This window comes from Maylandia zebra, linkage group LG7 (assembly GCF_041146795.1).
Source record: "Maylandia zebra isolate NMK-2024a linkage group LG7, Mzebra_GT3a, whole genome shotgun sequence".
Classification (NCBI taxonomy): Eukaryota; Metazoa; Chordata; class Actinopteri; order Cichliformes; family Cichlidae; genus Maylandia; species Maylandia zebra.
Genome location: NC_135173.1, coordinates 19,689,042 through 19,795,878, shown reverse-complemented (window position 1 = coordinate 19,795,878; position 106,837 = coordinate 19,689,042). Strand labels below are relative to the sequence as shown.

General features: G+C 40.0%; 3 protein-coding genes and 1 non-coding gene across 16 annotated transcripts; 1 reads left to right on the top strand and 3 right to left on the bottom strand.

Moving 5' to 3' along the window:
• The first annotated feature begins 13,954 nt into the window (after window positions 1-13,954).
• On the top strand, window positions 13,955-20,016 carry adck2 (aarF domain containing kinase 2). 4 transcript variants are annotated; one of them, XM_076886022.1, is made up of 9 exons: window positions 13,955-14,147; window positions 14,683-15,253; window positions 15,404-15,550; window positions 15,690-15,818; window positions 15,899-15,994; window positions 16,101-16,379; window positions 16,677-16,808; window positions 18,627-18,680; window positions 18,784-20,016. In XM_076886022.1, the coding sequence occupies exons 2-9, from the start codon at window positions 14,762-14,764 to the stop codon at window positions 18,922-18,924; spliced, it is 1,470 nt and encodes a 489-aa protein (XP_076742137.1). In that variant the 5' UTR covers window positions 13,955-14,147; window positions 14,683-14,761; the 3' UTR covers window positions 18,925-20,016. The 4 variants fall into 4 exon arrangements, with proteins under 4 accessions (XP_076742137.1, XP_004563871.2, XP_004563872.2 ...); XM_004563814.3 differs by having other exon boundaries at window positions 13,955-15,253; XM_004563815.3 differs by lacking the exon at window positions 15,690-15,818 and having other exon boundaries at window positions 13,955-15,253.
• Window positions 20,017-20,137: 121 nt separating this feature from the next.
• On the bottom strand, window positions 20,138-93,035 carry srpk2 (SRSF protein kinase 2). 5 transcript variants are annotated; one of them, XM_076886017.1, is made up of 16 exons: window positions 92,876-93,035; window positions 92,599-92,665; window positions 44,875-45,026; window positions 42,981-43,089; window positions 40,832-40,919; window positions 40,295-40,382; window positions 40,098-40,204; window positions 38,716-38,881; window positions 35,870-35,910; window positions 33,967-34,285; window positions 31,805-32,731; window positions 29,304-29,404; window positions 28,367-28,474; window positions 28,196-28,265; window positions 26,781-26,873; window positions 20,138-22,626 (listed from the first exon to the last, which is right to left on the bottom strand). In XM_076886017.1, exons 1-16 carry the CDS (start codon window positions 92,889-92,891, stop codon window positions 22,442-22,444), a joined length of 2,637 nt encoding a protein of 878 aa, XP_076742132.1. In that variant the 5' UTR covers window positions 92,892-93,035; the 3' UTR covers window positions 20,138-22,441. The 5 variants fall into 5 exon arrangements, with proteins under 5 accessions (XP_076742132.1, XP_076742135.1, XP_076742133.1 ...); XM_076886020.1 differs by having other exon boundaries at window positions 35,885-35,910; XM_076886018.1 differs by lacking the exon at window positions 26,781-26,873 and adding an exon at window positions 26,400-26,492 and having other exon boundaries at window positions 35,885-35,910.
• A 1,258-nt stretch (window positions 93,036-94,293) lies between these two features.
• trnat-agu (transfer RNA threonine (anticodon AGU)) lies at window positions 94,294-94,367 on the bottom strand. Its single transcript has one exon. It is a non-coding gene; the product is annotated as a tRNA-Thr (tRNA).
• Window positions 94,368-97,197: 2,830 nt separating this feature from the next.
• LOC101465891 (dynein axonemal intermediate chain 4) lies at window positions 97,198-106,524 on the bottom strand. 6 transcript variants are annotated; one of them, XM_076886004.1, is made up of 17 exons: window positions 106,369-106,524; window positions 105,983-106,214; window positions 104,731-104,843; window positions 103,613-103,695; window positions 103,224-103,380; window positions 102,399-102,547; window positions 102,176-102,298; window positions 101,818-102,006; window positions 101,185-101,321; window positions 100,833-100,919; window positions 100,052-100,203; window positions 99,790-99,935; window positions 99,256-99,368; window positions 99,037-99,135; window positions 97,869-98,092; window positions 97,589-97,742; window positions 97,198-97,331 (listed from the first exon to the last, which is right to left on the bottom strand). In XM_076886004.1, the coding sequence occupies exons 1-17, from the start codon at window positions 106,395-106,397 to the stop codon at window positions 97,281-97,283; spliced, it is 2,238 nt and encodes a 745-aa protein (XP_076742119.1). In that variant the 5' UTR covers window positions 106,398-106,524; the 3' UTR covers window positions 97,198-97,280. The 6 variants fall into 6 exon arrangements, with proteins under 6 accessions (XP_076742119.1, XP_076742121.1, XP_076742120.1 ...); XM_076886006.1 differs by having other exon boundaries at window positions 102,408-102,547; XM_076886005.1 differs by having other exon boundaries at window positions 103,613-103,692.
• Window positions 106,525-106,837: the final 313 nt, after the last annotated feature.

Here is a 106,837-nt window from a genome sequence, read left to right as displayed (position 1 = left end):
CTTCTGAATGTGGACGATGTGCCTTCTGATTTTGTAATGCAGTTCTGTTTTGTGTTAAGTGATGTAAACATCCAATCGATTTACACTCTTCAAACGTCAAAATTGATCATTTGATTTTTTTTATGACACAGTAATGGTGAGTGTTCCCACCTTCTGCTCTTTGTAACTTAATGTGATCTTTCCGTTTTCGTGTTTTGGACATGATTTTGGAGTCCATCTTCGCAGTAGCGATTGACCGTAAAATAAAGCTACTGGAAATGTACAACTCTACATCCGTTCTTAGAACAGGAAGTTAGCATTTTCTCATGCACAGGGTCTATGAGCTGTCTGCCACTCTCCCAAGATTCATCTTAAAAACATTTGTTTCAACTGCTGCTGTGTGCACAGTGTTTGCTCTACTCTAGCCATCATTTTACCCTCAAAACTCAGCCATTGTTGTTCTCTTTACAACAGCGTGTGTTTCAAAGCTAGGAGATGTAAACTTTTTGAACTGTGTGGATCCAAGTAGAGGGATCACATTTGAGTCATTCAGTGATTCAAAGAATATGAACTTTTAATATTCAATCAGATGTTTTCTGACTCTAAATTTTCTTTTGTCATTACTCAGCTTTTTCTCATCTCCATTTTAAACACGTTCAGCTATTTTTAAACTTCTTCTGTGTCAGCTTTCAACAGTTCTGCACTTTTGTTTTCAGGTGAAAATTCTGCATTTTCCAGCTCATTCAAAAATTTTGACTTAACATTCAGCAATTATTTCATTTCAGCTCAAAACATTCAGCTATCAGCATTCACATAATTTTCACAAAATGCATTTTATAGTTATAGTACTTATTAGAGTCCTAAAATAATTTATTTTTTCTCTATATATTAGTAGAACCATGAAGTTTTCACTTTTCCGTTCCCTGAGCTCACTCTGGGTGGAGTTTTTTTTATCCTCCTCTCACCTCATGTTGTGTATTTTTGTCGCAAAGGAAACTTTATTAATTTCCTTCGGGATTAATAAAGTTTTTCTGATTCTAATTCTGATTATCTATTTATTTAGTCATAATTATTATTTTTTAATCACATTAGCACAACGGGGTGACAACAATATTCCACATACTAGAAATGCTGCTCAGTATTTCATAAATTACATTTTTTAACAAATGTTGGAGTAAAAACCTAGTTACAGGGAAAATGTGTCTGCAAATATTAACTAAACATTTCTACAAAATTGCAGCAACATGGGCATAATGATACATGTGCTGAGGTGAAACTAAACTTAAATAATATTATCACAGTAGTCTGTTCACCACCAAATTAATTATCCTGGTCAGCTGGCTAAAAGTCTTTACTTTAGCAGCCTAAATCGAAGGCTAACATTAGCATTTGTTAGCATCAGCCAAAAAGGGCTGAGGTTTAAACTAGGGCAGTGTAACTTTGCCTGAAACCCCTTAAAGTGAACATAGGTATTATTATAGTGTTTATTAAAGTCCTCCAATAATTTTTTTCTCTCTATACATTAGTAGAACCATGAAGTTTTCACTTTTCCCTGTTATCTACATTGCTGACTTTCGCTAATTAGCTAGCTAGCTAGCTAGCAGTCACAGCTGTATCTATGAAAACTGGTCTGGCCACTGGAGGGAAAAACTGGTGGTATCATAGCAAAAATTATTTTAACATTAAAAAAATGGAAAGCTTAAAACTAAATAACCGTTATTTTTAAAATGAGTCAGCAAAATATTCCTGACTTATCTGGAGACAGCAAAAACCAGTTTACAAATGACAGACCTTATTTTGAGTTTGATTCCATAAAAAGTGACAAAAACATTAGTGTCCGTTGTGCGTGGGAAGAAAACTTCTTTTTAAAGCAAACCCCCCCCCAAATTTCCAAGCAAGCACCGAGTGCGCTACGACGTAATGGGCAACTCACAGAGAAACTCGCGGATTCTTCCACTGACCGCTGCGGCACACCTTCACCAGGGTAAACCTCCGCCTATGCCACTCCTGCTTTACAGGTGAAAATAGAGCAACAGGACCACTAGTCTTTGATGTTATTTATTTTCTGCTGTGTTTTACTTGCATCTATTTGAAAGAGTGAGTGTAAACACACACAAAAAAAATATTTTATGTGCTGGAATGTGCAGAAAATAGGTTTAAATGTTAAACAAATTTCTTCCAGTCAGAGAATGTTGCATATAATTTAATTTTTGCTTGATGCATAAAGTTTAAAAGGTTAAAACTAATAAAACAAGTTTTAAAAAGAGACTTTTCCATTTGATTACATTTTGTATGATGGATTATGCAGAAAAAGTAGAATTGGGCTGAAAGATCTATCGCTTTATCACCTATTCAGGTTGTAAATCGTGTTTTTAAAAAGTAACTAAGTAATTAATTACTTTTGAAAATAAGTAATCAGTAAAGTAACGGGATTACTTTTTTTGGGGAGTAATCGGTAATTAGTTACTGATTACTTTTTTCAAGTAACTTGACCAACACTGGTCAGGAACAAATGTAATCGCATGGCAGGATGCTGTAAAATGACCAAATTTCAGCCAGGAGAACAACTGAGATAATTCATCCACAATACGAGGTTAGTCATTCATATACTGCTGCATGGGCTGGGCTGTAGTTACATCCTAAGGTTTTAAAAACTGAGCTTAAATAAATGATTAGCGGTAATAAAAGCCGAGGGAGGTCAACAGTGATCACTGACTGTTTTAGGAGCTTTTTGAGATTAAATAGAAGAAAATACATAACATTAAACATGTTAACAACACAAAAGCCATATTAAATGCAGACTACTTTAGGCCCGGAAGTAGGATTCGTCACGTCATCACTTAACAATCGGATAGTAATCAGCCACAACTATTTTCAGTTGCATTCAGAAAGTTAGTCATGCAGGTCCATATGACAGAGAATATGCATGTTCTTTTTGTTTTCACATTATAATTTATATTTAATTGTGTTGTGGTTTGCAGTGTTTTGTGTTGTTTCACTTTAAATTTATAAAAGGAAAAAGCTGAAAATTTAAATAGTTAAAAGTTGAAATGTGAATAGTTGATTTTTGTATTATATGATTTATTTATTACATTTTATGTGGCGTGAATAAATAAAAGTATATTTACGGTGGCCCCTACAGACAAAGCACATACAAACTTCAAATCATGTACGAACCCTGAAGCACGTACAAACTCCAAAACACGTAAAACTCAAAAACACGTACAAACTCCGAAGCACGCACAAACTCCAAAACACGTAAAAACTCAGACGCACATAAAAACTCAAAACACGTACAAAAGACAACAGAAGTGCTCCAGGATGCTAGGGGCAGTGTTGAACTTTTGTTACCTAGTGGCTACACAAGCCAGCAAGTACCAACAACCGGATTTGGTGTGTGGTAATAACAGGTAAATGAACTTTTTTAAGCTTGCAAAGAAAAGCGTCTGGACTTCTTTAAAGAAGTCCTTTGACTACGATGACCTGGATGACTGAGAACCTTCACAGACAGTGTTGAATATTCTTACACAGGTTTTTCTGTTATTTAAAGGAGGAAGTAATTTATTTTATTGCAACCTGTAATTTACTGTAGTTAACTTTTATTTGTTGAATTGTTTACAAAAGGTTTGAGGTGTGAAATAAACTGCAATGGAGTTTGAAAACAAAATATGTGTGTGTGTGGTTGGAGGATGTGTTTGTGTCGGGAGGGGGCGAAAATGTTCTTGTAAAACAAGGCTACATCCACACGTACACGGGTATTTTTGAAAAGGCAGATTTTTCTATGCGTTTGTGCCTTTCGTCCGCACATAAACGGCGTTTTTGATCACTGAAAACTGAGATTTTTTTAAAAAACTCCTGCCAGGATGGAGATTTTCGAAAAGTCCGTTTTTGCATTTACATATGGACGAGGTAAACAGAGATTTTGTCACCCAACGTCAAAGTGTGCGCCTCTTTTTACGTGGCGGTATGCCCCCACGTTATTATTTACATGAGATTAATTTCTACAATGGAGGATATAGGCAAAATACTGTTGTTGTTAATCTTATTATCTGCAGTTTGTACATGCTTACATACACACACAGTTACTGTGTACATGTGGACGTAGCCAAAATGGGGCCTAGCAAAAAAAGTTTGAGAACCACGGCTCTACAAGGTAAGTGAAATAAAAATGTGAAATAAAGAAATCGTTCAAAGTGGGCTAGGTGCTAATTTTCAGATGGCAGGTCTACATCTAGAATTAAAAATAAGCACAAACAGACACATGTTGGCATCTTGATGCAAATTTACTAAAATCGCACGTGCAACACTTTCTACATATTTGACAACAGAGGAAAAACGCAAAGTTTGGATGTATTTTTAATTTGGATTTTTTTTTTATTTCACGCCGAATTAGATATTTTAAAAATCAAGCCCCAAATCACAAAGTCTCCTCCCTGTTTGTAGTGTAAGGTCAAAACCATACAGTACTACAGAGAGCCCCAACAATCAAATGATCACCCCTCTGACCAAATACTAGGAGACATTACCAGGAGGAAACTTCCAACGGAACCGGGCTCAGAAGGGGCGGCCATCGCTGCAACCGGTTTGGGGTGGGGGAATTAAAATGGAGACGAGATGGCCTGAATTACAGTTGTTAAAATTTGGATTTGAGGGCAGATCATAAAATTTGATGGTGATGCTTTCAATTTTTGACTTGGTGCTAAGATTCTGCTTCAAGATATTAAAAGAAGCAGGGCAGTGGGGAAAAGCCAGAATGGTTATGTTAATCATTGCTGGCTTTAATGAATCACCTAAAGGGTTTTCGCAGAGCTTTTCCCACAGTAGGAAAAAAAAACCTGGAAATTTTGGACTTGTTTTGGAGGAATGGGGATGATTTGGAGCCTGATTGTTATATGCCTTATCAGAGCCTCATCAAAAGACAAATCATTTGCCATCGCAACCTTTAAGACATTGTCTGGGGAGCCAAACTCCTTGATGAGGTATTTGGCTATTTTCTTCATGAACTTTTCCTTGTTATTTGTCAGACTTGTGGCGGACTCTGTGCTGCTGAGTTCAGGCTGTATCAGATCTTTCAGACGGTGTAGTACCGTGTCTAGTTCTTTTTTAGTAGATGCAGCGGTCCTGGCAACCCAGTGCTGAGTGTCAGTTTTAGATTTGGTGATGACTCTCAGGAAGAGCGAGAACACGAACTGACTGGAATTCTTCTCAACATCAGAAGATGACCCTGACACAGAACTCATCTCTGACTTTAAAGAGGAATCTTTGAGAGAGCCTGAAACGCTGGCAGAGAATTTTTTGGGAGACATGCTCCCAGATTTTGGTGTTTGAGGTGATGGAACAGATTCTTTACCACTGCCATCTGAATCTGTGCTTGTTTCCTATGTTGGGGTCCTTGTTCTTTTAATAAAGTTCTGAATGTCATCCATCGCCACAGAAACCTTGTCCTCAATCATTTGATCTTTGCCCTCGTTCTCCACCCAGAGTAAAAGCTTTTGTAAAAACTTTTCTACTGCGTATTCTACGAAGACATAGAGGACTTCAGCAGAAAAGGGACAGTTTGAGTCATGTGCTGGTTGTGGAGTCCTGGAGATGACTGTGTCGGAGAGGGCTCTACCCATTAGAGGCTCAGGAATTTGATAAAGTCGACCTGTCATAAGTAGATCAAACAGTCTTCCAATGTTTTATGGATGATGAAGTGTTCTTCTTTCTTTGTTAACTTGTCAAACCTCTGATCTAATGGTGTCAAATTCAACTGGAGAAGAACGTATGTAGCGAAGTGTGTTTCGGGAAGGGGCTCGACTGAAAGGGGGACTGAAAACCATACTTTCATCGGAGGACACTGTTTATACTTGTGGAACTTACACATGTTTTGTAGACAAACAACAAATTTCCTGTTTGTCTTTATTACTTGTCTGAGCTCTTTTTGCAGTTTTTCAAACTGTTTTTTCGCAAACATGGAAAAGCGGTGTTTGTGCGCTTTGAGCCCGGAGTGTGAGGTGGATGGCAAACATTTAGAGAAGTCGTCTCTCACCTTGTTGATAATTAATCCTGCAGTAAAGGCAGGTTTGGGTAAGCTACATCTCTCACAGAGCTCTTCACTGCTTGAATGCATGTTCCCAAGTATCTCATTTAAGATGTCAGCTGCAACCACTTCTACTGGGGTTGGAGCTCGGATACTTTGGCTGTCTGCAGTTGATGTTATTTTGTCTTGTTCTGTTAGAACTGATTCTTGTGGGATCTCCATTTTTTCCTCATCCTCATCTTTTTCTGTCATCGCTCCATCTGAGCTGCTTGATGACAAAATTGCAGAAATCCCTGCGATTGCTAGTTGCAATGGCATCTTTGAATCCATACTTTCTGTACCGGAATCAGACCCTCTTGACAGGCACTGGCAGCGCAGCTTACGTGCTACATGCATTTTAAGGCACGAGGCAGCGTGACAAACCATGCGGTGCAGCTTTTCAATATTACTACATTTCCCGCTAACATAAACGGCGGGGTCTTGCGGGAGATTGGGGCTTTTTGTAATGAATTCAATTGCTGAGCTTTTCGGAGATCCCTTCCTCAACCATCCGTGTCAGCTCGTCAGCGCTCTCGTGTCGCTGTTTTGGGACATTAAGAGCGCTGGCGGCTGAAATCGAGTCTCCAAGGAACGGGATTATTTATCCCGCATCTAAAGGCTCTTCCCTCGTCATGCAATCCTGAATAATAGGAAGGGCTACTTTCAGGATTCTGCTAGAGGCGATCTGAATGATTTCACAAATCATATCAGCGAGCACCGCTCGGACGCCGGAGTAGCATGTGTCATTTTTGATCATGCTCCACTGAACTTCAGAGAGCCTTTCAAAGCACCTGTTGATAAGGTGGCATAATATGGTCTGCTATGACCACGATTGAAATCTCATTTTCGCTGTGTGTTGCCATTATCGTATCAATAAAATGAGATTTTCTTCTTTTGAGAAGAAAGGTGTGAGAATTTTCTTGTTTTAGAGAACGCCGACTGTTGAACATTTGCAAACAGATGAGCAGTGATTTGTCTGTCTGAGAGCTCCTATTTAAGGGTTTAGCTGCCTGTGACGTGGCTGACAGATCAAAGCAAAAGCGAATTCCTTTGATCTGCCAGTGACGTCACAAAGAACGCACGCGCACACGGATAAAAGCCCCTAGCCCACGCTCACAGCTGCGCAGCAGCAGATTTGAGTTGGCCCGCTATATCCCAGGATTCATTGCGAGTCAAAGGTTTAAGAAAAATGGCGGACGGTCGAAGCGACGCGGTCCAGATATAAACTCGAAAGTAAGTACTGGGCTTTTATCTCACTTCAACTATACAGCGGAACAAATGTTAGCATAATGAAAAGTCTTAAAAAGTCACATTTAGCGAACCCTCAGCTAAGTTACATGATGTTAGTGATATCCCCACTTAACGCGGCTCTTTGGTCGGTTAGTTAGTTTAGGTTTCTGCCGAAGCTGGGTCTGTTTTTCGGTGTGAAGCCAAACGTATTTAAACGTTTTAGGAAACGCCGAGCAGAGTGTTGACCAAATATTTGGCCCGCGAACTGTGTTGAGGGCGCGGACTCAACCATGCTGTGCTGAAGTTTGTCCTTAAAGAGCTCTCATCCTTTATAAACCACTAATAATGAGACAGGCAGTAGATGGATAAGTCCTCCTCTTGTTTCCTGCTGTTTTTGTCATCCTTATATCAAACAACCAAGTCTGTCACCTTTGTTATAAAGACCAACACTATGCATGATCATGTCCTGTTTCTCCTTTCTCTGATTAAAATACATCAAGTGTGTCTTTGTGATTCAGGGCTCGCAAAATTTCAAAATCCCTGGTAGCCCTTTGGGCAGGGACTCTTCAGTTTTTGGTAGCCCAAAATAAATTTAAGTAGCCCGAATAAAAAAAGAGAGTAATGTTTTGATTGATGTTTTGTTTCCTTTACAATATTATACATTAAAGTATAATTGTAACGGAAACAAAACATTAATCAAAATATTGTTGAAACACAAATTACAAGATTGTACAACAAAAATTACAATCATCAACTCAAATACTTGGTTCTAATTGAACAGAAATTTCTAAGAACTTGTAAGAACTGTGTAGAACATGAATCGGTCTGTGTCAGATCCTGAATTTGAAATTTCCACTGAAGTCACGGGTAAGAGGCATGTGGAACCAAGATCGAGGCCATTTGCTTTTTGAAGTTTGCAAAGACTGCTAAATTTTGCCAGTGGTAGTTCACTCTTTGCAACATAGTACGCTGTTCTAAACAGATTTTTCAGGTTTATTTTTAGTATGTTATTTGCAATTGGTGTTTGTTCTGGGAAAGATATTGCAGACTGAGCAATAATGCATTTCTTGCATTTCTCATGGGTTCTAATGGGGGCCTTTCTTAAAATTACTGGTCCCAGTAACAAAGGCGCTTGTCGACTCAGAAATCGAGGGAAAACCAACAACTAGGGGTGGGCAATATAAACGATATACGATAGAAACGATATAATTTTGGCCAACGATAGAGATTTTGACTATATCGCGATAGCGCATGTTGATGATGTCATCAAGCTGCGCCTGCTTTGGTCGAAAGCATTGCAGCGGCTAAAACCATTATCATCTGTAAATTATACCGGGCGTCAGTCACGGGAAAGAGATGAAGCACTTTTGAAATATGGGGAAAGCCAAAAACCGTGCTTCCTCCACTTCCGTAACATTGATTCATTAATGTTCAATTCTCTCGAGCTGTTCTATTCCCATGTTGTTGCAGTATATTAATAACTAACCTCGTATTTTGGATGAATAATCTCAGTTGTTCTCCTGACTGAAGTTTGGGCCGTGTATAGCATCCTGCTATGCGATTGCATTTGTCCCTAACCACCAGAATCCCTCACGTTAACTTTTATCGAGTGAAAAAAAAGTTGGCGTTCATCCTCCAGCTTCACTGTGCTAATGTTATGCTAACATAGCTGTGTCGCTAGTAGAGCTGGGCGATATAAGATTTTTTCATATCACGATATGTTTTTTTCATTTCAGGCGATAACGATATATATCACGATGTAAGCCAAATAACTATATTTGTAAGATTTAAATGTACCATTGCTCACGAGTAAAATGTCAAATAATCAGCAGCTTGTTTTGATTTAAATATTTATTTCCCATAATAAGTTCAACAGGGTAGATGTACTTAAGGAACATGAGACTTTTTTAGATAAATGAAGGCAAATATTGCAAACTACACAAAAGGCAGCCGCTAAAGCGTTTAAGTTTCAAAATAGAACAAACAAAACAGACGACTAAATTGTCAGTTCCACTTAGAAACAAAATATTAATTCTAAAAACAAATCTTAGTTTGTTTTACAGAATAACAGACAAAGTGACTAACTTTTGTCAATATCAAATAAACTGAGAACTAAAAGGAAATTCTCAATTTCTCCTTGTTGTATAGCTTAGCTTTTTAAACAGTTTTAATAGTTACTTTAGTCTGACAAAAGCCGAATGACAAATTAGCGCTTCCAGTCAGAGATTGAGCATGCACCGGTTTATTGTATTCCCAGACTTGCTTTCGGCACAATTTACAGTGTGAGCTACTCTGTTTTTTGTCAGACTTGAAATAGCCGAAATACCTTCACACTACGGGACTTCTATGGCTCTTCAGTTCGACAATCTCTCCGGCCTTGGAACCATCATCTGTTTTCTCTTCGGTAACCTTCGGTCACGCTCTCAGTTGATTTTTCTCTAGTCGGCACACTCATTTCCTCCATTACCCGGGCGGCACGGCGGCTGGCTGCTTCCCAAAAAAATACACATGTGCGGCTTGACACTTGTGCTGTACGTAACAAGTCATGTGACATAACGCTGCGGCTGTGATTGGTTCGGCTCTGCGCTAGTTAATTTGGATTGGATGTTCCTCTTGTTTTGTTTTGTTTTTTTGTTTTTTTTAAGAGGACAAGAGCGGTGAGGCCTATCGCAATAGTTAAATTTTTCTATCGAGAAAAAGTTATTTCGCAATACATATCGGTCTATCGCCCAGCTCTAGTCGCTAGCAATCACGTAGCACAACATTATATACCAGATAGTCCAACTTCAGTAACCCTGCAAATGCCACTGCTGTTTTGTTTTCTGTCTTCATTTATGTTGGAAGTGGTAGCAGAGCTGTACGTTTGAATTAGTTTCAAAAATCTCTGTCAGAACATGGTATGAAATGTTTAGGTGTAAACTAGCGAGCTAAATTCCTGTTAACTTGTAACTCCGTTAACTTTAATAAATTCTGTTTTCATGGATGCATGGATGTAAAACTTAATTGTTACACCCGATAAAGTAGCAATGCTGATGATTTAATTAAAGATCAAAGAATTTAGTTTTTAACTCTTAGTGTTCGTTTGACTTTGGGACCTGAAGTGGACGGAGTTTTGGACCCAGATTATTCCGCGAAGCTCCTCACTACAGCAGCCGTAATGCTCTGACTATCCATCAAGCCGTGCGGCTTACCAAAGTTGTACTACAACATTTTTTAACAGATTTCTGCACGCAAAAATCGGTTCGAGGTCAGTAAGCACAACCAGAATTCATACATAAGGCACACTCTTGATTTTTGAGAAAATTAAAGGATTTTAAGTGTGCCTTATAGTGTGGAAAATACGTTATACAGAAGAAAAGAATATATCGTGATATATATTGTTACCGCACATGCTTCAAATTAAATCGCGATATGAATTTTAGGCCATATCGCCCAGCCCTACCAACAACACACCCGGCAGAACATTATGTTATTTACACGGGTGCACATAAGTGGTCTGCATGTGCACATTCGCTGTCAAAATAAAAGATGCGCACCAGATAAGAAGTTGCAACGCGCGTTTGCGTCCATATAAAAGGCACTGTTTTTGTCCGCTAGAGTGGGATTTTCACGGCACATTCTGCACCAAATCTCTGTGCGTTCATCATTTGTTTGAAGCCAGCTCACCTCCTGCAACTACTTTTCCGAGAATACGTGCTTCTTTTGCGGTTCGGACATTTCTTTGGAGGTGGAGGAACACCAAAGTAATTGCTTAAAGGAGCTTGCTTCTTCGACATCTTTAAGAGTTCTAAACAAGTGTCTGTCCCCCTCTGGAAAATCTTATGTACGCAAACACGCGTTGCAACTTCTTATCTTGTGCGCGTTTTTTATTTTGACAGCGAATGCGCACCTGCGGAACACTTATGTGCAGCCCTGGTTATTTAGCTTGTTATATTGCAGCCACAGAAATTTGTCCATGAAACCATAAAGCTGCACTTTCTTTTTGCCTTATAGTCTGATTTGTCAGAACTTTTCCGTTTTGTGGTAAGCTTTTCTTTGGCTGTCACTTCTTAACTCTGACCTGTCTTATTTGGCTCAGCAGAACTAAAATATATATCCTGCTGCTTTTACACACACACACACACATAACGGTCAGCGATTCTCTGCGCGATCAACCTCTCAAATGTTTAAGCTTGCTGCGGGAGATTTCACTTGTCATGTTTGCATAGTAAGCTAACGATTAATAAGACGATGTCAGAGGAATTGGTGCGCAAATTATTGTCACTCACCAATCAGTGCTGTCGCTCTCTATACACAGTTTGCGCGATTGCAAAGTGAAAGCAAAAAACAAGCACAAATTCAAACGCGATTTAAATATGTCACATATTGACAGTGGCTCACCGATGCCAATGACACAATTACCCAGCTACATTTCCGAAAGAATGCAAAAGCATTGACATATATTTTTCCTTCCTACAATAGCCCGACGTGCAGGGCAGAGATAGATTTTGGTAGCCCGACTGGAAAAATCGCTAGCCCCGGGATGTCGGGCTAGCGATTTTACGAGCCCTGTGATTATAAGAGAAAACAGTTTTCATCCTGCAAGTTAGCAGATATTTGATAAACTTCTGCTGCTTTTGTTGCTAACTGCCATGGTTGATTTCCTTCCGCAAGTATCCAGAGTCAGAAGAGACTGAGAAGGTGAGGGGAGTCTGGGCAGAGGCTCTCCACCCCTGATAGACACGAGGATAGACCCAGGACATTGTGTGAAGAAGAGGAGGAGAAAAAGGAGCAAGCAGCAGCTGATAGATGCAGAGGAGAACGGGGGGAGTGCAGACAGCTCTCTGTAGTTGAGGGACTGGTAAAAACATTGAAAATGCTTTCTTGATATTTGCTTCCTGTATTTGCTGAAGTATTTCCAACACAAACTGTAACAGCTGCATACAGGGAACCACTCACTGATGTTTATCCTGCAGGACAGGATCTGACTGGGAAAGAAGGAAAAATAAGGGAACCACGGACAACTTTGATAATATTTTGATTTATCCAGAATATATTCAGTTCAAATATTGTTTTCATCACAGTGGGATTGTGCTGGTTTCAGTGGGGAAGGTATGCAGCTCATTTAAATACAAAGAGCTGTGAAAAGTTGTTCATTTATAAAGTGTGTTAGTATTTTATAAGGATGTAATGTTTCTGTATCATTTCTCTCCTTTTAGAGCCTCTTACCCAAACATCAGCCTGTTTAGTGCTCTCATATCTTCAACCTCTTAAGTAAGTTGTACAGAACAGTTTTCTCATCAATAAAAGAATATTTACTGCATCAGTGTGTCTTCATTTCATCCGAAACACACAAGGATCAAATCTCTGACTTTATTTGAATGTATACCTTATAGATCCCCGTGGTGGAAATTCCTCTGCATTGCCTCAGGATAGCCACTGATTTGAATGTAATTCTCTCCCAGATATGTCACACAGAGCTGAAACGACAGTTTTCTCCGCTGAAAGTCAAACGAATGACATCAAATAAAGATTTTCTCTATATCTGTCCAACATGCCGTCCACCACCGCTGTAGCTGTCACGGTTGCTTGGCAACAGAAACTGTTGTAGGCTAGACCGTCAATTCACTTCAGGTCTTCTCAGCCTTCGAAGGCTCCGGCTCTGTGACTCGGTCACCCTGGTAACTCCCAACAGCTGAGCGACAAGTATTGATAAATGTTTCTCTGCACACTGTGAAATCTAATGTGTTTAATTAAAAATATTAAGAAGACTGAACTTTTTTTTTAATCAATTTGTTATTAGAACTCAGTTTAAGTAAGCTAGCAGTTCTTTTTATTCAAGAAGCTGATCAACTCAGTTTATTTGAGTAGTGTTAAATTCTAAAAACTAAGTAAGCTTTGTAAAAACATGGATTCTGACCATCCTGAAAAGTTGCCGGAGGTACTTGATTCAGTCCACAGGATCAGTCAACGACGTAAGTCCTCTTCTGAGCTGAGTCAATAGTAACACCAAGGTTCCTGATAGGAGGTTTGGCAAATGTAACAAGTGGACCCAAGTTTTCCATAACAGTAGGTACAATTTTTTTAGGAGCACAAACAAGGACTTCAGTCTTCTCATTTAGCTGAAGAAAGTTTTCAGCCATGCAACCTCTAATGGAGTGTATGCAAAATCTGTAGCTTGGAAACATCTTGGGGCTTAAAGGAGATATATAACTGAATATCATCTGCATAGCAGTGGTAAGAAATATCCTTAAAAGTGCTCAATAAGTGCTGAAGAGGAAGTAAATACAACATTTCCAGCTCATTCAACATTTTTAACTTAACATTCAGCAGTTATTTCATTTTAGCTCAAAAACATTCAGCTATCAGCATTCACACTGCAGTTTCTTCAGAAAATTCATTTTCTAGTATTATTAATCGTGTGCTTTTGCAAATAATAATAGCAAGAAGCGCCTACAACAGACTGCGCACGCGCAATACGGAGGTTAATTTGAGCCATTGCTTCTGCAAGTTAAGTTGAGAAAAATTATAATTTCTTAAATACAGAAGCGTGACACGAGACAGACCCACAATGTGTGGGATAAGAAGTGTAGACACGAGAAACTAAACGTGTTTTAATTTTTGTTTTGAAACGCTGAAAGTTTTTTTCGTGATTGTCACTGCACCTTTAAGATAAAACCACGTGACCTTGTTGCTATAGCGTCATATCCGGACGTACTCTGTCAGTGCAATGTTTCCATAGATGTTGTGTTATCAATGGGAACGAGGAAATCCACATTTAATTAGCTGGCACAGCAACGCCAGCTGAAGCATTAAATGTCCGGTTTGTCCACATAAGTAAAAAGAGTCATCGAGTTTCTTCTCGTCTGTCAAGAAACTGCAGTAACTACCGAGTACCGTAAGTTCAAATATTGCTACCAAATTGTAGAAAAATAGCTAAGTATGCTTGTAGCCTATTGTAGCGCCAATCTAGTTTGCATCTTTACTTTAAAGTGTAATCCTCTGGGTAAAACCTGCAGTGTTTACCAAGAGAGCAAAGATTATATTTTACAGATGACTCCTAAAAGGTGTTTCGCAATACAAAACTAGCACATGTGGATCCGTTCAGCTGCTGGACTGAGCTAGCAGCTGTGTGACATTATGATCACGATAGCCCTTGGAGCAAGAGGAGCCCTCCTCAGCTTGAGGTGCACTTTGCAGAGAGCAGGCTCCTTTGCAAGACTTGGACTCATTCAGAACACCAGATCCGGTTTTGTTAGAAGGGGGCAGATTTTAACCCGCATACCCAAGATTACACTGCTATATTGGGGTGCAGTCAACGGTTCTTTAAGTGCAGTCAGATGCCAGGAAGTTCTTGTTCAACCCCAGGCTTCGGAAAAAAAGTCTTTGGCTAAAATCCAAGTGCACAGACTTATATTTTTTCTTCGCCTCAGCTTCCGGGCGTTGGTCCTGCTCTTCAAATTTGTCCCCCTTCTTCTCCTTTACCCCTTGGTTCTGGTGTTTACCCGCTGGATGCCTCATTGGCTCGATGCTTTGCTGTGGGTGACTGAGACCTCTGGTCCTACTTTCATCAAGCTGGGGCAGTGGGCTAGTACTAGACGAGACATCTTCTCTCAAGATTTCTGCAACCGTTTCTCCAGGCTCCACGTCAAGGTACGCCCTCACTCCTGGGCTCATACCAAGCAGTGCCTCCGGCGGGCTTTTGGGGAGGGCTGGAGAAGGGTTTTGGTGTTTCGGAGTAAAGAACCGGTGGGATCAGGATGCATTGCACAGGTATACCGAGGCTGGGCCAGGGTGGACCAAGTGGAGGACCCAGCTTTCCAATCAATAGTAGAGGAGATGGAAAAAGACGATTTGTTGGAAGCCTGGGAGATCCCTGGTTTAGGGGGCATGGCAAGATCTCTGAGGCAGCTCTGGAGGGGGAGTGGGGAGGAAGAGAGCAGTGAGGACAAAAGTCTTCTAGATGGTCAGCAGGAGGAGCGCCTGATACCTGTGGCAATCAAGGTCAGTCTTGCAAGATTGTTTCCTCTCCTACAGATTCACATCACAGTCATGGAGTGTAAATAAAGGAGAACATGCTGTATGATTTTTTTTTTCCTTCTTTTTCTTGCACGTTATGTTGGGTGTGTATAAATTGTATCCGATTCGTTGTAGGTGGTCCATCCAGGAGTGAGGAGACAAGTGGAGATAGACCTGTTGCTCATGAAAGCAGGTAGTTGGCTTCTGCACTGCCTGCCTGGACTCAAATGGCTCAGTATTTGTGAGATAGTGGAGGAGTTTGAGAAGCTCATGACCAAACAGGTGATGTAAAAATATTCAGACTCCTACATTTAACCTGGCACAAGCGTTTTTTTGACTTTGCACATGACTTTTAAATAGAGCTTTAGCATTCTGTGTACTAAGACAGGTCACAGTTAGGTGCGATTTCCATGCGTTTTAGATTGATCTCCGTTTTGAAGCCAGAAACATAGAGCGTTTCCAGACGAATTTCCGTGATTTTGATTATGTAAAGTTCCCTACTCCTTTGCGACCATTTGTCACCAGAAGCATCTTAGTGGAAACCTTTGAAGTGAGTATAATGATCTGCAAGTAATTGAGGTCATTAACTGATGACAGCATAGTTCAGTTAATATTCAGCCTCCTTTTCAGGAGAGTGAACCCATTTCAAACTACTTGAGCTCCGAGGTACCCAAGGAAGTGAAGCAGAGGATAGCCAAGATGGGAGTAGACACGCTGCTGAAAATGGTAAGATCCACAACCCAAGGCAATTGGTGTAAACGATAAATGTTTTATATACTTAAGGATGTGTGCAGAATGCTATCATGTGACAATGTAAACTTCTTTATTCCAGGTTTTTTTGGATAACTTCGTCCATGGGGATCTTCATCCAGGCAACATACTTGTCCAGTGTCAGGGTCCTCTCGCTGGCTCGGGAGACGGTACTGGTATTTCAGGGGAGCACCATGGGAAAACCACGCTCACTGATTTGTTGGACACGGTGGTGGTCAGTGTCAGGCCACCGCCGTGTCCTATCCAGCTGGTCTTGTTGGATGCTGGCATTGTAGCCCAGCTCAGTGACCGTGACCTTGCCAACTTTAAGGCTGTCTTCACAGCTGTGGTGCTGCGTCAGGTAGGAACCGATGCAGGAAAATTTTATAGCTTCTTTAAGATGTACTTTGTGCCATTTTATGTAAAGTGCCTACAGCACTTAAGACTAAGTGTTGTGGGGGTGTCTGAATGAAACTGTGAAGAACATCAATGTATAAGCTGCCTAAATGTGAATGAGAACAGTCTTTAACTAATCTGCAATGACGATAAGTGTTTGAACAGTGACACAGCTTTGGTCATTTGTACACCACCACCCATGAAACAGTCACAGAATTTCTTGTGTGGCTTTTTTTTTTTTTTTTTTTTTTTTTTGTCCCAGGGTGAGCGTGTGGCAGAGTTGATTCTGAATCATGCCCGAGCTAATGAGTGCAAGGATGCCGCGCTGTTTAAAAAGGAGATGGCTGAGCTGGTGGATCATGCCCTCAGCAGCAACACCCTCTCACTGGGAAAGGTATGAACCAACATTTGCATTGTGTGTGTTATGACCAGGATGATGATGGTGGTTAATGTAATACAGTAGAAGACATTATAATATTATAGAATACTTTTATTTTTAAATTTAGCACTCCTTTTGTGATTCCAGCAACTTGATACATGTCTATTTTGTATCTGTATTGTTTGCTTTTAGAATTTTTAATCGTTTTCCTCTTCACTACAGCTTTCTGAAAAATGAAAATGTGTAGATAAAATAAATTGGCCTCAACATAAATTCATGCAAAACTATTCTTATCTAAAAACCTTCTAGTGAAGCAATAAACTGTACGAGAGGCCTGATCATAAAAATCCAAAACCAAAGCTGTTGTGAATTTGGCCAATCCAAACTCAAATCAGTTATTGGTTTTCATTTTTGTGTGTGGAGTCAATGTCTTTGTCGTATTTGTATGTGGAAGTTACGTAAACTATGAGGAAAGTTTCTTGATGCATTCTCAATCATCCAGGAAAGTAAATCTCCAAAAGTTGATTCTGTTCATCTGGACGTAGCGTTTTGTGGGAGAAACGTTTCGTCACTCATCCAAGTGACTTCTTCAGTCTCAGCTGACTGCAGGTTTCCCCAATCTTATAAACAGTACATTTGCATAATGACTGAAACCAGCCCACTGAAGGAACAATGGGCTGGGAGGTCAGTTCCTTAATCCTCGTTGGGATCCTAATTCCTGTGGCAGGTTAGCCTTCTTAGACTGTGAGGTTTCCGTCAGTAATGGGGGACATCTAAAAGCTGACGTGTACCGTAAACCTACACATACGGATCAGTATTTAAGGTTTGACTCTCATCATCCACTGGAGCACAAACTGGGTGTCATTAGGACGCTACAACACAGAGCGAACACCATCCCCACTGACACAGCGGCCAGGGAAGCAGAAGAACAGCACATCAAGAAGGCCCTGAGTAAATGTGGTTATCCCAGCTGGACTTTTGTCAAAGCTGGAAAGGCAACTAAAGAAAGCTCCAGTCGATCCAGGAGAGAAGGAAAACCGCTGCCCAAGCGAAAACCTTTTAAACCCCAAAACACGCTGCGCCAAAACTTGGTCTACCCCGAGGATCGGGTCCCCTGACACAGAGTAACATAGTGTACGCTGTTAAGTGCCAGGAGGATTGCCAGGATTTATACATCGGGGAAACCAAACAACCTCTGGCGAAGCGGATGGCACAACACAGAAGAGCTACCTCGTCAGGCCAGGGCTATGCAGTCTATTTACACCTACAGGCCAGTGGACACTCTTTCAAGGATGAGGATGTACAGGACAGGGAGGAACACTGGTTTGAGCGCGGAGTCAAGGAGGCCATTTACATGAAAAGGGAAAGACCATCTCTGAATCGAGGAGGGGGCCTAAGGGTACATCTTTCGCCATCTTACAATGCTGTGATTGCAGCCATTCCCCAACTCTGTGACTGGTACTCATGACCATTGATCAGTGGGTTTTGGTCAGTGGTTGTTGATCAATGGTCATGAGAATTTGCATAATTAAGATTAAGGAACTGACCTCCCAGCCCATTGTTCCTTCAGTGAGCTGGTTTCAGTCATTATGCAAATGTACTGTTTATAAGATTGGGGAAACCTGCAGTCAGCTGAGACTGAAGAAGTCACTTGGATGATGACGAAACGTTTCTCCCACAAAACGCTACGTCCAGATGAACAGAATCAACTTTTGGAGATATGAGGAAAGTTAACACAAATGTTAACACTATGGACAGGCTTCACTACATAATCAGTGATTTTTAATAGTGGTTACATAGTTCTTTGCTGGGGTTTGTTTTCTTTGCTTGCAGGTCCAGGTAGCCGACTTACTTTCCAGAGTCTTTGGCCTACTCATCAAACACAAGGTATAACATCACCAGGTTTTTATACTTTAAAAAAAAAAAATTGATCTTAACAGAATCTTATTTATCTGTCAAATATGTATTTCGCTTGTCACCGTGTTTCCAGGTCAAGCTGGAGAGCAACTTTTCCTCAATAATTTTCGCTATCATGGTGCTGGAAGGCCTGGGAAGGTCTCTCGATCCCAACTTGGACATTCTGGATTTAGCCAAACCCCTGCTGTTGAAGAACTGTGCCTCGCTGCTGTGATGCACACACAAAGGAAGCAGCTGTATAATAAATGTACACACAAGCGTAGTATGCCTTTAGTGGATCTACAGTTCATGTGTACATCCTAATAATACCATGACGTTTGTCTTTAGGCTTACAATGCAAGATATTCCTGTGTGGCATACACGTCTCCTCCACATTTCCATAGTGGTGATACCAAAATATACCTCATTATATGGTCAAATTTGTGGGTATTCCCACTTTTATCACTCCTATTAGGAAATGTGTTATCTGTTTGACTAAAATATCCACTACACCCCTTGAAGTTTATTGCAGGCTGTTGGCTGAGTCGGAGGGGGGAAGTGGCACCAGAGGGCATTTGTTGGGATTTACGATCTAAAACAAAATACTGCTAAAATCACATGTTGATATTTTAAAGCACATTTTAATGTTTAATGACTAATATTGATCTCAGGACATCTATTATCACTCCATCCTTTATTGAATCCTAAAAATGTAATTGAGTGGACCATGTTTGCTTCAGTGTGAATCACAATGTACTGTATCACATTCTTATACACTAGGTTGACAATGTGTTGACTAATTGTAACACACAAAACTGACCTGGGTATTGTAGCATACACTATATTGCAGAAAGTTTTGACTCATCTGCCTTCACGTGCATATTGAACTTTCATATTGTTTAATATGTGGGCTCACCCTTTGTCGCTATAACAGCTTAAAGTCTTCTTGGAAGGCTTTCCATAAGGTTTAGAAGTGTGTTTGTGGGAATTTTTGACCATTTCCAGAAGCACATTTGTGCAAGAAGCTCTCTATGCACTGTTCTTGAGCTAATTTCTGTAGCGACTGACTGTGCAGCAAGTTGGTGACCTCTGCACACTATGTACCTCAGCATCCCATGATCTTATTACACAATATAATACCACTAACAGCTTGCTGTGAAATACTTAGGAGTGGGGAAATTACTTTATAGACCTGTGACAGTGGAAGTGCTTGGAACACCTAATGATTTGGATGGGTGAGTGAATCCTTTTGGCAATATAGTGTATTTTTGAAATTATTAGATTGAATGTGAGTTATTCATGTCAATAAAAAGAGAACCTGTAGTGACTTTGTTTTCTATTCATTCGATGCCTTTAGTTTGCGATCATAAGTTCACCGGACATGTTTAGGTCGACTGCTGCCAAGTGCAACTTCAAAGCAGAAAATTCACTGCATCAAGGGCACAGGATCCATTAATTTACAATTTTATTAAATCTGTCAATGAAAAACAGACAAGACGCGATTCTGTCAATATCATCAGGAAGAACAGTCAGCATGGCTGAGAGTGAGTTCAGGAGGTTTTGGTGAAAAAGAAACCAAATAAAATAATAAAAAGAACCTCATCACAAAATCCTTTATTGCAAAACTGTTGAATTTTTTTCCCCATCACGGGCCTGGACAAAGCAGCACTATTCAAGTAGGGAGGGAGGGGAGAGGTGCAAAGTGTAAAAAAACAAAACAAAACCTCTTAATAATAATCATCATCATCATTAATAATTGCAATGAAAGAAGAAATAAAAACATCTCTAACAGACAAACACAATCACCTCAGTATAAGACGAGATTCTGTTCACGGTCACGACAACCAGAGAAAAGTTTTATTTTTTTCCATTTTTTTAAATGAATTAAATAGTTTTTAAAAATATCTCACCATTTACTTATACTCATCTTTTGTTTTCATTTATTGCGAAAAAATAGGCAACTGGACTAATTGTGATGATGCGAGTTTGTGGTTGTCTGTGTGTTTGACAGAGCATTACGGATTAAGTAGAGAGATACAGTGGAACGTCTTGGAGTGTTGGCACTGAGAGCAGCAGCAGTGTGGCAATGCAGTACTCTCGTCCAGCCACCAGGTGGCGCAGTTCAGTCTGAACATTCCTGCAGGGTTGAGCTGTGGCAGCCCACCCAAAAACAAACAAAAACAAAAAAACACTATATCAGAGGAAGTCAAGTTCTGCCAACAACCACCTCTGTATTTTCTTTCTTCTTCTGTTTTTTTGGAATGATGCTTGCGTGTTGAAATGTTGTCCACGGTCGCTTATCTGTGTTGCCAAATCTCAGTTCTATATACAAAGGTTTCAAATCCCTGAAGGACATCTACAAAGACAAGTGCAACCTCCGTGTGACCATCCCATTTCTGGAGAAGCTCAGGGAAGAAAGGGTTTCTTTATAAGGGCAAAAAAGGGGAGAATAGTACCAATAAGTTCTGGTAAACGTGCCACAGTAGGAATTAACAGAAGTGTTCTCGGGAATAAAAGTCAAGGAATGATGGATCAAGATTTAGGAATGTCAAAAGCTGGTGGAGAAGGGGACTGTAAAGTAGCCACCTTCATTTTGGGGGCGGAGGGATGGGGGCACCAAATATCCTAACCTAATGTAAATCTTTCTAACAGAATGTCCAAGAGGTGTGATGAAACAGGAAACAAAGCATCCATCATTTGTTTCTCATAATCCTTCATGCTGCTCCTTCAGTCTTCTCCATGCATTGTTAAAAAGAGTCTCTAAAGACCAAGCAGTTCTCCTCTTTGTTGAACTGATTGTATTTTTGCACAGCCCACACTGTTTCTGTCCTCCTTTTCAGTGTGCTGCCCCCTGGAGGACTGGCTGCCCTCCAGCTTTCTGCAGCAGTCCCCGGGCAGGATCATGACGCTCATTTAGGAAGGGGAGAGAGGCAATGTGGGGAAACAAACAGGTCACATGGGTGTTTTGGGATTCCTGGAAGAAATTAGGGTGTAAACTCGGAGTTTGATATGGGAACTTCTTCCATGGTTAGGAAAGGAAGTTAGATTGGGGAAAAAAGACGAGGGTCTGTGTAGGCAGATCTTAAGCGCAGGCACGTACGCTCATTTTCACACATGCTCAATAAGATGCGCACACACACACACACACACACACACACACACACACACACACACACACACACACACACACACACACACTCACACTCATCTGAGTTTGAGGCCCTGGCTGTGTAAAGGTCATGGCAGATGGAGCTGTGGGCCATCAGCAATACATCAAGGCTACTTGTTGACTTTTCTTTCAAAATACTGAGAAGATCAGCAGCTGTCCATCGCCCGAGACAGATTTTTAAAAAAATTATAATTAGGAAGAGACAGACAGATGTAAGAGACTGACCGGCATCCTGACGGCAGAAAAAGAGAAGAAAGCACATTTCTTTCAGGCAGAGCCCAACTTCTCCCTTTTCCAAAGTGGGCAGCATTCATCCTCCAACAGTCTGATTGTTTTTGTCATTTTATCTCCACAAGTTCGTCTTTACATTCCTTTTGGGAAAAGAAATGTGGGAGGTTAAGCATTTTCAGGTAAGCATGAAATGGATATGTGAGATAATGCATTAAGGAGGTCCTTCTCATCTGTTGCCAGCTTCTTTCCACATCGGGGTTCCAAAGGCTGCCACCAGGGTGGGGGTGGTGTTTGGGCTAACTGTTGGGTGGGCAGCGGGGAAGAGGAGGAGGGCGTTGCTCAGTGTTTGTGGCTAGGAGTTGAGCCACGGGTGATTGAGGCATTCGCCGGCCGAGGCCCTCTTCTCAGGCACCATCTCCAGCATGGGCAGAAGGAAGTGAGTGAACTGACCGGCGTCTTCGTGCGACCAGCCGTACTTCTCCACCAGCACGTCAAACAGGGACCACGGCTTCAGCTTGGTGATGTGCCGCAGTTCACCTGCAGAAGGCCACACACAGCAGAGTCACTGGCATGGTAGGATGAACTGGAACGTTTGAAAAATGTTGGTCCCAACAAATTTAAAAAAAGGATTTCTTGAGTAAAGGAAAAAGACTGGTGGTATATAATGTTGACTTGCTTTCCACAAATACCAGAAAAAACATGAAAATAAGCAAGATCTGGAATCTGTAGCCAAATCCTGCTTATTTTCACCATCGTTTTGTTTCGGTACTTGGCAGAGCACAAACTGTGTGTTAATCTGCTAAAACTAAGAGATGTGACTGCGGCATAGTTGTTTTTGGCTTTTTTCTGGGATTTGCTGATCACGAGGAAAAATACAAAGCACCACCAGCCGTATCCTTTAACTCTAGAAGCACCCAGACATGCAGATAGTACAGCTTTAGCTTTGGCCTCTGAGATTTCTGCCTTTTCTCCAGAACAGTGGAGTTAGAAAAAAAACAATGGTGCCCACATCAGTGAAATCCTGATAATTCAGCAGCAACATCTCGTTACAAAAACAGTTTAATTTCTGTTCAGAATTATTTAAAGAAAATGCAGCAGAAAAAGTCGACAGCATTCCAAAGTCTTGCTCATAAGGAATAATCAGAGATTACTGTTGTTGTGAAATTGCTTTAAACAAATAAAACTGTTATACACCATGTGTGATTAAACTTGACACATTGGTAGGAAACATGGCAGTCGGAAATAACTTTATTAAGTTAAAGTGAAAAGCATGCTTTGTGGTTTTTATTTTAAACCTAACGCTATCTGTGTAGTTATTTGTGAGTGCTCACTAAGAAACTATTGCAATGCAATTTAAAAATAACATTTTTTGTGGATTACTTGTTTACACTCTACCTCTGCTCCAATCAGCTGGTTGTTTATGTGTAAGGCTAACAGGGAAGTTCCAGGAGTGGCCTCTTATGGACAAATTATGCAATATTAGCACTCATAACATGTCTGAAGGGTGTTTCTTTCATCTCTTCTCTACTTTTTAAATATTCATGGATTGAACATTATAAATGTTACCAAGATATGATCAAATAGCCAGTATTAGCCAATATATTGGTCCCTGTCGATATATTGTGATCTCCAAATATCCACTTGCTGTAGGGATTACTGAATAGCTGTGAACACAACTAGAAGTGACTAGTTATACATAATTTTCTTTATGCCTTGAAAAGCATTCAATTTGATATTTAAAATGGTGCAGGAACCTGCTCACCATTTTTTCAATTACTAAAAAGAAGCTTCTCGTGCATTGTCATGATTCAAGCATCATTAACAGGAAACTGACAACACTTTAATCACTGCCATGTCATTACACAACCAGTCCTTATTTAGTGTTAGTGTTATTGTAAAAACAGGCTTATCACCTCAGAACAAGACTTGATCAGTTTTCGGACTTTTACCAGAGCCCTGAACTTTTCCATACATCACCCAGCGGCTGATGCTGTCAAATCAGACATTGCATGGTCTTTAACCTGAGAGCTCCCTAGTACAAAGAGTGTGTGTGCAGTCTGATTGAAGCCATATGAGAAAAACGCGGGTAAATGTATGGTGCAATCATAGTGAGCGAGAAGGTGTCGCGGTGAAGTGACTACAGTCAAGCCAAATTTCTCCTGCTACATGTGAGAAAAGCAGCTGTGAACAATGTTCCCACCAACATTATTAAGAGTTCATGTGTAAAAAGGCTTTAACATCATTAACGTGCATGCTGCAGGTATCAATACAGCAAACGTTAATCTAACAGTTGAAGAGGTTGCTGCTGAATCTTTTTTAAAATGTAAAAATACTACTGGAGGCAAATCTATATTTTTTTCTTTTCTGGGTATTTTGGTGTACCGGTCATATAATCAGATGCCACATTAGGCTGTGATTATGCAGGCTTCAGCCAAACAGTAGCTGATTTCACTAATTACTTTGCCTCTCTGTGTGTTTGAAGGTTTGCTAATCAGTGAGGTGCTGTACCAATGGAGTGAAAACCTGCAGAGTCTTGGCAGAAAAATACACAATAACAGAGGGTACAAGAGGGACAGAAATAGCTAAAGACCTGGTGAGGTAACAGAAACAGAAGAGAAAAGAAAAGGATGGTGTCTATTATTCAGGAGAGGAGGAAAACACAAGTCTGACAGGGAAGCAAGCAAGTGTGAGCGAATGATTAATGATCGGAGCGATCGAGACCGAAGGTCCGGTTCAAACCACGGCTGCCATGGTAACCTCTTTTTCCTCTGCAAGATGGGAGAATGGAAACTGTTAAGAATTCTCCAGCTTTGTGCAAACATTCATTAGGAAATGTGGTTTTTGTTAGCAGGATAAACCCTTACAGCTGTTATTCTTTCCTATGCAGAGTATAGTTTTTCCAGGTGTTTTTGCCTCCAATCAATATATCAGTGCACATGAAGTAAACAAGCTGCCAAGGCCGTCTGACTGCAACATGCAGTTGAAAGCGTCTCGGCAGACGCGAGAGAGTCGGTGCGAGGAAGTCAGACCCGATTAACAGAGCACCCGGAGATAAAAGAGAGAACACTGAGACATCAAGTGCAGGCTCAGACCTCAGATAGAGACAGGATCAAAGGAGAAATATTCAGGTCTCATGACACATTAAGAAGAATATATGAGCAGAAAGGAAAACGAGAGTGAGTGAGAGATTGCAAGGGTTATCAGCTGTATCAATCACAGGTCCATGAACTTACCATGCTCACAGGTGAGTAGGGTCAGAGAGGTGCATGACATACTAGAGAGAAGCCTTATACACTGTCATTGCTACTAGTTTAACTGGCTTTACCTGGTCATAAACCTGTAAACTATTAATCCTAACTTTGATATATAGGAGGCACTGATTAAACACATTTAACTGTTTCTTTTGGAATTTACAAAGGATATAAAACTTATTTGTTGGTCGGGATATATAATAAAAATATGTCACTGTGTTGTCTGTGCCATGGGGAAAAAAACTGAATGAAAGGCAGATGTGAAATATCAAAGTGTGACATAGATTTTAAATCAGAGGTAATTATAGCAAGCTTACATTTATCAGTCTGGTTAATAATAACTTATAATTTACAGATATTTAGTTAATGTAAATATTCAACACCCGATCTCCTTGACAGTGATCACCTTCTGTATGAATTTTACTGACTAGCAGAGATCAGAAGTGATTCTTAACAGATATTTTTCCTATTAAATGCACATGTGGAGTTTTCTAGAAGTGCTTTTAAAATCCTTTTTATTTTGTTATTAAGTTATGGAAACTTAATAGAATCCGGCAGTGTTTAAAATAGATTTATTGCACACATTTGTTTATTTTATCTGCTTTGAAAATCACTTCATTTTGATGTTTTATTGTCAATTCATTTTACTTTTGCTTGTTTCGAGGGTTCGGGTTTGCTCATTTCAGTTTTAAATGAATAGTTTTATTTATTTGGAGTATTTGCTGAGTCGGCATTTATGAAGTTCAGAACAGGCAGCACAACATTTAATGCCATACAGATGTGTCAGTCTTAATAAACAGACAAATCAATGCCTCCTGATGTTTGCTGGGTTGACAAATTTGACCACACTGACAGAGACTAAAGGTAAGGTCATTTCCTGTTTAACTCTGTTTTAGTTTAGTTATTTAAAAAAAAGATAATCATTTTAGTTTTCTTTTAGTTGTTACTTTTTCACATCTATTGGTTTAGCTAACTATAACAGCCCAGCTCCTGACACACTACCGCTGTCCCTTTGGCTCACACTACCCTTAACCAGTCATCAACCACGGAGTCGTTTACCTTTCTTGGTGAAAAACTCTCGGCTGTACTTCCCAGCAGCGACCACTTTGCGTGGGACCTTCCCAAGGAGCTCCATGATCAGAGCGATGTGGTCTGCCCACCACCACATACGTCACAGAGGGAACAAGCACGGTTCAGCATTACGGCATGCACACACATCAACACGCACATACACTGGCTGAATGGTACCGACACACACTGATGCCTTGGGGTACACCGCAGACGCGCTTAGAGACCGATTGGTAATGCAGTGAGAAGCTTGTTCTCGATGTTTTAATCATACTTTCAAATCTGATTTTACAATGGTCTGCCAGTGCATAATTTCTGTCCCTCTCAGACATCCGTGTGTCCCAGTCCCACCAGCTCTCTGGCCAGCGCTACCTCTTCTGTTGAAGAACTCCCGGGAATATTTTCCGGAGAGCGCAAAGTGCCTCGGAATACAGCCCAGCAGCTCTATGATGTGGGCTATGTGGTCTATGGAGGAGAGAGGCAGGTCGGAGGAGGGAGAAGAGAGAGAGAAAAAGAAAAAGAAGAGGAAGGGGGCAGGAAATGTTGACAAAGAAATAGAAATATAAAAAGAGTAAAGCCAAAGACGGTAGAATTAATCGAAAGAAGGATGAAACACAGTGTAAGAACATTGTAAATACAAAAAAGGGACAATTACAGGTACAAAACATTGAAAAAAAAAGGAAGTGTGAGGTATAAAAAGATGGGGGGGGGGGGGGGGGGGGCATAAGGAAGGGATAAAGAGAGGGAGGAAAAAAAAAGAGTCAGACAGTAAAGGAAACAGCGTGTGTTAGTGAGCTGTGCCTCCACAGGTGAGGAAATGAAATGAATAAAGTGACATGTATTTAGATTCAGATCTGAACGAACTGGATTTTCAATCTGGCCTCAGTAGCGGGAGATCAAAGGTGACCCTCTGTAAATAAGCATGCCAGAATAAAACTGACACTGGCTTATTGCCTGTGCAGAACAGGAAGCAGGGAGCCAACTGTGTGTCACATGCTCTGAGGGGAAAAAGACCCCCCCCCCCTGAAAACACAGCACAATGAGCTGAGACAGATCAAAGACCAGATGAGGGGAAGTGATAAAGAGAAATGTGGGGGTGAAGCTGCACAGTTTGGTAATGTGACATGTTTTCGCGAGACATAACATTTAGAAGAATTAGTATGATTAATGACTGGAGTCCACATGCAAAGGATGGAGAAAGACCAGAAAACAGATACACGTAATCTCACAGGACACTTGGCTAATGTTGAGCTAAGGTTTGAAGTGTGGGCTTGGTGTGGATGTGTGGAGGCACAGCAGCAGATTCAAGGGACAGAATTTAAAGTGGATAGAAGGATGTGGGGAGAGGGGTTGACTAAACTTTAAACTAAACTGATTTTGGCTATTTTTTTAAGCGCTAACAATACAAACTACCTTTTTAAAATTACAGCTTTTCTCCATTATCCGATAAGACACAAAAGCCCCAACATTATTGCATAGGGATAAACAAAAGTATATTTTTCAAGTCTTTTTCAATTATTTATTCTATTCGTCCTTTTATGATTTCAGTTCTATTTTAAAATCTGTTTTACATTTCTATATAAAGTTGATCAAATAGTGGAGAAAAACTGTGAAGCTAATTATTTACGCAGTAATATCAAACAGTTTAAACACTTTGCACCAAACATCTCCAACATTCAGTTTAAAGTTTTAAGATTAAAAATATTCAGCATTAATTCTCCAGTGGAAGCTGCAGCTCCTATATTTGGAAATAAAACAGTTTGTGCCATAAAGATTTAAATACTCACCCTCATCGCGGGAGTAGTCTTCTCCAGAGTGAGGCTCAAACAGGTAATCTCCAGTGGCCAGCTCAAATGCCTACAGGAGGACATACTGAGTACGCCTCTCAACGAATGATTGCAAACTAGTACAGCTGCATATATGTATGTAATAATGTTATTCATGTGTGTTCTCCTCACCATGCAGGCGGTGCTCCAGATGTCAGCAGGAGTGCTGTAACCCGCTCCTATTAGGACTTCGATGGAGCGGTACTGCCTTGTCTGAATGTCCTCTGTAAAGTGCTTATGCTGTCCGCGAAATAAGAGGAGAGGAAGGATATTTGTTACTAAAATTTTTTATTAGGATCTATCAATAAAACATAGTCCCCGTCTTACATCTTGATATGTTTTCGTCTGATCAGGGTCCACTTGTCTTTCATCTTTGGAAACCAAACCCTGTTAAATTCTCCGTGCAGTCCTGCCTTGCCGAGTGCAGCTGGCTCAGTGTGTGTTACAGTCTCGATCTAGACATGTGTGGGATGCTTTTATTTACACTTTCATCTGTTGTTTTGTGAGACTGTGTGTAATTGTTGTGCGCAGGATTTGGGATCAGATTAGCGCATCTGAACGATGGGTTCTAGCGGCGTTAGCTGCTGGAACGCGCCTCCTGCCAGTACATTCGTTTCAACAGCCGGTCTCTAATAATGGCTGCTGCACACAAAAAAAAAAAGCCTGCTGAAAGCAGAGCTGTAATTGGACCGCTGAAGGAAACTCGGAGTTTGATGTTATGCTGCTTCTTGTTTTCCTCTCTAAACCTCATTAAAATATCTGGACCTGTGCAACCTGTGGCGACTTGCCCGCCTACACAGGTTTCAAATATGAATTCTTACAGTGAATAACAATCATTTATACAGGGTACACAGAACACACCTCCAGAAACTCTCAGGCCTCTCTGAGTATGAAAGTGAGCTATTATGTCTTTAAAAACTACAGCATAATGCACCTGTGGTCACCTCTGGTTACAGCCTCTGTACAACTCATTATTCTGTTTGTCTTCAACAGAACATAAAAGGCTTCACCTTTCACTATTTAAAAATAGTCAAAATGAAATAATATCAAACTCCAGCTGCTTTCTTACCACCCAGCATGCATTTCCAAGATCAGCAATTTTGACTCGAATAGAGTCTGCGTTGCGCGGATCTAGAGGGTTGATCAGAAGATCTGCAGCTCTGGCTCTGACTGTCAGGGGACATAACGGGACAGCGCAGGATTAAACATACAGTAAGAGACAGCGTTTATACATGGTAATGTTCGAATAGGTGTGCATTTAAAACAAGGATCATTTCAGGTTTTTCTCTGGAAATCACGCCAGTCATCAAGTTACATGAGCATCCACTGACAGTATCACAAAGCCATGTAAAGAAGTAATGTGATGAGAAATTTGGCACCTTAATTCATTTACTGATACTAAAAAGAAGGCTGTAGATGGATGTTAGGTCAAAAAATAAAACCCTAAATGTATTTGGACACTAAAATGTAATAATGAGAAACGATATTATACTACATAGTAATAACATAATAGAAGTTAAACTCGAAACACAGCAGTGGTTATTCATGTTAGGGCGATCTATAAAAGTACATAAGATGCCGGTCTCAATTTTTAATTAAAATTTATAATTAATGTTGAGAGGAAGTCCAGCAAAACAAAATCGTGTCAATACTATATGAAGGCAATCAGATTAATGCAGATGAAAATAACTGACACGTAGTATTGGCTCAGTTTATTTTTTTTATATTTCAGGATATTATTTTTACACACTGCTAGGCTTCAAAGTTAAATATTAAAATATACTTTTAGAAGGAATATTTTTAATGGATCAATAAATGATTGAAATTCCACTTTTTATTATTAATAATATTTTTAGTTTGAATGTTATATTATGTTTATTTTACATATAAAAATCATGCTGTGATATTTCAAATATGCTAAGATAAAATAAAAAGTTTATGAAAAAACAAGATGGGACAACAGTAACACTTCAAAAGCAACTACAATAAGAGCTTATGATAACGGTTCATAATAATGAGTTTAAATTTGTTGTGTAGTTAGAACCACTGCACTGCACAAAGTTTACTCAGACTTGGACTTGTTTGAAGTTGGAGATAAATCCTGTAATTAAAGTAAAAGTTTAGAGCCAACTGGTGATACTGAATCACAACAAGGACTTCAGACAATCACTTCAGTGAGATCTTGAATAATGTTTGAGTGTTTCTGGGGGCCTTTTGAGCTTTTATTGTGATGGGACAGTTGAGGGTAGACAGGAAAGCTGGAGGAGAGAGCTGTAGGAAATGCCCAGAGCATAGCTGAACCCAGGCCTCTGCAATAGCAGAGGGATATAGGTTCCTTTCTTCAACTCTATGAACTATACTACCTGTTGTATGTTCCCTAACAATAAATAATGGTAGAAACTCTGAGGCACAAGAACTAAAACATATGTATTGATGGCTTGAAATGTTTTAACCACTGTTGAGGTGAATAACAAGACTGTATAACAAGAAAAATGGTGGTAGCAGGAGAAATTGTAAATGGTATATTGTATTAAAAAAGAAATAAAAATGTATTCTTTCAGCTCAGACAAACAATGTTATTTTACCAGTCAGGACTTTTTTATTACCCAAAGCAAGAACACTAACTCAAATAAACAGTTTTGCACCAGGCTATGGGGGAAATGAATTTACTGCTAAAGCAAATAGCATGAATAACCAGTAAAATCAGATTAAAAAAAAACATTAAAAGGCTTTTTTATGGGTTTCAAACTGAGGCAGAAATGAATAAAATGAATTAGTGCTACTGTCGATGTGCTTTAGTAATTGTCTCATGTTGAAGTGCTGTGTTAATACGTACACCGATGTGGTGAATTGTCACAGTGCTTACACAACAACGGCTAAAACTTTAAAATTAACTCTTAGGCAGTTGTTTGATATGATGGTTGTGTTGTAAGGAGATTGCTTGGCTGGTGTCTCTCTGTGCTGGAGCTATTGGGGAGTCTGATGAACTAAACCAATCCAGCTTAGTTGAGAGCAACTTTGTTGTTGTTCCCAGATGTTGACTCCAGTTCTTGTGGAGTACCCCTGACCATCAGTGGTTTAAATAGAGATAAACCATTAATCAGCAACAAAGTCCAACTCATCTGGTCATAATTATCTCAAGAGCCACTTTAATAATGTTTAGTGAGTGTCTTTGTCAGGTCGCACACCTATCGAAGCATTTGGAGCAGTCTAAGAGTAAAGCTTTGTGGCAATTTCCAAGCGTCATTGGTCTCTTTTTTGCGGGTGATGCGAGCTAATGTCTCAGTGCTTCACATGACAGAGGTGTGCATGAGTCAATGGGTGAGAGAGATTGGAGTGGACAGTGCATTAGTGGGCGGTGGTCACAGTGCTTTAGCCCATCACTCCATCACAAAACAGTTACTGACATTTTTAATTTGATCACATCTGGCATATTAATTTTCATGTTATACCTGCACCGGATGGTTGCTACACCCACTATCATTAAAATCAGTACTATTTTTCAGCCATCGTCGTTTACATGCTCAGTATTAAAGTCTGAGTTTTGAAATTGCTATAATCCTATCTTACCTTTCGGTGTGTCTCCAGTGCTCGAGGAGGACACGGTGCGACTGCGGTCTGCAGTGGGGCTGTTGGGTGAAGGTCCTGCTTCAATGTCTGCCGTACCAACACAAATGGTGTTTCCTGGCTCGGGATCCAGAGGCAAGTCGGGAAAAATGGGAATTGTACCTAGATGCCGCTCACTGGAGCCATTGGTGAGTCCTGGCTCTCCAAGCTCGCCGTTATACATCTCATAACCAGAGCTCAGAGAGTTGTCCCTGTCTGTGTAGCTGAGCTCAGACTCCACCAGGGGGCAGAGAAGAGGCTCTGGGGTGGGGGAAGGAGGCGGAGGCGTGCCTGGGTTTGGTTTCAGTCCATCAGAGCCTAACAAAACATGGCCGTTGGTTTTGACCGAATTGGTTTTATTGATGTGGGGTTTGATGGGGGAGGTGTTATCTGTGAGGAGGTCAGTAGTCGTGTCATCATCCTCATCTTCCTCCTCCTCTTCCTCCTCTTCTTCTTCTTCGTCCTCCTCCTCCCCCTCTTGCTTCTTTGAAACCTCTTCTTCCACCACCACCACCACCTCCTGCTCTGTTTTGCTCTCACTCTTTGGCTCCTCTGTCTCTTTATCCTCCTCCTCCTCTTCTTCTTCTTCGTCTTCTTCTTCTTCTTCTTCCTCCTCTTCCTCCTCCTCTTCTTCTTCTTCTGCTACCTTCTCTTCTGTTTCCTCCTCCTCATTCTCATTCTCTCTCCCTTTTAATCCCTCTTCCTCCTCTGCCTCTTCTGGCTCAACCTCTGCTTGTGTTGGATCTCCGCTGCCTTCCTCTGAGGCGGGGGGAATAGGGGCATCTTTTTCAGCGACAGGCGTAAGCTCCTCTTCTTCTTCCTCCGCCTCCTCATCAGGGTCATCATCTGTGATGTGGGTTGCCTCGCTCTGCTCCTGGGGAGGTGCTGCACCTAACATGGAGAAAAAAGGAAAACATTATAGACAGTTGGTGGGCGGGAGGAAGATGTACAGTAAGTGGAATCAGACAAGATGTAGGCAGAGAGAAAAGGAGCATGAAAAGAGAAGAAAGATCGGAGTGAAGGAAGCAAAGCGAGAATACAAGAATGAAAGAGGCAGAAGGTGCAGAGACAGAGGGTGGAGGAGGGAGACGGAGAAAGACGTTTTTCTTTCTTTCTTTTTTTTTCCCTCTCGTGAATCAGCCGAGGCTTCCATACACAGCAGGACTAGCGTGGGTTGAGTGATTGGAGCCAATCCACATCCTATTCATTCACAGACAGACTAAAACCAAAACCATACAAATACTCACACGTGACGCAGATCTGTCAAAGCCAAGATCTGCTCTGGGATAACTCACCTTCTAGCTATTCACAACCTGAATACAGTTTTTTTTTTTAATTAATTGCTCACTTTTCCCTCAGTGTATTTGATTGGAAACAATAAATGCAACCAGAACGTTGCATTACATCCCCGGGCTGCAGGAAACATTTCCTTTAGCTTAAATGGAGTCCAAATAAGAGCTAACTAACAGATTAGGAACAGTTATCGGACGCGGAGAACAATATATGTTCGACTTTCTGCAGCTTGTCTTCAGGCTTCCGATTAACAGTGTTTTATTTTTTGCAACATTCAAGCCCGCCTGATAATCAGACTCATTTGCCAATTTGTCTCACTTAAATTGAGACAAAGTGGCAAATTAAGTTCATCTGAAATCTGAAATGCTGGCGATGATTCAGAGCGCCGAAAAACAGGCTGTGAGGAGGCAATGCAGCAGATTCGCTGCAAGTAGCAAACTAATTTACACAGCCTATAAATAGCCTACAGGATCACAGGAAACCACCAAACAAACATTAAGCAGATGTGACAGGGAATGTAAATGAGCCGAAGATGTCGCCAACTGGTATTTGAGTTTTTTTTCTGGTGGACCGTAGTCGTGGTAACCTTTTTGAAGGAGGAGCGGGATATAAGAATGCATATAACATGATAATAACAGGTGTATTTATGTACTTTTGATAATTATAATGAGAAAAGTGCCTTTATGCATTTTTCTATTCCAAACAATTACAATTATAAATGATCAAAACACCTGAGTCATATCTGACACGCTGAAGCACTACTGATTGATTCACAAATGTCTGAATGTAGTAAAATTGCTTATCTTTACAGTCACCCTGCAGTCATGACTCACATGTATGATTAGTCAGCCTGATGGGCCTCTCTCCTCCCTCCTCCTCCTCCTCGTCCTCTCCGTCCTCCTCATCGTCGTCGTCATCGTCGCTGTCTCCCAGGGACGTGCTGTGGCCCGGAGGCGGTTGCGGCGGCTGCAGCGGTGAAGGCAGGTTGCGGTCGACCGTCGCCTTCTCCCCTCCTTCTTTGGCCTTCTCTTCCCTCCTCTCTGCCTCCCTCTCCAGGGCTTCAATCTCCAGCATTCGCCTTTCCAGAAGCTCGGCTTGCCGCTTCTGTTTCTTTTTCAGCTTCTTCTTCTTGTTCTTGGAGATCTTTCCAACCTGAAGGGTGAAAAAAGAAAAGAAAAACACAAAAGAGGGAGAGAAAGTCAGTGAAAAGGGAAAACAAAGAAATAAGAAAAGGTTTTGATACTTTTGAGTGTTGTGTTTTCATTTATATGTTATAGATGTTCACTGAACTGAGCATCAGAGCTGCAGTTTTGTGCTTTCCATTTCAAATTTTAATATCCTCTGAGCTTCAACTCTTTAAAGTTCCACTCAGCTTAGACAATAGTTTTGCATCTTTCAGTTACATTTTTGCTGTTTAGTTATATATACTTATATTTCTATTTTTATTTGTTCCAATGTTAGTTTAGCCTTAAATTATAATATCTAAATCATTTATCAGGGGCAGGACTGTGTGACTGGTGAGTGTGTCACACATACACTATGTTGCCAAAAGCATTCACTCACCTTTCCAAATTATTGAATTCAGGTGTTTCAATCACTTCCATGGCCACCATATAATCAAACAGCTAGGCATGCAGACTGCTTCTACAAACATTTGTGAAAGGCTGGGTCGCTCTCAGGACCTCGGGGAATGATAGGACACCACCTGTGCAACAAGTCCAGTCGTGAAATTTCCTCACTTCTAAATATTCCACAGTTGGCTGTTAGTGTTATTATAGCAAAGTGGAAATGATTGGGAACAACAGCAACTCAGAGTCAATAACTATTGACCTCCAAACTTCATGTGGCCTTCAGATTAGCTCGAGAACAGAGCACTGAGAGCTTTGTGGGGTTTCCATGCAATTCAAAGTGCCGAATGCAGTGGTGTAAAGCACGCTGCCACTGGACTCTAGAACAGTGGAGATGGGTTCTCTCCAGTGACGAAACACATTTCTCCATCTAGCGATCAGCAATCTGGGTTTGGTGGTTGCCAGGGGAACGGTACTTGTCTGACTGCATTGTTTGGTGGAGGGGGGATTATGGTGTGGGGGTGTTTTTCAGGAGTTGGGCTCGGTCCCTGAATTCCACTGAAAGGAACTCTTAATGCTTCAGCATACCTAGACATTTTAAACAATTTCATGCTCCCAGCTTTGTGGGAACAGTTTAGGGATGGCCCCTTCCTGTTACCACATGGCCGCATGAGTACACGGATGGTGTGGAAGAACTTGACTGGCCAACACAAAATGCTGAGCACAACCCAACAGAACACCTTTGGAATGAATTAGAGCAGAAAAGATGATCCAGGCCTTATCGTCCAACATCAGTGTCTGACCTGACCTGATGTGCGTCTGGAAGAATGGTCAAAAATTCCCATAAACACACTCCAAGACTTTGTGGAAAACCTGCCCAGAAGAGTTGAAGCTGCTATACCTGCAAAGGTTGGCCCGACATTATATTAAAGCCTATAGATTAAGAATGGGATGTCACTCAAGTTCATATGTCTGTGAAGGCAGCCCAGTAAATACTTTTGGCAATATAGCTTATCCTGCCTTATATGGAACAACAGACTACTAGCTACAGGTAAATAACTCTAAATGAGACAATTAGTGCGTTGCTTTTTAATATTGTGCTGTGCGTGTGTGTGTGTGTGTGTGTGTGTGTGTGTGTGTGTGTGTGTGTGTCCCATTTCATACTCACATCTGTTGTACTCACCGGTTTGAGCTGGGGGGCTGTGCTAACTGATAAAACAGAAAGCAAAAAATAGCAATCAGACACTTTCAAGCATCACTGTCATCAGTCCGTCACACAACCGAGGCAGAGGTTTAAGAGTTAAGAGTGCAAATCATGCATGTCGCCGCATGTATGGTCATTTAAAAACCTGAAACACTCAGAAACAAAAAAGTAAATCTTGTTATCAAATCGAGAAAAATCACTTTCCACGCTCTTCCTGTATTGATAATGTTTATGTTTTATTCTTTTTAATGCCTTCTTCTTCAGTTATTCAGTTATTATTAAGTCCTAACTTAGGAGCTATGCTGAGCTGCTAATTGAAGTTAGCTTATCATAACGCAAGCAGTGTAAAGTACTTTGGCATTCGTGTATAGCAGTCATAAATAAATAAAATAAATTTCTTCTCACATGAAGCAGAAATAGATGAAATTTCACTATAAAACACATGTCTACACTTATTTCTACACTTATGTTAACGTCAATTTAAAAAAAAAAACGATATACTGCTTATCTTCAATCAGAGACAGCGTGTGTTACTATGAGCACTTGCTCTTGTTTTGACAGTTGATGGCTTTGTGCCTGACATCACGCGTGTAGAAATCTAAGCAGTAAAACTTGTTACCCCGAGGCTCAAAAAGACCCTGTTGGCTGATGCAAGCAATTGACAGTTCACAGGGGGTTCACCAAGGGACAGGGGTTCATGTGGAGTTCATCAGGAATAATTTTGAGAACTTTTAGGGGATTTTTTTTAAAGTGGAAGAACGTTTTGACAAGAGATGGGTTAAAAAAAGCAACAAATGTCTCTGTAAAGGTAAGCAGGTGAGAAGAAACTCAAGGCTTCGACACTTCTTGTAGGAGTACGTCAACATTAAACATAAGAGAAATCTGTAATAACAAAGAAGTAAGAAGTGTAAATGAATACAGTAAACAAACAGACCTCACTCATGCTATTTCTGATAGGAGGTAAAAACATATCCCAAAAACCTTTAGGTTTTGTTCTCTTCTTAGTTTTTGTATAAAATAACCGATCATTTGGAAACAAACGTAAGTATAACACAGTGCAGTTATTTTTTGAGAAATACCTGAATTTGATTTTTTGCTTAAAATTGACACCACTGTCACGTTAATACAGTGTAGCTACAGTCATGTAGGAAACCCCAAGTACACTCGTAATGCTTCATTAGAAAAGGATAAGTACCTGCCCAGTGCTGCGAATCAAATGCACTTGATTAACTGATCACTTACAAGTGTGAGCATCCGTCTATAAAAACAGGAGGTTTGGCAGTTTTCTGTTGTGGAGCATTCAGGGTTCTGTTAACATATTACATCCAAAAATTCACCACAAGGTCAGACCATGCAATGCTCAGAGAAACTGCAATAAACTCAAGGAGCTACAACTTAGAGTCTGCAGATCTCAGTTAGCATGGTAAATGTCAAAGTGCATGATAGTACCAACAGAAAAACACAAAGTATTGCTTGTTTGGAAGAGTTGCCATGAGACGTTGTGCTCCCTTTAAAAAGAACATGCCAACACAGCTTGCGTTTGCAAAGTTGCATCTGAACAAATCAAAAGACTTCTGGAACAATATCCTTTAGATAGACAAGACAAAAATGGAGTGGTTTGGCCACGTTTGGTGAAAACCAAACACAGCATATCGACACAATCACCTCACACCAGCTGTCAAGCACGGTGGTGGAGGGGTGGTGATTTGTGCTTGTTCTGCAACTATATAACCTTTGAACCTTTCAGTCACTGAGTCCACCATGAACTCCGTCAAAGTATTCTAGATTCGAATTGGAGGCTGACACCTAAAGCTTGGCCCAAATTGGGTCACACAACAGGACAATGGCTCTAATTTAGGTCCGAACTTACTAACAGTGCGCACACAAACATTTCACACAGACCTGATTCTAAACCTTTTTATACTTAAGGCACAGTAAGTGTCTGAAGGGAAGCAAAGCTCCATCATCCTATGAATTCTCATCTTGATCTTTCCTTTTTATTTTAATTTTTTTACACTTTCAAAAGTTGGCCTTTTTCTGTCTTCCTCCTCGGAAACTATTTACTTTCTCCTTCACTGTTGCATTAGCAATCTTATCTCTAACAACATCGTCACTGCTCTCTCCACTTCACCTCAAGGTAAACGTGTTTCCTTATATAGAGAAATAAGGATCTGACTGTATTCAGATAGCATGCAGATTGAAAGCAGCAAGCACAAACACTGATTCAGGATGCATGGCAGTAAGAAGATCATTTTCCAGTGTGCATGTGTTGTAAATCTGATGGCAATTTTGCATGTGAACAATTTATTGTACCAAATATGTTTCCATTGTTATGATTTATATATGTATAAATACATATATAAATCATAACAAACAGAGCAGCAAATGTACAACAGAAAGCCTGAAAAAGAATCAAGGTGCTGATGTATCAACAGCTGATATTATTTATTTGCTAATTTATCAGTATTATGATTTTAAATGACAATGAAAAACTAAAGAAGTGATGGAAGAAACTCCCTCCAACCATGTTATGAGTGCTGACATGGGTTAGCAGCGACAGGGCACTCCTCAACTTTCCTATAGGCAACACACGTCTACAAACACAACACCTGGCTGAGTCGGGCACAGCGTAAATAAGTAAAGAAGTACAACAAATGTTAGAAAGAAAAAAATATGGGTCGATGTAACTTAAATACCAGATTTTAAGATGACCAAATATTGTTAATGATATCTTACTCACAGCAGCAAAGGTCCCTTTAAATAACCCTTTCTCTGAAAATACATGTGTGGAGAATGAAACGTATCGCTACCTGCTGATCCAGATGGTGGTGGAGCTCCAGCTTTCTGCCATTCAGTTGCTTCCATGGCCATACGCCTAACAAAGACGTCATCTACACACATCAGGATGTTCTCCGGCTTTATGTCTGTGTGGATGATTTTACACTTCGTGTGGAGGTAGTCCAAGCCCTGCAGGACCTGCAGACACATCAGATAGACAGACATTTGTATGCTTCTGCCAACCAGTGAGATTTGGTGACTTTATCTTTTTACCATAAGTCGTAATTAGCATGTGAACAATTAGTTGTGACCAAAACATGAGGTGCGTTAGCTTGACTTTTCTTCTTTTACCACCTACATCAATTTTTGTTCTTCCTTGAATCAAAAACATATGAGAACTAAATCTGAAGAAACTCTTTCAAGGTGTTTGCGATATCCTGGAACGAGAAGGATCGGCACATATAACGAAGCAACTAGCAGCCTTTAACCATAATGCCTTTAGACATGGTTGTTTAGCACAGAGGCATGAAATCATGTTCATACTTCTTGTTTAACCATGGATTCACAAAAAATGCAAACATGCCTCTTTTCAGATCTCCTTCTGTGTCTCTCTCCCTTTCATTCACTCTCTATTAGTCAGCTCAACCATTCTTTAGATGCTTTCCATTCTCCGAGGGCGGCGAGGACAGAAACTGTTGATGTTTTCCTGTGTTTCTTTCAATTGTATCTGTTTTGAGGCTTTGAAACTGAAGTGAAGGACAGTCTCATTCAATTTCTACTCATCTCCAGCTCAGCTTACAAGAAGCTGGCAGCAGCTGAAACACTCAGCTGATCAGCTGGTTTGTCATCCCGCTTCTCAGAGTGGCGGCGGTATTAACGTTTGAAGTGAACATTAGCACAAATGTGTATTAATTGGCTGTGTGACTCTATCCACCATCTTCAATCCTCATTAGTCAACATATGACAGGCCGGGACACAGAAACTAAATTAGTTAGAAAATGATGTTAACCTGCACCACCAAATGAATTATGGAGAGAAACAGAACACATGTAAAGTCTCTGTATTACAATACACATAAAAAACTGTGCAAAAGTCTCATTTCTTTACATATCACTCAAGATCACTTAAAAAAACAAAACAAAAGATCAGCTGGCTCATTGGAAGCAAGATCTAAGAAATAGAGGTGGTTGAGAAGATCATCTCAACCAATGGGTATTAACTTCACACCTGCAGTAACAGCTGTTGGAGAAACAAGGATTGATTGGGTTACTTTTGCAAATGCTGGACTGCAATGTTGGTGCTAAATTTACCCAAATTTTGTAAAATATTCAGTCATTTTATTATGCTCTTAAATACAATTTGTTACTTGTGTGCGTGTGTGTGTGTGTGTGTGTGTGTGCGCGTGTGTCCTCACCTGTCTGATAATACTCTTGACACACGGCAACGGGAGACCTTGGTAGTTGGATTTAATAATCCATTTCAGCAGGTGATGACCCAGCACTTCAAACACCATACAAACGTCTGCAACTGGGAGTTAAGGACTCACATCATCACATCTCTGTCCTTTCCATATATCCAAACATGCACACGCACGCTTCTTGATTAGGATACGTATCCCGTTGACTCCTGAAATCTTGAAGTCATCTATCAGCTGTACCACCATATCCTTATTGGGATCGCTGGGGTCACTCTCTCTCACCTGCCGGACAAGACGGATAATGAGATATGGTAAACATCTCAGGAGGGACAAAAAGAGAATGACCCTGACAATAGGAGGATGAAGAGAGAAGAAAAACAAAGGAAAAAGGCCTGGAAGATAGGAAAGGAGGAAAAATACTCGAGCACGAGCAAATGTGAACAGAGGAAAGAAAAAAGACAGGAAAGATGGATGTGGAAGATAAAGCTGCTGAACACCAGATTATAAGAGGCCTGACTTCTTCACCTATCATGCAAGACAACTTGTAAGTGTATATTTAAAGTCAAAGGAAAGAATGGAAGGGTGACGTAAGGACAGGAGCTATGGGGAAAAATGGCAATGGATGCAAAAATCGCTGAGAGTTATAATAAGAAGCAAGAACAGACGGAAAGACAAAATTAAGACGAGAAAATCCAAAAAAAGCGAAAATGTCAAATTAATCAGATTCTCACACATCGCAGCAGTTTGATCTCATCCAGGGCCGTCTCTGTGTAATGCTGAGCGCTCTTCACCACCTTCATCGCCACAAAGTTCTTCACTCTGTAATGCCACACGCACACACGCATCATTTTTATTTTATAGTGACTCACACGCTAACAGGTTGTTGAAGCCAGCAAAGCTGATTAATGCCACCCCGTGAGAGAGATGAAAATAGGAATCACCGACTGAACCAAGTATTAACGAGCAACGTCAGCCTAGGCTTTGCTGGTTGTCATTTACACTACCCACACTGCCACTGGAAATGCATATGGATGAGCTGTGTGGCATTTAATTAACATTAAACAATCTTAACATTGTGAAATAGCACAACACTGACACGCCTCTTTGTCTTCCTCACGGCCCACATTTAAACTCTTTGTAATCAGGTTATCATGCTGAATATATTCAGTTATTACCATCTAACCACGTTCTGTTACATTATTTCAGAACATTTGGCGTCTATTGCTTCATTTAGCCATTTTTCAAAGAAATCAATATTTGCTAGCTGTAGACTGAAGTGAGTAAATCCTTTGTGCTTTGTTTTGTTACAAAGTGAACAGGCACAGTCTGAACTGGAGACAAACCAACTTCAGATTTCACTTCACATTAATGGTAGCGTGTTTCAATACGAGCAGATGAAAAAGAAGAGTGGAATTTCTCACCTACGCCTATACTGCTCTCATAAAAACTGCTAAATGTTGACCTGACATTCATTGTGCATTTACACGGTGCACTATAGAGATTGCACAGGCCCATTAAAGAGGAGCGCTGCACTACAATGTTATCCTATGCCTTCTGTTTCCTGAACTATGGAAACAATTCCTGGAGAAAGGACGAAACAAAAACACTGAAAGAACAGAACAGAAAACATGCACTTCAGAAGCCACGAGTCAGCGATCTAAAGAGAACAGAGAAACGCATCTCATCAGGCAACAGCATGCATTCATATATTCAGTGAAAAATTCAGTGGAAAAGCAACAATTCATAAAAAGAGAATGAGTGGTGAGTAATGCACATCTAAGACTGAGAGATGGGGAAAAAAGAGGTTTATTCCTCTGATATTGATTCGTGTGTGGATTGCTGTATGTTTCAAAACATGTATTGTGCTGTTTATGACACATTGATGGCCTCAGCCACTCCAGCTCTGTCCTAGCCAGTCCCCTAGAGTAGAGGACCAGAGGAGGTGGGTAAGAGGAGGACGTTAGCCAAGCTAATCTCCATTGCGGGCAACAGCCGCTCCCCCTCCATGTGACTGTAGAGGCCCTGAGCAGCTCCTTCAGCAGTACACTGTTACAGCCACCGTGTAGGACGGAGCGCTATTGAGGTCCGTCATCTCGACACAATTCACACTGTAAAATATGCACACCTGATAAACACCTGCTAAAAATATATTTTATTCCAACTGCATTTTGTGTATATATAAAAAAATCTTTTTTTATATTTTTCTTAGTGTGGGAAAAGGTTATCATGGTTAACTCAAACTAAACTAAAAAAGACAAAAAACGATTTCAAAATACAAACCTATAATAACTCCGATGTGGGGTTAATAAAGTTTATACATATCTCTTCAAAATGACATACAGTGAAAGGTCAGTATTTGTTGGGGACCGTCCCTACAGTAACCCAACTCGCTAGCTTATGACCACCATTAGTGTAATTAACACTGGTGAATAAATTAGTTGGTGTGTATGTGTGCGAATCACTGAAAGGTGACACTGGGCTGATGATACCGTTAACCATCCACCTCGGTTGCCTTGTCAACACACAAACAACATCACAGTGTAAATAGATGGCTTAGATGCCAGCACAGGGTGGTGTTGCTTGCAGCTGCCATTGTGGTGACGTGCCAAATGTGGTCGAAAAAGGGCATATGCAGTGCAGACGGCTTATGTGAGGCAAGCGGATGAGAACAAGCGTTGCTGTGCACGGGTGTGAACGAGAGGTTAGGAGTATACGAGCGCTCTCTTTTTTCCTAGATCAAGTGTTGTGGTTGATGTGTGTGTGGTTAGTGTGTGTGTGTGTGTGTGTGTGTGTGTTTATGTGTGTGTGTGCGCACACAAGAGAAACATGAAGCAGAATCTGAAAGCCTTTGCTGTATATAAACATTAATGTGTGACTCACTGGATGTCCCAGCATAGCCATACGGTGGAGAAGTGGCCCCACCCCAACTTCCTGATCACATGGTACCTCCCGTTGAACAAATCCCCGATCTTCACCGGATGGTACCCTCCTGAGAGAGAAAGGGGAAGGAGAACATGAAGGTTACAGTCGATAACCCTGCCATGACATGAAATCCATTAGCGAGTAAGAAGTGGAGGTAGGCCAGCAGGTGCATGGAGGGAGGAAGGGTCAGACAGCCGATTTCGCACACGAACTCTGCAAAGTGGATGAAGTTTGAGCACCGTCTGAAGCTGCCCTTTCTCAAATGTGGCACACGACAAGAGATTCTCTATGTCGCACACATTCACACCTGGAGAAACTCCAAGTTTAGGCAAGAGGAAAGAGCGTGCAGGAGGCTGCTCAGCTCTAGATTCTCACCTCTTCTATTCTCACATGGGCCGAGGGAAAAAAGAAGGTTTGGAGTTTTTTGAAATAGCAAAGCAGCAGGAAAGCACAGCAAAGCACATTTTACAGCCAGATGGGATCTATTTTTGACTATATATGTATATTTGATTAGATTATTCTGTTTTCTCTCTGTATCATGGATATATGTTTTGTTTTTTACAGTCTATTTAACATTGTGTGCACGTGCCCAGGGACCGCTGATATAAATATCTAGCTGCTAAACCCGGTAAAAGGTATATTTACTCCTATGAGATCAACCTTTTTTGTGCATGGTCGCTGAAAAGTAAAGAAAATGAACTAAAGCTAAACGAAGCTATACACAAATACACAATACAGAGACAAATGAAAAACTTGATTTAAAATCTATAAAATTAGAACATTTGTCTTGACTTAAATCAATTTTTGCCAGGTAAAGCTTGCTAAGGCAAACCCAGTCTAACACAAGCTGGAATAAATCCTTCAGTTTTTGCTTAAAGTGTCGTTCACAGCTTTGCTTTCCTTAAATGCACTTTATGGGTCTGGTTGTACTGCATTATGCAGCAAGGTGTTTCTGAAGGCTATAATAATGTATTGCAGGATTGCCATATTAATTCATTTAGTAAGGTGTACCTAATGTCATGGCAAATGAGTGTAACCAATTCCTCAAGTCATTACTGAGTCAGTTGAATTAAAGCGCTTAATATTTGCTGGTTCCAGCTTCTAGTGCTTCAACAGTGTTACTCACCAAAGCATTCCTAAGCAACACTACCTCACAGCTTTTCTTGAGTCATTAGGTTTCAGGTCAGCCTTGACATTTTCAATGAAACTAAACATTTCTTATAAACACAAAGTGCTGTATTCACTTTTCCTAAATGGGTTAAAAAGTACACCGAGTGCTTTAAAAGTCCTTTAAAAGGTTCAGACGTAAAATTGAAAAGAAGCCAAACAACATAAACGAGATGTGATCTTTCCTCTTTTCTTTTTGTCTTTCATCTCACTGAAGTGAGATCTGACGCTTCGACTGTGCTTCTTCCAAAACACTTTCTAAACACAGTGAAAGAAGCCATCTGGGAAAAAAGGAGAAAAGTTTCACTTGAAGTGATGTTCATGGTATGTGATCGAAACATGTTGAGGTGTACTGATTAAAGTGAAATACAATTTTACAGAGTGATGCACCATTTTGAAACGTGGCTGCGTTATAATTAATGCTTTGAATGTTGTAAAGCTGCCTTTGTCCTCCTGAGCTGTGGCAGGAAACTCGGTTCATCTCTGACATTTTGGTAAAAGCCGAGCAATTCTGAATTGGCTGTTATAATGTCTGCAAACATGAACTGCTAATCCCATCAGGATGGAACTCTGGAGAAATAAGGTAGGAAGACGAGCCGGTGAAGACGGTGTGGGCCAGGGAGGCCAGCGCAGAGCTCCATAAGACAGAAGTGTGGGCTGGGACAGACGTGCGCATGTGACTGACCTTTGCAGTAGTCCGCGGGGTCCTCCTGCTCCTCATCGTCGGAGCCCAGGATCTCCTCCTCCGGCTCTGGGGGCCCAGCCGGCTCAGGGGGAGGTGGAGGGGGCGGCGGGGGAGGAGGAGCAGTCACCGGGGCTTTCTGCTGGGTGTCAGGCCTGTGAACACAACAGTGACACCAACGTTGGAAAGCTTTTCACCAGAAATCTGCCTTTCGTCTACACATTTAACTTTTTAGTATTTTATGGGGTTTTTTAAGCTATGAATCACAGTGAGCACTACAGTGGCCTGAACGTTAAGTGCAGATGACTAATAGTAGAATAATAACTTGTGACATTTTCATACATATAAAATGTCAGCCCCGGAAGTGTTGCTGATTGGCATCGGCACCGAGTTCATGAAAGCTTTTAGATTTGATGTAACGAACAAACTGTGCCAGACGGCTCGTGACGCCGCGTGACGTGTTGCACGTCTGCTTTTGGAATAAATAAAAGACCAACGACAGCAAGCATGAACATCAAAAATCAGCGTTGCACAACATTTCAAGAGTAAGTCCGCTGTCTGTAGCATGTGAGAAGCAATATCAGGCAATCATGTTCCAGCAAAAACAATCAAATGATATACAGTAAAGCATTTTCTGCATCACAAGCCCCTTATTTACTTTTAATACAGTTTAAAAAAATGTCTAAAGGCCTGTGAAGCAAAGAGGCCAAAACAAACTGCAAGTAATTTTAATGACGTGACAATTATTATTACCTCTGTAATTCAGTTTCAGTTTCAAACACAATGAACTAAAAAAAACAACCTTAAACTAGAAAATCTTAACTTGTATTCATATATATAATTATTTACTCATTTGCATTGATTATAATTAAAAAATACTCTTAAACTGTAAACAACTGTGAAATCAATGATGACTAAACACACGAATAAATATATACACATTTTTTTTAACATTATTTTTTAAACAGCTTATTCATTTATTAAAAATTATCTTTTTTTACATTTATACATAGAATAAAAGCTTAATAAGATATTTAGATTGTTTTATTTGCACTGAATAGGACTGCGTATACTTTTCTTGTGCTTTTGAAATAATGAAGATTTCGATTCTGTATAAAGTTATCAGTCAGTCTAAACCATTGGACAGATATTTTTTATAGCTCAAACACAGTCAACTATAGCCAATCACATTTATCCTCAGACACAAATCTGCAGAAAAAAATTAATGTTTCCCCTCCAATAAAGCTTTAAATCCTGGAAAAATATAGTGCCGAATAGAAACAGTCAATAGGTCAGACAAAGTTTGCTCCTAGGGTCATTTCCACAGTCACTTCTTTCAGTTAACAACCTTGTTCCACTTCCTTTCCCTTGTCTAAAACAGAACTGAACCCATGAGAGGGAGAAACGCTAAATAGGTTGCAGGACACAGGCTGACTTATTCTCCTGGCTTGGCTACATTTTGAGCATTTAGCTGGCACACTTATCCAGGGCACGGAACAATAACTGATCACAAAGTTTTCACCGTTTTGCTTTGGGACCCTGCCATGGCGCATGTGGCTGTTTGTGTAGATTTTGAGCACATGCCTGCAATATTTCTGTACTGGGAAGGTTCCACTAAATCAGCGCCAAACCGACACTTTTTGTGCCATGCATCAGTCTGTTTTTTTCAAGCTAATGTACAGAACATAAGACATTTTGTATGTGTCATTTTTCTCTGTCGAATTAATGCACAATCCTTTTGTAGTTTAGTGCAAAACACACACAGAGAAGTACAAAACACGAGTCAAATGCACAAAAGGAAAAAAAGAGTTTGTAAAGAGTTACTTATTTCACAAATGAAACAGCTACAGAGCTTAATTCTGGGCCAGCTGTATGAAAGTCTAATATTGAGTCTGCTTCTGACCTCTAAAATCTCATGAAATAACTGGCTCTGTAATAGCTAAACATCTCCATTTTTTAATTTTGGACTTGGACAGGTAGCGTGCAGCAAGAGTTTCACAGATTTCTTGCTGAAACTGTTGCCATCTATGGCCAATAAGAGCAGCGAGAGTGAACCAAAAACAGTAAAGTTGAGGCCTGAAGAAGCTAAACAATGATGTGAAGCGATAAAACTCTGAAAAGATGTTTAAATATTGTGCTGAGCTAACATAATGTTATATAGCCACCATACCATATGGCATGCTGTGTGGCACAGTGTGAACAGCAAAGCTGGAGCTCTTCAAACTTCTGCCAACACAATGCTGCTGCTGCTAGTGCGAGGAGAAAGACAGACACCACATCTGACTAAATAACTGGATTTTAGTTACATATAGCTTTATATAGATATGTATAAAAATGGGAGAGCTTCTTCTAGACAGCGATTTGTGTCTCCTCTCTGTCTCAAAATGGGGCATGTTATTCAAATATGTTCACTACTACACTATGGAGCCAGGACTAGTATTAGCACACATGAACACAAAATGTATTAAACTGTCTGAGTAGAGGGGAGATTGATTCAAGGCGGGTTGATCTTAAAACATTTTTTAAGATCAACAATCTTACAAATCAGTAAACAGCAATAAATAAATAAAATGATAAATGTACATTAGCTAACATAAAAGCATTCTACGAATACAAATTTCTGTCTGCTTATGCGTGGCAGTTTATGTCCATTTCATCTGAAACCAAACAGCAACCAATAACCATCAGTGCAAAAACTACAGTTCCCCTAGTGGTCACTTCATACAAAAACATTTTGGCGTCTATGCAGTTTCCTCCCTCAGAACCACACCACCGTGTGTGAAGTCATCCAACCCAATACTGGTGTTTGATGAAGAAGCTCCCAGTTACAGTGGTACCAGTGTTGCCAACTTAGCGACTTTGTCACTATATTTAGCTAGTTTTCAGACCCCCTTAGCGACTTTTCTCTTATTCAGTCAGTTCTTCTTTTACTGTTATGCTGTTTTGTCGATCACAAGGTTTAAAACTACTAATAAACAAACACACACACACAAAGTAACTACTCCAGAGGGCCAATTTCGGGTCACTTTTGCTGGTCCAAGCCAAAGCAGCAGGGTTGGAATTGTGACATTACAAAAAACAATAATTGCTAAAATAAATTTAATTTGTAGTTCTAAATAAATTCTAAATGCATTTAGGACGTTTTTTACTCACTCTATGTCTCTTCCACGATGTTATTTCTCTCTCCAACAACCTAGGTTACAATTACATTAGCATGTCCAATTATGCAAATTAGGCTATGACGTCATTTAGCGACTTCTAGCGACTTTTAGGACAGCCAATAGCGATTTTCCTTACTGAGGAGTTGGCAACACTGGTGCTACACACCGAAAGCGATAGAAGCAACCAAAGAGTCAGGTTTACATGTAAAGTCAATGGAGGAGCGCGATGAAGCGCGACTGCGGGTCCCGCGACAAATCAGAAGCAGATTTGCGTAGCGAAAACGCTTTTCTGTCTGATTCGCGCGAACAATTAGCGCGACTAAAAAATATGCGCTGCATTTTATGTGGTTCATTTTGTGCATTCGCGCTTATAGCATCTGCTGCTCAAGTTGGAAAAATATGAACTCCAGTCTAGTCGCACCACGACAACCAACCAGGTAATGGAGTCACAGCATCAGCAGGGCATGGATACTGATAAACACCTGAGCTACATGACACCAGCTGTTCTCTATACAGAGACAGGAATTAAAAAAAATAAACATACATATGCAACATGCTGGGATTAGACAAAAAAAAACAAACCTTCACTCACTATTATCAGTGCTAGGAAAAGGGAGTGAAAAATCTGCACTTAATCTTTATTTTTCTTCGGAAGCTTTGCCTTGTAGAGAGCTCGCTGTTTGAATGATATCTCTGGAAAACTGAATTAGACATCAAAGCAGAGGCCAGCAGAAGCCAAAACACTTTGTAGTCAGCATCACCTCACGGTACCTTCAGCATGATCAGATGCTAAAATTAAGGTGAAAAAAACCCCCGAAACAAACCAACAAACACACAAAGCCGTAGCTTGTGAGCCGTTATAAAAATGTGGTCACAGGCAGAGACACATGATGGAGCCTCTTGGTATGTTGCCACGGCAACTGTAGAGCAAGGAGGGGTGGTGAGTTGGTGGTACTCCGGGACTCAAAGCGTTGATGAGATTGGCCAAAACACATGCATGCATACACAGATACACCGTGGCAGCTAAAGGTGACAGATAACTTGGCATTGAAATTTGATTAGTATTTTACAGCTGTCTCTCTCTTACACACGCACACACAAGCAGTCGAAGGCTGTGTCCTTGCAGTAGGATGCTACTTCTTTATCAAAGCAGTCACGTAGAGTGTCGTACATCACATCTATAAGCTCAGTGCTTTTATACGGCCCATCTTGCCATTGGCTGCACAAACACTTAGCCCCCATAACTTTCTGGAGCTGAGCCAGGCAGTAAAAACACAAAGAGCAGAGATGCCAGAGTCTGAAAGACGGGCAGAGGAGAAACCATGACAGAATACAGAAGTAACCAGCAGACAGAAAAAAAACACAAAAACAAGAAACAAAGAAAAAAAAGAATCAGAAAGGTGAGACGAAAAAATAAGGAAGAGAAATAAACAGAGACCGAGAGGCAAAGCAAGAGGCAGACAGCCAGAGGGACAGAAAAGGCAGGGAGACAGTCAAACAGATTATGCAGGCAGTGCAGAGACTGATATGGAGAGACAGATGAGAGACATATAGAAGAAGAAGGTTCAGCAGAGAGAGAAACAGGCAAACATAAGCAGGGACAGAAAAATAGAGGCAGAAAGAGAGAAGAAGGCCGACAACAAGAGAAGTTAATCTGAACAAAATGGAGACATAAACAGAGAAAAACTGAGAGTGAGAAGAGAGCAGCTCAAAGAAAGGAAAAAGACAAACAGCCTTGTCCTTCAACACCAAAATGCAGCTAAAGTCATTACTGCCAAAGACACGCACACTCTGATATTTGTGTGCTTTTTAAGTAAAAAGTGAATTTACACAACATTCTGATCTTTATTTTTGTTATTACTGCCTAAGTTGTCCGTAACATTACTGTAAAACGTCTGTAAACTATGTGCCACATCTGGCATTTTAAATGAGTGACTCTTATCCAATAAGTGTCCAGGGGTATCAGGCCAACCAGTCAGCTGTGATTAGTCTCCTCCCTAAGTTGTTAAAGGTGTCCTAATCAATTTACTTCACTAATTGGCACCAATTTGCACACTAAGACCACAATTTGCTTCCAATTCTACCGCACGTATGGGAAGTAGCTGCTGTATTTTTAGCCCTCATCATTATTTTCCCCTGATACTTTTACTCTGGATGTACCGGTAGGTTGATTTTCACCCAGATTTCATTTAACATATTTTTGTGTAAACGCAAAAACAGTATGCTGCTGATTTTAAATTAGCCAGTTACTGTGTGGTTTAAAACATCTTTACATCTTTTTAATTCCTTGTGCAATCTCGTTATCGACATACTAGCGCCCAATGCTAATATTATCATTAAAATGCTTTAAAGAACACTCAGTGGATCCCAAATTAAGCTAAATTAGCAGCAATTATTTCACAGTTCCTTGTTACGGTGTTTATCAAACACAGACTGACATTTTTGGTGCTTCTCAAAGAGGTATTAGCCAGAGGCAAATAACAATTACATTTGTTTCAGCAATTATTGTTAACTGGTTTCTTTTACTGAAGCATAACACACATTGTTGTTCATGAAATGGTCACAAAATGGAAAATGCAAAGATTTTTTTCGGGGTCAAATAATCTAAAACAGACTTGTTGACTGTATTGGAGCAATCAGGCTTGCATGTGTAGTCACCGTCCAAATGACCATTATGAGGCAGGAAAAACCCCCTGAGGTTAAAGTCTACAGAAAATAACTTGCAATGAAGAAGAGGATATTAGCATGAGAAAAATGGCACACAGCATGGGGGAAACAATTTACAGAGCTTTTTGAATGAACTGTGTCATTATTAAAATGCATTTTAAATGATAAAAATGCAGGAAATAAATAAAAATAAATAAATTCATGTTTTTGAAGTTTTCGGTGCATGTTTCTGTCTCCAGTAACTGTCTGTTCTAGATGATTGCCTTGTGTTAATATCACAGATTTACTGTCATGTGAAACAGTTTTTATGTATCGGGACTGTGCCACCTCTATGTCTTATCCTGATAATTCCTTTATTGGGACAAACTTCAGGCTCAAAACTCTCTTTTTCTAACTCTATTCTGGAATTACGTTTTTCTGAAAAATGTTCATTTGAAAGTATATCTAAGAACATCACATTCAATCTAACTTCTTTTGTTATTATGGGTTAGTAGAGGTGGTAGGAGGTGTACAGTAATCACATGAAAGTAAGAACCGGCATGGTTTGACATATGGCATTCTGATTGTTAATTTTAAATGTTCAATTGCCCTTTCATTTTTGAGCTTGGTGCATTTAAGCAGTACTGTAAAGGTTTCGGACCATTGTTCTTACCCCCACTGCAAGCATACCACTTACTTGTTAAGTAACTGTATATTGTAAGAGGTGCTGCTGCTGACTATCAGGATGACAAGGGCGTGTCTCAGTGCAATGTGGGAGAAGCAGCCTTTTGTGCGGTATATGTATTTTTGTGTTCGTATAAAAGAGGACGGTTGTATGTTTGTTCTGCTGAGCCCTACTCGCCACTCCTGCAGTAATTCATGCTTTAAACAGGGCATTATATGCAGTTTTCTGTGAAGTTTCTTTATTCTGTTCAAATACATCTGACTATATAGCACAGGCTGGGGCAGGAGTCCTTAAGGTTATAACCCTGTACTGTGGAGGTAAATAGGTGCAGAATTTGCCTCGCATCCTTCAACATTTTGTTACGTGTGCGAACATGCCCAGACTGCTTCCTGACATCCTCACCCAAGTGAATGTGTGTGTGTGTGTTCATGAGAACATATTTGAGCCCACTAGGAAATGCACAGCCCTTTTTCAGTCTCAGCATTTCCACACTCCCACCCTACAATGGCATTTATAGAGCCAGTGTTACATTTTCAACAGCCCAGTGCACTGGATCCAGTGTGATTTATCCAGACATCAGTTTACAATTGAATTTACTAAAGAAAACATTTCAATACGCACCACTACTGACGTACACATCGATTCAAATTTTGTTCTGGCCTAAAACAACACTGTAAAAAAAATTACACTTTAATTTATCATTAAATAATAATAATAATAATAATAATAATAATAATAATAATAATAATAATACTATCCTGTTGGTCACTTCTAGCAACAACAGATCTTGATGCTAGTGTCTGAGCTCCATTACACCTTTCTCCTATTTGAAAAACTCCACAGGTAGGTGACTGAAACTGGGATTCCACCAAACACTCTTTACCAATTGTGAAGCAACTTTCCTGCCAGTAAATTCCCCATCATACCACAAATTGCCAACATGTCTGAGCATATTTACAAAAATATAAGGTGAAACCTCGCCCAAAGACAGCAGAGATAGCATGACACATTAGCTTAATATTAGCTCACTGACCAGAAAAGAAAAAAGCCAGAAAACAAGAATTTTCTCAACCTCCCTTCCTTTAAGCCCTGATCAAGTTTAATTTTGAATATTTAAAAATAAGTTCAGGTATACCAGTCAACAAGATATTTAAGTCTAGACTCAAGAGTTCCTTGAGCACTGTATGTTGTAACCAGTGTATAAATTGTCAAATATGTGCCAGTATGAAAACTTTTATCACAGAGTTTTTCATCTGAAATTGCTGCTGGAAAGTTAATGACCCCATCAGTGTCCTTTTTTTAAACTTCAGTATGCAAATAATATCAACCAGAACTTCATACGTACACAAATAACGCTTGCAAAATGTAACAAGTAACTAACTTAACTAAAGTAAAATTGAAGACTTTGCTAAACAAACTGTGTAAGATATGAAAGTGAAGCCTCACAAGAAACAATTTAGATAATTGGTATATAAAATAAGAGAAAACAAATGTGTATTTTTTTTCTCTTTTTTCCTCATTTTTTGTATAATAAATGTCTCTCGATGGGATTTTAATGAATGTTTATGTGATACAATATTTAAATGAAACAAAAAGAGGAATATCAAACAAAAACAGTTAAAACCTGGTGCTTTAAATCTGCTTCATACCAAAGGCTCCTTACTAAAACTCTTCAACTTTACTTATCTGCTTTAGACCTGATAAGACACCAGATACCATCTTTCAGTCTGCTGAGTCATCAGTTAGATCAGTGAGTCATTAGAATACAATCAGCGTCTGCGATTGTGAGAAAATATTTGAGAATCCATCTCAAGAGTCTGTACACTTTGGTATTTGAGCTGATAGTTCGTATTTATTGTGCTCCCATTTAGTACAAAAAAAACAAGGGAAAGTGAACAGGGACGAAAACTAAACTGAAACCTAAACTGGATAAAACTAACCTATGACAGCTGTGACAAAAGATATGAACATGATTCAGGGCAGGCGCACGCGAGAAGCTATAAGGAAAAAACATGAACATGGAACATGAGCATGACCTGGGACTTATAAATCAGGAATTATAGAAGAAACAAAAAGCTAGAAAGAAACTCAACTAAATCCTCACTAACAATAACAAAAACTTCACATGTTCCCAATATAATAAGAAATGAAAATACAAAATAAACTGAAAATGCTGGGTCACAGACGCAGCCCGTGACAGGTACTTTTTACACACGTATTGCATTTCAGAGAAATATGCATTGTATTTTTTCTTTTTTACTTGACAAATTGTAATTAAATAATACAACAGATAAAGTATTTCTAAACTACGATATAATCATTCTGAGCACTTCTTCAACAATGAAAAATATGTGACATTCAAAAATAAAAGAGTGAAGGGTAGAGCGCCTCTTTAAAGCAATGTCATACATTTTTGTCACTTAAATAATCTTTTTATTCTTTTTAATAATTCTAATAGCCACAGCCAAAAGACTATACATTACACCTTCCTCCACACTGCTCGCTGCCTTTTGATTGGCCAGTTTGATTGCTTCAACAGCACGTCTTTTGAGACTTTCTAACCTGGAATCCCCCCTACCAATTATTAATGACCACCACAATCATTGCTAACATGTCTCTGACCACTGAGAAGTCGCACGAAACAGCTGACCACTCTCGACTGCAAACTTGATGACTCATCCTTAAACATATCCCATTATCACCAAGGTAACAGGTATATTCCTTAGCAACAAGAACACAGTTCTCTACTTTCAAAACGATAAGGCGTGGGTTTGAGACCGCAGGTGTCCTTCAGCTCTGCTTATGCATTCCATTGGTGGCATCTCTACCTCTGATTGATTCATTGTTCATCTTTCACTCTCTCCTTCTCAGCCCGTGTTGGCAAGACCGCTGACTCATTCTCTCCTCTCCTCCGGAGGATCTGTCTGAGTGCAGAACTTAGATCTCACCGCTATTTTCAGGATGAGTCCTGACGTCACTGGCTGCACTTCCCCCACATCACAATCTCTGGCTCTAGCACGTTATAACTTTGCAGGATCCTGTTTCGTACCACCAGCCGTGCAGTATTATTAAGGTGCCTTCTGTGCATGTGGCTTCTGCCCAAACTATGCAACTTCTTCAGGAGGAGCTAACATGACAAATCAACAAGACAAAGAACAGACACAAAGCAGCCCATCAGCTCGCAAGCATTTTAAAAAAGCACCAAGCAGATTTACAGTAATGCTCCTGATGCTGCTTTTTTTAATTCTGTGCGCTTCTTGTGAAAATCTGGCCTATTTTATATTTATGCCACTTAAGATTTGTATCACCAACTATTATTCCCAGAGCTTTTGTGCAACTTAAAAAACTTAAAATTTCTTCACATGGATCAGTAAAAGTAGCTTGGTAAAGATGTCAGCACTGACGCAATTTGAAAAACATACAATATCTTAAAGAATCTATGTGCTTTCCATAAACCAAAAAAAGACAGACACACTGCTATGTGCTCTCTTTCTGTCATTCTGGGCAAAAGCATCAGCTAAGTAGCCATCACTTGAGATGTAAGCCATAATTTGGTAACATCTCCTCTAATGGGTTTGCTATTTTGTGCTCTTCTGTCCATATTTAATCAAAACACCACAGCTGTCTATGAATAAACACTGAACCCCTGTGCCACAGAGTTCAAGTCCCATCAATTTATACTCACTAAACTAGCTGCTGGTAAAATTCCCCAGAGGGAGCTGATGGATACACGACCACACACACATTACATCCGCTCTATGCTAGAGCACATACATGAAGTAGAGCGTGCACAAACAGTATACACACAGGCACAAATGCAGACCCACACAAAGATGAAAGGCAACAAAATCCAGCAAACAGAATCAATGCAAATGCCGTACGGTGCACATATGCAGTGATGTTTGGTCACCAGAACACATTTGCAGCATTGAGTGTCTGTGGCTGCATGGAAAATTCTTTGACTTGGAATAAAATTTGCATTGAAAACAGAAACACTGCTATGTGGCTGGAGAGTTGACATACACATGCGTGTTCACACAGACGGCAGAGTGACACGGCTTTACTGCTATTTCCCTAACACAACGATCAAAATGTTCACCTCCCTAAAAACATCAATTTCATTAACATTTTGTCTTTTTGTGCATCAGATGTATATTTTCTGCAACATTTTATTTGAACTGAAAACTATTAGTCTGCTGCTCAGTTCAAAAACATCCAGCCACATGTTTTGCACACAGAGCTTCTGGGTACTGTATCTGCTGTAGCTTCAATTCAGCAGCACATGCTGAACGCTCTCTACAGCGCATTTACTTACTCTGCGTTCTATATTAAACATTCCAGTGACGACAGCCAGCCACAAAGCCCCTTATTGTGGAGGTAAAATCCGCCCCCAGCAAGTGATAGCATCAAAAGAAAGAAGAAGCTATGTGCATGTATGTAAAACACTACTACAGCACTGTAGGCACAGAGCACAGGCACAGAGGCAGCATGTGTGGGTTGCGTCACCAACCAGACTAACATATTAGCTGGCTGATGCTACTGACAGATGACACATATGTTGGTATTGGAAAATAGGTTGCTCATCATGAGACATTTTAAACCCTAATAGAATATATAATAGAAAAAAAGGCCTGTGGTAAATTTGCCCAACAGATCAACTTGAACTCTACTATTCCCAGTAAGAACCACAGCTGGTTTACACGTCTCTACAATTACAAACCTTTTAGGCATAGCAAGTTTGACAATATTAGCAAAGATGAAATGGCTCCGTCAGCCAAAAGAAGCAGATCATTATTAATGTCAAGCTGCTGCTACATAGGATGAATTTGCTCTTTTTTCTCTCTGAAAAGTCAGAGTGTCAAAGATAAAAAATACATCTTTTTGGGTTTAATACCCTACAGCTTTTTCCCAAAAATATAAATTAAGGAATTAATAATGACTTAAAAAGATATTTACTGTCCCTCCACAGCCTGCGTATCACTCACATGGAGCTTTACTCGTTAAAAATTGCCCCATCTTCAACTAGGTAACAGTACACGAGGCACAAGAGGTAATATGTTCCCATTTTATGGTTCGATGTGGTTAGACGGTTTTCTTGGTCTCGAATTCCTCATATTAGTTTAAATCATATCTCATCCATAAAGAACAAAAATCACAGCTTCTTAATTATTATACAATAGCACACTGGAAAAGCAGAGGTGTGATAAGATTCACATTTGAATGTCAAAAGGATGTCTCATAAATAGCAGTGATCACCTCGCTCTCTCTGGTATGACATATCCAAGCCTGCTTGCAGTTCCCCACTAATGAAATGACAGTTCAAATCAGCCTAATGAATGCAAAGACAAACACGACTGCACTAAATGAAAACCACAAACAAAGCTGAGCTGGGAAAAAACGCTGCAAACTTCCACGTTTTGTAAGAGATATTAATTTTTTAAGTATTTCTATATCACTCTGGAAAGAAACCCACTGCAGAAAATGTTTATTTAATGTGCAACAAAATCAAAGCACACCTCAAAGGCTTTATGGACTCAATTTGTTGTCCTAAATACACTGATCTGGCACAAAGAAAGAGAGACTTGATATTTTATCAAGCACGAAAAGCCAACCAAATCCTTATATTTGAGTTATTAAGTTATTAGTAATTTATTAGATTAGTAGATTAAGATTATGGCAACTGTTACAGCTATTTTTAAAAAAAAGAATTTAAATATTTTTAACCAGTCCTACTGTTCTGGCTTTATAAATGTGTAGATGCAAATCCTGACAGTCGCACATGAATGATTTGGTCTCTCTGCATTGAATTTTTGTCTTATTGTTATTCTGGGACCAAAGCAAAGCTTCTGATCTCTCCTTGTCAGTCATCTTCCCATTTCTGTGTGTGAAAAAAACACTCACTCAACACGGAGCCCGTGCAAAGATACAAATCATTATTTAGCCAAATAATTCTGTCAATCCAGCTGGCCTTTATCACTTCCTATTACTCATTCTTTTCCACTTTACATGTTTTGTTGTTGTTTTTTTAAATAAAATATTAAATAAAAGACCTTAATCTGGAAACTTAGCCATACAAACTAAACCCCAGAATTTAGCCCATTAGTTCTGTCAATCTAGCACCCATTAGACACATTTTTATTCCCCTTCTACCTGTCTCGGAGGGCTCTGTGGCGCAGCCGGAGCGCACAAAGAGCCAGACCCCATCTCTTCTTAGTGGCAGGACATGAGCTAAACTCCATAGGACAAGTTTGAGAGATGGACGAATGGCTGAACAGAGAAAACAGCTCCAGCCTTCAGCTGCAGACTCACAGAACAGCAGTAGATGGACAAGACGAACCAAGCCTTGAATTCCAGCACAAGTCACATGGGGTTGTGACACCCACCTGCTAAGATGCCATCTCAGTGCTCATCTGGTTGGGGAGTATGTGAGCACATAGCCACTGAAGCAAAAACATACCATAACACAGACTAAGCTACATCTATTATGTACAGCTGTGTTTTCAGATCATGTAACACAGATATCACAAATGCAACACTGATGACCGATTACCATATCTTCATCCTCATCACTATTACAAACAAATGAAAATACACTGTAATATCAATTAAGATACTAAATAGTAATAGTAATTACATAGTAATAACATGAGTTGAACGTCTGTCTATTAGTATACCAGTGTATCTGGTGACAATGGTTTCCTAACCCAACCCTGCTTTCACTTTTTAATTAAAAATAATGATCCATGTGGGCTGCCCCTTGGCCAGACTGGCTATCCATATAAACAAACTAAATTTAGAATTGATTACACAACTAAAATAAGCAGTTTAATATATACAGATATGCAGTTATCACATGACTGAGATAACAGGAGGTTTCTAAAAAAAAACAACCCAAAAAGTAAAGAAAACACTGATTATTATCAGGTTATTGGTTTAGTAATTTTCTTCTTATATAAAACAGAGTATTACCTTGTTATTATGGGGAGTGCTGCATTTACTTTTCAGATAACTAAAGAGAATATTCATAACAACTACATGCCAAGTTTACCACACCTGCTTCTAGCAGAGTGTGCCAGCACCAACAGGAAGACACAAAACCTACAGGACTGGATTACAAGACCTGGATCTATTCTGGATCTGACATCCACTCAGAATAACATCCAGTTCATTAAGTTTTCTTTGCAGCTTTCAGTTAAAGGTGGGGCAGGTAGTTTACAGGCACATACAGTCATATGGAAAAAAAAAGTTTCCACAAGACGCTACGCAGTCCTGTGAAAAAGTAACCCAATGATTCAGTAGCTCATGGAGCTGATTACAGCCAAACTAACCTGATTTGTCTTCTGTATGACTTTATCAGTCTCTCACTTCATTGTGGAGGAATTCTGTTCTGCTCTACAATGTTGCTTCAGTTCATTGAGCTTTGCAGATGTTTGTTTATGTTCACAATTTGAGAAGTAGCTCATCTGTTGAATGGCACCAGACGGAGTATCCGTCCCTCCCCACAATGACCCTCGGCCTCCAAGATCCTGTCACTGGTTCACCACTAATCCTTCCGTGGACCACATTTAATAGATACGGACCGCTGCAGACCGGAACACCCCACAAGAGCTGCAGTTGTGGAGATGCTCTGACCCAGCCATCACAATATACCCCTTCTCAAATTCCCTCAAATCCTTACACTTGCCCTTTTTTCCTGCTTCTAACACGTCAACTTTGAGGACAAAATGTTCACTTGCTCCCTAACATATCCCACCCACTAACACGTGCCACAATGAAAAGATAATCAATGTTATTCACTTCGCCCGTCAGCGGCCGTAATGTCACGGCTGATCGGCGTAACTTGCAGCAACACACAAAAACGCAATAAAAATATCACAAAGATCTTTTCACTGCTGAAAGGTCAGCTATTAACCTTTTTTATATCAATACAATATACTGATACTTGTTGTATCAGTACAGTATCACTGATATGAAATGCAGGATTATATGGAATCTTTGGTACACGGTTCAGAGCTGAATAACACCCCCCAACTCGGTGCTGATGCAGGAAAAAAATAAAAAATTCAAACAAGTGCTGCAGGTCAGGAAGACACAACAGCTGAACAGTGTTCTCAGACACAACAGATGAATGTTGTTCACAGTTATGCAGCCGACGGGTGACTCAATCCCACAGGGCAGCGTTGAGGATTGGGTGAACTGCGTGAATACAGGTTTGTGTGTTTGTGTGACTCTATCAGGGGACCAAAAAAAAAAAGTGGTACCTTCAAAAGCAAGCCCGCTATCTTTTCACACACATGCATATGGTAAGCCACACAAACAAACACGCAGAGCACAAACAGGCTATTATCATTCCACTGCTTCAGCGCTGCAGCATCAGCGGAGATTAGTCCTCCGGTGACCTAGCATTACCCAGCACACTGCGCAAATCTGCAGAGAGCCATCTATCTTCTCCCTCCATCTCTCCTCGCCTCTCATCCTTCCCTCCCCCCCCCCTTCCCCAATCATCTTTATCTATCCGAGCCCCTCTCTCCTGAGGATTCTGCCGTCCTGTTTTTTTGCTCTCTGTCTCTATCCTGGTCTCTTTCTCCAGAGTTCTCACTCTGGCTTTATCATCTTTATAATTCCTCTGCGGGATCATCTCTCTCCCAGGGCTATCGTCGTACCATGTCTCTCCACTCGCCAACCCCCCAAACCCTCCAAGAATCTCAAACTTTTCCCTACTCTCTCCTCCATGTCCCCCCCCCATCTCATTCTTCCTCCATTTCACCCATTTCTGCTGAGTATAACTTACAGTGTCGTAGCAGTAAAATCGACTCCAGGAAGACTAATATGCTGATGGCAGATAGCTGTGAACTAATGAGAGGGAAAGGCCCTGTAGCTGCATGCTAACTATCTGCACTGCAGCTTGAGACGTTTTACAGTAAGATAGGGGATGTAAAGAAAAATGTTCTCCCTCGTCTTTTTCTGTTTCTCCTTCAGCAGGGACCTGTATCGTTATGGAACTACAGTGAATCGGCACTGTTAGTGCTGCTCGTTAGAATTAAAGGAGAGCAGGTTGCAGTAAACAATATATTAGCATTTCAAAAATATCATTTTGCAATTACAGGAAAGACCAAAGCAATATTTATTATCTCTCCCAATTAAAAAAAGCGTGTAGTTAAAGAAACAAAGAAGATCAAAATGTATAAGTAGCATTTTATTGCAACTGTATCTGTTAGTTACAGTTTCAAGTTTGCAGGAAAGAAACAGTGTGTGTAAACATATTGAGTCAACAGGGACTAGGGACTGGACACACACACACACACACACACACACACACACACACACACACACACACACACACACACACACACACACACACACACACACACACACACGAGCAAAAGGAAGTCAAGCCAGTTAAAATGCATTTCTGCTGGTTGTCATGTGGATTTAAGGGAAAACGGTCCCACTTTCTTTAAAGCAGAACAAAAACCGTTTCGGTGGTAATTTTTTTTGTGAGCAATTTGCCAAAACTAGTGGAAAAAGAAAATGTGCTTTTGTTAGAAGTGAAGATAAACAAACGCGGAAGCCTTTGTGCTTGGGAAAAGCGTGAGCTCATAAAAGCTTTTCCAGAAGTGTAGGTGTGTGTTTTCAGGGTAAACATGTATTTATTTTGCTTACATTTCCATATACAAGGCGTTAATTAATAATCAATAAGTAATTTAAGTTTCATCCCAGAGCACTGACGGCATCATCCTATCATGCATCTACTGGTGCCGCTACACGACCTTTGAACCTACACTGTAAATCCTACTGAGGATCTCTCACCGGATCAGATGCCCAAGTCCAGATCACATGACCACTGGTGATCGACTTACTACTTGTGAGGTATCTTATTCCTTTCTGCTGCATGTTTGACTCAGTGATTCCTATTGCTGATTAACCGCATAGGACTTCAGTACACGAGGTGGAAATTCCCAGAGTTATTCTGCAGTGCAGAGCTTTGACTGTGCAGTCAGGTTAGACTAGTTTGCAAGGGCTGAAAACTTCATGGTAGTTTCTGTGGGTGTGCATGTAGCAGACACTGTTATTTACATTTGCAATATCACCAAAAGCCCTCAGAGGGACAGGAGAGATTGCATGCATGAGATTCCTCTTCCTCCTCTTCCATCTGTCTCACACTGAAGGCAGGAAAAAGAAAAAATAAAGAGGTGGAAAGAGAGAAAGTAAAATGTAATCTTATGTTTCTTTTCAGCCATGAGCGAGGGGCAGGTGGTAATGGAGGGCAGACGGGCAGGGCAGGGGGCTAGTTTACGAGCTAGCTCCCTGACACGCTTCATTAGCTATTGTCATGTTGCGCCACTGGTATGCCTGCACGTGTGCTCGCGCGCCCCGTTTCTGGGTCGGACTAAAGAAGATGGTGGAGGCCATGTAGGCCAGCCAAAGCTGCATACTCTGCGAGAATGCGATAGCTGCTGAATGTGATGCCTGTCTGCTGCATAGGCCCGGCTTCCTGACCGGTTGGACGCATTCCAGCGCTGCATCCTCGGCAGCTCTTTCTGACCTATTCTTCTAACTCGGGCAGTCTGAAGGAAAGCAGGAAAGAGGCTGCTCAGACCATCTGGTTGTAACTAGCATAACCAGTAAGCTGTGTTTCAACCTGTGACAAGCAGATATAAAATATATACTTGCATTGTGTGGATGCCGATTAATGAAAAACCAGCTACACAATCGCATTCTAATTGGGTGTAGCCTAAGAAGCACATCATGCTTTCGAAGCAGGTATGTGGCATTTACAACAACACAACTGAGTGTTGTTGTAATCGCACCAAGAGTTTAACGTTTCAGTAACTGTTCCTCTCAACAGCTACGAAAATTACACGAACCTCAAGCCAGCCTTTGAAAGCCTTTAAACTCTTGACCTTTGGCTGTTTATTTATTCAACTTGTGTTTAATCCCAAGAAAGTCTTCTAAGGATGTAAGCCCTTAACCCAGCAGCATCCGTTATTATGACCTAAAATGACGTGCCGTCACCCTTCACAAAGTTGCTTTAAGCTGCTCACACGCAATAAAGACGTCAAAACACTTAAATATCCTCAAACGGGCACACACATGCACACAAATACACACACACTTCTCGTCCTCCATCCATCTCCACTATGCCTCAAGTGCTAAGTTACACAACAGGGATCGTCTTCCTAGTGCAGCGTCTCCAGGAGAAATTTGTCACTGCACTGCTTCTTGCTCTTTTCAGGCCAGACGAGTCCATCCGTTTAGCTTAACACACATCAAATCCACTTATTGTGACAAACATATCACTGCACATCCCGAATGAAAAGCACCCCACAACAGTGTGTGGATGCATGTGTGTATGGTTTCATGGCATCTGGGGCACAGATGGTGTTATAGTCAAAGAAACTGAGCTGATTTGTCTCACAAAAAAAGCTAAACATAGATTCTGAAGTTCACTTGACCTTAAAATACAATCCCCTAATAAAGTGCAAAATAAGTCAAACTTCCACACTAGTTCATGTTCACATATGGGGTTAGAAAATAACCAATATACTAATTTCAATCATTACTGCATGTCAGCAGAGTCCAATAATCAAAGCTATTCATATTCAGAGAGAAAACTCAGAAAAGCAGCAAAACTTCACAGCTATAAGTGTGAAATGATTGTCACTGCAGCTCCATGTAATCAATGGCTGACTGAAAACACTTGGTTTTGGCCCATCTGACAAAAAAAACTATATTTCGCATGTGATTAAATAAAACCCTACTTTAAGAGAAAAGTTATTAAAATATATCTTTATAACAATTCTGCTCATTTCTGTTGGGGAAAGCAAGAAAAAATTCTTTGGATGTCAATTTTCTTGTTTATATGCAGAACCTCTACAGAACTACAGCTCTGGTCATAGGAGATGCTTGCAGGAGTTAAAGGAGGCAGCAGTGCGTGCATGAGTGCAACTCTTTGGCGTTACCTGCCGTGGAACAAGAGACTGCTGCATTATTCTTGATTACAGAGAGACTGCTGTGACCCAAACAATGGAGGTAGGAAAATAAAAACTGGACAGAGTAATGAAAGCTGTGATACTGTACATTTGGAGAACCCAAGGTCAGGAAGCAGAATTTATTTGTTTAGATGCTATAAATATGACGGTTTACATGCACATATTCACTTTTATCACCAGCCTATCGTATGTGTGTGTGTGCATCTGATGCCATTTATCAATTTAGTTTGTGAGACCAGTAAAAAGCCACTCTCCTCTGTGCCCAACTGCCCATGTAATACTGCCTGATATTGTTACTGCCCATTTACTTTAGCCCATCTACGTGCCGACTGCGCCATATGTTTTAAGTGTGCCAGTCTGGGACCTGGCACCAAGTTGTGTGGATGGCAGTGGCTCTGCCTGATCGTACTTGGCACGGCATCACTAGCTACCTGAGTCATCCAGTCTGCCTGCTCCTGCCCCCCAGCAACCGTCAAATCGAGCTCTTTCCGCTCTTTTCTGCACAGTCAAAATGGGAATGTGGACCTCTCCCGATTAGATCTGAATGGATATATGTTCTCATGCATTCAGTTAAAAAAGGAAAAGAAAAAAAAAAGCTTTTGCAAAGGTTCGCTTTTAGTTTGACTGCTTGGAAACTACCAATAAACTGAGCTTTTGCTCCCAAACATTTCTCTCATCTTTACTTCCAGAACTACGCAATCAAGACTGGCTTTAAAAACCGGGATTACCTCAGTAGCCCTAAACAAACCAACATACCAACAAACAAAAAAAGCACTGTGTTCACTTTGATCCTGTGGGGTGACTAATTAGGTACGAATAGGTACAAATTATTAAAGAGGGCACAATCTTGACTGAACGAGGGTGAGATAAGGAATGCTTAGCCCTGATGCATGTAGCTGTCATTCAGCGTAGTGTATCCTGTCCTGGCAATTAGAAAAATGTACGGTGTGCGAGTTTCTGTGTATTCAATTAGCCAAGGTGTACCATGTCACTGATAATGCCTGGTGACCTTGCTATTAACACTCATCATTACTGTTTGGTGATTTGGTATGTATATTTACAATGAATTTGCAGTTCATCAAATTATGATTAAGCTGCCTGGGTGTGAGTGTGTTTTGCAAAGAGGTTGTGTTGTGTCCGAAGGAGCAATCGATCGGGAATATTATGCACTAAGGTGCGTCATGTGGTTATCTGTTGTCTCGCACTGCTGCTGAGATGCATTGCTGCTGCTGCTGGCCGTGCTGATGTTGACGTGTGTTGACACTCTTGCTGTGTAAGCTCTGAGCTCAAGCACCACAAAGAGACTGCGTGTGTTCGTATGTGCATGTATTGTTGTCACTGTTCGTATAGGAAATGTTACGGCCTCGAAAGGCAGCGTGAGCTCATGCATCTGTCTACAACAGTGTGTGTGTGATCGAGATGTGTTATGTACTGTACATGCTCATATGTGCATGCAGAAAAGGACGCTCTGTTGAAATGTTACAGAACCATGCAACAATAAACCGTTGCGTTTTTCGCCCTGCTACAGTAACTGCTGTGTGACCCAGACAATAGAAGGAACCAAGGCTGAAGGAACGGAGACAGAAACAGAAAGAGAAACAGAGAGGAGACAAAACATGGAGGTGCTGAGGGGGATGGTGGTGGTGGAAGAGGCTCGTGGGAAGAAACAAAACGACATGCAAACTAACATATCGAGGCAAAATGAGAACAGTAATGAGAGAGGGAAGGAGGAAGATGAGGTGTTACCTTTCAGGGGACGAGGATTTCTCCGAGTTCACGGACATGAGCGGTGCCTGTTAGCCGCTCTCTGGCCGAGGGACCACAGGAGACGGCGAAATGGAACAGAAAGCTCCTTTTTCCCCCACACCTCTTGTTTTTTTGCTCTTCTCTATCACCCCCGGTTGTTTGTCTGAGTAAAGGAGAGGAGAGGGTTACTGCCTCCCCTCCTTCTCCTCCTTCACGTCTTTTTCCTCCTCCTCCTCTTCCTGCTCTTCCTTCCTCTCTGTCTTATGTCCTCTCACTCTAAAGAGAAGAAAGGATGGGGGACGAGGCTCCACAGAGGGCGATAAAAGAGCAGCTACTGTGCAGTGCACAGTCTGTGTGTGTCTGCCTATGTCCCTGTGTGTGTGTGTGCGAGTTGATAGAGAGAGCAGCAATGTCAGTCAGGCGCCCCTCCTCATGTCTGAGCCTCCTTCCTCCCTCCCTTTCCTTCCTTCCTTCTCCTCCTTCACCTTGCCTCTCTCTCTCTCACTTTCCCTCCTTTAACTGAAGCACCTTTTTTCTTGTCTCCCTCTTTTCTTTGTTTCCTTCCTCTCTGGTGTCGCTGGTTGAACCGGGTGATGAAATCTATTCACAGGCTCTCGATCCACAGCGTGTCTGTCTCTGTCGATGCATTTCACCCTTTCCTCTCTGTCTAGCTGGCTCTGTCAGGCCTTCTGCAGCTCTGCACAACAACAGAGCCCAGAGCAAGGCGGAGCATTCCACTTTCTGCGCAGGCAGAGGGGGAGTTGGCTTGTCACACTGACAGAAAAATGAATGCACCTCTCCTTGAGGCATACCCTCCTCCCCCGTTTTCCTCTATTACATAGTCCAGCCCCTCTCTCTATCGCTCTCACAGTCTTCCTCTGTCTCTCTCTCTTTCTCTCTCAATTGCCTTATTACAACATCCTGTATCTCAGGGCAACACAGCACAGATCCCCCCCCCCCACACACACACACACAAAATCTGGCATCTTTTCTCAATTTCTCTAAACCTAATTTCCACCTCTGTTTTTTTCTTGCTCGTAAACGTGCGCCTCGTACTTTTCTGCCCTCTGTGTGCCATCTCTTGGGGCAGATGGGTCTGCTTCTACATGAGTGAACAGCTCACAGAGAGGTAGCCAGAGGGTGCGCCATGATGGGGGGTCTGTGTCTATCTCCCAATCTGACCTCAATATTGCTGTGTGGGTGTGTGGAGAGATGCGTGCACGAGTGTATGCAGGCTTGAAGGGACATTCTGGGGCTTATTTGGCTGATTAGTCATTAATCATAAAACTGCTTGCAGTTTACACTGTCTGTATGAAACGACACTGACTTGTTTGGGCTTATATCCATAAAGTGTTTAAAATGAAGAGAGATTCTGATGGATTATTCAGCTGCGATGTGTTGTTCTTAACACGGTTGCACACCTTTAATATCTCAGTGTTTTTTTAGGTCATCGCAGGGAATGTTGCAAATTAGTAAGCATGGCTGCTTTGACGTTACAGAATGTAATTAACTCTGCACCAGCCTGATGTCATAACTTCTTTTGTATGGCAATTCCATCAGGCTACTGCACAAACACATCTAGTTACTAAATGTATGGCTCTATGGGTAGCAGCTGGTTGGAAGTCGCCAGTTTTGTTCAGACCACATTAGCTACAATTATCAGATAGATGGCCATAAAGTTATCTATATTCATGGTTCCCACAGGACGAACTGCACTGAAAACTGACAGCTGATTTCTCTGAACTTCAGTATGTACCCTCAGCCCCGGCTGAAAATGAACTGGAATCACTTTGGTCATCACTTTGTTTTTGGACACTAACAGGGGTGATTTTACCGAAAGCTTAATTTGGAGTGAACAAAACGAAACATCTACTAAATGATGAATAACAACAAAACATGATCGTGCCATCACAGTACCATTCCACAAACATCGTTACAACCAAACGATCTGTGACTGATTTTATAGATGCTGCAATAAATGTGTTTTCTTAGTAAGCGGTCGAAACATCTGAGAGCCATCAGATGTATGAGAAAAAGAGGCCGAAAGAAAACCAGGAACACAATGATCCTCTTTCTCTCCCATCTCCATACAGTTCCACTTTCCCACATAAAAGGACTACATTAGGCACACATGTCTCAGAGCCAAACTATTGTCCTCATTCTCTGTGGATGTGGGCCAATGGGGGGTAAAGAACACTCTCAGACTCAGCGCATCCAGACAGCAGGAAGAATATTGAGCCGATATGAGAGAGCGCACTCAACTTTTTATTCACTTCTTTTCAATAACCATTTTTGTTTTTGTTTTTATGGTCACAGGAGGTGGGGGAGGGTAGCCGATGCCCACAGCAGAACAAAGGTGTAAGAGTATGACAAATAGGTTTACATACAGTGCACATATTTACCCACTCTGCCCACTATTGTTAGGTTATGCAAAGGAATGACTGTGAGAGGAAACCAAAGCAAAAGATTTAAGCAGGGATCACAATATCAGAGTGAATGAAAGGGTAATCATTTCCAACTATTGTACGGCTAAAATATTTATTAATGCCAACAAATATTGGCTTATGTCACAGTCAATCTGAAAAATCTTACAGGCAAAAACTTTAAAGTATAAGCAAAGGCTCAGCTTCAATGTGTAGATTTGAAGATGAAGGTGAGAATTTTTCAGTTTTCCCATAATTCTTATTATAGACCTGATGGTAAAGCTTGGAGTATAAAATACAGCATCCTAAATGATTCTAGGTAAATGTTTAAAAAACAAAGAAAAACATTAAAAATGTAAAAAACTTTTGTAGGTTTCAGCTTCAGTGACAAGATCAGTGTCCTTTTCTTGTTTTTCTTTCAGGTGCAGAGCTTTGAAGTTACAGGCTGATCATACAAAACAGGCAAATTGGAGATGGCAATATAGTGACTTGTATTTTTATAACTTTTAAGGGATACATACAACAGACTAATTTTTTTAAAAATGAATAATGATCTGTTAGTACCTACATTTTAAATGTTATATATGAACTGTGTCATTAATCCATTTTAAGCAGGGTTCCTTTAGTGACCAGACCCCACCGATCCTTTAATGACTAAGTACTAAACAGTCCCTATTTTGTATCATGTGGTTATTTTCCTTTCATACATGTCTTTCTGAGCTGTACACATTTCCACAGTGGGGTCAGACCACAGAGAAATTAATGGGTACCATCACTTCTAAATCCTCCTAAATTTGATGGGTCCATTGGTACAATCCTGATGTCACCTCTTCATTGAAATAAGTCTTATGTAAGGCATGTATACCTTATTCAAGTAAATCACACATTAACACCTGAGTACACACACACACACACACACACACACACACACACACACACACACACACACACACACAGTAGTATTTCACTCAGGGCATCAATCTGCACACTTAAAGTCTGATTCTTGTTCTATTTTCAAAAGAAGAAGGAGCAAAAGAAGAATAAGAAAGAGGGAGAGGGAGGGAGATGATGACTCTCATGAGCAGATATATTTTAGGAGCTGGTATTGAGGTTGCTGGGAGCTATCTTTATGCGGCCTACTTCTACTCACTGCTTGGTGAATACTGGGGAGAGAAAAGGGGTTTATATAGGCAACACACACTCAGACGTAGACACACACTGGTCTTTTTGCAAATTGCTTCTGGACATACAGTATGCTAAAACAGAGGAATACAGACAGAAGTCAGAGCAATCATATACACAATAAGCATATTCATACACAATGTGCACCATACGTGCGTGGTGGGGGTATGTGTGTGCATGCTAATGCAGGCGAGTGATATGCTGTTACTTTAACAGTGACTGTGCTTTTTGTGTCAGCAGGCTTGTTTGTGTCTGCAGAAACACCGCCCCCAAGTGGAATCACACACACAATCACACACACAAAACAACCTGTCCATGAGTGTGACAGTATGGATGTTTAGACCTGGGCCCTGTGCTTCGTACGTCGCTTACTACATCCAAGATCAAATGAAACATCCAAGACCAAATCATCGCGCTAACTCTGAGCTCGCTATTCCGGTTCCCCGAACACACCTGTTGTTGACGATTAGTACAGCTGGATGAAGTAATGTGAGATCACTGGGTGGCCCAACAGGGGCTACGCATCGATAGTAGAAACATTGATCGGCAACCCTTTGATTGGTCGGCGAAAATGTCGAAGGAGCGCGTTCGGTATTTTTCGGCAGCAGAGCAAGAACTCTTGAGTGAGGGATTTCAGGAGTTTCAGAGTTTAATTAAAACGCAAGGGAACACTGCAAAGGCTGCAAAAGCAAGGAGAGAGGGCTGGCAGAAAGTTGCTGACAAATCAAACTCGTAAGTAATTCAATAATAACAATAATAATGGAGTGGATTTATATAGCGCTTTTCAAGGCACCCAAAGCGCTTTACAATGCCACTATTCATTCACTCTCACATTCACACACTGGTGGAGGCAGCTACGGTTGTAGCCACAGCTGCCCTGGGGCAGACTGACAGAAGCGAGGCTGCCATATCGCGCCATCGGCCCCTCTGGCCAACACCAGTAGGCGGTAGGGTAGATTTATCATATCACACCATATTATCCAATATTATATTACATTATATTATATTATAATATGTTATATTATATCCCCTTTCACATTAGAGCCACAACAGGACCCACTAGAACATGGGAACAAGTAAAAGTGAAATATGAGAATATGCTACAGAATGGTAATATTTATCACTTATATTGCTTGTCGTCTCTTGGAAAGAGACCCTGGAATAATCTGTTTGTTTGTTCATAACAGCAACCAAGAAAAGGGCAGAGCAAAAAAAAAGACAGGTGGTGGTCCTGCACCCCCTCGTCAACAAGTTGGTTAAGTGAATAATACCCTCACGGGAAAATCGATATCTCTCTATGAGCACACTGTCGCGCTGAGCTAAAGGATCCTGTCTGTCCCGCAATATACGCTGGATTCTGAGGACTCTCCTTATCAATCTTGCACCTTCCGCAATGGGTTGCTCGCGTAAACGGACAGGACATGGCTGCGACAGGCTTCCCAAATCCACCTTCGCTTTTATAGCCGTGGTCTCTCATCTTGATTACACGAAGTAATTTACAATTACTACTCTGAAATATGACTTACATCTGTAATAATCACATACATGTAATAGAATGTTAATAGTACATTTCCCTTTTTTAGGAAATGACCTGTATGTATCTGTGTGAAATCAATAAAAGGATCAAGTGCTGCATTATCTTTAGTTACATTGATGTTATTTATTTATGGTGAAACAGTGGTGGAATATCGCTGTTGCTTTCGTATGAATGACGCGGACATACCTGCGTGGCCGCGATCTAATCCTGTTTACATAAAGTAAACCTGCTCCCGAGCAGGTTTACGCTTACGGCTCTGTTGCTATGACAGCAAGTCCCGGATGGGCTTCGGGGAACCGAACGATCCAAGATCACGCGAAATCGTCAACAATCTCATCCAGCTAACTCACTTAGCGCGGTACGAAGAACAGGCCCCAGCTTGCAAACTCTAAAGAAAACGTCCAAGTACCAGAAACTGCAGTTCGTCTAATGACCACCTGAGGCTGACTCCAAAAGAAAGCCAGTACACACATATTTAAAAAACAGTTTGATCTAAAAGAAAATGAAAATGGCAAAATATTATTTTTCCACATATGGCAACTCGGTATAAGCTTATTCGTAGTATAATGTATTGTGTTTTGTTGCGTATCTGAAATTTTCAGAACTAAATTAAAAACCGTGTACATATAATTGATTTATTTTTATTACCAATAACACAGAATAACAAGCTAGTTCTGCTTTGAAACAGAGCTATGCAGATTACTTTGAAAATTGTGTTTGTGCAAATGAATAAAATACAAAGTAGCCAATTTTACTGAGCTGTAAAACATAGCTAGAGCTCAAAGTAGAGCTCAATAGCTTGAAAGAAACAGTAAGCCTATCCCAGCTCAGTTTGGCGTCGCGACACATATTCATCCTTTCATTCTTCAATTGTATAACTTGTAGTAATGCATGACTAAATAAAGATTCAAATGTTAAACTTCCGTCACCTCCATATTTGGATTCATTTGTTTTTCTTTTGTTGGAGACACAGCATAAGAGCTGCGTGTAACTCTGTAGCTGCAGTTCTGTAACCCCAGTGTTTGCTGAAAACTTACCACTCTGTCCTCTTGTCCAAATATAGTAACTCCTGCTTCCGAAAAACTGAAACCATGGAGGCTGAAATGCTAACACTGTGGCTTCAAGCTTTGCCCAAAGCCAATGGGTGACGTCACAATGGCTATGTCGAATTTTTTATATGCAGTCTATGGTTTGGACCAGTTGGAGCCTCCGATCCGCAGTTGTGCAGACTGCCATATGGATCAGACTCAAACTGCAACACGTGTCAAAAATAAATACAGGAGCGTTGAGCTTCACATTTCCTGCTGCCTAAAGAACTAGATCACAAGTAATTTACAATGATGGGTGAAACACACAAACTGTAAAGTTTCTTTTTTTTTCCTTCCATTGTTTTTTTTTTTTTTTTTTTTGGTAACAGAAAATGACTCATATCTGCAGACCTGACAATGACATCAAAGGTAACTCTAGCTCAAACAACCCTGAGATTCTGGGTTGAATCACCTTTTTTATTTTTAAATAAGCAGTGTAGGACATAAATGACTCAAACATCAAACCAAGTGATATGAATTCATATCATTTGAATAACCTTAGACTTATGTGATCATTTAAAAAAAAGCTGTAAATTAACAATGCAGAACTCTGCTTATTGTTTAAATGAACTTTAAGATACTTAAATAAGCAAGTCAGGTGAAAGAAATATTGGAAGGGTAAAATGAGGTCTAGCGTGGTAATCACAAACGTTATACAGCAGGCCTGGCAAAATCGCTAGCCCGACGTCCCGGAGCTAGCGATATCTCTGGTCGGGCGACCAAAATCTATCTCAGCCCCACCCGTCGGACTATCATATAGCCTGACCGGCTATCGCTAGCAATTTTGCGAGCCCTGTACAGTAAAGACTATTTTCACAAATGAGAGTCCAGCTCACTCAGAAAAGCAGAGCACAAGTTGACCTATTAATACAGGCGATGGCTCTTTGTTACTTAAATTGAAGCCTGACTGATACAGTGTTTAAGAGCAATACCAACGCCAATATTTGGTCAGTGAAAATCTCATATATCGGCTGATGTCTTATCTTTTTTTCTTTCAGACACAACTAGGGCTGCCACGATTAGTCGACTAGTCATGATTACGTCGACTATCAAAATCGTCGACGACTGATTTAATAGTCGACGCGTCATTTGAAGCTTTGTAAGATCCCAAAAGCAGGAATAAGTAGCAGGATTTAAGAGTGTAATAACGGACTGAAACAGAAGATGGCAGCACTGCATGTACAAGGATGCCAGCTGCCGTTAAACCCCGAAGAAGAAGAAACTGTGTCCCAGAATTCATAGCGCGGCCCAGCGCAGTTGTCAACAATGGCGGCAGCTAGTTAGTTTTAATATTACTCTTATTATTCTTTCTGGGTCACAAAATAAACGTTTAACATATTTTCAGGCGAGAATGTAGCTGTGTAAACCTCAAATATCTGCTCAGTTTATCAAGACACCACATATTTTCAAAAGCGCTCCGACGTTTTCGGAGGCGTCTGTTACCCACTAGCTCGATAGCTAGCCGGGGGCCATGAGAGCACCGGACTCCCGGCAGATCGTTTTCAAACCCACCGCCCTACTCAGGTTAAACATATACAAGTCACTTAGATAACTTAAAAATGTTATTGTTTGGCTTTTTTCAGTATTTTATTTGTTCCTGAGTAAATCGGCTGAGTTTATTAAACTCCACCGAAACAATCTGCACATTTAATTAGAATTCAATTAACTATCATCTTGTCTTTATTTTTAGTTAGCACAGACCTTAAACACTTAAAGCTGTAAGCTAATGATAGTTATATAAGAGCAGATGCTGCTGGTGCAATAAGCTGTACTTTTACGTTCAATGGATGATGATCTGATTAGTCGACTAATCGCAAAAATAATCGGTGACTAGTCGACTATCAAAATAATCGTTTGTGGCAGCCCTACACACAACATAAATAGATTTCTATAACTTTTGTTATGCATAGATAATATGGATATGCAGTTGCCAAATAATCTTGTTTTACTGTCACGTCATGGTAGGGCTGCTCGATTATGGCAAAAATGATAATCACGATTATTTTCACTGAAATTGAGATCTCGATTATTTGACGATATTTATTTAACCCTTTAAGACCTACTATAGAACCAAGTCCACCAGAGCTTATATTATTTTTTTACATGTTGTAGTGCCATTTGTGGGAGCATTTCAAGTTGCTAAATAACTGTTATAGCCCATATTTTAATAATATGTATGCATTAAGTCCATAGTAACTACATTAATTGCAAAAAAGTGCAATAAACTACAAAAAAATTGAAAATCGTTTTTGTTTTGTTTTTTTACATATATTTCTACTTGGAGAAATTTAAGAGGTTTATCCCTCAAAACTTTAAATACAAAAAAGTTGCAAAAAATAGTTTACAACAACAGGAAATTTATTTTGAGTGTCTTCATAGTTTTATTTTGGAGATACAGCAATTTTTATATACTGCAGGAAAAACAAAAAAAAAAACAATCCTATGATGCAAATTTGCAAAGAAAACAGCATGTGCATCAAAATAAACTATTTCCAGCAGTGCAATTCGAGTTCTAAGCATCCCAGAAACTATTCAGAAAAGTCAAACATGACCAGTATAGGCTTTTAAGGCCTACAAGTAAAAAAAAACTACATTTCCGTGAAAATGACGTCACTTCCGGTTTCGGCCAGGAAATGGCGGACATGCGACAGTTCGCGCTGACGTCTGTTTCACTGTGGGAAGTGTTACGAACAGCTGATCGGATCGGCAAAGCGTGTTTCTGGAATATTATGTTTTTGTTCCTGCAAGAGCTTTTTATGCAATTTTTGCAAAGCTTTATGTGGAAGGAAACCGTGACCGAGGACAAGCTGATGGCATAAGATGTAAGTACAACTCCTCTGGTTTCATATGCAAAACAAATTATTGCGCTAGCTTACGCGGTTCCGGTTCTACAGGGATTTAAAAAATAGTTACACAAAACGGAGCGTGCTGCTCTGACGGCTTTAAAGGGTTAACAGTGACTTTAAAAAATAATATAAAATAGTGTGCAACACCACTGAAGTTTTTTTGTTTTTTTTTTACCTCTCTTTTCAACCAACAGCAGTCACTCTCCTCTCCAAATAACTTCTGCTTAGCTTTCCGAGCTTCCCTCGGGTCCTCTTAATCAGCGGTCTCCAACCTTTTTTGTGCCACGGACCGGTTTATGCCCGACAATATTTTCACGGACCGGCCTTTAAGGTGTCGGATAAATGAGGGAGGGGCTAATAATCGGCTCAGTCATTTTTGATGATCGTTGAAAGCCCAGATCGTAATCGTGATTAAAATTCGATTAATTGAGCAGCCCTACGTCATGGCATTTCTCCCATCTCTTCTTGACTTTTTGAATTTTCAGTTATCAGCTATTATATATGCAGATACTGATATCTCACTACATTAGTTGGGCTCTAATTCAAATAATAATCAATATAAACATAATCAATTGGCATCACCAAGTTCAAAAAGTCTTTTTAAGGGTTGCCTGGATCATGTATTCACATATAAGATATGTACTGTTTAAATGGCACAGCAAGCAGTGTCAACAACAGCATGCACATCACAAATGCAGTAGAATTATTTTAAAACTAAGCCCTGTTCCGAGACATTTGGACTCCTCATGGGTTTGGATCTTGCCTTGAACCTCCCCCCCACCCCTATTTTTCTTCCTACTCATCTCCCATCATGTTTTTTCCAGTGAAGTGAAAAAAAGTGTACAGCTCCTTCCCACTACATGCACACAAACACAGAGAGCAGCACACTGGTCAGGGCAGAATGCTTGCAATTCCTCCAAACATACAAAGGTAAGCAACTTGCACTTTCTGTGCCTCATTACCCGGAGAAAATCCAAACACTAGACTGATCTACCTGCTCCTGTACGTTTGGGAATCTGTACTTGCAATTTGTAAGTTATATGGTCATAAATCCCTTAACAGCGCCATGTTGTGGGAACAAAACTTAAAACATTCATTTTTTTTTGGTATGAAAGGTTGAAGGTAGAGCTGGGCGATATGAGATTTTTTCATATCACGATATGTTTTTTTCATTTCAGGCGATAACGATATCTATCACAATATAAGCCAAATAACTATATTTGTAAGATTTAAATGTGCCGTTGCTCACAAGTAAAATGTGAAATAATCAGCAGCTTGTTTTTATTTAAATATTTATTTCCCATAATAAGTTCAACAGGGTAGATGTACTTAAGGAACATGAGACTTTTTCAGATAAATAAAGGCAAATATTGCAAACTACACAAAAGGCAGCCACTAAAGCGTTTAAGTTTCAAAATAGAACAAATGAAACAGACTAAATTGTCAATTCCACTTAGAAACAAAATATTAATTCTAAAAATAAATCTTAGTGTGTTTTACAGAAGAACAGACAAAACTGACTAACTTTTGTCAATATCAAATAAACTGAGAACTAAAAGGAAATTCTCAATCTCTCCTTGTTGTATAGCTGAGCTTTTCAAACAGTTTTAACAGTTACTTTAGTCTGACAAAAGCCGAATGACGAATTAGCGCTTCCAGTCAGAGACTGAGGCTACGTCCACACGTACACGGGTATTTTTGAAAACGGAGATTTTCCGTTTTCGTTTTAAAAAATAATCCCGTCCACACATAAAGGCAGAAATGAAGGAAAACGCTGCTATGAACATGCCAAAGCAGCAGGTGGCGCTAGATTCCTAACCGTGCAGAAATGTTGGCCAATCAGAAGTCTAGAAGCCTCGGTGGGAAAAAGTAAACAAAGCTGGGGCATAGAAGCAGAACCGAGTCGTATGTGTGGAGGGACAGTAACTGTGTGTATATGTAAGCATTTAAACACTGCAGAGAGTAGAATTAACAGTAACAGTATTGTAGAAATTAATTTCACCGAAACAATAACGTGGCGCACAGTGTGACGCATGCACCAGTTTATTGTATTTCCAGACTTGCTTTCGGCACAATTTACAGTGCACGCTACTCTGTTTTTTGTCAGACTTGAAATAGCCGAAATACCTTCACACTACGGAACTTCTATGGCTCTTCCGTTCGACAATCTCTCCGCCATTGGAACCATCATCTGTTTTCTCTTCGGTCACGCTCGGTTGATTTTTCTAGTCGGCACACCCATTTCCTCCATTACCCGCTGGCTCCATTACCCGCTGGCTGCTTCCCAAACAAACACACGTGCGGCTTGGCACTTGTGCTGTACATAACAAGTCACGCGACGTGACGCTGCGGCTGTGATTGGTTCGGCTCTGCGCTACTTAATTTGGATTGGCTGACCTTTTTTTTTTTTTTTAAGAGGACAAGAGCGGCGAAGTCTATCGCGATAGCTTAATTTCTCTATCGAGTAAAAGTTATATCGCGATACATATCGTTATCGTTCTATCGCCCAGCTCTAGTTGAAGGTTAGGCTGATGGTTAGGGCTGAGTGTGTTAATGTAATGGTTCGAATAAGGACCAGGAAACCAATGTAAGTGTGAAGGGATGAAAACAAATCACAAAAAAACCCCACGGCTCTGTGTGGTTTTCTTAGAGCTTATTAACTAAGTGGTGCCTGTTTATTTAATGAGTGCGCAACCTGTGACCTGTCTTCCTGACCTCATCTGCCTCACCAGATGGAAATTTAAATAGATTGTATCACATGTGGGGTTGGGTAACACTTAACACCAGCCTAACCCACAAAATGGCTAACTTCATGTTTTTTAACGCCCTTTTACCACGCTAATTACGGAAAGGACAAGGACTTTAAATAACAACACTTATTGAAACAAAGATGCCAGCGTGATCAGTGTACTGCTGCTGCTGCTGAAGGAGAGAACTAACTGGTAAATTTAAGGGGCCCCTTTAAAAAAAAACAAAAAAAACCCTGAACATTTTTAGTGGTTTTAAGGGTTGAAAGACACTTTATGAATCACACATTCCTCTTGTCCACAAATAAATACTGCATGTTCCACATTTGGTGAGATAAACAAAAGATAAATGCTGTTCAGTGATTTACAGTGTGGCAAAAAACAGGAGAGGTGGTAGTAGTGTCTACAAAGAATCCATTTACCAAAGACCAAAAACTCAAACATGGATGCCCTCTACTGGACATAACTAGGATTGCAATACTGAGAAGAAAACCTGCCGACAATACACTTTTCACTTGATAGCAGGAACTCGTGATGGGATACAAGGAACCAGGGAGAAATAAAAGCAACACTTTGGGAGGTGATGGAAGGATACACAGCCTGTATTGTTAGAAGGCAAGGGGAATAGAAGAAACCAGCTTGGCCTGCGTTTCTAACTGCACAGCGTTGTTATAACAACCATGCACTAGAGAGTGGATGTGGCCACTACTGAGCGTTATGTCAACACAGTGATTAGGATATTTCCCCTTTGTTTATTGATTATTGAAATGGTTATTGCCATGATGTCACTGAAACTGTCAGCGAATAGTGGACATATGTCTTTGTCAGAAAAAATGTGCCTCACATGACCTATGCAAGGAATTGGAATAATTTAAGAGAGATATGACTTCTGTTTAAACTCAGCCATGTGCAAAATTGACCATGACGCTTCCTGTCATTAGTTACGTTTTACTGGCAAGAAGACAAAACCACAAAACCGTTTAACAGATAACTGGCAGCTCTAAGTTACAAGAAGGAACACACTACCAGAAAAAAAAACATTATCCTTTTCACACAATAGCAGCCATGCAACAGTAATAAATAAGATATTAAAAAATATGAGATTTATGACACAAACTTGCTTAAAAAATGTTAGAGCAACCTGAACATTAACCAACCTACAATAAAATGAGAAATTAAGCAAGAGGAATATAGCTAAATCAGAATTAAATAGAAAAAATTGCTACAAAATATAATAAATCATAAATTAATAACAATTTAAGAGGTTATAATATAGTAATTCAAAAATCCCATATATGCTGCTTTCCACACAGACAGAAATACCACATTTAATACATTTGTGCTCGGGAGCAATTCCGATCCATAGGAATATAACCAGAATACAACCAGCTCGCAAACAGTTGAGTCGCCCAAAGTTATGTTCATTGACAAAGGCCGAGTCAGACTAATGGCAACATGCTGGCAGTCTGTCTGCATTTATAAATTAGAGAACAAATAAGTTATTTGCAAACTTTTGACAATCTCGCTGATGATTGCAGTCAGTCCAAGTCAGACTGCAACTGTTTGCACAAAGGTTGCTTCTTATCAGCCGAACCATGCAATTGGCTTGCGATCAAAGGTGACCGCGAGTGTGCATCACCCCAAGCTCTAGGCAGCCATTCAGTCACCACGAGTTACAATCGGTAGCAGAATGTGAAAAGGTAAGTGTGTCCAGTCTTGGAAGGTTTTTCCAGTTAAGCCAGTTAAATCATGTTTACATCAGATGGTGGTGCATGAGATGAGCCCTCTTGTTCATAGTATTGCACGAGTATTTTAATTTATTTAATAAAATCTGAACATTTGATGCCCATGTTTCAATACAATAACATCACACAAAATATCACAATACTAAGCTGTGTCTATTCTTTCCTCCACCCCTGCTAAATAGGCTCTTTCAGCTGTACTCGCAGATATACACATAAAAAAACTGTAGTTTAAATTTCTTACAGTGGAGTGAAGGATAAGCTACACTGCCTCCCACCTATTTATTCAAGACAACACTGCTAAATACAAGCTATACACTACTATACAGATGCTTATGAAGGTTTTTTGGTGACACACTAAATTAGGACACCAGACTGCTCAGTATGGCCAATTATTCAGTGTTTACAATAGCAACAGAAGTCTTGATCGAAACCCGCTGATGCACAGACTGTGAAGGACACACAAATACACATGAGTATACACACATTCTCCAGAGATGTGGGTTAGTATGCTGAGGCGATACCGGGGCAAACAAATAACCTTGTGGCTAGACTGCAAACACAAACAGCGAGTGCACTAGACACAAGCAATTGAATAGCATAGAAATGAGTATTGATTCTGCTCCCTTCTACATACATGCTACATATTATCTGTAATTATATATCAGGGAATAGAAAAACATTTTATATGTTGTGCTCTCAACCGCATTGTCAGTACGAGCAGCATCTTGGTATCTCATCATCATCGCTTTTGCAGTTTCTTTTAACTGAAGCTGTATCACATTTTCCATGAGGCTTTGGGTTGGCCATTTCCTATTTTTAAAAAGGGGGCAATTACTTTAAATCACTGTGTGGTTTATGTTGTGCAAAAGCTATCAAGCAAGCACTAAGAAGCGATAGGAGGAGCCAGACTATTCTTTAAAAAAAGGGGGTTGGGCATTAGTTGATCTGCTGTATCTAGAACCACAGGGTTTAACAGACGGCATCAACAACAGTTTGCAAAAAACGGTGCGAGACAGCGAAATTCAGGGTTGTGATTTCTGCTGGGGATACTTACTACTACTTACTCGCCAAAATATTCTGCAATTATTCTGCAACCTTTTTTTACTCTAAGATGCCTTTAAGTAACCCATCTAACTAATCAAGTCCAGAGATTTCTTTTTTGTTTTTTAAAATACTGACAAAAATGTTTACGCACTCATCAAAGTTGCCTCCAACTGTAACCTCGTACCTTCTGTAATTAAGCTAGCGGAAGGGTTATTTGCAGGGGTGTTTTTTGCGCTGGGTTTTGATTTCCAGGCCAAATACTGCCTGCCCTGTGTGCTTTTTGAGAGTTGTTGGGGCCTGGCTGTATACAAACTACATACAGGGGAGGGGGGCATTCTAAAAAAATTTTTTTATTTATAGTTCCTAAATTGCTACCAGCATGAGAGAGAATAAAAAGCTACACAAAGTCATTAGAATACAATTCCGATACATTTTCATGGCTAACCATGTCAAAACACGGCTCTGAGAAATTAACTATGCCTTGAGAGGCTGTAGAGTGCACAGTATGCAGAACCTGCATTTTAATTTAGCTTGTGAGGAGAAACACCCAAATGGCAGCATATGTTACACTTTTTAAAAAGGGGAAATAAAGCTGTGAACCAGATCAGGTTCTGTCTTCACAAGTCTTATTTTTCATCTAATCTCTAATGAGGTATGTATTTCTCAGACAGACTACACTGAGAAACATCACTTTCAGATGTATCTGCATGCAAAAAAAAGGACTAAAACAATAATAATCGTAACTTTTTGAGGAAGAAAGAATTTCTGCTATTCATAAGAAGCAGCTCCTCCTTTCCAGTTAGCCAGGAGGTGGCAGTGGAGAGTGACTCTATGCTGTTTCCAACCTCTCCAACTGTGATAAGCTGCTGCCCTCACAGAATTACATGCGCTATTAATGACTTCAGTCTTTACGTGATGACCCACTGGCGAGGAACTGCGGTGCTGGACCACGCTTTGTGAGCATTAGACGAGAGGCTCAAATCCTTGCCTCTGAGCAAATCCTATTTGGACCACACACACTAAAGTTGAGAATCCCTCCTTTTAATTCGCTCTTGTTCTTGTCTCCTTATTCAGCCTGATCGACTCGGTAGATTTACTCGGATCTTGTGCTTTCCTGGCTAATGCTCCCGGAAAGCAGGAGGAAAATCTTTAAAGAGCTCAAACTCCCACCAGCCAGAAAAACAAAATTCACCCTTTATTCCCCCTGCAGCAAACCACTAGATGAGATGCAGTTCATATAATTACAACCGATTGCAGCAGTGGTCAACTCACAAGTGTTGCCTTGCTGTCACAATTTAAAAAAGCAACAACCCCCCCCTCCAAAAAAACCCCTTTAACATGGGGGAGGATCAGAGGCATCGAAACCCAACACACTTTGCCCACTAATAGCAGTTGAAAAGGTGAGTTGAAAGAGCGAGCTGCTTTGCAGGAGTTCCTACTCCAACGCCTACTTCTACATTCAATTATTCTGTCAGTCAGCAATAACAGAACCACTGTGGCCACCGGGGAGAAAATGGTTTCCATTCACACACACACACACACTACAGAGGAAAGAACCAATATCATATTACAATTCAGTATGTAACAATGAATGACCCGTTGAGACGGCATAGCCAGTCTCTTAGACAGCACAACGTCGAGCAGCACATGACAAGAAATGCGTTTGCATTTTCTACATGACATTCACGTGTTGCCTTATCTTGACCCCAAAACAGATACTGTATATTTAAAAATGGACCTCTTCCAATTTTTAAGTAGTGTGTCAAAGTCTCGAGTCAGCTCCCCCCAAACGTCTTTTTCTTTTTTTTCATTAAGCCTTTGTTAAGGTCTTTCAAAGTTGTACTTTTGACCCCTGCAATAGTAGATGGTGGATTTGAACCCAGAACCTTCTTGCTGTGAGGCAACAGTGCTGACTGCCTGATTTTGATTTTTAAACAGTCAGTAGCAACAGGTCTGATGGAGTGATGAATCCAGATTTGAAATTTATGGTTCAAATCGTCAATATGTATGGAAAAAGGCAGAAGCATCACTAAAACATGGCGGAGACACTGTCATGGTGTGAACTGCATTTCTGCCAGTGATGCAGTGCCATCGGGAAAGTGTCTGATTAGCAAAGGGTTCATTCTTCAGAAGCCTGGAGAATTATTCCTGAGCTCATTTCTTTCAAGAAATTACAAGTAAACTTTCCTAATAGAGCTCAGGCTGTGTTGAAGAATAAAGGCTTTGACTGTGACTTTCCAGTCAAAGTTCCTTTTCCTAGCAAAATATAAAGACATTAAAAAGAAATTATAGAGAAAGAAATTATAGAGGGATGACTCAAGGCTTTTCCTTCCTGTATAGCTAGATGGGCCTGGCCATGATGGACAGTAGGTAATTAATTCTGCTTTAAAAAGAAAAAAAAAGGTAATAACACATTTTAATCTTTTGGCGTAGACTCTGGTTTATACATTCGCCTAACAAAAAGATGCCCGGTTCTCCCAGAAGGAGGCACAAATCTGTTGGGTGTTGCACCAGGAAGGGCATCCAGCACAAACACCTGCCAAATCAACTATGGACTGCTATCTACTTTGGATCCCTTGGGAGTAAGAGAGCAGCTGAAACTAACTTATACAACGCTGACTCTGGAGAAACAGCACAAATAATACATAAATACAGTATTAATGGAGACAGCCTGTATGTAAATGAAGATACTGGGCTTTCCAGTCTGTGTCTACATTGACCTGTGTGCTGTCTCCCATGTGGCCAGCACAGCAGCTTTTACTAAAACCCTCATTTCCTGCCTGCAGCCACCCTGTGGCATCCTCTAATTCCCCCTCTCACTTCCCTTACTCACTTTCTCCATCCTGGGCTTTTCTGTTGCTACTGGTGGACCAGACACAAGCTCTCCTTTTCACCCTCGCGGTCCCTTTCCCTCCTCGCTTACGCTCTCCCATTATTTTTTTGCTCCACCTCTCTAGCTTTCTGCATGGTTCTCAGCATTTCTTTCTCTCCCTGTTTCTACATGCAGCTCACATGCTCAGCTCTCAGCTCCAGTCGCCCAGGCAGGCCAGAGTATTGATGAAGCTGAGCTGTACAAATCTGCCTCCCAGAAGACTGCTCTCTCTCACACATCTATACAACACATTACATACAGGTCATCAACCCACAACTGCTTCCTAAACTAGAATAATTGGACAGCTCTGAGACACACAGCCACTGGGGTTCATCTACAGAGGAATGGTCTCCTGGCATCCCCAGAAAATCAATTAGGTTTATTAACAGGTAGAAAGTCCACTCCATAACTCTTGCTTATTACTTGTAGTATAAATATTGTTTATTATGATAGCAGGCTGATCTTAAATAAGACAAACGGATAATAAATATAAAAATATCTCATATATCAACATTATGGGAAGAAACAAATCATCTGTTGATATTTTTGAACCTCTAAGCTTTCAACATTAAAAGGCTGAATATACACCAAAATAAAATATCATCTGAATCAGTGTTATCCACTATGTTGATTTCTATTATACTATATAGTGTTTACCCACAGACGTGGCTTCTGAGTTTGAAAAGTTAACCTGATGCAGTGCATTAAACTTGTTTTCTGTTCCACAGTGGTTACTTGTCATTGCAGCTGTCAACTGGGAGATTTGAGAGCACTTCACGCTTCCATCTGCTGACAAGCTTTATGGAGATGCCGATTTTCTTTTCCCGCAGGACTTAGCACCTGCATACAGTGCCAAAAATACAACCAAACGGTTTGCTGACCATGTTATTACTTGTTGATTAGCCACCCGACACCACTGAGCTGAACCCCACTGAGAATCTGTAAAGTATTGTCAAGAGGAAGATGGGAAACATCCAACCCAAAAATACAGACAAGCTGAATAGTGCTATCAGACTACCCTGGGCTTCAGTAACACCACAAGCAGATCGCCTCCACTCCACACTGACGCAGTAATTTGTGGAAACATGCCAACTAAGTGTAACTGAATCTAATTTTTAGAACATGTATTAGAAATCCATTTTTGATCTAAGGAAACATTCTTGTAATTCGAGATGCTGGATTTCTGATTTTCATGAGCTATGAGCCATAATCATCAAAATTAGAATAAAAAAGATTTTCACTTTAAGTGTAATGAATAGATTATATGAAAGTTTATCTTTTTGCATTAAACAATAAAACACACACACACCTTTCAATATATTCTTTTTTTTCCCCAAGATTCACTGGTATGGCAAATATCCAAGAAAACCAGAATAACAGCAGCCTGACGTTGGTGAACTTTAATACAAGAACCAGGGTGTGCACTATTAGGCTAGTGGTTAGTCATCTCCTTTCACGCTTGCTATCTAACAATGGGAAAATATTTAAAAAAAAATATTTGAAATAGAAATGAATGTGCATGTTCAATATGATAAATGGACTGGTTCATATATAGTGCCTTTCTACTCTATTTGAGCACTCAAAGCACATTATACTACATGCCTCCTTCATCCATTTGCATGTGCACTTTTTTATGCCTAAGTGCTTTCTATCTCACACACATTCATACTCCAATGGATGCACAGGAGAGGAACTTGGGGTTCGGCATCTTGCCTGACCGTGCTAAATCATAACTGAGGTCATGCTTCTTCAGGGATGGTTGCAAATTTAAGTTTATGTGCACTTTCTTGGCATGCAAACTGGAGCAGCCAGGGATCAAACCAACAACCTTCTGATTAGTAGATGACCTGCTCTACTTCCTGAACTACAGCCACCCATTATGTAAATAATGGTTATTTTTTCATACTTCCATGTTATAACACTGAAATGTAACCTTTCTGTATGCATTACATACTGTATTTGAGTAAACTCCAAGTTCATCTTGTGTCCTTAGACCAGAGAATAAACACTGTACATCCCAATAAGAATATTAGCATTTAGATTCCCTATTGCCAGTCTGTAAAAACAAAAAAAAGTTATGACTACTGAATGCTATTATACTGGAGTCACTTTTCACAGTCAACAACCTGTAAGCCTTGGTATGCTAATCCAGCTCCACTTAATGAAAGAGGTGATTCACAATGAGCCCAAGCAGCTGAAACTTGCAAAGGCTCGGTCATCCTCTAACAAGCTTACTGGCAATTTTTTTCTATTCTTGGACCTTTATGATGTCATAAAAACGGGGCAGAGTGGCAGTCAATCAGAAGAAAGTTGGTTTAAAGGGAGATGATCTTTATTTATCTTATCTCGGTGAAGCCCCTGAGTTTATCCTGTCTTAAACAAGCTCATTTTGCTGATAACATGCAAAGTCAGTCTATAGAGTCAGTGAGAAAATGCATGCAGCCAGATCGATTTTAATCCAGGCAACTTTAAGCCACAGGATACAGTGAAACTGGTGAGTAACAAATGGCAGGCCCAGGGTAAATCAACACGACATCATTATTCAGCAGTCACCAGTTAGGCATCGACTCTGCACAGCCTTTCTTCCAAACAACTCTCAGCCGATGGTGTTTATTTTAGGCAATGGTCTAGACTTAATAACACAGAGAGAGTTGAACTGAGTAAGCAGGTATAAGTTAAAAAGATTTAAAACAACTACACTAATATTTATTGAGCGATGGTAAATTAGTGTCAGATATTTTCATACTAAATTCTCCAGGTAGCTTGGAAGCAACATCTCAAATTTTAATTGCTCCTGTTGCTTACTTGTGAAGATTTGATATTGGGATTTGTCACCTTTTTTCAACAGCAAATTAGGTGTTCAAGGCTAAACTGCGATTTTCAACCATATGAACAGTGTCACTAAACCCTGCTATAAATGTTGCCGTGAGATGGAATCAGTCTACAATCAGTCTAATATCTGTCTGCAATTGAATTGGGCCAAGTTGGCAATTGCATCCAATCTGTCTCTGATAATACAGGAAACAACTGCAGCAAATCATTCAAAAACCCATATCTGTTGCACTCTATATAGACAGAAATGTACATTTCACTTTTACATTTGTGATGAGGAAGCTTCCTGCTCCAAAGGAACACAACCACAGTGCAACCAGCTGAGTTGTGCTCAATGGCAACGATTAATTCAGACTGATAGCAACACATTGACAGTCTGGCTGCATTTATAAATTAGAAGGCAGTTATTTGCAAACCTTTAACTAACTCTCTGAGAGTGATTGCAGTGCACATCAGACTGTAACTGTTGCAAAAAGGTTGCCTTATATCAGGCAACCTGCACAATCCCCTTGCAATCAAGAGTAGTTATGAATGTGCAAACACCCTCAAATTCTAGGCAACCATTTAATCACCGCAAGGTGCAATCGGTCACAGAACGGGAAAAAATTCTATACAATCACCAGGCAGCCACCGACGTTTTTGTTGATGCAAGGAGGTCGCTTGTCTGTTTTTACTTTTGTGACTGAGCCATTACTTTGACTGAATTAGGAGGCAGTTTGTCAAGCTAAGTGTGTTTTTTTCCGGCTGAGCAGCTTTAATTTCATTTTTCTCGTCTAACCTTATCACAGGATGGAGGAGCATGTTCATAGTATACCCTGAGCACACATTTATTTAATAAAAGATCAACATTTGGTGTCCATCTATCAATACAATACTGCAACACAAAATAGCACGCTATTATCCTGTACTATGCACTCGTATTTGTTTCCCCCACTCCTAGTTATAATGGCTTTATAACAACAATAATGGGTTTATACTTTAATAAACTGTGAATTGATTAGACATATATTACAAGCACTTGACAGATTAATCAATAGTAAGAGTACCAGATCTGCTATAAGAACTTTTTTCTTTTTTAAAGTTATACTGCTCCACAATCTGGTAATCTAGACCCTGCACACAAAAAAGTCCTGCATCTTTGTTCTCTGACCTGGGCCTGATTTGGGTGAGAAAAAGTCAAATTAGTGAACAAAGTCAATACAAGAAAACTTTCAAGACTCCACTATCCATCTTTCTCACACACAGAAAACCAGTAGTCCAATCAGTCAGGCTAAAAGAAAGGAAAAACTGATGATCAAAGAAAACAGTAAGATCGCGTTACTCTGTTCATTTGATAACCTGAACCTCAAAGGGCCACAAAAGCAAAATCCAGATGATAAAAACTTGAACTTAGTGTGAACTTTCTTTAGTCTGCAACCAATATGAAAGTATATCCACCTACAGACGTCTCACATTTTCACACACACATGCACACACACACACACACACACGCGCGTAGTCAATACTGTGTTGCGTTAATGGATAAATCCAATAAATAATAGCACTGTGTTCGCATTGGCCAGGCAGGCCTGGTACATGACATGTGGTCAGCACATTGAACAGAAGTGATAAAAGCTTGGAAAAGACTTTGAAGGCCAGAGTTGTAGCTGCAAGGCCAATACATCGGTTTCTTTGCTCCACAAATACGCTGCGCCGAGCAATTCACTCAAACATGTGACTGAGCCAGTTCTTGTGTTGATGGTCTTTAAACATCAAAGCAACACTGAGCATGTGGTTTCTCACACATCATGGTTTTGTGTGAAAAAAATATGCACATATTTGTTTCTGAGTCAATGAGAAGACAAAAGTCTCAAATGCATTGCTGAATTGCAACATTCCTCCTGTCAGTATCTGATCAACAGTGAAAGACAAACAGCGAGATGGACATCGTCCATTAAAAGACCATAATGAAGTGCAGTAAATAAAGTCTTTAAACAGATAGTTTATACTGCCTTAAAGTTAAATGCATGTATTTTCCTTCCGCTGTATATGTTTTTCAAATAAATAAGACTTCCACTGTAAGGCTACACTTAACACAAACAAATTGACATGTATTGGTAATCCTGACCTAGTTCACCTAGTTGAGACTGATAGCAAACGAGAGTTGCACCAACGACAACATACAGCTGAAGCTAAGATCTTTTGCAGGTATTTGATCACAAACATCTTTAAGACCAACATTAATTTATTTAAGAAGACTGACAATGATTCTACTACTTATTTCAGTCTGCATATTATAAGGCTAAGATACAGAAAGGGTCGACTTTGCATCTGATTTGCCAGCGATTATGACTGCCAAAAATAATAAATAAATAAAGACGGCTAACTCATACTGCCCCACAGACTGTGATAGTAAAAAAAAAAGGTTAAGCCTTGCCTTATAACTGATAACTGATCTGTGGAAAGTGCAAAAAACACTCCTGTGCATCAAGTGAAACACACAAAGAAAATGCATGAATACATCTCATAATCTCATAATAAAGGCTGTAAAACGTTGCAGTGCAGCCGTTAAGGGACCCTACAAATACTTATGTCAATAATAATAAATAATAATAATTAACACTCTTTTGATTATAAGTATATTTGTCCCTTTTTACTCTTTTTACCACCAGAGAGGGAGACACACGGCCCCTCATCTCACTAGCAGCTGAAGAAGTTGGCGTTAACAACACTAATAGCAGTGACCCTGTAGCCACACCAGCTGTCTGTTATCATTAAGGTAGCAGCTAGCAGCTATGGCTAATAATAAAATGATAAGGTTAATGTGGGAGATAAGCAGTAAATGTTATCAGTCTTGCTCATTCGCAATGTTAACAGGCAGTGTTAAACGGACAGAGAGACAGACAACTTAACAGGATAACCCAGACATCTATTTCTTGAAAGTGTCATGTTTCTCTTAAGGACACAGACTGATACAGAGAAAACCCCACCAGCGGCTAGACGGAAACAGTAGTAGTCTATCCAAGCTGCCATAGGCTGAGAGGCGGAGTACACCCTGGACAGGTCACCCCTCTGTCACAAAAATAAGACAGAGAGGATTCACACTCATATTCACACCTGTTGGCAATTAAGAATCACCAATTAACCTAACTCTATGTCTTTGGACTGTGAGAGGAAGCCAGAGTATCCGGGGAGAACATGCAAACTCCACACAGAAAGGCCAGATGGCAGATTTAAACATCAGGGCCTTCTTGCTGTAAGGTAACAGTGTTAAACACCATGCTGCCCTGATTGTGGATCACTGTGCTGAATACTTGGTCTCAGTTTCAAATTTGGTACAACCATAAACACCTCGTAACCTCACCGCTGGGTCCTTTTTATACAAACCTTCCTGTCCTTGCTTATGTTTCCACTTGAATTAGTTCAAACAAAGGACGCTGTATCTGCTTAAATTTCAAAGACATCAAAGTCAAGTGACAACGCACTGCTTACATAAAAGTAGCACAAATGAAATTTTACTATTTATCTACGTTATTAAGGCTCAAGATAAAAGGTGTGTTTGTGAGTGTATGTGAGTTGTTGTGGTTTCTAAACAGAAAAGCCCATCTCAAACGGCAGAAGGCAGAAGATGGGAATGGATGTGGATAAAAGTCCATGAAAACGCCATTTAAACAGGAGTGTAAATCTACCAAAGAGAAACCGAGAGAGAGACTGTGATTGTGCTTGAGAGTCTGTGTATGAGCTTACTTTGATTCAACTGTGACCCTGACCTGAATAAGCATCTCATTACAGGGATGGATAAATGGTTGTATGAATAAATGGATGGATGCATGTGTGACCTATTTTTTTAAAAACACCACGTGAGAGAAAGAGCACAAGATCAAGAGACACAGACAGTGAGATAAAGACATAACTGCTTCTGACAGACGTCAGGGATCAAACAGTTTACATTTATATATTTTAATTTCACTCTGACACTTTGTTTGCTGACTCACTTTAATACCTTCTAATATTTCCTTGTTTTATTTCGCTTTCAAATATTTTCCTTTAGCAAAATCTGTTCTCATTTTATTAATAATTATGGTAATCTTGCTCTTTTTATTAACATTTGTACTTAATTAGCTCAATTTTTTTTAACAGAGCTCCTTCTTTCGTTTAGTTTTTATCTTATAAAACAATTTAGCTCTTATTTAAGAGACAGAAGCTTGTCAGTCAAGATAGGAAATTGCTCATCTACCTCTGCTCCAGTACCCTATTACATCCGCACAGGCTCCACTATGGGACCTCTCTTATTTACACATGCTTTCCCTTGGCTCGATTTTTAAAAAATATAAGACTGCATCTTGCTGTTATGCAGATGACACACAACCTTACCTACTCATTTCACAAAGAATGGTTGGTTGAAGAACCTGTTCAGCTGTGTGGAGAACATCAGATCCTAGATGCCAATGAATATCATTCAGATGAATGATAAGAAAAGTGAAGTGATCATTTTTGGACCAGCTTAGTTTCCAGTATCAGCTCTACTCTTGGTCTTCTGTGTGCTAATTTTCAAAATCAGCTTACAGATCTACGTGTTTTATTGACAGTTTATTGAATTTTAATAAACAAGAGAAAAAAGGCTGTGAAAGGCAGCTTTTACCATCTTAGATATATTGCAAAAGTAAAGTCATTGTTATCCCCAGTAGACCTCAGCACAATAATCCATGCATTTATTATTTCTCGACTGGACAACTATAATGCAGAACATCTTTTCTGGCTCGCTGATTACTAGTGAAAAAAAGAGGTGTTTCTACATTTTTACTCTTTGTTTTTTAAGCCATTAATGGGTTAGCCCCACATTACATTTCTGATCTGCTTATAACACATTCTGCCTCCAGACTTTGGAATAATATCCCATTTCAAATCATATCTATAATAATCTGAATTTAAAGACTCATGGTTTTTTAATCCTTGCTTTTAGTTCGTTCAAAGTTTTTTTTAAATGGTGTGTAAAGTCCATGTTTATTTTATTCCTATGTTTATCCTTGCCATGTAATTCCCAGTGTTTATTTCCCTATTGACTCTTTGTTCCTCTAATATATTCCTGTATAGTGCAATCTGATGATATCAAATGCAAAGCACTTTGTGCCATTTCCTGTTATTTAGGCTGTTGTGCTCATACATTTTTTTTCTTTTTTGGCTGTTGTACTAAAGGAATGTGCTGCCCTACACCATCATCAAGCTGCAGTGTATACTGTCAAAACTGTTCTATATTTTATAAAGCTTGTTATCAATCATTCACCCTGATAGAGAATATAAACTGTGGAACTGATGACCTGTATGATAAACTACATTAGTGAAAATAATTTCACCATGTCAGCTTTTTTTAAAATCAGAAATGATCAGAAATGCAAAAACCTACTGTAAGCATGTAAAAATACATGCTTTTCACACTTTTACAACTAAAGTTTAATAAAGAAGCGCTGGCAGTAAATCAGTCAATAATAGCACGCCAGATTCAGGAACTGGCACCTGCGTAATCTGATATGTAACCATAAACTGAAGCACAGATGTGCCAAAACATGTTTGAGGCACACTTAACACTTCACACAGTGTGATCAAAAATTAACCACATTTAATCAAGCGTCAGGGTTTCTTGATCGCCAAGTATTGAAAGTATTACATAACTGCAGCATCTCTAAAGGGATATTCTACAGGTCAGAGTGCAAAGGAACTCAGCTAAATTCTTTTTTTAAAATAAATAGTTTGTTTATATATTGTGTTTCTTCCAGATATCAATGCCATAAAAGTGTAGTTCATTTAGAAATTCATTTAGAAACATAAAAGTAACTCATTTAGAAATTTATATCACATAATGAAGGTATTTTTGAGGGGAACGCATTACATTAAAACAAACAACTGCTGTCACATCTGTTAGTGAGCTGATAATAGCCAAATATTTTTTAATAACTAATGCATTGTCTGAGCAGTTTATTGAGCAAATATTTTGTTGTTGCAGTATCTCAATGTTGTAATATACTGCTTTTATGTTCTTATATTTGGGGGGGGGGGGGATCTACTGAATTTTGAGGAATATTATTGTTGATTAGCCTCCAAAGAAAAATGCTAGCTACAATGCTAGCTACAGAGTGGAGGGGTTCTTTTCAGGGGTTTTTTGTTGGTTTTTGTTGTTGTTGTTGTTGTGTGTGTGTGTGTATGGATGGGGGGGGGTAGTTTAGGTCCTTTCACCATTGCAGCATTTAAAGGGCTAAAGGCGAGCCAGCATCCATTACAGGACACCTGTAGGGCCATTGCATGAGTCATGTTTTATTTACAAGACAATTATGGAGTCTGTTCTCTATTTTCTTGGAACATCTGCCTTTATAAACGTCTATTTTTGAGCACATCTGGTTTCACTATGACTGTCCAGGTGTTTGGGACATTCCAGCACATTCCAGCCACCAGCAGCCACCCTGGGGTGTCTGCACCGTTGGTATCACCTAATTGATGCCTTCTTCGGCTGCTGGTGACGTCGCTCCAATAGCGTCACGCCATGAAGAAAGCCCCCCACTCTCTCCACTCCAATTCACATGCACTTTACGCAGCCACTGCGCTGCTGGCACGCCAGCCTCGGCTGCAACTACTCACGCCGGCAAAATCACGCCGAACTGCGCGTGCACCCATACCGTAAAGCTGCCTGGCAAAACCAGGAAACAACGCACCGGGAGAGCCAAGAAAAGTTACATAACACCATGCCAGAGACTCCCCACACGGGTTAGGCGATGTAAGTGGGCGTTTACTCCGTGCCAGTCTGGTGCTGCCATCGCTAAAAAATAAAACGGAATTGAGCCGTGACATCTGTCAATCCTCGCTTTGAAACCCTAGTTTTAAAAAAATCTACCAAGAAACCATCTGTGCTGGAAGCTCAGGCATGCAAAATAAACTACACGAGTATGTGCAGGCTGTAAGCGGTGCAGGACCCAGTCGTTTTGGGGGAATCAGGTGGAGACCCGGGGACCACACCGTCCACATATAATGTAAGTGGTAACTCGAAACACTCCACGGGACCCCGCCTGTAGATGAAAATACCAGCCCGTGCCATATGTCCACGGTCATACCGCCGACGCACCGGCAGCAGCGCTTGTGTCACACAGAGAGGGACCCGCTGTCAGTAAACAAACACTTCACGTCCACACTTCCCCGCTTCCGCCCCGCTTACCTGCGATGGTGACCCGCTTTATCCTTCTTCCCCTTCGGCCTCCTCTTTCTAGCCTGGATGGCCATCACTGCCGGTCCGAGGTTACATTCATTCACAGGCACAGACGAGTCCGGGGAAGGGTGTAGGAGGAAAGGTGGCGGTGGGGGAGAGAGAACAATCACACATCATCAACGAGGCTGGATGGCGTTTAGCATACCCTCAAGGGCTACGTACACCCATAACTTCCGCCACCAGGAGTGGGTTAGCGTAGCTAAGTTGGAGGATGAGTTATACGCACCTTTCCTGGAGCTCATGTTTCCTCCTCTTCCCTCAGCAGGAGCGGGCAGCACGGCGGCAGCAGCAGCAGCCAGGTCCCCCTGAGTGTCTCAGAATCACTCTCTCACTCACACTAACCCCTCTGCCGATCGATGACATGCACGCCCTCTGTCGTTTCAAACAGGGGTCTGCAAGCAGACCTACGCGGACCAGCGACACACAAAATACTCTGGGTGTAACAGCATCTTATTTTGGAGTTGTTTTTTCCCCCTCAGGAACAGAAAAATAAATAAATAAATGCAGTTTAAAATGGAAAATATATTTATTAGAACCGTATAAGCTTTTGTGTAATACACACTGGTAGTGATGGTGTTCATTCAGGGAATAATGTTAAATGATTGGAATGAGGAGCTGAACCGAACTGCTGGTAGTTCATAAAAATACAGCATATAAGCAGACATCTCATTTGAAAAAAAAAAAAACCTTCATAATGTACTTGCTATGTTATTGCGTGTTCACATGCTAGTACGAGGTGTCGGCTGTATTTGTGTATGATTGTTGTTACAGTCTATGTTCTCCTCTTGGCCAGATCACTCTTTGAAGAAGAGATTGATTCTTTTATTAACCAAGGATTTAAATCCTTGGTTTTTAACCAAGGATTTAAATCCTTGGTTAAAAAAGGACGGATTCCAACCCACTTTAATGGATCCCAACCCAGGTAAAGTGGGTTGTAATCCATGTTAATCCATGATGCGACTGGTGACGGTGGACACCATGAACTCACTGTTATGTTCAGGGAATCAGTTTGAGATTATTTCAGCCAGGTCCATCCCTTTATGAGGGATCAAGTCGGGAACAATATTCAAGTATGCTGACATTACAGTAAAGCATGGTTGGTACGAAGTGGCCCAAAGTGCTCTAGGAAAATATCCCCTACTGTTACACCATCACCATCAACCTGAGCCATAACATTTTGTCAGTCTCCTGTCGCTCAATCACAGTGAGCTTATGGGAATTTTAGCCTCAGTTTCCTACACTCCGCTGACAGGAGTGGCACCGGTAGTGATCTTCAGCTGGTGTAGCTCATCTGCTTCAAGGTTCAACATGTTGTGTGTTCAGAGATACTCTTCTGCATGTCTTGATTGTAGTGAGTAGTAAATGACTCTTGCCTACCTATCAGCTCAAAGCAGTTGGCCATTCTCCTTTGACCTCTGACATCAACAGTCACTGGATATTTCTTCTTTTTATGGACCTACAGATGATTTGTGGGAATGTTAATATTTTCCAAAATCAGCTATAATCACATGATTTGGTATTCTGGAGAATTAAACTGTTTCATAAGCTCTCCATGTTCCCTGACATCAACCCTCTGTGTTTGTTAACAAAGAGGTGCTTTAATGACACGACTGCAGCATGAAGCTTTCTCCTGGCGCGCCGAAAAGGCACCGCTGGGATTCGAACCCAGGATCTCCTGTTTACTAGACAGGCGCTTTAACCAACTAAGCCACGGCGCCGTTGTGCAACGTGTCATAGGCGCAATGGCGCAACGATCAATGTAGGCAATATTGCCGAAGAAAATAGAGTTCAATTTAAAACTGGCTGTGCCATAAAATAATACACAGCCAGAGATGCTGTAAAAAAAACACAGAGGTTATAACTAAAATGCATGTAAGAGCCGTTAAATTTACATTTTACACATTAGTACAGGACTCGGTGCTAAAGGCGTACTAAGCATACAGTGGACCACCTTTACAGGCTACACAACAAACCGAAGGACAAACTAGCCACTTCAAGCCACACCATGCATCATACAGTGATACACTCATACATGGATAGTGCACTGTAGCCACAGCAGTAAACGTGCAAAAACACATATCTTACAGCAGGAAACAGAGACACTTTCTCTCGTGGATTGATGAACTCACCAAACACCGGGGCCGTTGACCGTTGTGAGCGCAGAATGTGCTCATCACTACTTCCGGTAGGGTCATGCTTAAAATTCTGATTAGTGGGCACAGTGATCTTCTTGGACAGTTCTGGACCCCCAAAGGCCGTCCATAACGCCCACCACTAAATTGTGATGCTTGATGATGATGTTCAGCTGATACTAAGAGGCCCAAAGTGTGGCAAGAGAATATGACACACCATAACACAACCAGCAGCAGCCTTAACTGCCGATACAAGACACGATGGCTCCTTGCTTTCATGTTGTTCTGACCCTAACCATCTGAATGTGACAGCAGAAATGGAGACTCGTCAGACAAAGCAACATTTTTCCAATCTTCTGGCTCATTTTGTCGAGCTCATGTAAAAAAAAAAGTGTAACCCCCCCCCCCCCCCAAAAACAAACAAACAAACAAACAAACAAACAAACAAACAAAAAACCACTACATTTTGGGAAATATATGTGGGTGTTTTCTTGTTTGTTTGTTTTTGTGCTATTATATCAAAAGAAGTCTTTAAAGTCAAAACCAGGATAATAGTTTAAAATGCCACCCAATGTGACATTTATTAATCAGATTTACTTAATTAATCCCAGAAAAAGTAATTATATTGAACATAAAAACCCCCAAAACAAACAAACAAACAAAACACTAAATTTTTGGAAATGTTTGTGGGTGTTTTCTTGTTTGTTTGTTTGTTTTTGTACTATTTGAACACTAAAGTGGCCCTTCAGTGAGATGACAGTGCCAGCAGTGGCCCACAACTCATTTAAATTGGAGACCCCTTCTATAGACGAATGTGTGGAAAAATCCTAGTTGGTCAGCTTCAGCTTCTGAAATACTCAGAGCCTTCTGAAACACAAGTCCTTCTGCCGTGAACAACTATGAGAAGTTCAAAGTCACTTAAATCACCTTTCTTTCCAATTCTGATGCTTCAACTTCAACAGGATGTCTTTAACGCGTCTAAATACACTGAGTTGTTATCATGTAATTGGCTGATTAGATATTTGTGTCAATGAGCAACTGAAGAAGTGTACCTAATGCAGTGGTCGGTGACTGTATGGTGCACCTTACTGTTTGCTAATGTCACAAAACATTGCATGTGAAAGGCTGCTATGTTTCTTCAGGACTTATCAATATGTAACTGTTCTTCTTGCCATCAAACTGCTTTTATCTTTGCCTCCCATTTAGATTGAATGAAATTACAATTATTTCTGTTTTTATTGTTAAAAGAAAAAAATAGGTAATATAAGTAAATCCTAATTACAACACAAAAATATTTTAGAAAGAAAAGCAAACTTAAATGATACTTTGCACAGTATCTATAAAAGGTTCGGAGGCACGTAAACTGAGTAAAAAGATGCCCACAGTGAGTTTCAATCTGTCTGCCGTCAGAAAGCAACATGGTCACATTACTTTCAAATCCAGGTTCACTTCCTGCTGTGCCACAATGCAAGCTCAAATCCTTTTTCCCTCCACAAACAAAAGCCTTCTGCCATTTTCCACAGTCTTTCATGCTTCTATCTCGTCCAGAATCACAGGCTCTGTCTGTGACCTATCATTATGGGATTAATTCTTCAGCTCCCTGTAGTTACTCACTGTTTTAATATAAGTAGAGAGGAGCTGACTTAAGCAACATGATGTGAGGATATGTGACCTTACGGCCACAGATCACAGTGGGGTAAAAATATAACAGATCTTCCTCGTCTGTCAGTTACATCTTTCAGTCTTTGGCCTGCTGGGAACAGTTGCTGTGTCTGAAATCTTAGCCCCAGCTCATACAGGCCAAATACAATAACAAAGAGGAAGTGGTTCAGTTTCCGCCTCTAACATTTCATGGTTAGATATAATGAAACAACACTCATTAAAAATATTCTGATGATGTTTTAAACTATTTTGTTTAATAGTGGTACTTTCTTGTATTATATTCAGCTTTTATGTTGAATTTTATATTGAACAAAATTTTAGGAAAGGCTTATGCTCCTTCCATAGACTGTATATAGAAGATGGACATATAGTAGCTTCCAGACCTCTAATGTCTTTACATTAGAGGTCTGGGAGCTTAAGCCTCCCTTTAATGGCCATCAGGGGGCGATACCACTTGTTTCAAAGAGGCATCCGAGTGAAACTTGCCCTAATTTTTCTGATACTGTAACAACCTCAATAAGCACCTTCCTGATGACTTTAGGGGCTCTGTCACTAGTTTCAGGCCATGCTGAAATCAACATGAAGTTTATTTTATATATTATAGTAATTATTAGAGAAACAATTATCCAGGAACCAGGATCATCCAGGATTATCCAGGATGTGCTTGCTGGTTAATGACTTGTAAGACACATTGAAAGTGAGGTTTCCCCGTCATCTTTTTGCTTATCACATTCAGTTAAAAATGAAAAAGAAGTACAATTCAAAGATCCACAACTTTATTTATCGCAGGGTACAACACATAAAAGTCAAAAGGCAATGAAACTTCTGAACAAAAACTTAGAAATATCTGGAAGTGGCATGTTGGATGATTTCATCCAGAGTGTCCACCTGAAAGAAAAAAACCTCAGTCTGACTTCTCTACAAGTTCTTATGTGTTTACACTACAGTAACATGTGCTCTCTCCTTTTTTCACTGATGTTTCTTCCTAAATGTATACCTGTTATATCTTCTAGGCAAGACTTACTATTCACTGTATGGCTGAGTTTGCATTCTCAGTATAAAAAACATGAAAAATACACAAGCTCAATGTTTTGAACTTATTATTACACGGTAGTTCTTATCTATTTCATGTACAAGAGTTTTACCTGCGTGCTTTTGCACACTCTGAAGTTCCTGAGCTTGTAGACTGTCACTTGACCTTTACTGTCCCCTACAAGGACACAGTCTGTCCCTCTGGCAAACAGCAAGGATGTCAGCCTCACACCAGGCTCAGCATGGTGCACAATGGTTGGAAACAGGCTGCAAAGAAATGTTTATGCTTTTAGTGAACACATATCTCTGACTTACACTTCAAATCAGGTGAAAACAATAGGTAAATTAAAAAAAACCTCAAAGCAGACTGAGATCTCAATCCGATGGACTCACATGCTCAAAATCAGGTCCCAGAGCTCCACCTGGTCTTCCTTAACTACTCCAAACAACGTGGAGCAGTTTGGGGACCACTTAACAAAGAACACGGGGCCTTGGTGAATGGACTTGAACGTCATCACAGGGCGGCCCTGCTTCCACATCTGGACAGTCTCGTCACGGGAGCAGCTCAAAAACACATCGGGGCTGAATGGTGACCATTCAATGTGGTTCACAGATCCCTGAGAGAGCAAGATTAGACATGAAGAGAAACCTGCCTCTATCTTTCATTTTTGAATAAATATTATAAATGTAGTAATAAATCAAATGGGCAGTAAAGTGACACACCGCATCACAGAAGACAGTACTGTTTGTGCTGCTGTTTTTTTTTATTGTTGTCACTTTTATATGGATGCAAATGCCTACAATAATTCTGTTTTATATACTTTATTTATATATATTTTATATACTATTTTGAATGCAATCAGCTGACAGATAACATGGCTTGGTGAGTGATAAATGGCCCTAACAGCCCATCCAAGGAATCTGTGTTCATTTTGTGTTCAGTTTTCACAAATATGAATCTATTTGTACATTATTTAGCACCAACTAGCAGTTATTTGTGGCTATGTGATGCATTTTTTTATTGCTGAAATTAAATTCTGACTTGCGTCTACATATGGCCACCTGTCCATCCTCACTTGCATGTCCATGTGAGGATGAGCCATTCACTTATTGCATCCAGATCTCAACTTCTGGGTCCAAATAGACAAAATGTTGGCAAGGTTTACCAGTGGGTGATGCCATTTCCACTAAAAAAATATTCTGTCTTTGCTTTCATTAGATGATGTCTGATGACAGCAACTAGAGTAAATAGTAGGGGATAACAACAGTGAATGGCAACATCGGCACACAAGGCTAAACCAGGTCAGTAATAAGAAGCCGCCATCATTTGTCTTTGACTTTTCTTTACTGTTAATTCAGTTAACTAGTAGTTCTTGTATTTAAAAAGATCACTAGGCCAGAATAACCATATCAGCTGATGTAAACTGATCCACTGGTTGGAAATCCAAAGTAAGCTCACTATCTTCATGCTGTAGCATCCCTAGTCTTTTGTCTTTATCGCCTTAACTTAAACAGCATTTTAAATATGACTCAGTCACATTGTTTACCCTCAAGCACTTACAATGTGCTTTTTGTAAGTGGCCAGAAAGCTGTGACCTTCAGAAAAGGAAGACTTGTGGATAAGGCCCTCCTGTGTGCCAACCAGATAAATACCAAAGTCCTGCAGGAGGAATGCAACATGGACGAGAAATTAGAAAACACACAAAAAAGACATTTTCACACTTTGATTACTGACAAGGCTTTTTTTGGCTAAAGTATTTGGCTGACTTAAATTTCTTACCATTGGATGGAAGTCAACACAAACAGCAGTAGGTTTGGACAGCACCATTTTTTTCTTCTTCAGGTTCTCTGCAGCCTCCTTACACTCTTTATTGCTCCTAAACCACATCAGGTCTAAGAACAAATATTTTTATAGACCATTCAGATATTTGAAATGTTACTGTTGTTCTCCATTGTAACACTTTACAGAAGCTCCATAAAATATAAAATAATTAACCAGGATTTGTTTTATTACTGCTATATTATATTCGCTGTATGTCCTCCACTCTCACTCACTTAGAAACCTGCCAAAGAAAAAATGACTATTTACACTTAGTTTTATGTCTTTAGTTTCCCAGAAATGTTAATTAGAATGTGAGCATTAATGGTTATCTGTGTTAGTCGTGTAATAGTTTGTTGGTATAGGCACCAAAAAGTTGCATTATGCTGTGAATCCGCTCCATACATGATCCAGGCGTGTTATGAAATTAGTGCAGCTATGAGGTAAAACTGTAAGTGCACAGTGGGAACAATAGCTAGGGGAAGACTGCAGTACCTGTGCAGTCAAGATTATGGCTGCTGATTGACCACTTGGCAATCCTGCCATCTGATGACACTGATACGAGAACATCTTCCAGTGATAACCTTTGTGGAGTCCAGGTGACCTGCCACACTGGGTGAAGATGCCTCCTGGAGGATTTACTAAAAACAGAAAGATCAGAGAAGCAATCAGATTATTTTTAGTGTTTTTTAAATCTTGACATGTTATGTATATGCTTATTTTATGCTAACACACATATACACTATACAGTGCTCACCTGCTGCTAGCAACACATGCAACACTGCTGTCTTGAATACAGATGTTGTAAATAGCTACAGTGCCGTCATACATTCCCACGGCAAGCTGGTCGTTAGTTGAGAAATCCAGGGATGTCACACTGCTGTGACAGTCAAAGACACGTTCTGGCCACTGCACAAAGGACACAGTTTTAACCAGGATACTATGGTTAAAAGAGCAACAACAAAAGCTGGGATTAAAAGTATGGCAGGATGCTGCTTTCTGATATGTGCTAGGATCAGCCTCTTGAAGCACAAGGAACTGAGAGGCTTGAGTGCAATCGAGCAGTGGTCACAATATATGGCAACCCCCTATATTCTGCTCTTTAGGGAGAAGCATAATAGTAGTGGTTTTGAGCCACACAGGGATAACAGGAGTCGGTAAGGAAAGGTTCAAAATGCTTATGAGACCCTCCAGCAGCTGATCAGCACATGCATGAAGTACACACCCTGGGACACCATCTGGACCAGCTGCTTTCCTAACACAGAAACCTTTCTGACGTCCATACAGTCCAGAGACTGTGTGTGTTGTTGGTGTTTTTGTACCTCTGATCATATTAAGATAAAAAGCATGTGGTGTGGGAGTCTCTTGAGGCACATCCAGGATGTTAGAAGTGATTAGCTGAACAAAGGCAATTTTTTTTTTAAATCTTCTGATTAGCCAGCCCACCCAACCCTTGTAATATGGGCAAACTGAGATAAAAAAAAATGATAGCAGGAATAAACAACAAACAACAAAAATACAGTAATGTCTAAACATACCATGATGTTTTTGATGGTCCAGCAGCAGATCAGACCTGGTTTCAGGCACCTGGAGTCAAAGTCTGCATATCCTACTGCCAGGATATCCTTACAGTGCACAACAAAAGCAGCAGTTTAAATGAAGTATTGTAAACAAAGATTAATATTGGTAGAACCAGAAAAAGGGCAATGCCTTGCACTTCTGCTTCATCTATAATCATTAATGAAGCTTTATCGTGTCTAAAATGCTTCACAAAGTCTACACACAGGAAAAATGTGTATCAAATGTTGCTTACAGACAAAAATGACACAAATGATAATGAGACTCATGACAAAAAATATTTTAGTCTTTGTTTTGTTTTTCTTTTGTTACCGGGTTGTGCCTGTTCCAGGCCATGCTGGTAATGCAGTATCCTCTGGTGCGCTGACAAGTGAATGCCCAGAGAAGTTCCAGAGTAGGATCTAAACTCTCCTCACTGTGTTTTCCATGCTTCATCATGCTGTCAGAGCCTTACACAATCAATAATACACGTAATACAGTATTAATGTAAATATGCTATGGTTTTCTAAAGGCTGTATATAAAATATGGACATAGCCTCCCTGTCTGAAAAACAAAGCCTTTCTAATGTTCAGCAGGTTTTCTTTCTCTAAGCTTTTTCAGTACTTTCTACTCTTGGAGGGGATAACCTTATTATACCCTCTCATACACATGGCCCTGGTTGTCAGTGTAGAGTGATAGCAAAGAAAAAAGCTGGCGGAAAGAGACATCATGAATGATACTTTTGACTACTTTCTTGTCACCACAGCATAACACACTTTTTTTTTCAAAGTTTTATGTTAGATGCTGCGCCAAAGAATGTGTGCCTGGTCTAGAATTAAACAGAAAGCCTTGCAAAAGACTGGTGATCTGTCCATGTTGTACTCTGCCTACCCTGTAATAGCTGGGATATGCTACCCTCCCTCAAGACCCTGAATATGATAAGTAGGAGAAAATGGAGAGTTTACCTTCAGATATTGGCGGCTGTCTATAAGCAGCTAACTTGGCCTGAAAGGCGTTCAATACAACCGTCCTTTCCATAAAACGTGAGATGTTTGTTAATAACTCTGGCAGAAGAATTTCTTTCTTTGGTTCTGGCTCAGGATTTAAAATGCTTCCACAAATTTCCATTTCTGACAGCGAGCTGATGGTTCTGTCTGAGAAAATGGTCAATGAGAAAATTAGAAATGTTTATTTTCGACAAAATTATTTAGAATAAACAGAAATAGGAAAGACCATCAAAAGTGTGGTTATTATATGACGAACAAACACGTATTTATTCTTAGAAGTTGAAAGAACTGAAGTACCAGCTGAAGATGGAGTTACCTATGTAAGTGGTGTTGCTCTTGCTGCTCACTGATTTCTCCTCGTGATCAGCTTCATCACCTTCAAACGTTTCATTTTGCTTGTAAAAAGAGTCATAAATGTCCCAGTTTGTAGCCACCATACCTTTAAATATGAGAGAAAAAATAGCGCGTTATTTATTTATTTTTTGATTTGATAACCACTAATTGTTGAGTTAATCAAGTGTGAGGTGTTTCATTCTCACTCGTCTTACCCTTTCCAGCAGTACCAGTCTTCTCACTCTGGATCAGTTTGTTTTTAAGGGCTCCGTTTAATGTCTGCATCGATCTGTCGATGTACTTATCACTACACGTTCTGCTCTTGCAAAGCTCAGCATAGCTGAGGTTTCTCTGTCTGCACGGGAGGAGAGACAAAATATTTTTTTAACTGAAGGCTAGCATATTTGGTGGTGGTCAGAGGGCCCGTTGGCGCCAGTGTCCGGCAGCCTCGCCTCTGTCAGTGCGCCCCAGGGTGGCTGTGGCTACAACGTAGCTTGCCATTGCCAGTGTGTGAATGTGTGTGTGAATGGGTGAATGACTGAATGTAGTGTAAAGCGGTTTGGGGTCCTTAGGCACTGAGTAAAGCGCTATACAAATGCAGGCCATTTACCATTTGCATCTTCACGCATATTGCATGTGAAAGGCTTTCTTCAGTGAAATACATAAAGTGCCGGTTTCTGTGCATGTCAGAAGTTGTGTTAGATTTTCTCATCTGTCAGGTAGGGAGAGTGAGAGACAGAACAATCATAATTTTCTTATTTTATGATAACCAGACAAAGAACAAATGTGACCTTGACCTTCAGAACTATTTTGGTGAAGAACCATTAGGTGATCACTGTGTATGCTTATGTTTGTTAAATTACAACCAATAATGTAGGAGAAATAACAATTCTAGTGAACTGCTGACAGGTGATGATGGACAGCCTCATCAGACCTCTGGCTGGATGAGCTAAAAATTCATCAAAATGTAAAAATATTCAATTAACACAACTTGTGATGAATGTTATTTAGTGTTTTTACCCTCCACTCACATTGCTGCTTCTGCGTCATCATCGACCACTGAGGTTATGGTGGGGGGTATGTCCAGGAACGTAATGGTTTTGGTTTCAGTAAGCGAGATGTAATCACATTCACCCACCATCTTCTCCCTTGCATGCTGTTCTGCATCATCTCCTTTTTTCAACAACTCTGACACATGACAAAACAAACGAAAAAGCCTAATTCAAATAAACGGCAAAAAGACGATGTGGAATAATTTTAAGTGTACTGTGTTGAATATAGAAGAATTTATGATTTGAGAACTACAATGTTAATGCAATTTTTAAACAAAAGGGCAATATTAGTACCAGAAAGACAAAATCACTACAACAATAAACATAAGGAGAGAATATATTTAAAAACAAAAAACAAGAGTAATCACGTGGAGGTGGATGTGTCGGTCCAAGAAAAATATCCTCAATCTCCGCATTCAATGAGTCTTGGGTAGGACACATGGTATGGCTGCTAATGAGACACACAAACATACATATTTAGTATCTATGTACGCTTGTACTCTGTATAATTTCCATTGTCACCATCACTGAGCCGCTTACTAACTTTGCCACTCACTGAAATTACCTCCAGATCTGCCTTTTGATAATTAACTTTATTTCCATAACAACAAATAACATGAAAACAAAGTGGATTCATAAGAGTGCAAGAGTAAAAAAAGCAAGTTTACACAGATGGGCAAGGTTATTATAGTTGTCTTGAACTAAATTAAAAGGTAAAAGTGACTTAAACTGTCTTTGGTTTTAGATTCTAAAGTACTGGTACTTGTATTTATTTGACCACTAACACTTAATAATAATTCTAATTGATGAATGGCACATTGATAGTTTGGATTAAACTGGTAAATACTTTTTACTACTAAAAAAGGCGGTCACGTTCACAAATGTTTTATTTGTGTTTTTAATGATTCATATTGATCTTCTGATTATTTACTTGTTGACTTTTCTATCAGCAGCTTCATTATCCATCCATCAATTAAGTTCTTTCAAGAAGTTCAGTTTATTTTTAAAATTTAAGTATTTTTTTTAAGAAATCTATTAGTAGAAGTATGTGTTTAATTTAGGAACAAATCCCAAAGGATCATCCTACAGACTTTTAAAAACATTAAGTCAAAAGGATTGTGATTTTTTAGCCCACATAAATGCAACCACGTAAAATTGTATGTTCCTATCTCTTTAAATGTTTAAAGTCTTATAAGAACTACGATAGTATTTACTGAATCACCATGAGGAGGAACTGATGTAAACGTGTGTTGAGACTGGGATTTCTACAAGTCTTACTGCATGTGCTATAAAAAGCTAACTTTCTAAACCACTCTAATCATGTAATATCTGCGTATGGAAAATACCACCTTCATCATAATTAGAGAATGAAAAACAAAATCACTCAGGAAACTATCTGAAACTGAAGTGAATTGAAAAGATAAATGTAAAAATGACAACAAATTAAAGATATTACAAAACTATATCCAATGTGACCATCTAGTACCTTCTGGAAAGTTTAGGGATGCTGGAAAAGAGTTCATCCAGAGACTTTTGGAAACCTGGCACTGGGCAAACCAGGGGGCGGGGAGTGACATCATTGCCATCAGCATCCACCACCTGCAAAGACACGGAGTCAAAGTCACATGGTTGCCAGCTTTAACCAGGAAGTTTTAGTTAAAACTCAGTTTGTTAACCATAAGATGAGAGAACTTTGAGGTTTTCAGTTCCAAAGAGAGCTAATTTGAGGTTAGTTTTCTTTGAGTTGGCTGGTTTGACAAGAACCTAAATCCCAGTCAGAGATGAAAGGGATCAAAATGGAGATTTGTCTTTCTTCGTGCTTCAGGCTCAGAACAATAGCTGAACTGCGCAGAGAGTCCAGAGTTTGGGGAACTAATCTGAGCAAATAAAGAGTGAAATCCACAACAGAGCAGACATGTCAAACGGGTTTCAGGCATGAAGATCAGACCTGAGAAGGTGAAAACCTGCACAATGATGAAGAGGAGCAGTGTGAACAGCAAAAAAGAGAGGTTACAAGCCCGAAGAAGAGGTGGCAGATGTAGACAAGATGATAAACGTTAATTTTTTCTACTTTTACAGCAATTATTATTAAGTATTAAAGTTATTAAATCGTCTTTATTTCAGCATAACTAATACCAAATTTTATCCAAAGTTCATTTGTAACTTTTCCAGAATGTTCTTCTTCTATTATTTAGATGTGTTAGGTATTGCACTTTGTTTAATAGTCGGTTATATATTTTACCTTCACTATCAATAAGGAAATGACCTATATAATTTGTATCATGAATAAACCCTCTAAACTTAATCTTAGGTACTTAATATCAAGTGGAAGAGAAACTATTAACATGCATACAAACTATAGAATGTTTGCCTTCAAAGTAAAAGCTGCACCTTTTTAACTGTGTTGACAATAACACTAAGGCATAACTTTTACTTTGAAGGTGATGATTATGGTTTCTACATTTATAGTTCCTCTTTTGCAAGTTTTACTGCAGCTTGGCAAGTAGATATGCAAAGCAAATGTGGAAGCCTGGTTCTTCCACTGGGGGAAAATGTAAAAATTTTAGGTTACTATTCCAAAATTTTGGCTTACTGATTGAATGTTTAAAATGCTGACTGATCTTGAGTCAAAGTTTAAGATAACGAACTTGATTTTTTTTTTTTTTAGTTATCCCATCAACAAAAAACAAAACAAAACAAAAAAACAAGAAAAAAATAGCAAAATAGTAATTTCTTACCAGCAATATGTGGCTACATGAGAAATCTCTATAAATTAAGATATTAAGATATGAACCTGCATCACCATCATGAAGAAAGAGTTTTAAGCTAATGCTAAATACCCGAACTTTTCCAATAAGATCTTTATTTCTCCTTTTCTGTTCCTCAGGGTTTTCTTTTTGGTTATAACCATTGCCTGTTAAAGTGCCTTGACAAAGTCCTGATCCTGAGGATGTCTTTGTTAGAGAAGTTCTGGAACAAAGCATAATGAACACAAGTTTTAAGTTAGTAGCTAATCTGTTAACTATCACTGACAGCTAGCCCAGATAAGCTAATGCTATTATAACTTTCTCTAATCATAAACTTTACTTAATTGTTTTTTACATTTTATAAACAGTTAACTTACATACTAGAACAACCACTATTTTTCTTCATCTTTTCTCCTCTTCAATTTGGGGCTCAAAGCTAATTTTTCTGCAATTTCAGCAATGGTACAAAGCTAACGACCTATGGCCGTTATTTAGCCTGCACATGAAGTTAGTGTCACACAGAAAAGCCCCCCTCTTCTTTATGTCTAACAATAATGTCCTACCAATCTGAAACTGACTTCTTATTAAACTATTCTTGAGCGAAATGGTAGCAGAATTATAACTTCAAGATGGGAACAAGCAAAACAAAAAAGCTGAATAAATATAAAAGGTTATTCTTATATTACAGCAAAGACAGGATTTATTTTAAAGAGAACTCTTAAACCATATTTGACTGGTTATTCTACATATGGAGTCGCAATAAGCACTAAAATTAATGAGGCTTTAGCTCATGAAATGAAAACAATGTGAAAGATAAGATAACCATGGAGTGTGGAAGTCAGTATT

Coding starts and splice junctions, on each gene's coding strand:
- adck2 (XM_004563814.3), top strand. CDS start 14,390: ATGATCACGATAGCCCTTGGAGCAAGAGGAGCCCTCCTCAGCTTGAGG. Junction 15,254..15,403: donor TGATACCTGTGGCAATCAAG/GTCAGTCTTGCA, acceptor GATTCGTTGTAG/GTGGTCCATCCAGGAGTGAG. Junction 16,380..16,676: donor CAGCTGTGGTGCTGCGTCAG/GTAGGAACCGAT, acceptor TTTTTGTCCCAG/GGTGAGCGTGTGGCAGAGTT.
- srpk2 (XM_076886017.1), bottom strand. Junction 40,383..40,831: donor AGATCAAACTGCTGCGATGT/GTGAGAATCTGA, acceptor CTTGTCCGGCAG/GTGAGAGAGAGTGACCCCAG. Junction 35,911..38,715: donor ACCACCATCTGGATCAGCAG/GTAGCGATACGT, acceptor CTGTTTTATCAG/TTAGCACAGCCCCCCAGCTC.
- LOC101465891 (XM_076886004.1), bottom strand. CDS start 106,397: ATGAAGAAAAATAGTGGTTGTTCTAGTAT. Junction 103,381..103,612: donor ACCGACACATCCACCTCCAC/GTGATTACTCTT, acceptor GTCATGTGTCAG/AGTTGTTGAAAAAAGGAGAT. Junction 102,299..102,398: donor TGCTGGAAAGGGTAAGACGA/GTGAGAATGAAA, acceptor TCATATTTAAAG/GTATGGTGGCTACAAACTGG.